Source organism: Cavia porcellus, unplaced genomic scaffold (assembly GCF_034190915.1).
Source record: "Cavia porcellus strain 051 isolate PalLab524CR breed Dunkin Hartley unplaced genomic scaffold, mCavPor4.1 scaffold_7, whole genome shotgun sequence".
Classification (NCBI taxonomy): Eukaryota; Metazoa; Chordata; class Mammalia; order Rodentia; family Caviidae; genus Cavia; species Cavia porcellus.
The window spans coordinates 2,966,712-3,110,890 of NW_026947490.1; positions in this window are offsets into that span (position 1 = coordinate 2,966,712).

Sequence of the window (144,179 nt, forward strand, 5' to 3'; positions counted from 1 at the left end):
GCATGTTTCCTGACCTCCCCAGGCTGACCACCCCGTGGTGCTTTTCTACATCCTATATTGCCACTCACTGCCTATCCTAATTCAGGTCCTCTGATTCACACCACCCCGTGATGTCTTTTTCACTCCTACTAGTGAATGGCCTGTTAGAAACCCTTACAATGTGCACCACACCACGATGTTTTTCAGAAACCTATCTTACATTGCCACTGCATGTTTCCTGACCTCCCCATGTTGGCCACCCCCTGGTGCTTTTCTCCATTCTTCATTGCCACTCACTGCCTATCCTAATTCAGTTCCTCAGATTCACACCACCCCGTGATGTCTTTTTCACTCCTAGTAGTGAATGGCCTGTTAGAAACCCTTACAATGTGCACCACACCGCGATGTTTTTCAGAAACCTACCTTACATTGCCACTGCATGTTTCCTGACCTCACCATCCTGACAACCCCGTGGTGCTTTTCTCCATGCTACATTGCCACTCACTGTCTATCCTGATTCAGGCCCTCCGATTGATATAACACCATGATATATTTCTCACTCCTACTGGTGAATGGCCTGTTGGAAACGGTTACAATGCGCACCACCCGCGATGTTTTTCAGAAACCTATCCTACATTGCCACTGAATGTTTCCTGACATCCCCATGCTCACCACCCCTGGTGCTATTCTCCGTCCTACATGGCCTCTCACTGCCTATCCTAATTCAGGCCCTCCGATTCACACCACCCCGTGATGTTTCTCTCACCCCTACTAGTGAATGGCCTGTTAGAAACCCTTACAATGTGCACCATCCCGCGTTGTTTTTCAGAAACATATCCGACATTGCCACTGCTTTTTCCTGACCTCCCAATGCTGACCACGCCGTGGTGCTTTTCTCCATCCTACATTGCCACTCACTGCCTATCCTAATTCAGGCCGTCCGATTCACACCACCCCGTGATGTTTTTCTCACTCCTACTAGTGAATGGCCTGTTAGAAACCCTTACAATGCGCACCACCCGGCGATGTTTTTCAGAATCATATCCTAAATTGCCACTGCATGTTTCCTGACCTCACGATGCTGACCACCCCTTGGTGCTTTTCTACATCCTATATTGCATCTCACTGCCTAGCCTAATTCAGGTACTCCGATTCACACCACCCCGTGATGTTTTTCTCACTCCTACTATTGAATGGCCTTTTAGAAACCCTTACAATGCGCACCACCCTACGATGCTTTTCAGAAACCTATCCTATATTGCCACTGCATGTTTCGCTACCTCCCCATGCTGACCACCCCGTGCTGCTTTTCTCCATCGTACCTTGCCACTCACTGCCTATACTGATTCAGGCCCTCCGATTCACACCACCCCGTGATGTTTCTCTCACTCCTACTAGTGAATGGTCTGTTAGAAACCCTTACAATGCACACAACCCCGCGATGTTTTTCAGAAACGTATCCGACATTGCCACTGGATATTTCCTTACCTCCCCTAGCTGACCACTCCGTGGTGCTTTTCACCATCCTACATTGCCACTCACTGCCTATCCTATTGCAGGCCCTCCGATTCACCCCACAACGTGATGTTTTTCTCACTCCTACTAGTGAATGGCCTGTTAGAAACCCTTACACTGCGCACCACCCCGCGATGTTTTTCAGAAACATATCCGAAATTGCCCCTGCATGTTTCCTGACCTCCCCATGCTGAACACCCCGTGATGCTTTTCTCCAACCTACATTGACACTCACTGCTATCCTGATTCAGGCCCTCAGATTCACACCACCCCGTGATGTCTTTCTCACTCCTACTAGTGAATGGCCTGTTAGAAACCCTTGCAATGTTCACCACCCTGCGATGTTTTTCAGAAACCTATCCTTCATTGCCACTGCATGTTTCCTGACCTCCCCATGCTGACGACCCCTGGTGCTTTTCTCCGTCCTACATGGCCTCTCACTGCCTATCCTAATTCAGGCCCTCCGATTCACACCACCCCGTGATGTTTCACTCACTCCAACTATTGAATGGCTTTTAGAAACCCTTACAATGCGCACCACCCTACGATGTTTTTCAGAAACCTATCCTACATTGCCACTGCATGTTTCGCTACCTCCACATGCTGACCACCCCGTGCTGCTTTTGTCCATCCTACCTTGCCACTCACTGCCTATACTGATTCAGGTGCTCCGATTCACACCACCCCGTGATGTTTCTCTCACTCCTACTAGTGAATGGTCTGTTAGAAAACCTTACAATGCACACCACCCTGCGATGTTTTTCAGAAACGTATCCGACATTGCCACTGGATGTTTCCTTACCTCCCCTAGCTGACCACTCCGTGGTGCTTTTCACCATCCTACATTGCCACTCACTGCCTATCCTATTGCAGGCCCTCCGATTCACACCACACCGTGATGTTTTTCTCACTCCTACTAGTGAATGGCCTGTTAGAAACCCTTACACTGCGCACCACCCCGCGATGTTTTTCAGAAACATATCCGAAATTGCCCCTGCATGTTTCCTGACCTCCCCATGCTGAACACCCCGTGATGCTTTTCTCCAACCTACATTGACACTCACTGCTATCCTGATTCATGCCCTCAGATTCACACCACCCCGTGATGTCTTTCTCACTCCTACTAGTGAATGGCTTGTTAGAAACCCTTGCAATGTTCACCACCCTGCGATGTTTTTCAGAAACCTATCCTACATTGCCACTGCATGTTTCCTGACCTCCCCATGCTGACGAGCCCTGGTGCTTTTCTCCGTCCTACATGGCCTCTCACTGCCTATCCTAATTCAGGCCCTCCGATTCACACCACCCCGTGATGTTTCACTCACTCCTACTATTGAATGGCTTTTAGAAACCCTTACAATGCGCACCACCCTACGATGTTTTTCAGAAACCTATCCTACATTGCCACTACATGTTTCGCTACCTCCCCATGCTGACCACCCCGTGCTGCTTTTCTCCATCCTACCTTGCCACTCACTGCCTATACTGATTCAGGCCTTCCGATTCACACCAACCCGTGATGTTTCTCTCACTCCTACTAGTGAATGGTCTGTTAGAAAACCTTACAATGCACACCACCCTGTGATGTTTTTCAGAAAAGTATCCGACATTGCCACTGGATGTTTCCTTACCTCCTCTAGCTGACCACTCCGTGGTGCTTTTCACCATCCTACATTTCCACTCACTGCCTATCCTATTGTAGGCCCTCCGATTCACACCACACCGTGATGTTTTTCTCACTCCTACTAGTGAATGGCCTGTTAGAAACCCTTACAATGCGCACCACCCCGCGATGTTTTTCAGAAACATATCCGAAATTGCCCCTGCATGTTTCCTGACCTCCCCATGCTGAACACCCCGTGATGCTTTTCTCCAACCTATATTGCCACTCACTGCTATCCTGATTCAGGCCCTCAGATTCACACAACCCCGTGATTTCTTTCTCACTCCTACTAGTGAATGGCCTGTTAGAAACCCTTGCAATGTTCACCAGCCTACGATCTTTTTCAGAAACCTATCCTTCATTGCCACTGCATGTTTCCTGACCTCCCCATGCTGACGACCCCTGGTGCTTTTCTCCGTCCTACATTGCCTCTCACTGCCTATCCTAATTCAGGCCCTCCGATTCACACCACCCCGTGATGTTTCACTCACTCCTACTATTTAATATCTTTTAGAAACCCTTACAATGCGCACCACCCTACGATGTTTTTCAGAAACCTATCCTACATTGCCACTGCATGTTTCGCTACCTCCCCATGCTGAACACCCCGTGATGCTTTTCTCCATCCTACATTGCCACTCACTGCTATCCTGATTCAGGCCCTCCGATTCACAGAACCCCGTGATGTTTTTCTCACTCCTACTAGTGAATGGCCTGTTAGAAACCCTTTCAATGCGCACAACCCGCGATGATTTTCAAAACCTATCCTACATTGCCACTGCATGGTTTCTGACCTCCTCATGTTGACCACCCTGTGGTGCTTTTCTCCAAACTACATTGCGACTCACTGCCTAACCTAATTCAGGCCCTCCGATTCACACCAACCCTTGATGTTTTTCTTACTCCTACAAATGAATGGCCCGTACGAAACCCTTACAATTCGCACCACCCCGCGATGATTTTCAAAACCTATCCTACATTGCCACTGCATGTTTCCTGACCTCCCCATGCTGAACACCCCGTGATGCTTTTCTCCATCCTACATTGCCACTCACTGCTATCCTGATTCAGGCCCTCAGATTCACACCACCCCGTGATGTCTTTCTCAATCCTACTAGTGAATGGCCTGTTAGAATCCCATACAATGTGCACCACCCTGCGATGTTTTTCAGAAACCTATCCTACATTGCCACTGCATGTTTTCTGACCTCCCCATGCCACTACCTCCCAATTCTGACAAACCCGTGGTGCTTTTCTCCTTCCAACATTTCCACTCACTGCCTATCCTAATTCAGGCTCTCCGATTTACACCAATCCGTGATGTTTTACTCACTCCTACTAGTGAATGGCTTGTTAGATCACCTTACAATGCGCAACACCCCGCGTTTTTTCAGAAACCTATCCTACACTGCCACTGCATGTTTCCTGACCTCCTCATGCTGACCACCCCGTGGTGCTTTTCTCCATCCTACATTGCCACTCACTGCCTATCCAAATGCAGGTTCTCCGATTCACACCACCCCGTGATATTTTTCTCACTCCTACTAGTGAATGGCCTGTTAGAAACCCTTTCAATGCGCACCACCACGCGATGTTTTTCGGAAACCTATCCTACATTGCCACTGCATGGTTTCTGACTTCCCCATGGTGACAACCATGTGGTGCTTTTCTCCAACCTACATTGAAACTCACTGTCTATTCCGATTCAGGCCCTCTGATTCACACCACCCCGCGATGTTTTTCTCATTCCTACTAGTGAAAGGCCTGTTAGAAAACTTTACAATGCGCACCACCCGGCGATGTTTTTCAGAAACCTATCGTACATTGCCACTTCATGTTTCCTGACCTCCCCATGCTTACCATCCCGTGGTGCTTTTCTCCATCCAACATTGCCACTCACTGCCTATCCTAATTCAGGCCCACCAATTCACACCAGCCCGTGACGTTTTTCTCACTCCTACTAGTGAAAGTCCTGTTAGAAACCCTTACAATGCGCACAACCCTCGATGTTTTTCAGAAACCTATCCTACATTGCGACTGCATGGTTTCTGACCTCCCCAGGCTGACCACCCCGTGGTGATTTTCTCCAACCTATATTGCCACTCACTGCCTATCCTAATTCAGTTCCTCCGATTCACACCACCCCGTGATGTTTTTCGCACTACTAGTAGAGAATGGTCTGTACGAATCCCTTACAATTGCATCACCCCGCGATGATTTTCAAAACCTATCCTACATTGCCACTGCATGTTTCCTGACCACCCCATGGTGACCACCCCGTGCTGCTTTTCTACATCCTATATTGCCACTCACTGCCTAGCCTAATTCAGGCACTCCGATTCACACCACCCCGTGATGTTTTTCTCATTCCTACTATTGAATGACCTTTTAGAAACCCTTACAATGTGCACCACCCTGCGATGTTTTTCAGAAACCTATCGTATATTGCCACGGCATGTTTCCTGACTTCCCCATAGTGACAACCATGTGGTGCTTTTCTCCAACCTACATTGAAACTCACTGCCTATTCCGATTCAGGCCCTCTGATTCACACCACATCATGATGTTTTTCTCGCTCCTACTAGTGAATGGCCTGTTAGAAACCTTTACAATGCGCACCACCCGGCGATGTTTTTCAGAAACCTATTGTACATTGCCACTACATGTTTCCTGACCTCCCCATGCTTACCATCCCATGGTGCTTTTCTCCATCCAACATTGCCACTCACTGCCTATCCTAATTCAGGCCCTCCGATTCACACCGGCCCGTGATGTTTTTCTCACTCCTACTAGTGCATGGCCTGTTAGAAACCCTTACAATGCGCACAACCTGCGATGTTTTTCAGAAACCTATCCTACATTGCCACTGCATGGTTTCTGACCTCCCCATGTTGATCACCCCGTGGTGATTTTCTCCAACCTATATTGCCACTCACTGCCTATCCTAATTCACGTCCTCCGATTCACACCACCCCGTGATGTTTTTCGCACTCCTACTAGAGAATGGTCTGTACGAATCCCTTACAATTCGCATCACCCCGCGATGATTTTCAAAACCTATGCTACATTGTCACTGCATGTTTTCTGACCTCCCCATGCTGACCACCCCGTGGTGCTTTTCTACATCCTATATTGCAACTCACTGCCTAGCCTAATTCAGGCACTCCGATTCACACCACCCCGTGATGTTTTTCGCACTCCTACTATTGAATAGCCTTTTAGAAAACTTTCCAATGCGCACCACCCCACGATGTTTTTCAGAAACCTATCCTACATTGCCACTGCATGTTTTCCTACCTCCCCATGCTGACCACCCCGTGGTGCTTTTCTGCATCATACATTGCCACTCACTGCCTATATAGATTCAGGCCCTCTGATTCACACCACGCCGTGATGTTTCTTTCACTCCTACTAATGAATGGTCTGTTAGAAAACCTTACAATGATTACCACCCCGCGATGTTTTTCAGAAACGTATCCGACATTGCCACTGGATGTTTCCTTACCTCCCCTAGCTGAACACCCCGTGGTGCTTTTCTCCATCCTACATTGCCACTCACTGCCTATCCTATTGCAGGCCCTCCGATTCACACCACCCCGTGATGTTTTTCTCACTCTTACTAGTGAATGGCCTGTTAGAAACCCTTACAATGCACACAACCCGCGATGTTTTTCAGAAACCTATCTTACATTGCCACTGCATGTTTCCTGACCTCCCCATGGTGACCATCCCGTGTTGCTTTTCTCCATACTAGATTGCCACTCACTGCCTATCCTGATTCAGGCCTTCCGACTGACACCACTTCGTGATGTTTTTCTCAATCCTACTAGTGAATGGCGTGTTAGAAACCCTTACAATGCGCACAACCCGCGATGTTTTTCAGAAACCTATCCTACATAGCCACTGCATGTTTCCAGACCTCCCCATCCTGATCACCCCGTGGTGCTTTTCTACATCCTACATTGCCACTAACTGCCTATCCTGATTCAGGCCCTCCGATTCACACCACCCCGTGATGTTTTACTCACTCCTACTAGTGAATGGCTTTTTAGAAACCCTTACAATGGGCACCACTACGCGATGTTTTTCAGAAACCTATCCTATATTGCCACTGCATTTTTCCTGACCTCCCCATGTTGACCACCCCGTGGTGCTTTTCTCCATTCTTCATTGCCACTCACTGCCTATCATAATTCAGGCCCTCCGATTCACACAAGCCTGTGATGTTTTTCTCACTCCTAGTAGTCAACGGCCTAATAGAATCCCTTACAATTCGCAACTCCCCGCGATGTGTTTCAGAAACCTATCCTACATTGCCACTGCATGTTTCCTGACCTCCCCATGCTGACCATCCCGTGGTGCTTTTCTCCATACTACATTGCCAGTCACTGCATATCCTGATTCAGGCCTTCCAATTGACACCACCCCGTGATGATTTTCTCACTCCTAGTAGTGAACGGCCTAATAGAATCCCATACAATTCGCACCTCCCCGCGATGTGTTTCAGAAACCTATCCTACATTGCCACTGCATGTTTCCTGACCTCCCCATGCTGACCTCCCCGTGATGCTTTTCTCCATTCTACGTTGCCACTCACTGCTAACCTGATTCAGGCCCTCCGATTCACAGCACCCCGTGATGTTTTTCTCACTCCTACTAGTGAATGGCCTGTTAGAAACCCTTACAATGCGCACCACACTGCGATGTTTTTCAGAAACCTATCCTAAATTGCCACTGCATGTTTCCTGACCTCCCCATGCCTCTACCTCACCATTCTGACAAACCCGTGGTGCTTTTCTCTATCCAACATTGCCACTCACAGCCTATCCTAATTCAGGCCCTCCGATTTACACCATCCTGTAATGTTTTACTCACTCCTACTACTGAATGGCTTGTTAGAACACTTTACAATACGCACCACCCTGCGTTGTTTTTCAGAAACCTATCCTACACTGCCACTGCAAGTTTCCTGACATTCTCATGCTGACCACCCCATGGTGCTTTTCTCCATCCTACATTGCCTCTCACTGCCTATCCGAATGCAGGTGCTCCGATTCACACCACCCCATGATATTTTTCTCACTCCTACTAGTGAATGGCCTGTTAGAAACCCTTACAATGTGCACCACCACACGACGTTTTTCAGAAACCTATCCTACATTGCCACTGCATGTTTCATGACTTTCCCATGCTGACCACCCCGTGGTGCTTTTCTCCAACCTACATTGCAACTCACTGCCTATTCCGATTCAGGCCCTCTGATTCACACAACCCCGTGATGTTTTTCTCACTCCTACTATTGAATGGCATTTTAGAAACCTTTACAATGCGCACCACCCGGCGATGTTTTTCAGAAACCTATCCTACATTGCCACTGCATGTTTCCTGACCTCCCCATGCTGACCACCCCTGGTGCTTTTCTCCATCCAACATTGCCACTCACTGCCTATCCTAATTCAGGCCCTCAGATTCACACCACCCCGTGATGTTTTACTCATTCCTAGAAGTGAATGGCCTGTTAGAAACCCTTTCAATGCGCACCACCACGCAATGTTTTTCGGAACCCTATCCTACATTGCCACTGCATGGTTTCTGACCTCCCCGTGTTTACCACCCCGTGGTGCTTTTCTCCAACCTACATTGCCACTCACTGCCGATCCTAATTCAGGCCCTCCGATTCACACGACCCCGTGATGTTTTTTCACTCCTACTAATGAATTGCCTGTACGAAACCCTTACAATTCGCACCACCCCGCGATGATTTTCAAAACCTATCCTACATTGCCACTGCATGTTTCCAGACCTCCCCATGCTGACCACCCGTGGTGCTTTTCTACATCCTACATTGCCACTCACTGCGTATACTGATTCAGGTCCTCAGATTCACACCACCTCGTGATGTTTTTCTCACTCCTACTAGTGAATGCCCTTTTAGAAACCCTTACAATGCGCACCACCCCGCGATGTTTTTCAGAAACATATCCGACATTGCCACTGCATATTTCCTGACCTCCCCATGCTGACCACGCCACGGTGCTTTTCTCCATCCAACATTGCCACTCACTGCCTCTCCTAATGCACGCAATCCGATTCACACTACCACGTGATGCTTTTATCACTCCTACCAATGAATGGCCAGTTAGATACCATTACAATGCGCACCACCCTGCGATGTTTTTCAGAAACCTATCCTACATTGCCACTGCATGTTTCCTGACCTCCACATGCTGACCACCCCGTGGTGCTTTTCTCCATTCTTCATTGCCACTCACTGCCTATCCTAATTCAGTCCCTCAGATTCACACCACCCCGTGATGTCTTTGTCACTCCTACTAGTGAATGACCTGTTAGAAACCCTTACAATGCGCACCATCCTGTGATGTTTTTCAGAAACATATCATACATTGCCACTGCATGTTTCCTGACCTCCCCATGGCACTACCGCCCCATTCTGACAAACCCGTGGTGCTTTTCTCCATCAAACATTGCCACTCACTGCCTATCCTATTTCAGGCCCTCGGATTTACACCACCCCGTGATGTTTTACTCACTCCTACTAGTGAATGGCTTGTTAGAAAACCTTACAATGTGCACCACCCCCCGTTGTTTTTCAGAAACCTATCCTACACTGCCACTGCATGTTTCCTGACCTTCTCATGCTGACCATCCCGTCGTGCTTTTCTCCATCCTACATTGCCACTCACTGCTTATCCGAATGCAGGTGCTCCGATTCACACCACCCCGTTTTGTTTTTCTCACTCCTACCAATGAATGGCCTGTACGAAACCCTTACAGTTCCAACCACACCGCAATGATTTTCAAAACCTATCCTACATTGCCACTGCATGTTTCTGACCTCCCCATGCGGACCACGCCGTGGTGCTTTTCTCCATCCAACATTGCCACTCACTGCCTATCCTAATTCAGGCCCTCCGATTCACACCAGCCCGTGATGTTTTTCTCACTCCTATTAGTGAATGGCCTGTTAGAAACCCTTACAATGCGCACAACCCGCGATGTTTTTCAGAAACCTATCCTACATTGCCACTGCATGGTTTCTGACCACCCCATGTTGACCACCCCGTGGTGATTTTCTCCAACCTATATTGCCACTCACTGCCTATCCTATTTCAGGTCCTCCGATTCACACCACCCCATGATGTTTTTCGCACTCCTACTAGAGAATGGTCTGCAAGAATCCCTTACAATTCGCATCACCCCGCGATGATTTTCAAAACCTATCCTACATTGCCACTGCATGTTTCCTGACCTCCCCATGCTGACGACCCCGTGGTGCTTTTCTACATCGTATATTGCAACTCACTGCCCAGCCTAATTCAGGCACTCCGATTCACACCACCCCGTGATGTTTTTCTCACTCCTACTATTGAATGGCCTTTTAGAAACCTTTGCAATGCGCACCACCCCGCAATGTTTTTCAGAAACCTATCCTACATTGCCACTGCATGTTTCCTGACCTCCCCATGCTGACCACCCCATGATATTTTCTCCATCCTACATTGCAACTCACTGCTATCCTGTTTCAGGCCCTCCGATTCACAGCAAACCATGATGTTTTTCTCACTCCTACTAGTGAATGGCCTGTTAGAAACCCTTACAATGCACACAACCCGCTATGTTTTTCAGAAACCTATCCTACATTGCCACTGCATGTTTCCAGACCTCCACATCCTACTCACACCGTGGTGCTTTTCTACATTCTACATTGCCACTCACTGCCTATCCTGATTCAGTCCCTCCGATTCACACCAACCGGTGATGTTTTACTCACTCATACTAGTGAATGGCTTTTTAGAAACCCTTACAATGGGCACCACTCCGCGATGTTTTTCAGAAACCTATCCTACATTGCCACTGCATGTTTCCTGACCACCCCATGTTGAACACCCCGTGGTGCTTTTCTCCATGCTTCATTGCCACTCACTGCCTATCCTAATTCAGGACCTCAGATTCACACCACCCCGTGATGTCTTTTTCACTCCTACTAGTGAATGGCCTGTTAGAAACCCTTACAATGCGCACCACCACGCGATGTTTTTCAGAAACCTATCTTACATTGCCACTGCATGTTTCCTGACTTCACCATCCTGACAACCCCGTGGTGCTTTTCTCCATGCTACATTGCCACTCACTGTCTATCGTGATTCAGGCCATCCCATTGATACAACAGCATGATATATTTCTCACTCCTACTAGTGAATGGCCTGTTAGAAACGCTTACAATGCGCACCACCCCGCGATGTTTTTCAGAAAACTACCCTACATTGCCACTGCATGTTTCCTGACCTCCCCATGCTGACCACTCCTGGTGCTTTTCTCCGTCCTACATGGCCTCTCACTGCCTATCCTATTTCAGGCCCTCCGATTCCAACCACCCCGTGATGTTTCTCTCACTCCTACTAGTGAATGGCCTGTTAGAAACCCTTACAATGTGCACCACCGCACGATGTTTTTCGGAAACATATCCTAAATTGCCACTGCATGTTTCGCTACCTCCCCATGCTGACCAACCCGTGCTGCTTTTCTCCATCCTACCTTGCCACTCACTGCCTATGCTGATTCAGGCCCTCCGATTCACACCAACCCGTGATGTTTTTCTCACTCCTACTAGTGAATGGTCTGTTAGAAAACCTTACAATGCGCACCACCCTGCGATGTTTTTCAGAAACGTATCCAACATTGCCACTGGATGTTTCCTTACCCCCCCTAGCTGACCACTCCGTGGTGCTTTTCATCATCCTACATTGCCACTCACTGCCTATCCTATTGCAGGCCCTCCGATTCACACCACACCGTGATGTTTTTCTCACTCCTACTAGGGAATGGCCTGTTAGAAACCCTTACAATGCGCACCACCCCGCGATGTTTTTCAGAAACATATCCGAAATTGCCCCTGCATGTTTCCTGACCTCCCCATGCTGAACACCCCGTGATGCTTTTCTCCAACCTACATTGCCACTCACTGCTATCCTGATTCAGGCCCTCAGATTCACACCACCCCGTGATGTCTTTCTCACTCCTACTAGTGAATGGCCTGTTAGAAACCCTTGCAATGTTCACCACCCTGCGATGTTTTTGAGAAACCTATCCTACATTGCGACTGCATGTTTCCTGACCTCCCCATGCTGACGACCCCTGGTGCTTTTCTCCGTCCTACATGGCCTCTCACTGCCTATCCTAATTCAGGCCCTTCGATTCACAGCACCCCGTGATGTTTCACTCACTCCTACTATTGAATGGCTTTTAGAAACCCTTACAATGCGCGCCACCCTACGATGTTTTTCAGAAACCTATCCTACATTGCCACTGCATGTTTCGCTACCTCCCCATGCTGAACACCCCGTGATGCTTTTCTCCATCCTACATTTCCACTCCCTGCTATCCTGATTCAGGCCCTCCGATTCACAGCACCCCGTGATGTTTTTCTCACTCCTACTAGTGAATGGCCTGTTAGAAACCCTTACAATGCGCAAAACCCGCGATGATTTTCAAGACCTATCCTACATTGCCACTGCATGGTTTCTGACCTCCTCATGCTGACCACCCTGTGGTGCTTTTCTCCAAACTACATTGCCACTCACTGCCTATCCTAATTCAGGCCCTCCGATTCACACCAACCCTTGATGTTTTTCTCACTCCTACAAATGAATGGCCCGTACGTAACCCTTACAATTCGCACCACCCCGCGATGATTTTCAAAACCTATCCTACATTGCCACTGCATGTTTCCTGACCTCCCCATGCTGAACACCCCGTGATGCTTTTCTCCATCCTACATTGCCACTCACTGCTATCCTGATTCAGGCCCTCAGATTCACACCACCCCGTGATGTCTTTCTCAATCCTACTAGTGAATGGCCTGTCAGAGTCCCTTACAATGTGCACCACCCTGCGATGTTTTTCAGAAACCTATCCTACATTGCCACTGCATGTTTCCTGATCTCCCCATGCCACTACCTCCCCATTCTGACAAACCCGTGCTGCTTTTCTCCTTCCAACATTTCCACTCACTGCCTATCCTAATTCAGGCTCTCCGATTTACACCACCCCGTGATGTTTTACTCACTCCTACTAGTGAATGGCTTGTTAGAACACCTTACAATGCGCAACACCGCGCGTTTTTTCAGAAACCTATCCTACACTGCCACTGCATATTTCCTGACCTCCTCATGCTGACCACCCCGTGGTGCTTTTCTCCATCCTACATTGCCACTCACTGCCTATCCAAATGCAGGTTCTCCGATTCACACCACCCCGTGATATTTTTCTCACTCCTACTAGTGAATGGCCTGTTAGAAACCCTTTCAATGCGCACCACCACGCGATGTTTTTCGGAAACCTATCCTAAATTGCCACTGCATGGTTTTTGACTTCCCCTTGGTGACAACCATGTGGTGCTTTTCTCCAACCTACATTGAAACTCACTGCCTATTCCGATTCAGGCCCTCTGATTCACACCACCCTGCGATGTTTTTCTCATTCCTACTAGTGAAAGGCCTGTTAGAAAACTTTACAATGCGCACCACCCGGCGATGTTTTTCAGAAAACTATCATACATTGCCACTTCATGTTTCCTGACCTCCCCATGCTTACCATCCCGTGGTGCTTTTCTCCATCCAACATTGCCACTCACTGCCTATCCTAATTCAGGCCCTCCAATTCACACCAGCCCGTGACGTTTTTCTCACTCCTACTAGTGAATGGCCTGTTAGAAACCCTTACAATGCTCACAACACTCGATGTTTTTCAGAAACCTATCCTACATTGCGACTGCATGGTTTCTGACCTCCCCAGGCTGACCACCCCGTGTTGATTTTCTCCAACCTATATTGCCACTCACTGCCTATCCTAATTCAGTTCCTCCGATTCACAACACCCCGTGATGTTTTTCGCACTCCTACTAGAGAATGGTCTGTACGAATCCCTTACAATTCGCATCACCCCGCGATGATTTTCAAAACCTATCCTACATTGCCACTGCATGTTTCCTGACCACCCCATGGTGACCACCCCGTGGTGCTTTTCTACATCCTATATTGCCACTCACTGCCTAGCCTAATTCAGGCACTCCGATTCACACCACCCCGTGATCTTTTTCTCATTCCTACTATTGAATGGCCTTTTAGAAACCCTTACAGTGTGCACCACCCTGCGATGTTTTTCAGAACCCTATCGTATATTGCCACTGCATGTTTCCTGACTTCCCCATAGTGACAACCATGTGGTGCTTTTCTCCAACCTACATTGAAACTCACTGCCTATTCCGATTCAGGCCCTCTGATTCACACCACCCCATGATGTTTTTCTCGCTCCTACTAGTGAATGGCCTGTTAGAAACCTTTACAATGCGCACAACCCGGCGATGTTTTTCAGAAACCTATCGTACATTGCCACTACATGTTTCCTGACCTCCCCATGCTTACCATCCCATGGTGCTTTTCTCCATCCAACATTGCCACTCACTGACTATCCTAATTCAGGCCCTCCGATTCACACTGGCCCGTGTTGTTTTTCTCACTCCTACTAGTGCATGGCCTGTTAGAAACCCTTACAATGCGCACAACCTGCGATGTTTTTCAGAAACCTATCCTACATTGCGACTGCATGGTTTCTGACCTCCCCATGTTGACCACCACGTGGTGATTTTCTCCAACCTATATTGCCACTAACTGACTATCCTAATTCACGTCCTCCGATTCACACCACTCCGTGATGTTTTTCACACTCCTACTAGAGAATGGTCTGTACGAATCCCTTACAAATCTCATCACCCCGCGATGATTTTCAAAACCTATGCTACATTGTCACTGCATGTTTCCTGACCTCCCCATGCTGACCACCCCGTGGTGCTTTTCTACATCCTATATTGCAACTCACTGCCTAGCCTAATTCAGGCACTCCGATTCACACCACCCCGTGATGTTTTTCGCACTCCTACTATTGAATGGCCTTTTAGAAAACTTTCCAATGCGCACCACCCCACGATGTTTTTCAGAAACCAATCCTACATTGCCACTGCATGTTTCCCTATCTCCCCATGCTGACCACCCCGTGGTGCTTTTCTGCATCCTACATTGCCACTCACTGCCTATATAGATTCAGGCCCTCTGATTCACACCACCCCATGATGTTTCTTTCACTCCTACTAATGAATGGTCTGTTAGAAAACCTTACAATGATCACCACCCCGCGATGTTTTTCAGAAACGTATCCGACATTGCCACTGGATGTTTCCTTACCTCCCCTAGCTGAACACCCCGTGGTGCTTTTCTCCATCCTACATTGCCACTCACTGCCTATCCTATTGCAGGCCCTCCGATTCACACCACCCCGTGATGTTTTTCTCACTCCTACTAGTGAATGGCCTTTTAGAAACCCTTACAATTCACACAACCCGCGATGTTTTTCAGAAACCTATCTTACATTGCCACTGCAAGTTTCCTGACATTCTCATGCTGACCACCCCTTGGTGCTTTTCTCTATCCAACATTGCCACTCACAGCCTATCCTAATTCAGGCCCTCCGATTTACACCATCCTGTAATGTTTTACTCACTCCTACTAGTGAATGGCTTGTTAGAACACTTTACAATGCGCACCACCCTGCGTTGTTTTTCAGAAACCTATCCTACACTGCCACTGCAAGTTTCCTGACATTCTCATGCTGACCACCCCTTGGTGCTTTTCTCCATCCTACATTGCCTATCCGAATGCAGGTGCTCCGATTCACACCACCCCGTGATATTTTTCTCACTCCTACTAGTGAATGGCCTGTTAGAAACCCTTACAATGTGCACCACCACACGACGTTTTTCAGAAACCTATCCTACATTGCCACTGCATGTTTCATGACTTTCCCATGCTGACCACCCCGTGGTGCTTTTCTCCAACCTACATTGCAACTCACTGCCTATTCCGATTCAGGCCCTCTGATTCACACAACCCCGTGATGTTTTTCTCACTCCTACTATTGAATGGCATTTTAGAAACCTTTACAATGCGCACCACCCGGCGATGTTTTTCAGAAACCTATCCTACATTGCCACTGCATGTTTCCTGACCTCCCCATGCTGACCACCCCTGGTGCTTTTCTCCATCCAACATTGCCACTCACTGCTTATCCTAATTCAGGCCATCTGATTCACACCACCCCCTGATGTTTTACTCATTCCTAGAAGTGAATGGCCTGTTAGAAACCCTTTCAATGCGCACCACCACGCAATGTTTTTCGGAAACCTATCCTACATTGCCACTGCATGGTTTCTGACCTCCCCGTGTTTACCACCCCGTGGTGCTTTTCTCCAACCTACATTGCCACTCACTGCCTATCCTAATTCAGGCCCTCCGATTCACACGACCCCGTGATGTTTTTTCACTCCTACTAATGAATTGCCTGTAGGAAACCCTTACAATTCGCACCACCCCGCGATGATTTTCAAAACCTATCCTACATTGCCACTGCATGTTTCCAGACCTCCCCATGCTGACCACCCGTGGTGCTTTTCTACATCCTACATTGCCACTCACTGCGTATACTGATTCAGGTCCTCAGATTCACACCACCTCGTGATGTTTTTCTCACTCCTACTAGTCAATGGCCTTTTAGAAACCCTTACAATGCGCACCACCCCGCGATGTTTTTCAGAAACATATCCGATATTGCCACTGCATATTTCCTGACCTCCCCATGCTGACCACGCCATGGTGCTTTTCTCCATCCAACATTGAAACTCACTGCCTCTCCTAATGCACGCAATCCGATTCACACTACCACGTGATGCTTTTATCACTCCTACCAATGAATGGCCAGTTAGATACCCTTACAATGCGCACCACCCTGCGATGTTTTTCAGAAACCTATCCTACATTGCCACTGCATGTTTCCTGACCTCCACATGCTAACCACCCCGTGGTGCTTTTCTCCATTCTTCATTGCCACTCACTTCCTATCCTAATTCAGTCCCTCAGATTCACACCACCCCGTGATGTCTTTCTCACTCCTACTAGTGAATGGCCTGTTAGAAACCCTTACAATGCGCACCATCCTGTGATGTTTTTCAGAAACATATCCTACATTGCCACTGCATGTTTCCTGACCTCCCCATGGCACTACCGCCCCATTCTGACAAACCCGTGGTGCTTTTGTCCTTCAAACATTGCCACTCACTGCCTATCCTATTTCAGGCCCTCGGATTTACACCACCCCGTGATGTTTTACTCACTCCTACTAGTGAATGGCTTGTTCGAAAACCTTACAATGCGCACCACCCCCCGTTGTTTTTCAGAAACCTATCCTACACTGCCACTGCATGTTTCCTGACCTTCTCATGCTGACCACCCCGTCGTGCTTTTCTCCATCCTACATTGCCACTCACTGCTTATCCAAATGCAGGTGCTCCGATTCACACCACCCCGTTTTGTTTTTCTCACTCCTACCAATGAATGGCCTGTACGAAACCCTTACAGTTCCAACCACAACGCAATGATTTTCAAAACCTCTCCTACATTGCCACTGCATGTTTCTGACCTCCCCATGCGGACCACGCCGTGGTGCTTTTCTACATCCTATATTGCCACTCACTGCCTAGCCTAATTCAGCACTCCGATTGACACCACCCCGTGATGTTTTTCTCACTCCTACTATTGAATGGCCTTCGAGAAACCCTTACAATGTGCACCACCAAGCGATGTTTTTCAGAAACCTATCCTACATTGCCACTGCATGTTTCCTAACTTCCACATGCTGACCACCCTGTGGTGCTTTTATCCAACCTACATTGAAACTCACTGCCTATTCCGATTCAGTCCCTCTGATTCACACCACCCCGTGACGTTTTTCTCACTCCTACTGGTGAATGGCCTATTAGAAACCTTTACAATGCACACCACGCGGCGATGTTTTTCAGAAAGCTATCGTACATTTCCATTGCATGTTTCCTGACCTCCCCATGCTTACCACCCCGTGGTGCTTTTCTCCATCCAACATTGCCACTCACTGCCTATCCTAATTCAGGCCCTCCGATTCACACCAGCCCGTGATGTTTTTCTCACTCCTATTAGTGAATGGCCTGTTAGAAACCCTTACAATGCGCACAACCCGCGATGTTTTTCTGAAACCTATCCTACATTGCCACTGCATGGTTTCTGACCTCCCCATGTTGACCACCCCATGGTGATTTTCTCCAACCTATATTGCCACTCACTGCCTATCCTATTTCAGGTGCTCCGATTCACACCACCCCATGATGTTTTTCGCACTCCTACTAGAGAATGGTCTGCAAGAATCCCTTACAATTCGCATCACCCCGCGATGATTTTCAAAACCTATCCTACATTGCCACTGCATGTTTCCTGACCTCCCCATGCTGACGACCCCGTGGTGCTTTTCTACATCGTATATTGCAACTCACTGACTAGCCTAATTCCGGCACTCCGATTCACACCACCCCGTGATGTTTTTCTCACTCCTACTATTGAATGGCCTTTTAGAAACCTTTGCAATGCGCACCACCCCGCAATGTTTTTCAGAAACCTATCCTACATTGCCACTGCATGTTTACTGACCTCCCCATGCTGACCACCCCATGATGATTTCTCCATCCTACATTGCAACTCACTGCTATCCTGTTTCAGGCCCTCCGATTCACAGCACCCCATGATGTTTTTCTCACTCCTACAAGTCAATGGCCTGTTAGAAACCCTTACAATGCACACAACCCACTATGTTTTTCAGAAACCTATCCTACATTGCCACTGCATGTTTCCAGACTTCCACATCCTACTCACACCGTGGTGCTTTTATACATCCTACATTGCCACTCACTGCCTATCCTGATTCAGGCCCTCCGATTCACACCACCCGGTGATCTTTTACTCACTCCTACTAGTGAATGGCTTTTTAGAAACCCTTACAATGGGCACCACTCCGCGATGTTTTTCAAAAACCTATCCTACATTGCCACTGAATGTTTACTGACCTCCCCATGTTGACCACCCCGTGGTGCTTTTCTCCATGCTTCATTGCCACTCACTGCCTATCCTAATTCAGGACCTCAGATTCACACCACCCCGTGATGTCTTTTTCACTCCTACTAGTGAATGGCCTGTTAGAAACCCTTACAATGCGCACCACCACGCGATGTTTTTCAGAAATCTATCTTACATTGCCACTGCATGTTTCCTGACCTCACAATCCTGACAACCCCGTGGTGCTTTTCTCCATGGTACATTGCCACTCTCTGTCTATCCTGATTCAGGCCATCCCATTGATACAACAGCATGATATATTTCTCACTCCTACTAGTGAATGGCCTGTTAGAAACGCTTACAATGCGCACCACCCCGCGATGTTTTTCAGAAAACTACCCTACATTGCCACTGCATGTTTCCTGACCTCCCCATGCTGACCACTCCTGGTGCTTTTCTCCGTCCTACATGGCCTCTCACTGCCTATCCTATTTCAGGCCCTCCGATTCACACCACCCCGTGATGTTTCTCTCACTCCTACTAGTGAATGGCCTGTTAGAAACCCTTACAATGTGCACCACCGCACGATGTTTTTCGGAAACATATCCTAAATTGCCACTGCATGTTTCGCTACCTCCCCATGCTGACCACCCCGTGCTGCTTTTCTCCATCCTACCTTGCCACTCACTGCCTATGCTGATTCAGGCCCTCCGATTCACACCAACCCGTGATGTTTTTCTCACTCCTACTAGTGAATGGTCTGTTACAAAACCTTACAACGCGCACCACCCCGCGATGTTTTTCAGAAACGTATCCGACATTGCCACTGGATGTTTCCTTACCTCCCCTAGCTGACCACTCCGTGGTGCTTTTCACCATCCTACATTGCCACTCACTGCCTATCCTATTGCAGGCCCTCCGATTCACACCACACAGTGATGTTTTTCTCACTTCTACTAGTGAATGGCCTGTTAGAAACCCTTACAATGCGCACCACCCCGCGATGTTTTTCAGAAACATATCCGAAATTGCCCCTGCATGTTTCCTGACCTCCCCAGGCTGAACACCCCGTGATGCTTTTCTCCATCCTACATTGCCACTCACTGCTTTCCTGATTCAGGCCCGACGATTCACAGCACCCCGTGATGTTTTTCTCACTCCTACTAGTGAATGTCCTGTTAGAAACCCTTACAATGCGCACAACCCGCGATGATTTTCAAAACCTATCCTACATTACCACTGCATGTTTCCTGACCTCCGCATGCCACTACCTCCCCATTCTGACAAACCCGTGGTGCTTTTCTCCATCCTACCTTGCCACTCAATGCTAACCTGATTCAGGCCCTCCGATTCACAGCACCCCGTGATGTTTTTGTCACTCCTACTAGTGAATGGCCTGTTAGAAAACCTTACAATGCGCACAACCCGCGATGTTTTTCAGAAACCTATCCTACATTGCCACTGCATGTTTCCTGACCTCCCCATGTTGACCACCCCGTTGTGCTTTTCTCCATTCTTCATCGCCACTCACTGCCTATTCTAATTCAGGCCCTCAGATTCACACCACCCCGTGATGTCTTTCTCACTCCTACTAGTGAATGGCCTGTTAGAAACCCTTACAATGCGCACCACCCTGCGATGTTTTTCAGAAACCTATCCTACATTGCCACTGCATGTTTCCTGACATCCCCATGCCACTACCTCCCGATTCTGACAAACCCGTGGTGCTTTTCTCCATCCAACATTGCCACTCACAGCCTATCCTAAATCAGGCCCTCCGATTTGCACCATCCTGTGATGTTTTACTCACTCCTACTAGTGAATGGCTTGTTAGAACCCTTTACAATGCGCACCACCCTGCGTTGTTTTTCAGAAACCTATCCTACACTGCCACTGCAAGTTTCCTGACCTTCTCATGCTGACCACCCCGTGGTGCTTTTCTCCATCCTACATTGCCTCTCACTGCCGATCCGAATGCAGGTGCTCCGATTCACACCACCCCGTGATATTTTTCTCACTCCTACTAGTGAATCGCCTGTTAGAAACCCTTTCAATGCGAACCACCACGCGATGTTTTTCTGAAACCTATCCTACATTGCCACTGCATGGTTTCTGACCTCCCCATGTTGACCACCCCGTGGTGCTTTTCTCCAAACTACATTGCCACTCACTGCCTATCCTAATTCAGGGCCTCCGATTCACACCACCCCGTGATGTTTTTCTCACTCCTACAAATGAATGGCCTGTACGAAACCATTACAATTCGCACCACCCCGCGATGATTTTCAAAACCTATCCTACATTGCCACTGCATGTTTCCTGACCTCCCCATGCTGAATACCCAGTGGTGCTTTTCTACATCCTATATTGCCACTCACTGCCTAGCCTAATTCAGGCACTCCGATTCACACCACCACGTGTGTTTTTCTCACTCCTACTATTGAATGGCCTTTTAGAAACCCTTATAATGAGCACCACCCTGCGATGTTTTTCAGAAACCTATCCTACATTGCCACTGCATGTTTCCTGACTTCCCCATGCTTACCACCCCTTGGTGCTTTTCTCCAACGTACATTGAAACTCACTTCATATTCCGATTCAGGCCCTCTGATTCACTACCCCGTGATGTTTTTCTCACTCCTACTAGTGAATGGCCTGTTAGAAACCTTTACAATGCGCAACACCCGGCGATGTTTTTCAGAAACCTATCATACATTACCACTGCATGATTCCTGACCTCTTCATGCTAACCACCCCGTGGTGCATTTCTCCATCCAACATTGCCACACAATGCCTAATCTAATTCAGGCCTTACGATTCACAGCACCCCGTAATGTTTTTCTCACTCCTACTATTGTATGGCCTGTTAGAAACCCTTACAATGCGCACAACCCACGATGTTTTTCCAAAACCTATCCTACATTGCCACTGCATGGTTTCTGACCTCCCCATGTTGACCATCCCGTGGTGATTTTCTCCAACCCATATTGCCACTCACTGCCTATCCTAATTCAGGTCCTCCGATTCACAACTCCCCGTGATCTTTTTCGCACTCCTACTAGAGAATGGTCTGTACGAACCCCTTACAATTCGCATCACCCCGCGATGATTTTCAAAACCTATCCTACATTGCCACTGCACGTTTCCTGACCCCCCCATGCTGACCACTCCGTGGTACTTTTCTCCATTCTTCATTGCCACTCACTTCCTATCATAATTCACGCCCTCTGATTCACACAAGCCCGTGATGTTTTTCTCACTCCTAGTAGTGAACGGCCTGATAGAATCCCTTACAATGCGCACCTCCCTGCGATGTGTTTCAGAAACCTATCCTACATTGCCACTGCATGTTTCCTGACCTCGCAATGCTGACCATCCCGTTGTGCTTTTCTCCATACTACATTGCCACTCACTGCATATCCTGATTCAGGCCTTCCAATTGACACCAACCCGTGATGTTTTTCTCAATCTTACTAGTGAATGGCCTGATAGAAATCCTTACAATGCGCACCACAACACGATGTTTTTCAGAAACTTATCCTACATTGCCACTGCATGTTTCCTGACTTCCCCATGCTGACCACCCCGTGGTGCTTTTCTACATCCTATATTGCAACTCACTGCCTAGCCTAATTCAGGCACTCCGATTCACACCACCCCGTGATGTTTTTGTCACTCCTACTATTGAATGCCTGTTAGAAACCTTTCCAATGTGCACCACCCCACGATGTTTTTCAGATACTTATCCTACATTGCCACTGCATGTTTCCCTACCTCCCCATGCTGACCACCCCGTGGTGCTTTTCTCCATCCTACATTGCCACTCACTGCCTATACTGATTCAGGCCCTCCGATTCACAATACCCCATGATGTTTCTCTCACTCCTACTAGTGAATGGTCTGTTAGAAAAACTTACAATGATCCCCACCCCGCGATGTTTTTCAGAAACTTATCCGACATTGCCACTGGATGTTTCCTTACCTTCCCTAGCTGACCACCCCGTGGTGCTTTTCTCCATACTACTTTGCCACTCACTGCCTATAATGATTCAGGCCTTCCGATTCACACCACCCTGTGATGTTTTTCTCAATCCTACTAGTGAATGGCCAATTAGAAACCCTTACAATGCGCACCACCACGCAATGTTTTTCAGAACCCTATCCTACATTGCCACTGCATGTTTCCTACCTCCCCATGCTGACCACACCATGATGCTTTTCTCCATCGTACATTGCAACTCACTGCTATCCTGATTCAGGCCCTGCAATTCACAGCAGTCCGTGATGTTTTTCTCACTCCTAGTAGTGAATGGCCTGTTAGAAACCCGTACAATACACACAACCCGCGATGTTTTTCAGAAACCTATCCTACATTGCCACTGCATGTTTCCTGACCTCACCATCCTGACAACCCCGTGGTGCTTTTCTCCATGCTACATTGCCACTCACTGTCTATCCTGATTGAGGCCCTCCGAATGATACCACACCATGATGTATTTCTCACTCCTACTAGTGAATGGCCTGTTAGAAACCCTTACAATGCGCACCACCCCGCGGTGTTTTTCAGAAACCTATCCTACATTGCCACTGCATGTTTCCTGACCTCCACATGCTGAACACCCCTGGTGCTTTTCTCGGTCCTACAAGGCCTCTCACTGCCTATGCTAATTCAGGCCCTCGATTCACACCACCCCGTGATGTTTCTCTCACTCTTACTAGTGAATGGCCTGTTAGAAACCCTGACAATGCGCACCACCCCGCGATGTTTTTCAGAAACATATCCGACATTGCCACTGCATGTTTCCTGACCTCCCCATGCTGACCACCCCGTGGTGCTGTTCTCCATCCTACATTGCCACTCACTGCCTATTCTAATGCAGGCCCTCCGATTCACACAAGCCCGTGATGTGTTTCTCTCACCTCCTAGTGAATGGCCTGTTAGAAACCCTTACAATGCGCACCACCCCGCAATGTGTTTCACAGACCTATCTTACATTGCCACTGCATATTTCCTGACCGCCCCATGCTGACCACCCCGTGGTGCTTTTCTCCATCCTACCTTGCCACTCACTGCCTATCATAATTCAGGCCTTCCGATTCACATAAGAACGTAATGTTTTTCTCCATCCTAGTAGTGAACGTCCTGTTAAAAACCCTTACAATGCGCACCTCCCCCCGATGTTTTTCAGAAACTTATCCTACATTGCCACTGCATGTGTCCTGACCTCCCCACGCTGGCCATCCCGTGGTACTTTTGTCCATACTACATTGCCCCTCACTGCATATCCTGATTCAGGCCTTCGAATTGACACAACCCCGTGATGTTTTTCTCAATCCTACTAGTGAATGGCCTGTTAGAAATCCTTACAATGCGCACCACCACACGATGTTTTTCAGAAACCTATCCTACATTGAAACTGCATGTTTCCTGACCTCCCCAAGCTGACCTCCCCGTGATGCTTTTATTCATCCAACATTGCCACTCACTGCCTATCCTAATTCAGGCCCTCCGATTTACACCACCCCGTGATCTTTTACTCACTCCTACTAGTGAATGGCTTGTTAGAACACCTTACAATGCGCACCACCCCGTGTTGTTTTTCGGAAACCTATCCTACACTGCCACTGCATGTTTCCTGCACTCCTCATGCTGACCACCCTGTGGTGCTTTTCTCAATCCTACATTGCCACTCACTACCTATCCGAATGCAGGTGCTCCGATTCACACCACCCCGTGATATTTTTCTCACTCCTACTAGTGAATGGCCTGTTAGAAACCCTTACAATGTGCACCACCCCGCGATGTTTTTCAGAAACCTATCCTACATTGCCACTGCATGTATCCTGACCTCCCCATGCTGACCATCCCGTGGTGCTTTTCTCCATACTACATTGCCACTCACTGCCTATCCTGATTCAGGCCTTCCGATTGACACCACCCCGTGATGTTTTACTCACTCCTAGTAGTGAATGGCTTTTTAGAAACTCTTACAATGGGCACCACTCCGCGATGTATTTCAAAAACCTATCTTACATTGCCACTGCATGTTTCCTGACCTACACATCCTGACCACCCCGTGGGGCTTTTCTCCATGCTATATTGCCACTCACTGTCCATCCTGATTCGGGCCCTCCGATTGATACCACACCATGATGTATTTCTCACTACTACTAGTGAATGGCCTGTTAGAAACCCTTACAATGCGCAGCACCCCGCCATGTTTTTCAGAACCCTATCCTACATTGCACTGCATGTTTCCTGACCTCCCCATGCTGACCACCCCTTGTGCTTTTCTCCGTCCTACATGGCCTCTCACTGCCTATCCTAATTCAGGCCCTCCGATTCATACCACCCCGTGATGTTTCTCTCACTCCTACTAGTGAATGGCCTGTTAGAAACCCTTACAATGCACACCACCCAGCGATGTTTTTCAGAAACATATCCGATATTGCCACTGCATGTTTCCTGACTTTTCGATGCTGACCACACCGTGGTGCTTTTCTCCATCCTAAATTGCCACTCACTGCCTATTACTATTCAGGCCCTCCGATTCACACCACCCCGTGATGTTTTTCTCACTCCTAATAGTGAATGGCTTGTTAGAAACCCTTACAATGCGCACCACCCCTCGATGTTTTTGAGAAACATATCCTACATTGCCACTGCATGTTTCCTGACCTCCCCATGCTGACCACCCCATGGTGCTTTTCTACATCCTATATTGCAACTCACTGCCTAGCCTAATCAGGCCCTCCGATTCACACCACCCCGTGATGGTTTTCTCACTCCTACTATTGAATGGCCTTTTAGAAACTCTTACAATGCGCATCACCCCACCATGTTTTTCAGAAACATATCCTACATTGCCACTGCATGTTTCGCAACTTCCCCATGCTGACCACCCTGTGCTGCTTTTCTCCATCCTACATTGCCACTCACTGCCTATACTGATTCAGGCCCTCCGATTCACACCACCCCGTGATGTTTCTCTCACTCCTACTAGTGAATGGTCTGTTAGAAAACCTTACAATGCACACAACCCCACGATGTTTTTCAGAAACATATCCGACATTGCCACTGGATGTTTCCTTACCTCCCCAAGCTGACCACCCCGTGGTGCTTTTCACCATCCTACATTGCCACTCACTGCCTAGTCTAATTCAGGCCCTCCGATTCACACCACACCGTGATGATTTTCACACTCCTACTAGTGAACGGCCTGTTAGATACTCTTACAATGCGCACCACCCCGTGATGTATTTCAGAAACCTATCGTACATTGCCACTGCATGTTTCCTGATCTCCCCATGCTGACCATCCCGTGGTGCTTTTCTCCATACTACATTGCCACTCACTGCATATCCTGATTCAGGCCTTCCAATTGACACCACTCTGTGATGTTTTTCTCAATCCTACTAGTGAATGGCCTGTTAGAAATCCTTAAAATGCGCACCACCACATGATGTTTTTCAGAAACGTATCCTACATTGCCACTGCATGTTTCCTGACCTCCCAAGCTGACTTCCCAGTGATGCTTTTCTCCATCGTACATTGCCACTCACTGCTATCCTGATTCAGGTCCTCCGATTCCCACCACCCCGTGATGTTTCTCTCACTCCTATAACTGAATGATCTGTTAGAAAACCTTACAATGATCACCACCCTGCGATGTTTTTCAGAAACGTATCCGACATTGCCACTGGATGTTTCCTTACCTCCCCTAGCGGACCACCCCTTGGTGCTTTTCTCCATCCTACATTGCCACTCACTGCCTATCCTATTGCAGGCCCTCCGCTTCACACCACCCCGTGATGTTTTTCTCACTCCTACTAGTGAATGGCCTGTTAGAAACCCTTACATTGCACACCACCCGAGATGTTTTTCAGAAACCTATCTTACATTGCCACTGCATGTTTCCTGACCTCCCAATGCTGACCATCCCGTGGTGCTTTTCTCCATACTACATTGCCACTCACTGCCTATCCTGATTCAGGCCTTCCGATTGACACCTCCCCGTGATGTTTTTCTCAATCCTACTAGGGAATGGCCTGTTCGAAACCCTTACAATGCGCACCACCCGAGATGTGTTTCAGAGATCTATCTTGCATTGCCACTGCATGTTTCCTGACTTCCCCATGCTGACCACCCCGTGGTGCTTTTCTCCATCCTACATTGCCATTCACTGCCTATCATAATTAAGTCCCTCCGATTCACACAAGCCCGTGATGTTTTTCTCACTCCTAGTAGTGAACGGCCTGATAGAATCCCTTACAATGCGCACCTCCCCGCGATGTGTTTCAGAAACCTATCCTACATTGCCACTGCATGTTTCCTGACCTCCCAATGCTGACCATCCCGTGGTGCTTTTCTCCATACTACATTGCCACTCACTGCATATACTGATTCAGGCCTTCCAATTGACACCACCCCGTGATGTTTTTCTAAATACTACTTGTGAATGGTCTGTTAGAAATCCTTACAATGCGCACCACCCCACGATGTTTTTCAGAAACCTATCCTACATTGCCACTGCATGTTTCCTGACCTCCCCATGCTGACCAACCCATGGTGCTTTTCTACATCCTATATTGCAACTCAATGACTAGCCTAATTCAGGCACTCCGATTCACACCACCCCGTGATGTTTTTGTCACTCCTACTATTGAATGGCCTTTTAGAAACCTTTCCAATGCGCACCTCCCCGCGATGTGTTTCGAAAACCTATCCTACATTGCCACTGCATGTTTCCCTACCTCCCCATGCTGACCACCCGGTGGTGTTTTCTCCATCCTACATTGCCACTCACTGCCTATACTGATTCAGGCCCTCCGATTCACAACACTCCGTGATGTGTCTCTCACTCCTACTAGTGAATGGTCTGTTAGAAAACCTTACAATGATCACCACCCTGCGATGTATTTCAGAAACTTATCCCACATTGCCACTGGATGTTTCCTTACCTCCCCTAGCTGACCACCCCGTGGTGCTTTTCTCCATCCTACATTGCCACTCACTGCCTATTCTATTGCAGGCCCTCTGATTCAAACCACCCCGTTATTTTTTTCTCATTCCTACTAGTGAATGGCCTGTTAGAAACCCTTACAATGCGCACCACCATGCGATGTTTTTCAGAAACCTATCCTACATTGCCACTGCTTGTTTCCTGACCTCCCCATGCTGACCACACCATGATGCTTTTCTCCATCCTACATTGCAACTCACTGCTATCCTGATTCAGGCCCTCCAATTCACAGCACCCCGTGATGTTTTTCTCACTCCTAGCAGTGAGTGGCCTGTTAGAAACCCTTACAATGCACACAACCCGCGATGTTTTTCAGAAAGCTATCCTACATTGCCACTGCATGTTTCCTGACCTCCCCATGCTGAACACCCCTGGTGCTTTTCTCCGTCCTACAAGGCCTCTCACTGCCTATCCTAATTCAGGCCCTCCATTCACACCACGCCGTGATGTTTCTCTCACTCCTACTAGTGAATGGCCTGTTAGAAACCCTTACAATGCGCACCACCCCGCGATGTTTTTCAGAAACATATCCGACATTGCCACTGCATGTTTCCTGACCTCCCAATGCTGACCACGCCGAGGTGCTTTTCTCCATCCTACATTGCCACTCACTGCCTATTCCTATTCAGGCCCTCCGATTCACACCAACCCGTGATGTTTTTCTCACTACTACTAGTGAATGGCCTGTTAGAAACCCTTACAATGCGCACCACCCCGCGATGTTTTTCAGAAACATATCCGAAATTGCCCCTGCATGTTTCCTGACCTCCCCATGCTGACCAACCTGTGGTGCTGTTTTCCATCCTACATTGCCACTCACTGCCTATCCTAATGCAGGCCCTCCGATCCACACGAGCCCGTGATGTTTTTCTCCCTCCTACTAGTGAATGGCCTGTTAGAAAACCTTACAATGCGCACCACCCGGTGATGTGTTTCAGAGACCTATCTTACATTGCCACTGCATGTTTCCTGACCTCCCCATGCTGACCACCCCGTGGTGCTTTTCTCCATCCTACATTGCCACTCACTGCCTATCATAATTCAGGCCCTCCCATTCACACAAGAACGTGATGTTTTTCTCCCTCCTAGTAGTTAACGTCCTGTTAGAAACCCTTATAATGCGCACCTCCCCGTGATGTGTTTCAGAAACCTATCCTACATTGCCACTGCATTTTTCCTGACCTCCCCACGCTGACCATCCCGTGGTGCTTTTGTCCATACTACATTGCCACTCACTGCATATCCTGATTCAGGCCTTCCAATTGACACCACCCTTGATGTTTTTCTCAATCCTACTGGTGAATGGCCTGTTAGAAATCCTTACAATGCGCACCACCACACGATGTTTTTCAGAAAACTATCCTACATTGAAACTGCATGTTTCCTGACCTCTCCATGCTGACCTCCCCATGATGCTTTTATTCATCCAACATTGCCACTCACTGCCTATTCGAATGCAGGTGCTCCGATTCACACCACCCCGTGATATTTTTCTCACTCCTACTAGTGAATGGCCTGTTAGAAAAATTTTCAATGCGCAACACCACATGATGTTTTTCGGAAACCTATCCTACATTACCACCGCATTGTTTCTGACCTCCCCATGTTGACCACCCCGTGATGCTTTTCTCGAAACTACTTTGCCACTCACTGCCTATCCTAATTCAGGCCCTCCGATTCACACCACCCCGTGATGTTTTTCTCACTCCTACAAATGAATGCCCTGTACGAAACCCTTAAAATTTGCACCACCTCTCGATGATTTTCAAAACCTATCCTACATTGTCACTGCAGGTTTCCTGACCTCCCCATGCTGACCACCCCGTGGTGCTTTTCCACATCCTATATTGCCACTCACTGCCTAGCCTAATTCAGTCACTCCGATTCAAACCACCCCGTGATGTTTTTCTCACTCCTACTATTGAATGGCCTTTTAGAACCCCTTACAATGTGCACCACCCTGCGATGTTTTTCAGAAACCTATCCTACATTGCCACTGCATGTTTCCTGGCATCCCCATGCTGACCACCCCGTTGTGCTTTTCTCCAAACTACATTGAAACTCACTGCCTATTCCGATTCAGGCCCTCAGATTCACCTCATCCCGTGATGTTTTTCTCACTCCTACTACTGAATGGCCTGTTAGAAATCTTTACAATGCGCACCACCCGGCAATGTTTTTCAGAAACCTATTCTACATTGCCATTGCATGTTTCCTGACCTCCCCATGCTTACCACCCCGTGATGGTTTTCTCCATCCAACATTGCCACTCACTGCCTATCCTAATTCAGGCCCTCCGATTCAGACTACCCTGTGATGTTTTTCTCACTCCTACTAGTGAATGGCCTGTTAGAAACGCTTACAATGCGCAAAACCCGCGATGTTTTTCAGAAACCTATCCTACAATGCCACTGCATGGTTTCTGACCTCCCCATGTTGACCACCCTGTGGTGATATTCTCCAACCTACATTGCCACTCACTGCCTATCCTAATTCAGTTCCTCCGATTCACACCACCCCGTGAGTTTTTCACACTCCTACTAGAGAATGGTCTGTACGAATCCCTTACAATTCGCATCACCCCCCGATGATTTTCAAAACCTATCCTACATTGCCACAGCATGTTTCCTGACTTCCCCATGCTGACCACCCCGTGGTGCTTTTCTCCATCCTACATTGCCACTCACTGCCTATAATGATTCAGGCCCTCCAATTAACACCACCCCATGATGTTTCTCTCACTCCTACTAGTGAATGGTCTGTTAGAAAACCTTACAATGCGCACCACCCCGCGATGTTTTTCAGAAACGTATCCAACATTGCCACTGGATGCTTCCTTACCTCCCCTAGCTGACCACCCCATGGTGCTTTTCTCCATCCTACATTGCCACTCACTGCCTATTTCTATTCAGGCCCTCAGATTCACACCACCCCGTGATGTCTTTCTCACTCCTACTAGTGAATGGCCTGTTAGAAACCCTTGCAATGTTAACCACCCTGCGATGTTTTTCAGAAACCTATCCTACATTGCCACTGCATGTTTTCTGACCTCCCCATGCAACTACCTCCCCATTCTGACAAACCCGTGGTGCTTTTCTCCATCCAACATTGCCACTCACTGCCTATCCTAATTCAGGCTCTCCGATTTACACCACCCCGTGATGTTTTACTCACTCCTACTAGTGAATGGCTTGTTAGAATACCTTACAATGCGCACCACCCCGCGTTTTTGCAGAAACCTATCGTAGATTGCCACTGCATTTTTCCTGACCTCCCCATGCTTACCATCCCGTGGTGCTTTTCTCCATCCAACATTGCCACTCACTGCTTATCCTAATTCAGGCCCTCCGATTCACACCAGCCCGTGATGTTTTTCTCACTCCTACTAGTGAATGGCCTGTTAGAAAACCTTACAATGCACACCACCCAGCGATGTTTTTCAGAAACCTATGCTACATTGCCACTGCATTTTTCCTGACCTCCCCACGCTGACGACCCCTGGTGCTTTTCTCCGCCCTACATGGCCTCTCACTGCCTATCCTAATTCAGGCCCTCCGATTCACACCACCCCGTGATGTTTCACTCACTCCTACTATTGAATGGCTTTTAGAAACCCTTACAATGCGCACCAAACTACGATGTTTTTCAGAAACCTATCCTACATTGCCACTGCATGTTTCGCTACCTCCCCATGCTGACCACCTCGTGCTGCTTTTCTCCATCCTACCTTGCCACTCACTGCCTATACTGATTCAGGCCCTCCGATTCACACCAACCTGTGATGTTTTTCTCACTCCAACTAGTGAATGGTCTGTTAGAAAACCTTACAATGCGCACCACCCCGCGATGATTTTCAGAAACGTATCCGACATGGCCACTGGATGTTTCCTTACATCCGCTAGCTGACCACTCCGTGGTGCTTTTCACCATCCTACATGCCACTCACTGCCTATCCTATTGCAGGCCCTCTGATTCACACCACACCGTGATTTTTTTCTCACTCCTACTAGTGAATGGCCTGTTAGAAACCCTTACAATGCGCACCACCCCACGATGTTTTTCAGAAACATATCCGAAATTGCCCCGGCATGTTTCCTGACCTCCCCATGCTGAACACCCTGTGATGCTTTTCTCCATCCTACATTGTCACTCACTGCTATCCTGATTCAGGCCCTCCGATTCACAGCACCGCGTGATGTTTTTCTCACTCCTACTAGTGAATGGCCTGTTAGACACCCTTACAATGCGCACAACCCGCGATGATTTTCAAAACCTATCCTACATTGCCACTGCATGGTTTCTGACCTCCACATGTTGACCACCCTGTTGTGCTTTTCTCCAAACTACATTGCCACTCACTGCCTATCCTAATTCAGGCCCTCCGATTCACACCAACCCGTGATGTTTTTTTCACTCCTACAAATGAATGGCCCGTACGAAACCCTTACAATTTGCACCACCCCGCGATGATTTTCAAAACCTATCCTACATTGCCACTGCATGGTTTCTGACCTCCACATGTTGACCACCCTGTTGTGCTTTTCTCCAAACTACATTGCCACTCACTGCCTATCCTAATTCAGGCCCTCTGATTCACACCAACCCGTGATGTTTTTTTCACTCCTACAAATGAATGGCCCGTACGAAACCCTTACAATTTGCACCACCCCGCGATGATTTTCAAAACCTATCCTACATTGCCACTGCATGTTTCCTGACCTCCCCATGCTGAACACCCATGATGCTTTTCTCCATCCTACATTGCCACTCACTGCTATCCTGATTCAGGCCCTCAGATTCACACCACCCCGTGATGTCTTTCTCAATCCTACTAGTGAATGGCCTGTTAGAATCCCTTACAATGTGCACCACCCTGCGATGTTTTTCAGAAACCTATCCTACATGGCCACTGCATGTTTCCTGACCTCCCCATGCCACTACCTCCCCATTCTGACAAACCCGTGGTGCTTTTCTCCTTCCAACATTGCCACTCACTGCCTATCCTAATTCAGGCTCTCCGATTTACACCACCCCGTGATGTTTCACTCACTCCTACTAGTGAATGGCTTGTTAGAACACCTTACAATGCGCACCACCCCACGTTTTTTCAGAAACCTATCCTACACTGCCACTGCATGTTTCCTGACCTCCTCATGCTGACCACCCCGTGGTGCTTTTGTCCATCCTACATTGCCACTCACTGCCTATAAAAATGCAGGTGCTCCGATTCACACCACCCCATGATATTTTTCTCACTCCTACTAGTGAATGGCCTGTTAGAAACCCTTTCAATGCGCACCACCACGCGATGTTTTTCGGAAACCTATCCTACGTTGCCACTGCATGGTTTCTGACTTCCCCATGGTGACAACCATGTGGTGCTTTTCTCCAACCTACATTGAAACTCACTGCCTATTCCGATTCAGGCCCTCTGATTCACTCCACCCCGCGATGTTTTTCTCATTCCTACTAGTGAATGGCCTGTTAGAAAACTTTACAATGCGCACCACCCGGCGATGTTTTTCAGAAAACTATCGTACATTGCCACTGCATGTTTCCTGACCTCCCCATGCTTACCATCCCGTGGTGCTTTTCTCCATCCAACATTGCCACTCACTGCCTATCCTAATTCAGGCCCTCCGACTCAGACTAGCCTGTGATGTTTTTCTCACTCCTACTAGTGAATGGCCTGTTAGAAACCCTTACAATGCGCACAACCCTCGATGTTTTTCAGAAACCTATCCTACATTGCGACTGCATGGTTTCTGACCTCCCCATGTTGACCACCCCGTGGTGATTTTCTGCAACCTATACTGCCACTCACTGCCTATCCTAATTCAGTTCCTCCGATTCACACCAACCCGTGATGTTTTTCGCACTCCTACTAGAAAATGGTCTGTACGAATCCCTTACAATTCGCATCACCCCGCGATGATTTTCAAAACCTATCCTACATTGCCACTGCATGTTTCCTGACCACCCCATGATGACCACCCCCTGGTGCTTTTCTACATCCTATATTGCCACTCACTGCCTAGCCTAATTCAGGCACTCCGATTCACACCACCCCGTGATGTTTTTCTCATACCTACTATTGAATGGCCTTTTAGAAACCCTTACAATGTGCACCACCCTGCGATGTTTTTCAGAAACTTATTGTATATTGCCACTGCATGTTTCCTGACTTCCCCGTGGTGACAACCATGTGATGCTTTTCTCCAATCTACATTGAAACTCACTGCCTATTCCGATTCAGACCCTCTGATTCACACCACCCCGTGATGTTTTTCTCACTCCTACTAGTGAATGGCCTGTTAGAAACCTTTACAATGCGCACCACCCGGCGATGTTTATCAGAAACCTATCGTACATTGCCACTACATGTTTCCTGACCTCCCAATGCTTAACATCCCATGGTGCTTTTCTCCATCCAACATTGCCACTCACTGCCTATCCTAATTCAGGCCCTCCGATTCACACCGGCCCGTGATGTTTTTCTCACTCCTACTAGTGCATGGCCTGTTAGAAACCCTTAAATGCGCACAACCCGCGATGTTTTTCTGAAACCTATCCTACATTGCCACTGCATGGTTTCTGACCTCCCCATGTTGACCACCCCGTGGTGATTTTATCCAACCTATATTGCCACTCACTGCCTATCCTAATTCACGTCCTCCGATTCACACCACCCCGTGATGTTTTTCGCACTCCTGCTAGAGAATGGTCTGTACGAATCCCTTACAATTCGCATCACCCCGCGATGATTTTCAAAACCTATACTACATTGTCACTGCAGTTTCCTGACCTCCCCATGCTGACCACCCCGTGGTGCTTTTCTACATCCTATATTGCAACTCACTGCCTAGCCTAATTCAGGCACTCCGATTCACACCACCCCATGATGTTTTTCGAACTCCTACTATTGAATGGCCTTTTAGAAAACTTTCCAATGCCCACCACCCCACGATGTTTTTCAGAAACCTATCCTACATTGCCACTGCATGTTTCCCTACCTCCCCATGCTGACCACCCCGTGGTGCTTTTCTGCATCCTACATTGCCACTCACTGCCTATATAGATTCAGGCCCTCCGATTCACAACACTCCGTGATGTTTCTCTCACTCCTACTAGTGAATGGTCTGTTAGAAAACCTTACAATGACGACCACCCCGCGATGTTTTTCAGAAACTTATCCGACATTGCCACTGGATGTTTCCTTACCTCCCCTAGCTGACCACCCCGTGGTGCTTTTCTCCATCCTACATTGCCACTCACTGCCTATCCTATTGCAGGCCCTCTGATTCAAACCACCCCGTTATTTTTTTCTCACTCCTACTAGTGAATTGCCTGTTAGAAACCCTTACAATGCACACAACCCGCGATGTTTTTCAGAAACGTATCTTACGTTGCCACGGCATGTTTCCTGACCTCCCCATGCTGACCACGCCGAGGTGCTTTTCTCCATCCTACATTGCCACTCACTGCCTATTCCTATTCAGGCCCTCCGATTCACACGTGCCCGTGATGTTTTTCTCCCTCCTACTAGTGAATGGCCTGTTAGAAAACCTTAAAATGCGCACCACCCCGCGATGTTTTTCAGAAACATATCCGAAATTGCCCCTGCATGTTTCCTGACCTCCACATGCTGACCACCCCGTGGTGCTTTTTTCTATCCTACATTGCCACTCAATGCCTATCCTAATGCAGGCCCTCCGATTCACAAGAGCCCGTGATGTTTTTCTCCCTCCTACTAGTGAATGGCCTGTTAGAAAACCTTACAATGCGCACCACCCCGCGATGTGTTTCACAGACCTATCTTACATCATCACTGCATGATTCCTGACCTCCCCATGCTGACAACCCCATGGTGCTTTTCTCCATCCTACATTGCCACTCACTGCCTATCATAATTCAGGCCCTCCGATTCACACAAGAACGTGATGTTTTTCTCCCTCCTAGTAGTGAACGTCCTATTAGAAACCCTTATAATGCGCACCTCCCCGCGATGTGTTTCAGAAACCTATCCTACATTGTCACTGCATGTTTCCTGACCTCCGCACGCTGACCATCCCATGGTGCTTTTGTCCATACTACATTGCCACTCACTGCATATCCTGATTCAGGCCTTCCAATTGACACCACCCCGTGATGTTTTTCTCAATCCTACTAGTGAATGGCCTATTAGAAATCCTTACAATGCGCACCACCACACGATGTTTTTCAGAACCCTATCCTACATTGAAACTGCATGTTTCCTGACTTCCCCATGCTGACCTCCCCATGATGCTTTTATTCATCCAACATTGCCACTCACTGCCTATCCTAATTCAGGCCCTCCGATTTACACCACCCTGTGATGTTTTACTCACTCCTACTAGTGAATGGCTTGTAAGAACACCTTACAATGCGCACCACTCCGCGTTTTTTTTCAAAAACCTATCCTAAACTGCCACTGCATGTTTCCTGACCTCCCCATGCTGACCATCCCGTGGTGCTTTTCTCCATACTACATTGCCACTCACTACCTATCCGAATGCAGGTGCTCCGATTCACACCACCCAGTGATATTTTTCTCACTCCTACAAATGTATGGCCTGTACGAAACCCTTACAATTTGCACCACCCCGCGGTGATTTTCAAAACCTATCCTACATTGTCACTGCATGTTTCCTGACCTCCCCATGCTGACCAGCCCGTGGTGCTTTTCCACATCCTATATTGCCACTCACTGCCAAGCCTAATTCAGTCACTCCGATTCAAACCACCCCGTGATGTTTTTCTCACTCCTACTATTGAATGGCCCTTTAGAAACCCTTACAATGTGCACCACCCTGCGATGTTTTTCAGAAACCTATCCTACATTGCCACTGCATGTTTCCTGACATCCCCATGCTGACCACCCCGTGGTGCTTTTCTCCAAACTACATTGAAACTCACTGCCTATTCCGATTCAGGCCCTCAGATTAACATCATCCCGTGATGTTTTTCTCACTCCTACTAGTGAATGGCCTGTTAGAAATCTTTACAATGCGCACCACCCGGCGATGTTTTTCAGAAACCTATCCTACATTGCCATTGCATGTTTCCTGACCTCCCCATGCTTACCACCCCGTGGTGGTTTTCTCCATCCAACATTGCCGCTCACTACCTATCCTAATTCAGGCCCTCCGATTCAGACTAGCCCGTGATGTTTTTCTCACTCCTACTAGTGAATGGCCTGTTAGAAACCCTTACAATGCGCACAACCCGCGATGTTTTTCAGAAACCTATCCTACAATGCCACTGCATGGTTTCTGACCTCCCCATGTTGACCACCATGTGGTGATTTTCTCCAACCTACATTGCCACTGACTGCTTATCCTAATTCAGTTCCTCCGATTCACACCACCCGTGAGTTTTTCACACTCCTACTAGAGAATGGTCTGTACGAATCCCTTACAATTCGCATAACCCCGCGATGATTTTCAAAACCTATCCTACATTGCCACTGCATGTTTCCTGACCTCCCCATGCTGACCACCCCGTGGTGCTTTTCTACATCCTATATTGCCACTCACTGCCAAGCCTAATTCAGTCACTCTGATTCACACCACTCCGTGATGTTTTTCTCACTCCTACTATTGAATGGCCTTTTAGAAACCCTTATAATGTGCACCACCCTGCGATGTTTTTCAGAAACCTATCCTACATTGCCACTGCATGTTTCCTGACTTCCCCATGCTGACCACCCCGTGGTGCTTTTCTCCAACCTACATTGAAACTCACTGCATATTCCGATTCAGGCCCTTTGATTCACTACCCTGTGATGTTTTTCTCACTCCGACTAGTGAATGGCCTGTTAGAAACCTTTACAATGCGCACCACCCAGCGATGTTTTTCAGAAAAATATCCGACATTGCCACTGCATGTTTCCTGACCTTCCGATGCTGACAACACCGTGGTGCTTTTCTCCATCCTACATTGCCACTCACTGCCTATTCCTATTCAGGCCCTCCGATTCACACCACCCCGTGATATTTTTCTCACTCCTAATAGTGAATGGCCTGTTAGAAACCCTTACAATGCGCAGCACCCCGCCATGTTTTTCAGAAACATATCCGACATTGAAACTGCATGTTTCCTGACCTCCCCATGCTGACCACCCCGTGGTGCTTTTCTACATCCTATATTGCAACTCACTGCCTAGCCTAATCAGGCCCTCCGATTCACACCACCCCGTGATGGTTTTCTCACTCCTACTATTGAATGGCCTTTTAGAAACCCTTACAATGCGCATGACCCCACGAAGTTTTTCAGAAACATATGCTACATTGCCACTGCATGTTTCGCAACTTCCCCATGCTGACCACCCCGTGGTGCTTTTCACCAGCCTACATTGCCACTCACTGCCTAGCCTAATTCAGGCCCTCCAATTCACACCACCCCGTGATGTTTTCCTCACTCCTACTAGTGAATGGCCTGTTAGATACTCTTACAATGCGCACCACCCCGCGATGTTTTTCAGAAACATATCCGAAATTGCCCCTGCATTTTTCCAGATCTCCCCATGCTGACCACCCCGTGGAGCTGTTCTCCATTCTACATTGGCACTCACTGCCTATCCTAATGCAGGCCCTCCGATTCACACAAGCCCGTGATGTTTTTCTTACTCCTTGTAGTGAAAGGCCTGATAGAATCCCTTACAATGCGCACCTCCCCGCGATGTGTTTCAGAAACCTATCCTACATTGCCACTGCATGTTTTCTGACCTCCCAATGCCGACCATCCCGTGGTGCTTTTCTCCATACTACATTGCCACTCACTGCATATCCTGATTCAGGCCTTCCAATTGACACCACCCCGTGATGTTTTTCTCAATCCTACTAGTGAATGGCCTGTTAGAAATCCTTACAATGCGCACCACCACACGATGTTTTTCAGAAACCTATTTTACATTGCCACTGCATGTTTCCTGACCTCCCCATGCTGACCAACCCGTGGTGCTTTTCTACATCCTATATTGCAACTCACTGCCTAGCCTAATTCAGGCACTCCGATTCACACCACCCCGTGATGTTTTTGTCACTCCTACTATTGAATGGCCTTTTAGAAACCTTTCCAATGCACACCACCCCAGGATTTTTTTCAGAAACCTATCCTACATTGCCACTGCATGTTTCCCTACCACCCCATGCTGACCACCCCGTGGTGTTTTCTCCATCCTACATTGCCACTCACTGCCTATCCTGATTCAGGCCCTCCGATTCACAACACTCCGTGATGTTTCTCTCAATCCTACTAGTTAATGGTCTGTTAGAAAACCTTACAATGATCATCACCCCGCGATGTTTTTCAGAAACTTATCCGACATTGCCACTGGATGTTTCCATACCTCCCCTAGCTGACAACCCTGTGGTGGTTTACTCCATCCTACATTGCCACTCACTGCCTATTCTATTGCAGGCCCTCTGATTCAAAGCACCCTGTTATTTTTTTCTCACTGCTACTAGTGAATGGCCTGTTAGAAACCCTTACAATGCACACAACCCGCGATGTTTTTCAGAAACGTATCTTACGTTGACACTGCATGATTCCTGACCTCAACATGCTGACCATCCCGTGGTGCTTTTCTCCATACTACATTGCCACTCACCGCCTATCCTGATTCAGGCCTTCCGATTGACACCACCCCATTATGTTTTTCTCAATCCTACTAGTGAATGGCCTGTTGGAAACCCTTACAATGCGCACGACAACGCGATGTATTTCAGAAACCTATCCTACATTGCCACTGCATGATTCCTGACCTCCCCATGCTGACCACACCATGATGCTTTTCTGCATCCTATATTGCAACTCACTGCTATCCTGATTCAGGCCCTCCAATTCACAGCACCCCGTGATGTTTTTCTCACTCCTAGTAGTGAATGGCCTGTTAGAAACCCTTACAATGCACACAACCCGCGATGTTTTTCAGAAAGCTATCCTACATTGCCACTGCATGTTTCCCTACCTCCCCATGCTGACCACCCCGTGGTGCTTTTCTCCATCCTACATTGCCATTCACTGCCTATACTGATTCAGGCCCTCTGATTCACACAACCCTGAGATGTTTCTCTCACTCTTATGACTGATTGGTCTGTTAAACCCCTTACAGTGCGCACCACCCCGCGATGATTTTCAAAACCTATCCTACATTGCCACTGCATGTTTCCTGACCTCCTCATGCTGACTACCCCGTGGTGCTTTTCTACATCCGATATTGCATTTCACGGCCTAGGCTAATTCAGGCACTCCGATTCACACCACCCCGTGATGCTTTTCTCACTCCTACTATTGAATGGCCTTTTAGAAACCTTTCCAATGCGCACCACCCCAAGATGTTTTTCAGAAACCTATCCTACATTGCCACTGCATGTTTCGCTACCTCCCCATGCTGACCACCCCGTACTGCTTTTCTCCATCCTACATTGCCACTCACTGCCTATACTGATTCAGGCCCTCCAATTAACACCACCCCATGATGTTTCTCTCACTCCTACTAGTGAATGGTCTGTTAGAAAACCTTACAATGCGCACCACCCCGCGATGTTTTTCAGAAACGTATCTGACATTGCCACTGGATTCTTCCTTACCTCCCCTAGCTGACCACCCCGTGGTGCTTTTATTCATCCAACATTGACACTCACTGCCTATCCTAATTCAGGCCCTCCGATTCACACCACCCCGTGATGTTTTTCTCACTCCTACAAATGAATGGCCTGTACGAAACCCTTACAATTCGCACCACACCGCGATGATTTTCAAAACCTATCCTACATTGTCAATGCATGTTTCCTGACCTCCCCATGCTGACCACCCCGTGGTGCTTTTCCACATCCTATATTGCCACTCACTGCCTACCTTAATTCAGTCACTCCGATTCAAACCACCCCGTGATGTTTTTCTCACTCCTACTATTGAATGGCCTTTTAGAAACGCTTACAATGTGCACCACCCTGCGATGTTTTTCAGAAACCTATCCTACATTGCCACTGCATGTTTCCTGACATCGCCATGCTGACCACCCCGTGGTGCTTTTCTCCAAACTACATTCAAACTCACTGCCTATTCCGATTCAGGCCCTCTGATTCACATCATCCCGTGATGTTTTTCTCACTCCTAGTAGTGAATGGCCAGTTAGAAACCTTTACAATGCGCACCACCCGGCGATGTTTTTCAGAAACCTATCCTACATTGCCACTGCATGTTTCCTGACCTCCCCATGCTGACCACCCCGTGGTGCTTTTCTCCATCCTACATTGCCACTCACTGCCTATACTGATTCAGGCCCTCCAATTCACACCACCCCGTGATGTTTCTCTCACTCCTACTACTGAATGGTCTCTTAGGAAACCTTACAATGATCACCACCCTGCGATGTTTTTCAGAAACGTATCCGACATTGCCACTGGATGTGTCCTTACCTCCACTAGCTGACCACCCCTTGGTGCTTTTCTCCATCCTACATTGCCACTCACTGCCTATCCTATTGCAGGCCCTCCGATTCACACCACCCCATGATGTTTTTCTCACTCCTACTAGTGAATGACCTGTTAGAAACCCTTACATTGCAAACTACCCGCGATGTTTTTCAGAAACCTATCTTACGTTGCCACTGCATGTTTCCTGACCTCCCCATGCTCACCATCCCGTGGTGCTTTTCTCCATACTACATTGCCACTCACTGCCTATCCTGATTCAGGCCTTCCGATTGACACCACCCCGTGATGTTTTACTCACTCCTACTAGTGAATGGCTTTTTAGAAACTCTTACAATGGGCACCACTCCGCGATGTATTTCAAAAACCTATCTTACATTGCCACTGCATGTTTCCTGACCTCCCCATCCTGACCACCCCATGGGGCTTTTCTCCAAGCTATATTGCCACTCACTGTCCATCCTGATTTGGGCCCTCCGATTGATACCACACCATGATGTATTTCTCACTACTACTAGAGAATGGCCTGTTAGAAACCCTTACAATGCGCAGCACCCCGCTATGTTTTTCAGAAACCTATCCTACATTGCCACTGCATGTTTCCTGACCTCTCCATGCTGACCACCCCTGGTGCTTTTCTCCGTCCTACAAGGCCTCTCACTGCCTATCCTAATTTAGGCCCTCCATTCACACCACGCCGTGATGTTTCTCTCACTCCTATTAGTGAATGGCCTGTTAGAAACCCTTACAATGCGCACCACCCCGCGATGTTTTTCAGAAACATATCCGACATTGCCACTGCATGTTTCCTGACCTCCCCATGCTGACCACGCCGAGGTGCTTTTCTCCATCCTACATTGCCACTCACTGCCTATTCCTATTCAGGCCCTCTGATTCACACCACCTCGTGATGTTTTTCTCACTCCTACTAGTGAATGGCCTGTTAGAAACCCTTACAATGCGCACCACCCCGCGATGCTTTTCAGAAACCTATCTTATATTGCCTCTGCATGTTTCCTGAACTCCCCAACTGACCACCCTGTGGTGCTTTTCTCCATCCTACATTGCCACTCACTGCCTATTCCTATTCAGGCCCTCTGATTCACACCACCTCGTGATGTTTTTCTCACTCCTACTAGTGAATGGCCTGTTAGAAACCCTTACAATGCGCACCACCACACCATGTTATTCAGAGACCTATCTTACATTGCCACTGCATGTTTCCTGACCTCCACATGCTGACAACCCCGTGGTGCTTTTCTCCATCCTACATTGCCACTCACTGCCTATCATAATTCAGGCCCTCCGATTCACACAAGAACGTGATGTTTTTCTCCCTCCTAGTAGTGAACGTCCTGTTAGAAACCCTTATAATGCGCACCTCCCCGCGATGTGTTTCAGAAACCTATCCTACATTGCCACTGCATGTTTCCTGACCTCCCCACGCTGACCATCCCGTGGTGCTTTTGTCCATCCTACATTGCCACTCACTGCATATCCTGATTCAGGCCTTCCAATTGACACCACCCCGTGATGTTTTTCTCAATCCTACTAGTGAATGGCCTGTTAGAAATCCTTACAATGCGCACCACCATACGATGATTTTCAGAAACCTATCCTACATTGAAACTGCATGTTTCCTGACTTCCCCATGCTGACCTCCCCGTGATGCTTTTATTCATCCAACATTGCCACTCACTGCCTATCCTAATTCAGGCCCTCCGATTTACACCACCCCGTGATGTTTTACTCACTCCTACTAGTGAATGGCTTGTTAGAACACCTTACAATGCGCACCATCCCGCGTTGTTTTTCAGAAACTTATCCTACACTGCCACTGCATGTTTCCTGCACTCCTCATGCTCCCCACCCCGTGGTGCTTTTCTCCATCCTACATTGCCACTCACTGCCTATCCTAATTCAGGCCCTCCTATTCAGACTAGCCCGTGATGTTTTTCTCACTCCTACTAGTGAATGGCCTGTTAGAAACCCTTACAATGCGCACAACCCGCGATGTTTTTCAGAAACCTATCCTACAATGCCACTGCATGGTTTCTGACCTCCCCATGTTGACCACCCTGTGGCGATTTTCTCCAACCTACATTGCCACTCACTGCCTATTCAGTTCCTCCGATTCATACCACCCCGTGAGTTTTTCGCACTCCTACTAGAGAATGGTCTGTAGGAATCCCTTACAATTTGCATCACCCCGCGATGAATTTCAAAACCTATCCTACATTGCCACTGCATGTTTCCTGACTTCCCCATGCTGACCACCCCGTGGTGCTTTTCTACATCCTATATTGCAACTCACTGCCTAGCCTAATTCAGGCACTCCGATTCACACCACCCCATGATGTTTTTCTCACTCCTACTATTGAATGGCCTGTTAGACACCCTTACAATGCACACCACCCCGGGATGTTTTTCAGAAACCTATCCTATATTGCCACTGCATGTTTCCCTACCTCCCCATGCTGACCACCCCGTGCTGGTTTTCTCCATCCTACATTGCCACTCACTGCCTATACTGATTCAGGCCCTCCGATTCACACAACCCAGAGATGTTTCTCTCACTCATACGACTGAATGGTCTGTTAAACCCCTTACAGTGCGCACTACCCCGCGATGTTTTTCAAAACCTATCCTACATTGCCACTGCATGTTTCCTGACAGCCTCATGCTGACTACCCCGTGGTGCTTTTCTACATCCTATATTGCATTTCACGGCCTAGGCTAATTCAGGCACTCCGATTCACACCACCCCGTGATGCTTTTCTCACTCCTACTATTGAATGGCCTTTTAGAAACCTTTCCAATGCACACCACCCCACGATGTTTTTCAGAAACCTATCCTACATTGCCACTGCATGTTTCCTGACCTCCCCATACTGACCACCCCGTGGTGCTTTTCTCCATCCTACATTGCCACTCACTGCCTATACTGATTCAGGCCCTCCAATTAACACCACCCCATGATGTTTCTCTCACTCCTACTAGTGAATGGTCTGTTAGAAAACCTTACAATGCGCACCACCCCGCAATGTTTTTCAGAAACGTATCCGACATTGCCACTGGATGCTTCCTTACCTCCACTAGCTGACCACCGCGTGGTGCTTTTCACCATCCTACTTTGCCACTCACTGCCTATCCTATTGCAGGCCCTCCGATTCACACCACACCGTGATGTTTTTCTCACTCCTACTAGTGAATGGCCTGTTAGAAACCCTTACAATGCGCACCACCCCGCGGTGTTTTTCAGAAAAATATCCGAAATTGCCCCTGCCTGTTTCTTGACCTCCCCATGCTGACCACACCTTGGTGCTGCTTTCCATCCTACATTGCCACTCACTGCCTATCCTAATGCAGGCCCTCCAATTCACACCATCCCGTGATGTTTTTCTCACTCCTACCAGTGAATGGCCTGTTAGAAACCCTTACAATGCGCACCACCCCACGATGTGTTTCAGAGACCTATCTTACGTTGCCACTGCGTGTTGCCTGACCTCCCCATGCTGACCATCCCGTGGTGCTTTTCTCCATGCTACATTGCCACTCACTGCCTATCCTGATTCAGGCCTTCCAATTGACACCACCCCGTGATGTTTTTCTCAATCCTAGTAGTGAATGGCCTGTTAGAAATCCTTACAATGCGCACAACTTGCGATGTTTTTCTGAAACCTATCCTACATTGCCACTGCATGTTTCCTGTCCTCCCCATGTTGACCACCCCGTGGTGCTTTTCTCCATTATTCAATGCCACTCACTGCCTATCCTAATTCAGGCCCTCAGATTCACACCACCCCGTGATGTCTTTCTCACTCCTACTAGTGAATGGCCTGTTAGAAACCCTTACAATGTGCACCACACTGCTGTGTTTTTCAGAAACCTATCCTACATTGCCACTGCATGTTTCCTGACTTCCCCATGCCACTACCTCCCCATTCTGACAAACCCCTGGTGCTTTTCTCCATCCAACATTGCCCCTCACTGCCTATCCTAATTCAGGCCCTCCGATTTACACCACCCCGTGATGTTTTACTCACTCCTACTAGTGAATGGTCTGTTAGAACACCTTATAATGCGCACCACCATGCGTTGTTTTTCAGAAACCTATCTTACAGTGCCACTGCAAGTTTCCTGACCTCCTCATGCTGACCACCCCGTGGTGCTTTTCTCCATCCTACATTGTCACTCACTGCCTATCCGAATGCAGGTGCTCCGATTTACACCACCCCATGATATTTTTCTCACTCCTACTAGTGAATGGCCGGTTAGAAACCCTTTCAATGCGCACCACCACACGATGTTTTTCAGAAACCTATCCTACATTGAAACTGCATGCTTCCTGACCTCCCCATGCTGACCTTCCCGTGATGCTTTTATTCATCCAACATTGCCACTCACTGCCTATCCTAATTCAGGCCCTCCGATTTAGACCACCCCGTGATGTTTTACTCACTCCTACTAGTGAATGGCTTGTTAAAACACCTTACAATGTGCACCACCCCGCGTTGTTTTTCAGAAACCTATCCTACACTGTCACTGCATGTTTCCTGCACTCCTCATGCTGACCACCCCGTGGTGCTTTTCTCAATCCTACATTGCCACTCACTATCTATCCGAATGCAGGTGCTCCGATTCACACCACACCGTGATATTTTTCTCACTCCTACTAGTGAATGGCCTGTTAGAAACCCTTTCAATGCGCACCACCACGCGATGTCTTTCGGAAACCTATCCTCCATTGACACTGCATTGTTACTGACCTCCCCATGTTGACCACCCCGTGGTGCTTTTCTCGAAACTACATTGCCATTCACTGCCTATCCTAATTCAGGCCCTCCGATTCACACCACCCCGTGATGTTTTTCTCACTCCTACAAATGAATTGCCTGTACGAAACCCTTACAATTCGGACCACCCCGCGATGATTTTCAAAACCTATCCTATATTGTCACTGCATGTTTCCTGACCTCCCCATGCTGACCACCCCGTGGTGCTTTTCCACATCCTATATTGCCACTCACTGCCTAGCCTAATTCAGTCACTCCGATTCAAACCACCCCGTGATGTTTTTCTCACTCCTACTATTGAATGGCCTTTTAGAAACCCTTACAATGTGCACCACCCTGCGATGTTTTTCAGAAACCTATCCTAAATTGCCGCTGCATGTTTCCTGACATCGCCATGCTGACCACCACGTGGTGCTTTTCTCCAAACTACATTGAAACTCACTGCCTATTCCGATTCAGGCCCTCTGATTCACATCATCCCGTGAGGTTTTTCTCACTCCTAGTAGTGAATGGCCTGTTAGAAACCTTTACAATGCGCACCACCCGGCAATGTTTTTCAGAAACCTATCCTACATTGCCACTGCATGTTTCCTGACCTCCCCATACTGACCACCCCGTGGTGCTTTTCTCCATCCTACATTGCCACTCACTGCCTATACTGATTCAGGCCCTCCGATTCACACCACCCCGTGATGTTTCTCTCACTCCTACTACTGAATGGTCTGTTAGAAAACCTTATAATGATCACCACCCTGCGATGTTTTTCAGAAACGTATCCGACATTGCCACTGGATGTTTCCTTACCTCCCCTAGCTGACCACCCCTTGGTGCTTTTCTCCATCCTACATTGCCACTCACTGCCTATTCTATTGCAGGCCCTCCGATTCACACCACCCCGTGATGTTTTTCTCACTCCTACTAGTGAATGGCCTGTTAGAAACCCTTACATTGCAAACAACCCGCGATGTTTTTCAGAAACCTATCTTACGTTGCCACTGCATGTTTCCTGACCTCCCCATGCTGACCATCCCGTGGTGCTTTTCTCCATCCTACATTGCCACTCACTGCCTATCCTGATTCAGGCCTTCCGATTGACACCACCCCGTGATGTTTTACTCACTCCTACTAGTGAATGGCTTTTTAGAAACTCTTACAATGGGCAGCACTCCGTGATGTATTTCAAAAACCTATCTTACAATGCCACTGCATGTTTCCTGACCTCCCCATGCTGACCACCCCGTGGTGCTTTTCTACATCCTATATTGCCACTCACTGCCAAGCCTAATTCAGTCACTCTGATTCACACCACTCCGTGATGTTTTTCTCACTCCTACTATTGAATGGCCTTTTAGAAACCCTTATAATGTGCACCACCCTGCGATGTTTTTCAGAAACCTATCCTACATTGCCACTGCATGTTTCCTGACTTCCCCATGCTGACCACCCCGTGGTGCTTTTCTCCAACCTACATTGAAACTCACTGCATATTCCGATTCAGGCCCTTTGATTCACTACCCTGTGATGTTTTTCTCACTCCGACTAGTGAATGGCCTGTTAGAAACCTTTACAATGCGCACCACCCAGCGATGTTTTTCAGAAAAATATCCGACATTGCCACTGCATGTTTCCTGACCTTCCGATGCTGACAACACCGTGGTGCTTTTCTCCATCCTACATTGCCACTCACTGCCTATTCCTATTCAGGCCCTCCGATTCACACCACCCCGTGATATTTTTCTCACTCCTAATAGTGAATGGCCTGTTAGAAACCCTTACAATGCGCAGCACCCCGCCATGTTTTTCAGAAACATATCCGACATTGAAACTGCATGTTTCCTGACCTCCCCATGCTGACCACCCCGTGGTGCTTTTCTACATCCTATATTGCAACTCACTGCCTAGCCTAATCAGGCCCTCCGATTCACACCACCCCGTGATGGTTTTCTCACTCCTACTATTGAATGGCCTTTTAGAAACCCTTACAATGCGCATGACCCCACGAAGTTTTTCAGAAACATATGCTACATTGCCACTGCATGTTTCGCAACTTCCCCATGCTGACCACCCCGTGGTGCTTTTCACCAGCCTACATTGCCACTCACTGCCTAGCCTAATTCAGGCCCTCCAATTCACACCACCCCGTGATGTTTTCCTCACTCCTACTAGTGAATGGCCTGTTAGATACTCTTACAATGCGCACCACCCCGCGATGTTTTTCAGAAACATATCCGAAATTGCCCCTGCATTTTTCCAGATCTCCCCATGCTGACCACCCCGTGGAGCTGTTCTCCATTCTACATTGGCACTCACTGCCTATCCTAATGCAGGCCCTCCGATTCACACAAGCCCGTGATGTTTTTCTTACTCCTTGTAGTGAAAGGCCTGATAGAATCCCTTACAATGCGCACCTCCCCGCGATGTGTTTCAGAAACCTATCCTACATTGCCACTGCATGTTTTCTGACCTCCCAATGCCGACCATCCCGTGGTGCTTTTCTCCATACTACATTGCCACTCACTGCATATCCTGATTCAGGCCTTCCAATTGACACCACCCCGTGATGTTTTTCTCAATCCTACTAGTGAATGGCCTGTTAGAAATCCTTACAATGCGCACCACCACACGATGTTTTTCAGAAACCTATTTTACATTGCCACTGCATGTTTCCTGACCTCCCCATGCTGACCAACCCGTGGTGCTTTTCTACATCCTATATTGCAACTCACTGCCTAGCCTAATTCAGGCACTCCGATTCACACCACCCCGTGATGTTTTTGTCACTCCTACTATTGAATGGCCTTTTAGAAACCTTTCCAATGCACACCACCCCAGGATTTTTTTCAGAAACCTATCCTACATTGCCACTGCATGTTTCCCTACCACCCCATGCTGACCACCCCGTGGTGTTTTCTCCATCCTACATTGCCACTCACTGCCTATCCTGATTCAGGCCCTCCGATTCACAACACTCCGTGATGTTTCTCTCAATCCTACTAGTTAATGGTCTGTTAGAAAACCTTACAATGATCATCACCCCGCGATGTTTTTCAGAAACTTATCCGACATTGCCACTGGATGTTTCCATACCTCCCCTAGCTGACAACCCTGTGGTGGTTTACTCCATCCTACATTGCCACTCACTGCCTATTCTATTGCAGGCCCTCTGATTCAAAGCACCCTGTTATTTTTTTCTCACTGCTACTAGTGAATGGCCTGTTAGAAACCCTTACAATGCACACAACCCGCGATGTTTTTCAGAAACGTATCTTACGTTGACACTGCATGATTCCTGACCTCAACATGCTGACCATCCCGTGGTGCTTTTCTCCATATACATTGCCACTCACCGCCTATCCTGATTCAGGCCTTCCGATTGACACCACCCCATTATGTTTTTCTCAATCCTACTAGTGAATGGCCTGTTGGAAACCCTTACAATGCGCACGACAACGCGATGTATTTCAGAAACCTATCCTACATTGCCACTGCATGATTCCTGACCTCCCCATGCTGACCACACCATGATGCTTTTCTGCATCCTATATTGCAACTCACTGCTATCCTGATTCAGGCCCTCCAATTCACAGCACCCCGTGATGTTTTTCTCACTCCTAGTAGTGAATGGCCTGTTAGAAACCCTTACAATGCACACAACCCGCGATGTTTTTCAGAAAGCTATCCTACATTGCCACTGCATGTTTCCCTACCTCCCCATGCTGACCACCCCGTGGTGCTTTTCTCCATCCTACATTGCCATTCACTGCCTATACTGATTCAGGCCCTCTGATTCACACAACCCTGAGATGTTTCTCTCACTCTTATGACTGATTGGTCTGTTAAACCCCTTACAGTGCGCACCACCCCGCGATGATTTTCAAAACCTATCCTACATTGCCACTGCATGTTTCCTGACCTCCTCATGCTGACTACCCCGTGGTGCTTTTCTACATCCGATATTGCATTTCACGGCCTAGGCTAATTCAGGCACTCCGATTCACACCACCCCGTGATGCTTTTCTCACTCCTACTATTGAATGGCCTTTTAGAAACCTTTCCAATGCGCACCACCCCAAGATGTTTTTCAGAAACCTATCCTACATTGCCACTGCATGTTTCGCTACCTCCCCATGCTGACCACCCCGTACTGCTTTTCTCCATCCTACATTGCCACTCACTGCCTATACTGATTCAGGCCCTCCAATTAACACCACCCCATGATGTTTCTCTCACTCCTACTAGTGAATGGTCTGTTAGAAAACCTTACAATGCGCACCACCCCGCGATGTTTTTCAGAAACGTATCTGACATTGCCACTGGATGCTTCCTTACCTCCCCTAGCTGACCACCCCGTGGTGCTTTTATTCATCCAACATTGACACTCACTGCCTATCCTAATTCAGGCCCTCCGATTCACACCACCCCGTGATGTTTTTCTCACTCCTACAAATGAATGGCCTGTACGAAACCCTTACAATTCGCACCACACCGCGATGATTTTCAAAACCTATCCTACATTGTCAATGCATGTTTCCTGACCTCCCCATGCTGACCACCCCGTGGTGCTTTTCCACATCCTATATTGCCACTCACTGCCTACCTTAATTCAGTCACTCCGATTCAAACCACCCCGTGATGTTTTTCTCACTCCTACTATTGAATGGCCTTTTAGAAACGCTTACAATGTGCACCACCCTGCGATGTTTTTCAGAAACCTATCCTACATTGCCACTGCATGTTTCCTGACATCGCCATGCTGACCACCCCGTGGTGCTTTTCTCCAAACTACATTCAAACTCACTGCCTATTCCGATTCAGGCCCTCTGATTCACATCATCCCGTGATGTTTTTCTCACTCCTAGTAGTGAATGGCCAGTTAGAAACCTTTACAATGCGCACCACCCGGCGATGTTTTTCAGAAACCTATCCTACATTGCCACTGCATGTTTCCTGACCTCCCCATGCTGACCACCCCGTGGTGCTTTTCTCCATCCTACATTGCCACTCACTGCCTATACTGATTCAGGCCCTCCAATTCACACCACCCCGTGATGTTTCTCTCACTCCTACTACTGAATGGTCTCTTAGGAAACCTTACAATGATCACCACCCTGCGATGTTTTTCAGAAACGTATCCGATATTGCCACTGGATGTGTCCTTACCTCCACTAGCTGACCACCCCTTGGTGCTTTTCTCCATCCTACATTGCCACTCACTGCCTATCCTATTGCAGGCCCTCCGATTCACACCACCCCATGATGTTTTTCTCACTCCTACTAGTGAATGACCTGTTAGAAACCCTTACATTGCAAACTACCCGCGATGTTTTTCAGAAACCTATCTTACGTTGCCACTGCATGTTTCCTGACCTCCCCATGCTCACCATCCCGTGGTGCTTTTCTCCATACTACATTGCCACTCACTGCCTATCCTGATTCAGGCCTTCCGATTGACACCACCCCGTGATGTTTTACTCACTCCTACTAGTGAATGGCTTTTTAGAAACTCTTACAATGGGCACCACTCCGCGATGTATTTCAAAAACCTATCTTACATTGCCACTGCATGTTTCCTGACCTCCCCATCCTGACCACCCCATGGGGCTTTTCTCCATGCTATATTGCCACTCACTGTCCATCCTGATTTGGGCCCTCTGATTGATACCACACCATGATGTATTTCTCACTACTACTAGAGAATGGCCTGTTAGAAACCCTTACAATGCGCAGCACCCCGCTATGTTTTTCAGAAACCTATCCTACATTGCCACTGCATGTTTCCTGACCTCTCCATGCTGACCACCCCTGGTGCTTTTCTCCGTCCTACAAGGCCTCTCACTGCCTATCCTAATTTAGGCCCTCCATTCACACCACGCCGTGATGTTTCTCTCACTCCTATTAGTGAATGGCCTGTTAGAAACCCTTACAATGCGCACCACCCCGCGATGTTTTTCAGAAACATATCCGACATTGCCACTGCATGTTTCCTGACCTCCCCATGCTGACCACGCCGAGGTGCTTTTCTCCATCCTACATTGCCACTCAGTGCCTATTCCTATTCAGGCCCTCTGATTCACACCACCTCGTGATGTTTTTCTCACTCCTACTAGTGAATGGCCTGTTAGAAACCCTTACAATGCGCACCACCCCGCGATGCTTTTCAGAAACCTATCTTATATTGCCTCTGCATGTTTCCTGAACTCCCCAACTGACCACCCTGTGGTGCTTTTCTCCATCCTACATTGCCACTCACTGCCTATTCCTATTCAGGCCCTCTGATTCACACCACCTCGTGATGTTTTTCTCACTCCTACTAGTGAATGGCCTGTTAGAAACCCTTACAATGCGCACCACCACACCATGTTATTCAGAGACCTATCTTACATTGCCACTGCATGTTTCCTGACCTCCACATGCTGACAACCCCGTGGTGCTTTTCTCCATCCTACATTGCCACTCACTGCCTATCATAATTCAGGCCCTCCGATTCACACAAGAACGTGATGTTTTTCTCCCTCCTAGTAGTGAACGTCCTGTTAGAAACCCTTATAATGCGCACCTCCCCGCGATGTGTTTCAGAAACCTATCCTACATTGCCAATGCATGTTTCCTGACCTCCCCACGCTGACCATCCCGTGGTGCTTTTGTCCATACTACATTGCCACTCACTGCATATCCTGATTCAGGCCTTCCAATTGACACCACCCCGTGATGTTTTTCTCAATCCTACTAGTGAATGGCCTGTTAGAAATCCTTACAATGCGCACCACCATACGATGATTTTCAGAAACCTATCCTACATTGAAACTGCATGTTTCCTGACTTCCCCATGCTGACCTCCCCGTGATGCTTTTATTCATCCAACATTGCCACTCACTGCCTATCCTAATTCAGGCCCTCCGATTTACACCACCCCGTGATCTTTTACTCACTCCTACTAGTGAATGGCTTGTTAGAACACCTTACAATGCGCACCATCCCGCGTTGTTTTTCAGAAACTTATCCTACACTGCCACTGCATGTTTCCTGCACTCCTCATGCTCCCCACCCCGTGGTGCTTTTCTCCATCCTACATTGCCACTCACTGCCTATCCTAATTCAGGCCCTCCTATTCAGACTAGCCCGTGATGTTTTTCTCACTCCTACTAGTGAATGGCCTGTTAGAAACCCTTACAATGCGCACAACCCGCGATGTTTTTCAGAAACCTATCCTACAATGCCACTGCATGGTTTCTGACCTCCCCATGTTGACCACCCTGTGGCGATTTTCTCCAACCTACATTGCCACTCACTGCCTATTCAGTTCCTCCGATTCATACCACCCCGTGAGTTTTTCGCACTCCTACTAGAGAATGGTCTGTAGGAATCCCTTACAATTTGCATCACCCCGCGATGAATTTCAAAACCTATCCTACATTGCCACTGCATGTTTCCTGACTTCCCCATGCTGACCACCCCGTGGTGCTTTTCTACATCCTATATTGCAACTCACTGCCTAGCCTAATTCAGGCACTCCGATTCACACCACCCCATGATGTTTTTCTCACTCCTACTATTGAATGGCCTGTTAGACACCCTTACAATGCACACCACCCCGGGATGTTTTTCAGAAACCTATCCTATATTGCCACTGCATGTTTCCCTACCTCCCCATGCTGACCACCCCGTGCTGGTTTTCTCCATCCTACATTGCCACTCACTGCCTATACTGATTCAGGCCCTCCGATTCACACAACCCAGAGATGTTTCTCTCACTCATACGACTGAATGGTCTGTTAAACCCCTTACAGTGCGCACTACCCCGCGATGTTTTTCAAAACCTATCCTACATTGCCACTGCATGTTTCCTGACAGCCTCATGCTGACTACCCCGTGGTGCTTTTCTACATCCTATATTGCATTTCACGGCCTAGGCTAATTCAGGCACTCCGATTCACACCACCCCGTGATGCTTTTCTCACTCCTACTATTGAATGGCCTTTTAGAAACCTTTCCAATGCACACCACCCCACGATGTTTTTCAGAAACCTATCCTACATTGCCACTGCATGTTTCCTGACCTCCCCATACTGACCACCCCGTGGTGCTTTTCTCCATCCTACATTGCCACTCACTGCCTATACTGATTCAGGCCCTCCAATTAACACCACCCCATGATGTTTCTCTCACTCCTACTAGTGAATGGTCTGTTAGAAAACCTTACAATGCGCACCACCTCGCAATGTTTTTCAGAAACGTATCCGACATTGCCACTGGATGCTTCCTTACCTCCACTAGCTGACCACCGCGTGGTGCTTTTCACCATCCTACTTTGCCACTCACTGCCTATCCTATTGCAGGCCCTCCGATTCACACCACACCGTGATGTTTTTCTCACTCCTACTAGTGAATGGCCTGTTAGAAACCCTTACAATGCGCACCACCCCGCGGTGTTTTTCAGAAAAATATCCGAAATTGCCCCTGCCTGTTTCTTGACCTCCCCATGCTGACCACACCTTGGTGCTGCTTTCCATCCTACATTGCCACTCACTGCCTATCCTAATGCAGGCCCTCCAATTCACACCATCCCGTGATGTTTTTCTCACTCCTACCAGTGAATGGCCTGTTAGAAACCCTTACAATGCGCACCACCCCACGATGTGTTTCAGAGACCTATCTTACGTTGCCACTGCGTGTTGCCTGACCTCCCCATGCTGACCATCCCGTGGTGCTTTTCTCCATGCTACATTGCCACTCACTGCCTATCCTGATTCAGGCCTTCCAATTGACACCACCCCGTGATGTTTTTCTCAATCCTAGTAGTGAATGGCCTGTTAGAAATCCTTACAATGCGCACAACTTGCGATGTTTTTCTGAAACCTATCCTACATTGCCACTGCATGTTTCCTGTCCTCCCCATGTTGACCACCCCGTGGTGCTTTTCTCCATTATTCAATGCCACTCACTGCCTATCCTAATTCAGGCCCTCAGATTCACACCACCCCGTGATGTCTTTCTCACTCCTACTAGTGAATGGCCTGTTAGAAACCCTTACAATGTGCACCACACTGCTGTGTTTTTCAGAAACCTATCCTACATTGCCACTGCATGTTTCCTGACTTCCCCATGCCTCTACCTCCCCATTCTGACAAACCCCTGGTGCTTTTCTCCATCCAACATTGCCCCTCACTGCCTATCCTAATTCAGGCCCTCCGATTTACACCACCCCGTGATGTTTTACTCACTCCTACTAGTGAATGGTCTGTTAGAACACCTTATAATGCGCACCACCATGCGTTGTTTTTCAGAAACCTATCTTACAGTGCCACTGCAAGTTTCCTGACCTCCTCATGCTGACCACCCCGTGGTGCTTTTCTCCATCCTACATTGTCACTCACTGCCTATCCGAATGCAGGTGCTCCGATTTACACCACCCCATGATATTTTTCTCACTCCTACTAGTGAATGGCCGGTTAGAAACCCTTTCAATGCGCACCACCACACGATGTTTTTCAGAAACCTATCCTACATTGAAACTGCATGCTTCCTGACCTCCCCATGCTGACCTTCCCGTGATGCTTTTATTCATCCAACATTGCCACTCACTGCCTATCCTAATTCAGGCCCTCCGATTTAGACCACCCCGTGATGTTTTACTCACTCCTACTAGTGAATGGCTTGTTAAAACACCTTACAATGTGCACCACCCCGCGTTGTTTTTCAGAAACCTATCCTACACTGTCACTGCATGTTTCCTGCACTCCTCATGCTGACCACCCCGTGGTGCTTTTCTCAATCCTACATTGCCACTCACTATCTATCCGAATGCAGGTGCTCCGATTCACACCACACCGTGATATTTTTCTCACTCCTACTAGTGAATGGCCTGTTAGAAACCCTTTCAATGCGCACCACCACGCGATGTCTTTCGGAAACCTATCCTCCATTGACACTGCATTGTTACTGACCTCCCCATGTTGACCACCCCGTGGTGCTTTTCTCGAAACTACATTGCCATTCACTGCCTATCCTAATTCAGGCCCTCCGATTCACACCACCCCGTGATGTTTTTCTCACTCCTACAAATGAATTGCCTGTACGAAACCCTTACAATTCGGACCACCCCGCGATGATTTTCAAAACCTATCCTATATTGTCACTGCATGTTTCCTGACCTCCCCATGCTGACCACCCCGTGGTGCTTTTCCACATCCTATATTGCCACTCACTGCCTAGCCTAATTCAGTCACTCCGATTCAAACCACCCCGTGATGTTTTTCTCACTCCTACTATTGAATGGCCTTTTAGAAACCCTTACAATGTGCACCACCCTGCGATGTTTTTCAGAAACCTATCCTAAATTGCCGCTGCATGTTTCCTGACATCGCCATGCTGACCACCACGTGGTGCTTTTCTCCAAACTACATTGAAACTCACTGCCTATTCCGATTCAGGCCCTCTGATTCACATCATCCCGTGAGGTTTTTCTCACTCCTAGTAGTGAATGGCCTGTTAGAAACCTTTACAATGCGCACCACCCGGCAATGTTTTTCAGAAACCTATCCTACATTGCCACTGCATGTTTCCTGACCTCCCCATACTGACCACCCCGTGGTGCTTTTCTCCATCCTACATTGCCACTCACTGCCTATACTGATTCAGGCCCTCCAATTCACACCACCCCGTGATGTTTCTCTCACTCCTACTACTGAATGGTCTGTTAGAAAACCTTATAATGATCACCACCCTGCGATGTTTTTCAGAAACGTATCCGACATTGCCACTGGATGTTTCCTTACCTCCCCTAGCTGACCACCCCTTGGTGCTTTTCTCCATCCTACATTGCCACTCACTGCCTATTCTATTGCAGGCCCTCCGATTCACACCACCCCGTGATGTTTTTCTCACTCCTACTAGTGAATGGCCTGTTAGAAACCCTTACATTGCAAACAACCCGCGATGTTTTTCAGAAACCTATCTTACGTTGCCACTGCATGTTTCCTGACCTCCCCATGCTGACCATCCCGTGGTGCTTTTCTCCATCCTACATTGCCACTCACTGCCTATCCTGATTCAGGCCTTCCGATTGACACCACCCCGTGATGTTTTACTCACTCCTACTAGTGAATGGCTTTTTAGAAACTCTTACAATGGGCAGCACTCCGTGATGTATTTCAAAAACCTATCTTACAATGCCACTGCATGTTTCCTGACCTCCCCATCCTGACCACCCCGTGGGGCTTTTCTCCATGCTATATTGCCCCTCACTGTCCATTCTGATTCGGGCCCTCCGATTGATACCACACCATGATGTATTTCTCACTACTACTAGTGAATGGCCTGTTAGAAAACCTTACAATGCGCAGCACCCCGCGATGTATTTCAGAAACCTATCCTACATTGCCACTGCATGTTTCCTGACCTCCACATGCTGACCACCCCTGGTGCTTTTCTCTGTCCTACATGGCCTCTCACTGCCTATCCTAATTCAGACCCTCCGATTCATACCACCCCGTGATGTTTCTCTCACACCTACTAGTGAATGGCCTGTTAGAAACCCTTACAATGCACACCACCCAGCGATGTTTTTCAGAAACATATCTGACATTGCCACTGCATGTTTCCTGACCTTCCGATGCTGACCACACCATGGTGCTTTTCTCCATCCTACATTGCCACTCACTGCCTATTCCTATTCAGGCCCTCCGATTCACACCACCCCGTGATGTTTTTCTCACTCCTAATAGTGAATGGCCTGTTAGAAACCCTTACAATGGGCATCACCCCGCGATGTGTTTCAGAAACATATCCTACATTGCCACTGCATGTTTCCTGACCTCCCCATGTTGACCACCCCGTGGTGCTTTTCTCCATTATTCATTGCCACTCACTGCCTATCCTAATTCAGGCCCTCAGATTCACACCACCCCGTGATGTCTTACTCACTCCTACTAGTGAATGGCCTGTTAGAAACCCTTACAATGTGTACCACACTGCTATGTTTTTCAGAAACCTATCCTACATTGCCACTGCATGTTTCCTGACCTCCCCATTCCACTACCTCCCCATTCTGACAAACCCGTGGTGCTTTTCTCCATCCAACATTGCCACTCACTGCCTATCCTAATTCAGGCCCTCCGATTTACACCACCCCGTGATGTTTTACTCACTCCTACTAGTGAATGGCCTGTTAGAACACCTTATAATGCGCACCACCATGCGTTGTTTTTCAGAAACCTATGCTAAACTGCCACAGCATGTTTCCTGAGCTCCTCACGCTGACCACCCCGTGGTGCTTTTCTCCATCCTACATTGCCACTCACTGCCTATCCGAATGCAGGTGCTCCGATTTACACCACCCCGTGATATTTTTCTCACTCCTACTAGTGAATGGCCTGTTAGAAACCCTTTCAATGCGCACCACCACACCATGTTATTCAGAAACCTATCCTACATTGAAACTGCATGTTTCCTGACCTCCCCATGCTGACCTCCCTGTGATGCTTTTATTCATCCAACATTGCCACTCACTGCCTATCCTAATTCAGGCCCTCCGATTTACACCACCCCGTGATCTTTTACTCACTCCTACTAGTGAATGGCTTGTTAGAACACCTTACAATGCGAACCACCCCGCGTTGTTTTTCAGAAACCTATCCTACACTGCCACTGCATGTTTCCTGCACTCCTCATGCTGACCACCCATGGTGCTTTTCTCAATCCTACATTGCCACTCACTACCTATCCGAATGCAGGTGCTCCGATTCACACCACCCCGTGATATTTTTCTCACTCCTACTAGTGAATGGCCTGTTAGAAACCCTTTCAATGCGCACCACTATGCGATGTTTTTCAAAACCTATCCTACATTGCCACTGCATTGTTTCTGACCTCCCCATGTTGACCACCCCGTGGTGCTTTTCGCGAAACTACATTGCCATTCACTGCCTATCCTAATGCAGGCCCTCCGATTCACACCACCCAGTGATGTTTTTCTCACTCTTACAAATGAATGGCCTGTACGAAACCCTTACAATTCGCACCAGCCCACAATGATTTTCAAAACCTATCCTGCATTGTCACTACATGTTCCTGACCTCCCCATGCTGACCATCCCGTGGTGCTTTTCCACATCCTATATTGCCACTCACTGCCCAGCCTAATTAAGTCACTCCGATTCAAACCATCCCCTGATGTTTTTCTCGCTCCTACTATTCAATGGCCTTTTAGAAACCCTTACAATGTGCACCACCCTGCGATGTTTTTCAGAAACCTATCCTACATTGCCACTGCATGTTTCCTGACATCGCCATGCTGAACACCACGTGGTGCTTTTCTCCAAACTACATTGAAACTCACTGCCTATTCCGATTCAGGCCCTCTGTTTCACATCATCCAGTGATGTTTTTCTCACTCCTACTAGTGAATGGCCTGTTAGAAACCTTTACAATGCGCACCACCGGCGATGTTTTTCAGAAACCTATCCTACATTGCCACTGCATGTTTCCTGACCTCCCCATGCTGACCACCCCGTGGTGCTTTTCTCCATCCTACATTGCCACTCACTGCCTATACTGATTCAGGCCCTCCGATTCACACCACCCCGCGATGTTTCTCTCACTCCTACTACTGAATGGTCTATTAGAAAACCTTACAATGATCACCACCCTGCGATGTTTTTCAGAAACGTATCCGACATTGCCACTGGATGTTTCCTTACCTCCGCCAGCTGACCTCCCCTTGGTGCTTTTCTCCATCCTACATTGCCACTCACTGCCTATCCTATTGCAGGCCCTCCGATTCACACCACCCCGTGATGTTTTTCTCACTCCTACTAGTGAATGGCCTGTTAGAAACCCTTACATTTCAAACAACCCGCGATGTTTTTCAGAAACCTATCTTACCTTGCCACTGCATGTTTCCTGACCTCCCCATGCTCACCATCCCGTGGTGCTTTTCTCCATACTACATTGCCACTCACTGCCTATCCTGATTCAGGCCTTCCGATTCACACCACCCCGTGATGTTTTACTCACTCCTACTAGTGAATGGCTCTTTAGAAACTCTTACAATGGGCACCACTCCACGATGTATTTCAAAAACCTATCTTACATTGCCACTGAATGTTTCCTGACCTCCCCATCCTGACCACCCCGTGGGGCTTTTCTCCATGCTATATTGCCACTCACAGTCCATCCTGATTCGGGCCCTCCGATTTATACCACACTACGATGTATTTCTCACTACTACTAGTGAATGGCCTGTTAGAAACCCTTACAATGCGCAGCACCCCGCGATGTTTTTCAGAAACCTATCCTACATTGCCACTGCATGTTTCCTGACCTCTCCATGCTGACCACCCCTGGTGCTTTTCTCCGTCCTACATGGCCTCTCACTGCCTATCCTAATTGAGGCCCTCCGATTCATACCACCCCGTGATGTTTCTCTCTCTCCTACTAGTGAATGGCCTGTTAGAAACCCTTACAATGCACACCACCCAGCGATGTTTTTCAGAAACATATCCGACATTGCCACTGCATGTTTCCTGACCTTCCGATGCTGACCACACCATGGTGCTTTTCTCCAACCTACATTGCCACTGACTGCCTGTTCCTATTCAGGCCCTCCAATTCACACCACCCCGTGATGTTTTTCTCACTCCTAATAGTGAATGGCCTGTTAGAAACCCTTACAATGCGCACCACCCCGCAATGTTTTTCAGAAACATATCCTACATTGCCACTAGATGTTTCCTGACCTCCCCATGCTGACCACCCCGTGGTGCTTTTCTACATCCTATATTGCAACTCACAGCCTAGCATAATGAGGCTCCGATTCACACCACCCCGTGATGGTTTTCTCACTCCTACTATTGAATGGCCTTTTAGAAACACTTACAATGCGCATCACCGCACGATGTTGTTCAGAAACATATCCTACATTTCCACTCCATGTTTTGCAACCTCCCCATGCTGAACACCCTGTGCTGCTTTTCTCCATCCTACATTGCCACTCACTGCCTATCCTAATGCAGGCCCTCCGATTTACACCACCCCGTGATGTTTTACTCACTCCTACTAGTGAATGGCCTTTTAGAAACACTTACAATGCGCATCACCGCACGATGTTTTTCAGAAACATATCCTACATTGCCACTGCATGTTTTGCAACCTCCCCATGCTGAACACCCTGTGCTGCTTTTCTCCATCCTACATTGCCACTCACTGCCTATCCTAATTCAGGCCCTCCGATTTACACCACTCCGTGATGTTTTACTCACTCCTACTAGTGAATGGCTTGTTAGAACACCTTACAATGCGCACCACCCCGCGTTTTTTTTCAGAAACCTATCCTACACTGCCACTGCATGTTTCCTGCACTCCTCATGCTCCCCACCCCGTGGTGCTTTTCTCCATCCTACATTGCCACTCACTACCTATCCGAATGCAGGTGCTCCGATTCACAACACCCCGTGATATTTTTCTCACTCCTACAAATGTATGGCCTGTACGAAACCCTTACAATTTGCACCACCCCGCGATGATTTTCAAAACCTATCCTACATTGTCACTGCATGTTTCCTGACCTCCCCATGCTGACCACCCCGTGGTGCTTTTCCACATCCTATATTGCCACTCACTGCAAAGACTAATTCAGTCACTCCGATTTAAACCACCCCGTGATATTTTTCTCACTCCTACTATTGAATGGCCCTTTAGAAACCCTTACAATGTGCACCACCCTGCGATGTTTTTCAGAAACCTATCCTACATTGCCACTGCATGTTTCCTGACATCCCCATGCTGACCACCCCGTGGTGCTTTTCTCCAAACTACATTGAAACTCACTGCCTATTCCGATTCAGGCCCTCAGATTAACATCATCCCGTGATGTTTTTCTCACTCCTACTAGTGAATGGCCTGTTAGAAATCTTTACAATGCGCACCACCCGGCGATGTTTTTCAGAAACCTATCCTACATTGCCACTGCATGTTTCCTGACCTCCCCATGCTGACCACCCCGTGGTGCTTTTCTCCATCCTACATTGCCACTCACTGCCTATACTGATTCAGGCCCTCCGATTCACACCACCCCGCGATGTTTCTCTCACTCCTACTACTGAATGGTCTATTAGAAAACCTTACAATGATCACCACCCTGCGATGTTTTTCAGAAACGTATCCGACATTGCCACTGGATGTTTCCTTACCTCCCCTAGCTGACCTCCCCTTGGTGCTTTTCTCCATCCTACATTGCCACTCACTGCCTATCCTATTGCAGGCCCTCCGATTCACACCACCCCGTGATGTTTTTCTCACTCCTACTAGTGAATGGCCTGTTAGAAACCCTTACATTGCAAACAACCCGCGATGTTTTTCAGAAACCTATCTTACCTTGCCACTGCATGTTTCCTGACCTCCCCATGCTCACCATCCCGTGGTGCTTTTCTCCATACTACATTGCCACTCACTGCCTATCCTGATTCAGGCCTTCCGATTGACACCACCCCGTGATGTTTTACTCACTCCTACTAGTGAATGGCTCTTTAGAAACTCTTACAATGGGCACCACTCCACGATGTATTTCAAAAACCTATCTTACATTGCCACTGCATGTTTCCTGACCTCCCCATCCTGACCACCCCGTGGGGCTTTTCTCCATGCTATATTGCCACTCACAGTCCATCCTGATTCGGGCCCTCCGATTTATACCACACTACGATGTATTTCTCACTACTACTAGTGAATGGCCTGTTAGAAACCCTTACAATGCGCAGCACCCCGCGATGTTTTTCAGAAACCTATCCTACATTGCCACTGCATGTTTCCTGACCTCTCCATGCTGACCACCCCTGGTGCTTTTCTCCATCCTACATGGCCTCTCACTGCCTATCCTAATTGAGGCCCTCCGATTCATACCACCCCGTGATGTTTCTCTCTCTCCTACTAGTGAATGGCCTGTTAGAAACCCTTACAATGCACACCACCCAGCGATGTTTTTCAGAAACATATCCGACATTGCCACTGCATGTTTCCTGACCTTCCGATGCTGACCACACCATGGTGCTTTTCTCCAACCTACATTGCCACTCACTGCCTGTTCCTATTCAGGCCCTCCAATTCACACCACCCCGTGATGTTTTTCTCACTCCTAATAGTGAATGGCCTGTTAGAAACCCTTACAATGCGCACCACCCCGCAATGTTTTTCAGAAACATATCCTACATTGCCACTAGATGTTTCCTGACCTCCCCATGCTGACCACCCCGTGGTGCTTTTCTACATCCTATATTGCAACTCACTGCCTAGCATAATGAGGCTCCGATTCACACCACCCCGTGATGGTTTTCTCACTCCTACTATTGAATGGCCTTTTAGAAACACTTACAATGCGCATCACCGCACGATGTTGTTCAGAAACATATCCTACATTTCCACTCCATGTTTTGCAACCTCCCCATGCTGAACACCCTGTGCTGCTTTTCTCCATCCTACATTGCCACTCACTGCCTATCCTAATGCAGGCCCTCCGATTTACACCACCCCGTGATGTTTTACTCACTCCTACTAGTGAATGGCCTTTTAGAAACACTTACAATGCGCATCACCGCACGATGTTTTTCAGAAACATATCCTACATTGCCACTGCATGTTTTGCAACCTCCCCATGCTGAACACCCTGTGCTGCTTTTCTCCATCCTACATTGCCACTCACTGCCTATCCTAATTCAGGCCCTCCGATTTACACCACCCCGTGATGTTTTACTCACTCCTACTAGTGAATGGCTTGTTAGAACACCTTACAATGCGCACCACCCCGCGTTTTTTTTCAGAAACCTATCCTACACTGCCACTGCATGTTTCCTGCACTCCTCATGCTCCCCACCCCGTGGTGCTTTTCTCCATGCTACATTCCCACTCACTACCTATCCGAATGCAGGTGCTCCGATTCACAACACCCCGTGATATTTTTCTCACTCCTACAAATGTATGGCCTGTACGAAACCCTTACAATTTGCACCACCCCGCGATGATTTTCAAAACCTATCCTACATTGTCACTGCATGTTTCCTGACCTCCCCATGCTGACCACCCCGTGGTGCTTTTCCACATCCTATATTGCCACTCACTGCAAAGACTAATTCAGTCACTCCGATTTAAACCACCCCGTGATATTTTTCTCACTCCTACTATTGAATGGCCCTTTAGAAACCCTTACAATGTGCACCACCCTGCGATGTTTTTCAGAAACCTATCCTACATTGCCACTGCATGTTTCCTGACATCCCCATGCTGACCACCCCGTGGTGCTTTTCTCCAAACTACATTGAAACTCACTGCCTATTCCGATTCAGGCCCTCAGATTAACATCATCCCGTGATGTTTTTCTCACTCCTACTAGTGAATGGCCTGTTAGAAATCTTTACAATGCGCACCACCCGGCGATGTTTTTCAGAAACCTATCCTACATTGCCACTGCATGTTTCCTGACCTCCCCATGCTGACCACCCCGTGGTGCTTTTCTCCATCCTACATTGCCACTCACTGCCTATACTGATTCAGGCCCTCCGATTCACACCACCCCGCGATGTTTCTCTCACTCCTACTACTGAATGGTCTATTAGAAAACCTTACAATGATCACCACCCTGCGATGTTTTTCAGAAACGTATCCGACATTGCCACTGGATGTTTCCTTACCTCCCCTAGCTGACCTCCCCTTGGTGCTTTTCTCCATCCTACATTGCCACTCACTGCCTATCCTATTGCAGGCCCTCCGATTCACACCACCCCGTGATGTTTTTCTCACTCCTACTAGTGAATGGCCTGTTAGAAACCCTTACATTGCAAACAACCCACGATGTTTTTCAGAAACCTATCTTACCTTGCCACTGCATGTTTCCTGACCTCCCCATGCTCACCATCCCGTGGTGCTTTTCTCCATACTACATTGCCACTCACTGCCTATCCTGATTCAGGCCTTCCGATTGACACCACCCCGTGATGTTTTACTCACTCCTACTAGTGAATGGCTCTTTAGAAACTCTTACAATGGGCACCACTCCACGATGTATTTCAAAAACCTATCTTACATTGCCACTGCATGTTTCCTGACCTCCCCATCCTGACCACCCCGTGGGGCTTTTCTCCATGCTATATTGCCACTCACAGTCCATCCTGATTTGGGCCCTCCGATTTATACCACACTACGATGTATTTCTCACTACTACTAGTGAATGGCCTGTTAGAAACCCTTACAATGCGCAGCACCCCGCGATGTTTTTCAGAAACCTATCCTACATTGCCACTGCATGTTTCCTGACCTCTCCATGCTGACCACCCCTGGTGCTTTTCTCCGTCCTACATGGCCTCTCACTGCCTATCCTAATTGAGGCCCTCCGATTCATACCACCCCGTGATGTTTCTCTCTCTCCTACTAGTGAATGGCCTGTTAGAAACCCTTACAATGCACACCACCCAGCGATGTTTTTCAGAAACATATCCGACATTGCCACTGCATGTTTCCTGACCTTCCAATGCTGACCACACCATGGTGCTTTTCTCCAACCTACATTGCCACTCACTGCCTGTTCCTATTCAGGCCCTCCAATTCACACCACCCCGTGATGTTTTTCTCACTCCTAATAGTGAATGGCCTGTTAGAAACCCTTACAATGCGCACCACCCCGCAATGTTTTTCAGAAACATATCCTACATTGCCACTGCATGTTTCCTGACCTCCCCATGCTGACCACCCCGTGCTGCTTTTCTACATCCTATATTGCAACTCACTGCCTAGCCTAATGAGGCTCCGATTCACACCACCCCGTGATGGTTTTCTCACTCCTACTATTGAATGGCCTTTTAGAAACACTTACAATGCGCATCACCGCACGATGTTGTTCAGAAACATATCCTACATTTCCACTCCATGTTTTGCAACCTCCCCATGCTGAACACCCTGTGCTGCTTTTCTCCATCCTACATTGCCACTCACTGCCTATCCTAATGCAGGCCCTCCGATTTACACCACCCCGTGATGTTTTACTCACTCCTACTAGTGAATGGCCTTTTAGAAACACTTACAATGCGCATCACCGCACGATGTTTTTCAGAAACATATCCTACATTGCCACTGCATGTTTTGCAACCTCCCCATGCTGAACACCCTGTGCTGCTTTTCTCCATCCTACATTGCCACTCACTGCCTATCCTAATTCAGGCCCTCCGATTTACACCACCCCGTGATGTTTTACTCACTCCTACTAGTGAATGGCTTGTTAGAACACCTTACAATGCGCACCACCCCGCGTTTTTTTTCAGAAACCTATCCTACACTGCCACTGCATGTTTCCTGCACTCCTCATGCTCCCCACCCCGTGGTGCTTTTCTCCATCCTACATTGCCACTCACTACCTATCCGAATGCAGGTGCTCCGATTCACAACACCCCGTGATATTTTTCTCACTCCTACAAATGTATGGCCTGTACGAAACCCTTACAATTTGCACCACCCCGCGATGATTTTCAAAACCTATCCTACATTGTCACTGCATGTTTCCTGACCTCCCCATGCTGACCACCCCGTGGTGCTTTTCCACATCCTATATTGCCACTCACTGCCTAGCCTAATTCAGTCACACCGATTCAAACCACCCCGTGATGTTTTTCTCACTCCTACTATTGAATGGCCCTTTAGAAACCCTTACAATGTGCACCACCCTGCGATGTTTTTCAGAAACCTATCCTACATTGCCACTGCATGTTTCCTGACATCGCCATGCTGACCACCACGTGGTGCTTTTCTCCAAACTACATTGAAACTCACTGCCTATTCCGATTCAGGCCCTCTGTTTCACATCATCCAGTGATGCTTTTCTCACTCCTACTAGTGAATGGCCTGTTAGAAACCTTTACAATGCGCACCACCGGCGATGTTTTTCAGAAACCTATCCTACATTGCCACTGCATGTTTCCTGACCTCCCCATGCTGACCACCCCGTGGTGCTTTTCTCCATCCTACATTGCCACTCACTGCCTATACTGATTCAGGCCCTCCGATTCACACCACCCCGCGATGTTTCTCTCACTCCTACTACTGAATGGTCTATTAGAAAACCTTACAATGATCACCACCCTGCGATGTTTTTCAGAAACGTATCCGACATTGCCACTGGATGTTTCCTTACCTCCCCTAGCTGACCTCCCCTTGGTGCTTTTCTCCATCCTACATAGCCACTCACTGCCTATCCTATTGCAGGCCCTCCGATTCACACCACCCCGTGATGTTTTTCTCACTCCTACTAGTGAATGGCCTGTTAGAAACCCTTACATTGCAAACAACCCGCGATGTTTTTCAGAAACCTATCTTACCTTGCCACTGCATGTTTCCTGACCTCCCCATGCTCACCATCCCGTGGTGCTTTTCTCCATACTACATTGCCACTCACTGCCTATCCTGATTCAGGCCTTCCGATTGACACCACCCCGTGATGTTTTACTCACTCCTACTAGTGAATGGCTCTTTAGAAACTCTTACAATGGGCACCACTCCACGATGTATTTCAAAAACCTATCTTACATTGCCACTGCATGTTTCCTGACCTCCCCATCCTGACCACCCCGTGGGGCTTTTCTCCATGCTATATTGCCACTCACAGTCCATCCTGATTCGGGCCCTCCGATTTATACCACACTAAGATGTATTTCTCACTACTACTAGTGAATGGCCTGTTAGAAACCCTTACAATGCGCAGCACCCCGCGATGTTTTTCAGAAACCTATCCTACATTGCCACTGCATGTTTCCTGACCTCTCCATGCTGACCACCCCTGGTGCTTTTCTCCGTCCTACATGGCCTCTCACTGCCTATCCTAATTGAGGCCCTCCGATTCATACCACCCCGTGATGTTTCTCTCTCTCCTACTAGTGAATGGCCTGTTAGAAACCCTTACAATGCACACCACCCAGCGATGTTTTTCAGAAACATATCCGACATTGCCACTGCATGTTTCCTGACCTTCCGATGCTGACCACACCATGGTGCTTTTCTCCAACCTACATTGCCACTCACTGCCTGTTCCTATTCAGGCCCTCCAATTCACACCACCCCGTGATGTTTTTCTCACTCCTAATAGTGAATGGCCTGTTAGAAACCCTTACAATGCGCACCACCCCGCAATGTTTTTCAGAAACATATCCTACATTGCCACTGCATGTTTCCTGACCTCCCCATGCTGACCACCCCGTGGTGCTTTTCTACATCCTATATTGCAACTCACTGCCTAGCCTAATGAGGCTCCAATTCACACCACCCCGTGATGGTTTTCTCACTCCTACTATTGAATGGCCTTTTAGAAACACTTACAATGCGCATCACCGCACGATGTTGTTCAGAAACATATCCTACATTTCCACTCCATGTTTTGCAACCTCCCCATGCTGAACACCCTGTGCTGCTTTTCTCCATCCTACATTGCCACTCACTGCCTATCCTAATGCAGGCCCTCCGATTTACACCACCCCGTGATGTTTTACTCACTCCTACTAGTGAATGGCCTTTTAGAAACACTTACAATGCGCATCACCGCACGATGTTTTTCAGAAACATATCCTACATTGCCACTGCATGTTTTGCAACCTCCCCATGCTGAACACCCTGTGCTGCTTTTCTCCATCCTACATTGCCACTCACTGCCTATCCTAATTCAGGCCCTCCGATTTACACCACCCCGTGATGTTTTACTCACTCCTACTAGTGAATGGCTTGTTAGAACACCTTACAATGCGCACCACCCCGCGTTTTTTTTCAGAAACCTATCCTACACTGCCACTGCATGTTTCCTGCACTCCTCATGCTCCCCACCCCGTGGTGCTTTTCTCCATCCTACATTGCCACTCACTACCTATCCGAATGCAGGTGCTCCGATTCACAACACCCCGTGATATTTTTCTCACTCCTACAAATGTATGGCCTGTACGAAACCCTTACAATTTGCACCACCCCGCGATGATTTTCAAAACCTATCCTACATTGTCACTGCATGTTTCCTGACCTCCCCATGCTGACCACCCCGTGGTGTTTTCCACATCCTATATTGCCACTCACTGCAAAGACTAATTCAGTCACTCCGATTTAAACCACCCCGTGATGTTTTTCTCACTCCTACTATTGAATGGCCCTTTAGAAACCCTTACAATGTGCACCACCCTGCGATGTTTTTCAGAAACCTATCCTACATTGCCACTGCATGTTTCCTGACATCCCCATGCTGACCACCCCGTGGTGCTTTTCTCCAAACTACATTGAAACTCACTGCCTATTCCGATTCAGGCCCTCAGATTAACATCATCCCGTGATGTTTTTCTCACTCCTACTAGTGAATGGCCTGTTAGAAATCTTTACAATGCGCACCACCCGGCGATGTTTTTCAGAAACCTATCCTACATTGCCATTGCATGTTTCCTGACCTCCCCATGCTTACCACCCGGTGGTGCTTTTCTCCATCCAACATTGCCGCTCACTACCTATCCTAATTCAGGCCCTCCGATTCAGACTAGCCCGTGATGTTTTTCTCACTCCTACTAGTGAATGGCCTGTTAGAAACCCTTACAATGCGCACAACCCGCGATGTTTTTCAGAAACCTATCCTACAATGCCACTGCATGGTTTCTGACCTCCCCTTGTTGACCACCATGTGGTGATTTTCTCCAACCTACATTGCCACTGACTGCTTATCCTAATTCAGTTACTCCGATTCACACCACCCGTGAGTTTTTCGCACTCCTACTAGAGAATGGTCTGTACGAATCCCTTACAATTCGCATCACCCCGCGATGAATTTCAAAACCTATCCTACATTGCCACTGCATGTTTCCTGACCTCCCCATGCTGACCACCCCGTGGTGCTTTTCTCCAACCTACATTGCCACTCACTGCATATTCCGATTCAGGCCCTTTGATTCACTACCCCGTGATGTTTTCTCACTCCGACTAGTGAATGGCCTGTTAGAAACCTTTACAATGCGCACCACCCAGCGATGTTTTTCAGAAAAATATCCGACATTGCCACTGCATGTTTCCTGACCTTCCGATGCTGACAACACCGTGGTGCTTTTCTCCATCCTACATTGCCACTCACTGCCTATTCCTATTCAGGCCCTCCAATTCACTCCACCCCGTGATATTTTTCTCACTCCTAATAGTGAATGGCCTGTTAGAAACCCTTACAATGCGCAGCACCCCGCCATGTTTTTCAGAAACATATCCGACATTGCCACTGCATGTTTCCTGACCTCCCCATGCTGACCACCCCGTGGTGCTTTTCTACATCCTATATTGCAACTCACTGCCTAGCCTAATCAGGCCCTCCGATTCACACCACCCCGTGATGGTTTCTCACTCCTACTATTGAATGGCCTTTTAGAAACCCTTACAATGCGCATGACCCCACGATGTTTTTCAGAAACATATGCTACATTGCCACTGCATGTTTCGCAACTTCCCCATGCTGACCACCCCGTGGTGCTTTTCACCAGCCTACATTGCCACTCACTGCCTAGCCTAACTCAGGCCCTCCGATTCACACCACCCCGTGATATTTTCCTCACTCCTACTAGTGAATGGCCTGTTAGATACTCTTACAATGCGCACCACCCCGCGATGTTTTTCAGAAACATATCCGAAATTGCCCCTGCATTTTTCCAGACCTCCCCATGCTGACCACCCCGTGGAGCTGTTCTCCATTCTACATTGGCACTCACTGCCTATCCTAATGCAGGCCCTCCGATTCACACAAGCCCGTGATGTTTTTCTTACTCCTTGTAGTGAAAGGCCTGATAGAATCCCTTACAATGCGCACCTCCCCGCGATGTGTTTCAGAAACCTATCCTACATTGCCACTGCATGTTTCCTGACCTCCCAATGCCGACCATCCCGTGGTGCTTTTCTCCATACTACATTGCCACTCACTGCATATCCTGATTCAGGCCTTCCAATTGACACCACCCTGTGATGTTTTTCTCAATCCTACTAGTGAATGGCCTGTTAGAAATCCTTACAATGCGCACCACCACACGATGTTTTTCAGAAACCTATCCGACATTGCCACTGCATGTTTCCTGACCTCCCCATGCTGACCAACCCGTGGTGCTTTTCTACATCCTATATTGCAACTCACTGCCTAGCCTAATTCAGGCACTCCGATTCACACCACCCCGTGATGTTTTTGTCACTCCTACTATTGAATGGCCTTTTAGAAACCTTTCCAATGCGCACCACCCCAGGATTTTTTTCAGAAACCTATCCTACATTGCCACTGCATGTTTCCCTACCACCCCATGCTGACCACCCCGTGGTGTTTTCTCCATCCTACATTGCCACTCACTGCCTATACTGATTCAGGTCCTCCGATTCACAACACTCCGTGATGTTTCTCTCAATCCTACTAGTTAATGGTCTGTTAGAAAACCTTACAATGATCACCACCCCGCGATGTTTTTCAGAAACTTATCCGACATTGCCACTGGATGTTTCCTTACCTCCCCTAGCTGACAACCCTGTGGTGGTTTACTCCATCCTACATTGCCACTCACTGCCTATTCTATTGCAGGCCCTCTGATTCAAACCACCCCGTTATTTTTTTCTCACTCCTACTAGTGAATGGCCTGTTAGAAACCCTTACAATGCACACAACCCGCGATGTTTTTCAGAAACGTATCTTACGTTGACACTGCATGATTCCTGACCTCCCCATGCTGACCATCCCGTGGTGCTTTTCTCCATACTACATTGCCACTCACCGCCTATCCTGATTCAGGCCTTCCGATTGACACCACCCCGTTATGTTTTTCTCAATCCTACTAGTGAATGGCCTGTTGGAAACCCTTACAATGCGCACCACAACGCGATGTTTTTCAGAAACCTATCCTACATTGCCACTGCATGATTCCTGACCTCCCCATGCTGACCACACCATGATGCTTTTCTGCATCCTATATTGCAACTCACTGCTATCCTGATTCAGGCCCTCCAATTCACAGCACCCCGTGATGTTTTTCTCACTCCTAGTAGTGAATGGCCTGTTAGAAACCCTTACAATGCACACAACCCGCGATGTTTTTCAGAAAGCTATCCTACATTCCCACTGCATGTTTCCCTACCTCCCCATGCTGACCACCCCGTGGTGCTTTTCTCCATCCTACATTGCCATTCACTGCCTATACTGATTCAGGCCCTCCGATTCACACAACCCTGAGATGTTTCTCTCACTCTTATGACTGAATGGTCTGTTAAACCCCTTACTGTGCGCACCACCCCGCGATGATTTTCAAAACCTATCCTACATTGCCACTGCATGTTTCCTGACCTCCTCATGCTGACTACCCCGTGGTGCTTTTCTACATCCGATATTGCATTTCACGGCCTAGGCTAATTCAGGCACTCCGATTCACACCACCCCGTGATGCTTTTCTCACTCCTACTATTGAATGGCCTTTTAGAAACCTTTCCAATGCGCACCACCCCAAGATGTTTTTCAGAAACCTATCCTACATTGCCACTGCATGTTTCGCTACCTCCCCATGCTGACCACCCCGTACTGCTTTTCTCCATCCTACATTGCCACTCACTGCCTATACTGATTCAGGCCCTCCAATTAACACCACCCCATGATGTTTCTCTCACTCCTACTAGTGAATGGTCTGTTAGAAAACCTTACAATGGGCCCCACCCCGCGATGTTTTTCAGAAACGTATCTGACATTGCCACTGGATGCTTCCTTACCTCCCCTAGCTGACCACCCCGTGGTGCTTTTATTCATCCAACATTGCCACTCACTGCCTATCCTAATTCAGGCCCTCCGATTCACACCACCCCGTGATGTTTTTCTCACTCCTACAAATGAATGGCCTGTACGAAACCCTTACAATTCGCACCACCCCGCGATGATTTTCAAAACCTATCCTACATTGTCACTGCATGTTTCCTGACCTCCCCATGCTGACCACCCCGTGGTGCTTTTCGACATCCTATATTGCCACTCACTGCCTACCCTAATTCAGTCACTCCGATTCAAACCACCCCGTGATGTTTTTCTCACTCCTACTATTGAATGGCCTTTTAGAAACGCTTACAATGTGCACCACCCTGCGATGTTTTTCAGAAACCTATCCTACATTGCCACTGCATGTTTCCTGACATCGCCATGCTGACCACCCCGTGGTGCTTTTCTCCAAACTACATTGAAACTCACTGCCTATTCCGATTCAGGCCCTCTGATTCACATCATCCCGTGATGTTTTTCTCACTCCTAGTAGTGAATGGCCAGTTAGAAACCTTTACAATGCGCACCACCCGGCAATGTTTTTCAGAAACCTATCCTACATTGCCACTGCATGTTTCCTGACCTCCCCATGCTGACCACCCCGTGGTGCTTTTCTCCATCCTACATTGCCACTCACTGCCTATACTGATTCAGGCCCTCCAATTCACACCACCAAGTGATGTTTCTCTCACTCCTACTACTGAATGGTCTGTTAGGAAACCTTACAATGATCACCACCCTGCGATGTTTTTCAGAAATGTATCCGACATTGCCACTGGATGTTTCCTTACCTCCCCTAGCTGACCACCCCTTGGTGCTTTTCTCCATCCTACATTGCCACTCACTGCCTATCCTATTGCAGGCCCTCCGATTCACACCACCCCATGATGTTTTTCTCACTCCTACTAGTGAATGACCTGTTAGAAACCCTTACATTGCAAACAACCCGCGATGTTTTTCAGAAACCTATCTTACGTTGCCACTGCATGTTTCCTGACCTCCCCATGCTGACCATCCCGTGGTGCTTTTCTCCATACTACATTGCCACTCACTGCCTATCCTGATTCAGGCCTTCCGATTGACACCACCCCGTGATGTTTTACTCACTCCTACTAGTGAATGGCATTTTAGAAACTCTTACAATGGGCACCACTCCGCGATGTATTTAAAAAACCTATCTTACATTGCCACTGCATGTTTCCTGACCTCCCCATCCTGACCACCCCATGGGGCTTTTCTCCATGCTGTATTGCCACTCACTGTCCATCCTGATTCGGGCCCTCCGATTGATACCACACCATGATGTATTTCTCACTACTACTAGTGAATGGCATGTTAGAAACCCTTACAATGCGCAGCACCCCGCTATGTTTTTCAGAAACCTATCCTACATTGCCACTGCATGTTTCCTGACCTCTCCATGCTGCACACCCCTGGGCTTTTCTCCGTCCTACAAGGCCTCTCACTGCCTATCCTAATTTAGGCCCTCCATTCACACCACGCCGTGATGTTTCTCTCACTCCTATTAGTGAATGGCCTGTTAGAAACCCTTACAATGCGCACCACCCCGCGATGCTTTTCAGAAACATATCCGACATTGCCACTGCATGTTTCCTGACCTTCCGATGCTGACCACACCATGGTGCTTTTCTCCATCCTACATTGCCACTCACTGCCTATTCCTATTCACGCCCTCTGATTCACACCACCTCGTGATGTTTTTCTCACTACTACTAGTGAATGGCCTGTTAGAAACCCTTACAATGCGCACCACCCCGCGATGCTTTTCAGAAACATATCCTACATTGCCCCTGCATGTTTCCTGACCTCCCCATGCTGACCACCCCGTGGTGCTGTTTTCCATCCTACATTGCCACTCAATGCCTATCCTAATGCAGGCCCTCCGATTCACACGAGCCCGTGATGTTTTTCTCCCTCCTACTAGTGAATGGCCTGTTAGAAATCCTTACAATGCGCACCTCCCCGCGATGTGTTTCAGAAACCTATCCTACATTGCCACTGCATGTTTCCTGACCTCCCCACGCTGACCATCCCGTGGTGCTTTTGTCCATACTACATTGCCACTCACTGCATATCCTGATTCAGGCCTTCCAATTGACACCACCCCGTGATGTTTTTCTCAATCCTACTAGTGAATGGCCTGTTAGAAATCCTTACAATGCGCACCACCACACGATGTTTTTCAGAAACCTATCCTACATTGAAACTGCATGTTTCCTGACTTCCCCATGCTGACCTCCCCGTGATGCTTTTATTCATCCAACATTGCCACTCACTGCCTATCCTAATTAAGGCCCTCCGATTTACACCACCCCGTGATGTTTTACTCACTCCTACTAGTGAATGGCTTGTTAGAACACCTTACAATGCGCACCATCCCACGTTGTTTTTCAGAAACTTATCCTACACTGCCACTGCATGTTTCCTGCACTCCTCATGCTCCCCACCCTGTGGTGCTTTTCTCCATCCTACATTGCCACTCACTGCCTATCCTAATTCAGGCCCTCCTATTCAGACTAGCCCGTGATGTTTTTCTCACTCCTACTAGTGAATGGCCTGTTAGAAACCCTTACAATGCGCACAACCCGCGATGTTTTTCAGAAACCTATCCTACAATGCCACTGCATGGTTTCTGACCTCCCCATGTTGACCACCCTGTGGTGATTTTCTCCAACCTACATTGCCACTCACTGCCTATTCAGTTCCTCTGATTCATACCACCCCGTGAGTTTTTCGCACTCCTACTAGAGAATGGTCTGTAGGAATCCCTTACAATTCGCATCACCCCGCGATGAATTTCAAAACCTATCCTACATTGCCACTGCATGTTTCCTGACTTCCCCATGCTGACCACCCCGTGGTGCTTTTCTACATCCTATATTGCAACTCACTGCCTAGCCTAATTCAGGCACTCCGATTCACACCACCCCATGATGTTTTTCTCACTCCTACTATTGAATGGCCTGTTAGACACCCTTACAATGCACACCACCCCGGGATGATTTTCAGAAACCTATCCTATATTGCCACTGCATGTTTCCCTACCTCCCCATGCTGACCACCCCGTGCTGGTTTTCTCCATCCTACATTGCCACTCACTGCCTATACTGATTCAGGCCCTCCGATTCACACAACCCTGAGATGTTTCTCTCACTCTTACGACTGAATGGTCTGTTAAACCCCTTACAATGCGCACCACCCCGCGTTTTTTTTCAGAAACCTATCCTACACTGCCACTGCATGTTTCCTGCACTCCTCATGCTCCCCACCCCGTGGTGCTTTTCTCCATCCTACATTGCCACTCACTACCTATCCGAATGCAGGTGCTCCGATTCACAACACCCCGTGATATTTTTCTCACTCCTACAAATGTATGGCCTGTACGAAACCCTTACAATTTGCACCACCCCGCGATGATTTTCAAAACCTATCCTACATTGTCACTGCATGTTTCCTGACCTCCCCATGCTGACCACCCCGTGGTGCTTTTCCACATCCTATATTGCCACTCACTGCAAAGACTAATTCAGTCACTCCGATTTAAACCACCCCGTGATGTTTTTCTCACTCCTACTATTGAATGGCCCTTTAGAAACCCTTACAATGTGCACCACCCTGCGATGTTTTTCAGAAACCTATCCTACATTGCCACTGCATGTTTCCTGACATCCCCATGCTGACCACCCCGTGGTGCTTTTCTCCAAACTACATTGAAACTCACTGCCTATTCCGATTCAGGCCCTCAGATTAACATCATCCCGTGATGTTTTTCTCACTCCTACTAGTGAATGGCCTGTTAGAAATCTTTACAATGCGCACCACCCGGCGATGTTTTTCAGAAACCTATCCTACATTGCCATTGCATGTTTCCTGACCTCCCCATGCTTACCACCCCGTGGTGGTTTTCTCCATCCAACATTGCCGCTCACTACCTATCCTAATTCAGGCCCTCCGATTCAGACTAGCCCGTGATGTTTTTCTCACTCCTACTAGTGAATGGCCTGTTAGAAACCCTTACAATGCGCACAACCCGCGATGTTTTTCAGAAACCTATCCTACAATGCCACTGCATGGTTTCTGACCTCCTCTTGTTGACCACCATGTGGTGATTTTCTCCAACCTACATTGCCACTGACTGCTTATCCTAATTCAGTTACTCCGATTCACACCACCCGTGAGTTTTTCGCACTCCTACTAGAGAATGGTCTGTACGAATCCCTTACAATTCGCATCACCCCGCGATGAATTTCAAAACCTATCCTACATTGCCACTGCATGTTTCCTGACCTCCCCATGCTGACCACCCCGTGGTGCTTTTCTCCAACCTACATTGAAACTCACTGCATATTCCGATTCAGGCCCTTTGATTCACTACCCCGTGATGTTTTCTCACTCCGACTAGTGAATGGCCTGTTAGAAACCTTTACAATGCGCACCACCCAGCGATGTTTTTCAGAAAAATATCCGACATTGCCACTGCATGTTTCCTGACCTTCCGATGCTGACAACACCGTGGTGCTTTTCTCCATCCTACATTGCCACTCACTGCCTATTCCTATTCAGGCCCTCCAATTCACTCCACCCCGTGATATTTTTCTCACTTCTAATAGTGAATGGCCTGTTAGAAACCCTTACAATGCGCAGCACCCCGCCATGTTTTTCAGAAACATATCCGACATTGCCACTGCATGTTTCCTGACCTCCCCATGCTGACCACCCCGTGGTGCTTTTCTACATCCTATATTGCAACTCACTGCCTAGCCTAATCAGGCCCTCCGATTCACACCACCCCGTGATGGTTTCTCACTCCTACTATTGAATGGCCTTTTAGAAACCCTTACAATGCGCATGACCCCACGATGTTTTTCAGAAACATATGCTACATTGCCACTGCATGTTTCGCAACTTCCCCATGCTGACCACCCCGTGGTGCTTTTCACCAGCCTACATTGCCACTCACTGCCTAGCCTAATTCAGGCCCTCCGATTCACACCACCCCGTGATATTTTCCTCACTCCTACTAGTGAATGGCCTGTTAGATACTCTTACAATGCGCACCACCCCGCGATGTTTTTCAGAAACATATCCGAAATTGCCCCTGCATTTTTCCAGACCTCCCCATGCTGACCACCCCGTGGAGCTGTTCTCCATTCTACATTGGCACTCACTGCCTATCCTAATGCAGGCCCTCCGATTCACACAAGCCCGTGATGTTTTTCTTACTCCTTGTAGTGAAAGGCCTGATAGAATCCCTTACAATGCGCACCTCCCCGCGATGTGTTTCAGAAACCTATCCTACATTGCCACTGCATGTTTCCTGACCTCCCAATGCCGACCATCCCGTGGTGCTTTTCTCCATACTACATTGCCACTCACTGCATATCCTGATTCAGGCCTTCCAATTGACACCACCCTGTGATGTTTTTCTCAATCCTACTAGTGAATGGCCTGTTAGAAATCCTTACAATGCGCACCACCACACGATGTTTTTCAGAAACCTATCCGACATTGCCACTGCATGTTTCCTGACCTCCCCATGCTGACCAACCCGTGGTGCTTTTCTACATCCTATATTGCAACTCACTGCCTAGCCTAATTCAGGCACTCCGATTCACACCACCCCGTGATGTTTTTGTCACTCCTACTATTGAATGGCCTTTTAGAAACCTTTCCAATGCGCACCACCCCAGGATTTTTTTCAGAAACCTATCCTACATTGCCACTGCATGTTTCCCTACCACCCCATGCTGACCACCCCGTGGTGTTTTCTCCATCCTACATTGCCACTCACTGCCTATACTGATTCAGGCCCTCCGATTCACAACACTCCGTGATGTTTCTCTCAATCCTACTAGTTAATGGTCTGTTAGAAAACCTTACAATGATCACCACCCCGCGATGTTTTTCAGAAACGTATCCGACATTGCCACTGGATGTTTCCTTACCTCCCCTAGCTGACCACCCCTTGGTGCTTTTCTCCATCCTACATTGCCACTCACTGCCTATCCTATTGCAGGCCCTCCGATTCACACCACCCCATGATGTTTTTCTCACTCCTACTAGTGAATGACCTGTTAGAAACCCTTACATTGCAAACAACCCGCGATGTTTTTCAGAAACCTATCTTACGTTGCCACTGCATGTTTCCTGACCTCCCCATGCTGACCATCCCGTGGTGCTTTTCTCCATACTACATTGCCACTCACTGCCTATCCTGATTCAGGCCTTCCGATTGACACCACCCCGTGATGTTTTACTCACTCCTACTAGTGAATGGCATTTTAGAAACTCTTACAATGGGCACCACTCCGCGATGTATTTAAAAAACCTATCTTACATTGCCACTGCATGTTTCCTGACCTCCCCATCCTGACCACCCCATGGGGCTTTTCTCCATGCTGTATTGCCACTCACTGTCCATCCTGATTCGGGCCCTCCGATTGATACCACACCATGATGTATTTCTCACTACTACTAGTGAATGGCATGTTAGAAACCCTTACAATGCGCAGCACCCCGCTATGTTTTTCAGAAACCTATCCTACATTGCCACTGCATGTTTCCTGACCTCTCCATGCTGCACACCCCTGGGCTTTTCTCCGTCCTACAAGGCCTCTCACTGCCTATCCTAATTTAGGCCCTCCATTCACACCACGCCGTGATGTTTCTCTCACTCCTATTAGTGAATGGCCTGTTAGAAACCCTTACAATGCGCACCACCCCGCGATGCTTTTCAGAAACATATCCGACATTGCCACTGCATGTTTCCTGACCTTCCGATGCTGACCACACCATGGTGCTTTTCTCCATCCTACATTGCCACTCACTGCCTATTCCTATTCACGCCCTCTGATTCACACCACCTCGTGATGTTTTTCTCACTACTACTAGTGAATGGCCTGTTAGAAACCCTTACAATGCGCACCACCCCGCGATGCTTTTCAGAAACATATCCTACATTGCCCCTGCATGTTTCCTGACCTCCCCATGCTGACCACCCCGTGGTGCTGTTTTCCATCCTACATTGCCACTCAATGCCTATCCTAATGCAGGCCCTCCGATTCACACGAGCCCGTGATGTTTTTCTCCCTCCTACTAGTGAATGGCCTGTTAGAAATCCTTACAATGCGCACCTCCCCGCGATGTGTTTCAGAAACCTATCCTACATTGCCACTGCATGTTTCCTGACCTCCCCACGCTGACCATCCCGTGGTGCTTTTGTCCATACTACATTGCCACTCACTGCATATCCTGATTCAGGCCTTCCAATTGACACCACCCCGTGATGTTTTTCTCAATCCTACTAGTGAATGGCCTGTTAGAAATCCTTACAATGCGCACCACCACATGATGTTTTTCAGAAACCTATCCTACATTGAAACTGCATGTTTCCTGACTTCCCCATGCTGACCTCCCCGTGATGCTTTTATTCATCCAACATTGCCACTCACTGCCTATCCTAATTAAGGCCCTCCGATTTACACCACCCCGTGATGTTTTACTCACTCCTACTAGTGAATGGCTTGTTAGAACACCTTACAATGCGCACCATCCCACGTTGTTTTTCAGAAACTTATCCTACACTGCCACTGCATGTTTCCTGCACTCCTCATGCTCCCCACCCTGTGGTGCTTTTCTCCATCCTACATTGCCACTCACTGCCTATCCTAATTCAGGCCCTCCTATTCAGACTAGCCCGTGATGTTTTTCTCACTCCTACTAGTGAATGGCCTGTTAGAAACCCTTACAATGCGCACAACCCGCGATGTTTTTCAGAAACCTATCCTACAATGCCACTGCATGGTTTCTGACCTCCCCATGTTGACCACCCTGTGGTGATTTTCTCCAACCTACATTGCCACTCACTGCCTATTCAGTTCCTCTGATTCATACCACCCCGTGAGTTTTTCGCACTCCTACTAGAGAATGGTCTGTAGGAATCCCTTACAATTCGCATCACCCCGCGATGAATTTCAAAACCTATCCTACATTGCCACTGCATGTTTCCTGACTTCCCCATGCTGACCACCCCGTGGTGCTTTTCTACATCCTATATTGCAACTCACTGCCTAGCCTAATTCAGGCACTCCGATTCACACCACCCCATGATGTTTTTCTCACTCCTACTATTGAATGGCCTGTTAGACACCCTTACAATGCACACCACCCCGGGATGATTTTCAGAAACCTATCCTATATTGCCACTGCATGTTTCCCTACCTCCCCATGCTGACCACCCCGTGCTGGTTTTCTCCATCCTACATTGCCACTCACTGCCTATACTGATTCAGGCCCTCCGATTCACACAACCCTGAGATGTTTCTCTCACTCTTACGACTGAATGGTCTGTTAAACCCCTTACAATGCGCACCACCCCGCGTTTTTTTTCAGAAACCTATCCTACACTGCCACTGCATGTTTCCTGCACTCCTCATGCTCCCCACCCCGTGGTGCTTTTCTCCATCCTACATTGCCACTCACTACCTATCCGAATGCAGGTGCTCCGATTCACAACACCCCGTGATATTTTTCTCACTCCTACAAATGTATGGCCTGTACGAAACCCTTACAATTTGCACCACCCCGCGATGATTTTCAAAACCTATCCTACATTGTCACTGCATGTTTCCTGACCTCCCCATGCTGACCACCCCGTGGTGCTTTTCCACATCCTATATTGCCACTCACTGCAAAGACTAATTCAGTCACTCCGATTTAAACCACCCCGTGATGTTTTTCTCACTCCTACTATTGAATGGCCCTTTAGAAACCCTTACAATGTGCACCACCCTGCGATGTTTTTCAGAAACCTATCCTACATTGCCACTGCATGTTTCCTGACATCCCCATGCTGACCACCCCGTGGTGCTTTTCTCCAAACTACATTGAAACTCACTGCCTATTCCGATTCAGGCCCTCAGATTAACATCATCCCGTGATGTTTTTCTCACTCCTACTAGTGAATGGCCTGTTAGAAATCTTTACAATGCGCACCACCCGGCGATGTTTTTCAGAAACCTATCCTACATTGCCATTGCATGTTTCCTGACCTCCCCATGCTTACCACCCCGTGGTGGTTTTCTCCATCCAACATTGCCGCTCACTACCTATCCTAATTCAGGCCCTCCGATTCAGACTAGCCCGTGATGTTTTTCTCACTCCTACTAGTGAATGGCCTGTTAGAAACCCTTACAATGCGCACAACCCGCGATGTTTTTCAGAAACCTATCCTACAATGCCACTGCATGGTTTCTGACCTCCTCTTGTTGACCACCATGTGGTGATTTTCTCCAACCTACATTGCCACTGACTGCTTATCCTAATTCAGTTACTCCGATTCACACCACCCGTGAGTTTTTCGCACTCCTACTAGAGAATGGTCTGTACGAATCCCTTACAATTCGCATCACCCCGCGATGAATTTCAAAACCTATCCTACATTGCCACTGCATGTTTCCTGACCTCCCCATGCTGACCACCCCGTGGTGCTTTTCTCCAACCTACATTGAAACTCACTGCATATTCCGATTCAGGCCCTTTGATTCACTACCCCGTGATGTTTTCTCACTCCGACTAGTGAATGGCCTGTTAGAAACCTTTACAATGCGCACCACCCAGCGATGTTTTTCAGAAAAATATCCGACATTGCCACTGCATGTTTCCTGACCTTCCGATGCTGACAACACCGTGGTGCTTTTCTCCATCCTACATTGCCACTCACTGCCTATTCCTATTCAGGCCCTCCAATTCACTCCACCCCGTGATATTTTTCTCACTCCTAATAGTGAATGGCCTGTTAGAAACCCTTACAATGCGCAGCACCCCGCCATGTTTTTCAGAAACATATCCGACATTGCCACTGCATGTTTCCTGACCTCCCCATGCTGACCACCCCGTGGTGCTTTTCTACATCCTATATTGCAACTCACTGCCTAGCCTAATCAGGCCCTCCGATTCACACCACCCCGTGATGGTTTCTCACTCCTACTATTGAATGGCCTTTTAGAAACCCTTACAATGCGCATGACCCCACGATGTTTTTCAGAAACATATGCTACATTGCCACTGCATGTTTCGCAACTTCCCCATGCTGACCACCCCGTGGTGCTTTTCACCAGCCTACATTGCCACTCACTGCCTAGCCTAATTCAGGCCCTCCGATTCACACCACCCCGTGATATTTTCCTCACTCCTACTAGTGAATGGCCTGTTAGATACTCTTACAATGCGCACCACCCCGCGATGTTTTTCAGAAACATATCCGAAATTGCCCCTGCATTTTTCCAGACCTCCCCATGCTGACCACCCCGTGGAGCTGTTCTCCATTCTACATTGGCACTCACTGCCTATCCTAATGCAGGCCCTCCGATTCACACAAGCCCATGATGTTTTTCTTACTCCTTGTAGTGAAAGGCCTGATAGAATCCCTTACAATGCGCACCTCCCCGCGATGTGTTTCAGAAACCTATCCTACATTGCCACTGCATGTTTCCTGACCTCCCAATGCCGACCATCCCGTGGTGCTTTTCTCCATACTACATTGCCACTCACTGCATATCCTGATTCAGGCCTTCCAATTGACACCACCCTGTGATGTTTTTCTCAATCCTACTAGTGAATGGCCTGTTAGAAATCCTTACAATGCGCACCACCACAGGATGTTTTTCAGAAACCTATCCGACATTGCCACTGCATGTTTCCTGACCTCCCCATGCTGACCAACCCGTGGTGCTTTTCTACATCCTATATTGCAACTCACTGCCTAGCCTAATTCAGGCACTCCGATTCACACCACCCCGTGATGTTTTTGTCACTCCTACTATTGAATGGCCTTTTAGAAACCTTTCCAATGCGCACCACCCCAGGATTTTTTTCAGAAACCTATCCTACATTGCCACTGCATGTTTCCCTACCACCCCATGCTGACCACCCCGTGGTGTTTTCTCCATCCTACATTGCCACTCACTGCCTATACTGATTCAGGCCCTCCGATTCACAACACTCCGTGATGTTTCTCTCAATCCTACTAGTTAATGGTCTGTTAGAAAACCTTACAATGATCACCACCCCGCGATGTTTTTCAGAAACTTATCCGACATTGCCACTGGATGTTTCCTTACCTCCCCTAGCTGACAACCCTGTGGTGGTTTACTCCATCCTACATTGCCACTCACTGCCTATTCTATTGCAGGCCCTCTGATTCAAACCACCCCGTTATTTTTTTCTCACTCCTACTAGTGAATGGCCTGTTAGAAACCCTTACAATGCACACAACCCGCGATGTTTTTCAGAAACGTATCTTACGTTGACACTGCATGATTCCTGACCTCCCCATGCTGACCATCCCGTGGTGCTTTTCTCCATACTACATTGCCACTCACCGCCTATCCTGATTCAGGCCTTCCGATTGACACCACCCCGTTATGTTTTTCTCAATCCTACTAGTGAATGGCCTGTTGGAAACCCTTACAATGCGCACCACAACGCGATGTTTTTCAGAAACCTATCCTACATTGCCACTGCATGATTCCTGACCTCCCCATGCTGACCACACCATGATGCTTTTCTGCATCCTATATTGCAACTCACTGCTATCCTGATTCAGGCCCTCCAATTCACAGCACCCCGTGATGTTTTTCTCACTCCTAGTAGTGAATGGCCTGTTAGAAACCCTTACAATGCACACAACCCGCGATGTTTTTCAGAAAGCTATCCTACATTCCCACTGCATGTTTCCCTACCTCCCCATGCTGACCACCCCGTGGTGCTTTTCTCCATCCTACATTGCCATTCACTGCCTATACTGATTCAGGCCCTCCGATTCACACAACCCTGAGATGTTTCTCTCACTCTTATGACTGAATGGTCTGTTAAACCCCTTACTGTGCGCACCACCCCGCGATGATTTTCAAAACCTATCCTACATTGCCACTGCATGTTTCCTGACCTCCTCATGCTGACTACCCCGTGGTGCTTTTCTACATCCGATATTGCATTTCACGGCCTAGGCTAATTCAGGCACTCCGATTCACACCACCCCGTGATGCTTTTCTCACTCCTACTATTGAATGGCCTTTTAGAAACCTTTCCAATGCGCACCACCCCAAGATGTTTTTCAGAAACCTATCCTACATTGCCACTGCATGTTTCGCTACCTCCCCATGCTGACCACCCCGTACTGCTTTTCTCCATCCTACATTGCCACTCACTGCCTATACTGATTCAGGCCCTCCAATTAACACCACCCCATGATGTTTCTCTCACTCCTACTAGTGAATGGTCTGTTAGAAAACCTTACAATGGGCCCCACCCCGCGATGTTTTTCAGAAACGTATCTGACATTGCCACTGGATGCTTCCTTACCTCCCCTAGCTGACCACCCCGTGGTGCTTTTATTCATCCAACATTGCCACTCACTGCCTATCCTAATTCAGGCCCTCCGATTCACACCACCCCGTGATGTTTTTCTCACTCCTACAAATGAATGGCCTGTACGAAACCCTTACAATTCGCACCACCCCGCGATGATTTTCAAAACCTATCCTACATTGTCACTGCATGTTTCCTGACCTCCCCATGCTGACCACCCCGTGGTGCTTTTCGACATCCTATATTGCCACTCACTGCCTACCCTAATTCAGTCACTCCGATTCAAACCACCCCGTGATGTTTTTCTCACTCCTACTATTGAATGGCCTTTTAGAAACGCTTACAATGTGCACCACCCTGCGATGTTTTTCAGAAACCTATCCTACATTGCCACTGCATGTTTCCTGACATCGCCATGCTGACCACCCCGTGGTGCTTTTCTCCAAACTACATTGAAACTCACTGCCTATTCCGATTCAGGCCCTCTGATTCACATCATCCCGTGATGTTTTTCTCACTCCTAGTAGTGAATGGCCAGTTAGAAACCTTTACAATGCGCACCACCCGGCAATGTTTTTCAGAAACCTATCCTACATTGCCACTGCATGTTTCCTGACCTCCCCATGCTGACCACCCCGTGGTGCTTTTCTCCATCCTACATTGCCACTCACTGCCTATACTGATTCAGGCCCTCCAATTCACACCACCAAGTGATGTTTCTCTCACTCCTACTACTGAATGGTCTGTTAGGAAACCTTACAATGATCACCACCCTGCGATGTTTTTCAGAAATGTATCCGACATTGCCACTGGATGTTTCCTTACCTCCCCTAGCTGACCACCCCTTGGTGCTTTTCTCCATCCTACATTGCCACTCACTGCCTATCCTATTGCAGGCCCTCCGATTCACACCACCCCATGATGTTTTTCTCACTCCTACTAGTGAATGACCTGTTAGAAACCCTTACATTGCAAACAACCCGCGATGTTTTTCAGAAACCTATCTTACGTTGCCACTGCATGTTTCCTGACCTCCCCATGCTGACCATCCCGTGGTGCTTTTCTCCATACTACATTGCCACTCACTGCCTATCCTGATTCAGGCCTTCCGATTGACACCACCCCGTGATGTTTTACTCACTCCTACTAGTGAATGGCATTTTAGAAACTCTTACAATGGGCACCACTCCGCGATGTATTTAAAAAACCTATCTTACATTGCCACTGCATGTTTCCTGACCTCCCCATCCTGACCACCCCATGGGGCTTTTCTCCATGCTGTATTGCCACTCACTGTCCATCCTGATTCGGGCCCTCCGATTGATACCACACCATGATGTATTTCTCACTACTACTAGTGAATGGCATGTTAGAAACCCTTACAATGCGCAGCACCCCGCTATGTTTTTCAGAAACCTATCCTACATTGCCACTGCATGTTTCCTGACCTCTCCATGCTGCACACCCCTGGGCTTTTCTCCGTCCTACAAGGCCTCTCACTGCCTATCCTAATTTAGGCCCTCCATTCACACCACGCCGTGATGTTTCTCTCACTCCTATTAGTGAATGGCCTGTTAGAAACCCTTACAATGCGCACCACCCCGCGATGCTTTTCAGAAACATATCCGACATTGCCACTGCATGTTTCCTGACCTTCCGATGCTGACCACACCATGGTGCTTTTCTCCATCCTACATTGCCACTCACTGCCTATTCCTATTCACGCCCTCTGATTCACACCACCTCGTGATGTTTTTCTCACTACTACTAGTGAATGGCCTGTTAGAAACCCTTACAATGCGCACCACCCCGCGATGCTTTTCAGAAACATATCCTACATTGCCCCTGCATGTTTCCTGACCTCCCCATGCTGACCACCCCGTGGTGCTGTTTTCCATCCTACATTGCCACTCAATGCCTATCCTAATGCAGGCCCTCCGATTCACACGAGCCCGTGATGTTTTTCTCCCTCCTACTAGTGAATGGCCTGTTAGAAATCCTTACAATGCGCACCTCCCCGCGATGTGTTTCAGAAACCTATCCTACATTGCCACTGCATGTTTCCTGACCTCCCCACGCTGACCATCCCGTGGTGCTTTTGTCCATACTACATTGCCACTCACTGCATATCCTGATTCAGGCCTTCCAATTGACACCACCCCGTGATGTTTTTCTCAATCCTACTAGTGAATGGCCTGTTAGAAATCCTTACAATGCGCACCACCACACGATGTTTTTCAGAAACCTATCCTACATTGAAACTGCATGTTTCCTGACTTCCCCATGCTGACCTCCCCGTGATGCTTTTATTCATCCAACATTGCCACTCACTGCCTATCCTAATTAAGGCCCTCCGATTTACACCACCCCGTGATGTTTTACTCACTCCTACTAGTGAATGGCTTGTTAGAACACCTTACAATGCACACCATCCCACGTTGTTTTTCAGAAACTTATCCTACACTGCCACTGCATGTTTCCTGCACTCCTCATGCTCCCCACCCTGTGGTGCTTTTCTCCATCCTACATTGCCACTCACTGCCTATCCTAATTCAGGCCCTCCTATTCAGACTAGCCCGTGATGTTTTTCTCACTCCTACTAGTGAATGGCCTGTTAGAAACCCTTACAATGCGCACAACCCGCGATGTTTTTCAGAAACCTATCCTACAATGCCACTGCATGGTTTCTGACCTCCCCATGTTGACCACCCTGTGGTGATTTTCTCCAACCTACATTGCCACTCACTGCCTATTCAGTTCCTCTGATTCATACCACCCCGTGAGTTTTTCGCACTCCTACTAGAGAATGGTCTGTAGGAATCCCTTACAATTCGCATCACCCCGCGATGAATTTCAAAACCTATCCTACATTGCCACTGCATGTTTCCTGACTTCCCCATGCTGACCACCCCGTGGTGCTTTTCTACATCCTATATTGCAACTCACTGCCTAGCCTAATTCAGGCACTCCGATTCACACCACCCCATGATGTTTTTCTCACTCCTACTATTGAATGGCCTGTTAGACACCCTTACAATGCACACCACCCCGGGATGATTTTCAGAAACCTATCCTATATTGCCACTGCATGTTTCCCTACCTCCCCATGCTGACCACCCCGTGCTGGTTTTCTCCATCCTACATTGCCACTCACTGCCTATACTGATTCAGGCCCTCCGATTCACACAACCCTGAGATGTTTCTCTCACTCTTACGACTGAATGGTCTGTTAAACCCCTTACAATGCGCACCACCCCGCGTTTTTTTTCAGAAACCTATCCTACACTGCCACTGCATGTTTCCTGCACTCCTCATGCTCCCCACCCCGTGGTGCTTTTCTCCATCCTACATTGCCACTCACTACCTATCCGAATGCAGGTGCTCCGATTCACAACACCCCGTGATATTTTTCTCACTCCTACAAATGTATGGCCTGTACGAAACCCTTACAATTTGCACCACCCCGCGATGATTTTCAAAACCTATCCTACATTGTCACTGCATGTTTCCTGACCTCCCCATGCTGACCACCCCGTGGTGCTTTTCCACATCCTATATTGCCACTCACTGCAAAGACTAATTCAGTCACTCCGATTTAAACCACCCCGTGATGTTTTTCTCACTCCTACTATTGAATGGCCCTTTAGAAACCCTTACAATGTGCACCACCCTGCGATGTTTTTCAGAAACCTATCCTACATTGCCACTGCATGTTTCCTGACATCCCCATGCTGACCACCCCGTGGTGCTTTTCTCCAAACTACATTGAAACTCACTGCCTATTCCGATTCAGGCCCTCAGATTAACATCATCCCGTGATGTTTTTCTCACTCCTACTAGTGAATGGCCTGTTAGAAATCTTTACAATGCGCACCACCCGGCGATGTTTTTCAGAAACCTATCCTACATTGCCATTGCATGTTTCCTGACCTCCCCATGCTTACCACCCCGTGGTGGTTTTCTCCATCCAACATTGCCGCTCACTACCTATCCTAATTCAGGCCCTCCGATTCAGACTAGCCCGTGATGTTTTTCTCACTCCTACTAGTGAATGGCCTGTTAGAAACCCTTACAATGCGCACAACCCGCGATGTTTTTCAGAAACCTATCCTACAATGCCACTGCATGGTTTCTGACCTCCTCTTGTTGACCACCATGTGGTGATTTTCTCCAACCTACATTGCCACTGACTGCTTATCCTAATTCAGTTACTCCGATTCACACCACCCGTGAGTTTTTCGCACTCCTACTAGAGAATGGTCTGTACGAATCCCTTACAATTCGCATCACCCCGCGATGAATTTCAAAACCTATCCTACATTGCCACTGCATGTTTCCTGACCTCCCCATGCTGACCACCCCGTGGTGCTTTTCTCCAACCTACATTGAAACTCACTGCATATTCCGATTCAGGCCCTTTGATTCACTACCCCGTGATGTTTTCTCACTCCGACTAGTGAATGGCCTGTTAGAAACCTTTACAATGCGCACCACCCAGCGATGTTTTTCAGAAAAATATCCGACATTGCCACTGCATGTTTCCTGACCTTCCGATGCTGACAACACCGTGGTGCTTTTCTCCATCCTACATTGCCACTCACTGCCTATTCCTATTCAGGCCCTCCAATTCACTCCACCCCGTGATATTTTTCTCACTCCTAATAGTGAATGGCCTGTTAGAAACCCTTACAATGCGCAGCACCCCGCCATGTTTTTCAGAAACATATCCGACATTGCCACTGCATGTTTCCTGACCTCCCCATGCTGACCACCCCGTGGTGCTTTTCTACATCCTATATTGCAACTCACTGCCTAGCCTAATCAGGCCCTCCGATTCACACCACCCCGTGATGGTTTCTCACTCCTACTATTGAATGGCCTTTTAGAAACCCTTACAATGCGCATGACCCCACGATGTTTTTCAGAAACATATGCTACATTGCCACTGCATGTTTCGCAACTTCCCCATGCTGACCACCCCGTGGTGCTTTTCACCAGCCTACATTGCCACTCACTGCCTAGCCTAATTCAGGCCCTCCGATTCACACCACCCCGTGATATTTTCCTCACTCCTACTAGTGAATGGCCTGTTAGATACTCTTACAATGCGCACCACCCCGCGATGTTTTTCAGAAACATATCCAAAATTGCCCCTGCATTTTTCCAGACCTCCCCATGCTGACCACCCCGTGGAGCTGTTCTCCATTCTACATTGGCACTCACTGCCTATCCTAATGCAGGCCCTCCGATTCACACAAGCCCGTGATGTTTTTCTTACTCCTTGTAGTGAAAGGCCTGATAGAATCCCTTACAATGCGCACCTCCCCGCGATGTGTTTCAGAAACCTATCCTACATTGCCACTGCATGTTTCCTGACCTCCCAATGCCGACCATCCCGTGGTGCTTTTCTCCATACTACATTGCCACTCACTGCATATCCTGATTCAGGCCTTCCAATTGACACCACCCTGTGATGTTTTTCTCAATCCTACTAGTGAATGGCCTGTTAGAAATCCTTACAATGCGCACCACCACACGATGTTTTTCAGAAACCTATCCGACATTGCCACTGCATGTTTCCTGACCTCCCCATGCTGACCAACCCGTGGTGCTTTTCTACATCCTATATTGCAACTCACTGCCTAGCCTAATTCAGGCACTCCGATTCACACCACCCCGTGATGTTTTTGTCACTCCTACTATTGAATGGCCTTTTAGAAACCTTTCCAATGCGCACCACCCCAGGATTTTTTTCAGAAACCTATCCTACATTGCCACTGCATGTTTCCCTACCACCCCATGCTGACCACCCCGTGGTGTTTTCTCCATCCTACATTGCCACTCACTGCCTATACTGATTCAGGCCCTCCGATTCACAACACTCCGTGATGTTTCTCTCAATCCTACTAGTTAATGGTCTGTTAGAAAACCTTACAATGATCACCACCCCGCGATGTTTTTCAGAAACTTATCCGACATTGCCACTGGATGTTTCCTTACCTCCCCTAGCTGACAACCCTGTGGTGGTTTACTCCATCCTACATTGCCACTCACTGCCTATTCTATTGCAGGCCCTCTGATTCAAACCACCCCGTTATTTTTTTCTCACTCCTACTAGTGAATGGCCTGTTAGAAACCCTTACAATGCACACAACCCGCGATGTTTTTCAGAAACGTATCTTACGTTGACACTGCATGATTCCTGACCTCCCCATGCTGACCATCCCGTGGTGCTTTTCTCCATACTACATTGCCACTCACCGCCTATCCTGATTCAGGCCTTCCGATTGACACCACCCCGTTATGTTTTTCTCAATCCTACTAGTGAATGGCCTGTTGGAAACCCTTACAATGCGCACCACAACGCGATGTTTTTCAGAAACCTATCCTACATTGCCACTGCATGATTCCTGACCTCCCCATGCTGACCACACCATGATGCTTTTCTGCATCCTATATTGCAACTCACTGCTATCCTGATTCAGGCCCTCCAATTCACAGCACCCCGTGATGTTTTTCTCACTCCTAGTAGTGAATGGCCTGTTAGAAACCCTTACAATGCACACAACCCGCGATGTTTTTCAGAAAGCTATCCTACATTCCCACTGCATGTTTCCCTACCTCCCCATGCTGACCACCCCGTGGTGCTTTTCTCCATCCTACATTGCCATTCACTGCCTATACTGATTCAGGCCCTCCGATTCACACAACCCTGAGATGTTTCTCTCACTCTTATGACTGAATGGTCTGTTAAACCCCTTACTGTGCGCACCACCCCGCGATGATTTTCAAAACCTATCCTACATTGCCACTGCATGTTTCCTGACCTCCTCATGCTGACTACCCCGTGGTGCTTTTCTACATCCGATATTGCATTTCACGGCCTAGGCTAATTCAGGCACTCCGATTCACACCACCCCGTGATGCTTTTCTCACTCCTACTATTGAATGGCCTTTTAGAAACCTTTCCAATGCGCACCACCCCAAGATGTTTTTCAGAAACCTATCCTACATTGCCACTGCATGTTTCGCTACCTCCCCATGCTGACCACCCCGTACTGCTTTTCTCCATCCTACATTGCCACTCACTGCCTATACTGATTCAGGCCCTCCAATTAACACCACCCCATGATGTTTCTCTCACTCCTACTAGTGAATGGTCTGTTAGAAAACCTTACAATGGGCCCCACCCCGCGATGTTTTTCAGAAACGTATCTGACATTGCCACTGGATGCTTCCTTACCTCCCCTAGCTGACCACCCCGTGGTGCTTTTATTCATCCAACATTGCCACTCACTGCCTATCCTAATTCAGGCCCTCCGATTCACACCACCCCGTGATGTTTTTCTCACTCCTACAAATGAATGGCCTGTACGAAACCCTTACAATTCGCACCACCCCGCGATGATTTTCAAAACCTATCCTACATTGTCACTGCATGTTTCCTGACCTCCCCATGCTGACCACCCCGTGGTGCTTTTCCACATCCTATATTGCCACTCACTGCCTACCCTAATTCAGTCACTCCGATTCAAACCACCCCGTGATGTTTTTCTCACTCCTACTATTGAATGGCCTTTTAGAAACGCTTACAATGTGCACCACCCTGCGATATTTTTCAGAAACCTATCCTACATTGCCACTGCATGTTTCCTGACATCGCCATGCTGACCACCCCGTGGTGCTTTTCTCCAAACTACATTGAAACTCACTGCCTATTCCGATTCAGGCCCTCTGATTCACATCATCCCGTGATGTTTTTCTGACTCCTAGTAGTGAATGGCCAGTTAGAAACCTTTACAATGCGCACCACAAGGCAATGTTTTTCAGAAACCTATCCTACATTGCCACTGCATGTTTCCTGACCTCCCCATGCTGACCACCCCGTGGTGCTTTTCTCCATCCTACATTGCCACTCACTGCCTATACTGATTCAGGCCCTCCAATTCACACCACCCCGTGATGTTTCTCTCACTCCTACTACTGAATGGTCTGTTAGGAAACCTTACAATGATCACCACCCTGCGATGTTTTTCAGAAACGTATCCGACATTGCCACTGGATGTTTCCTTACCTCCACTAGCTGACCACCCCTTGGTGCTTTTCTCCATCCTACATTGCCACTCACTGCCTATCCTATTGCAGGCCCTCCGATTCACACCACCCCATGATGTTTTTCTCACTCCTACTAGTGAATGACCTGTTAGAAACCCTTACATTGCAAACAACCCGCGATGTTTTTCAGAAACCTATCTTACGTTGCCACTGCATGTTTCCTGACCTCCCCATGCTGACCATCCCGTGGTGCTTTTCTCCATACTACATTGCCACTCACTGCCTATCCTGATTCAGGCCTTCCGATTGACACCACCCCGTGATGTTTTACTCACTCCTACTAGTGAATGGCTTTTTAGAAACTCTTACAATGGGCACCACTCCGCGATGTATTTAAAAAACCTATCTTACATTGCCACTGCATGTTTCCTGACCTCCCCATCCTGACCACCCCATGGGGCTTTTCTCCATGCTATATTGCCACTCACTGTCCATCCTGATTCGGGCCCTCCGATTGATACCACACCATGATGTATTTCTCACTACTACTAGTGAATGGCATGTTAGAAACCCTTACAATGCGCAGCACCCCGCTATGTTTTTCAGAAACCTATCCTACATTGCCACTGCATGTTTCCTGACCTCTCCATGCTGCACACCCCTGGGCTTTTCTCCGTCCTACAAGGCCTCTCACTGCCTATCCTAATTTAGGCCCTCCATTCACACCACGCCGTGATGTTTCTCTCACTCCTATTAGTGAATGGCCTGTTAGAAACCCTTACAATGCGCACCACCCCGCGATGTTTTTCAGAAACATATCCGACATTGCCACTGCATGTTTCCTGACCTCCCCATGCTGACCACGCCGAGGTGCTTTTCTCCATCCTACATTGCCACTCACTGCCTATTCCTATTCACGCCCTCTGATTCACACCACCTCGTGATGTTTTTCTCACTCCTACTACTGAATGGCCTGTTAGAAACCCTTACAATGCGCACCACCCCGCGATGCTTTTCAGAAACATATCCGAAATTGCCCCTGCATGTTTCCTGACCTCCCCATGCTGACCACCCCGTGGTGCTGTTTTCCATCCTACATTGCCACTCAATGCCTATCCTAATGCAGGCCCTCCGATTCACACGAGCCCGTGATGTTTTTCTCCCTCCTACTAGTGAATGGCCTGTTAGAAATCCTTACAATGCGCACCTCCCCGCGATGTGTTTCAGAAACCTATCCTACATTGCCACTGCATGTTTCCTGACCTCCCCACGCTGACCATCCCGTGGTGCTTTTGTCCATACTACATTGCCACTCACTGCATATCCTGATTCAGGCCTTCCAATTGACACCACCCCGTGATGTTTTTCTCAATCCTACTAGTGAATGGCCTGTTAGAAATCCTTACAATGCGCACCACCACACGATGTTTTTCAGAAACCTATCCTACATTGAAACTGCATGTTTCCTGACTTCCCCATGCTGACCTCCCCGTGATGCTTTTATTCATCCAACATTGCCACTCACTGCCTATCCTAATTAAGGCCCTCCGATTTACACCACCCCGTGATGTTTTACTCACTCCTACTAGTGAATGGCTTGTTAGAACACCTTACAATGCGCACCATCCCACGTTGTTTTTCAGAAACTTATCCTACACTGCCACTGCATGTTTCCTGCACTCCTCATGCTCCCCACCCCGTGGTGCTTTTCTCCATCCTACATTGCCACTCACTGCCTATCCTAATTCAGGCCCTCCTATTCAGACTAGCCCGTGATGTTTTTCTCACTCCTACTAGTGAATGGCCTGTTAGAAACCCTTACAATGCGCACAACCCGCGATGTTTTTCAGAAACCTATCCTACAATGCCACTGCATGGTTTCTGACCTCCCCATGTTGACCACCCTGTGGTGATTTTCTCCAACCTACATTGCCACTCACTGCCTATTCAGTTCCTCCGATTCATACCACCCCGTGAGTTTTTCGCACTCCTACTAGAGAATGGTCTGTAGGAATCCCTTACAATTCGCATCACCCCGCGATGAATTTCAAAACCTATCCTACATTGCCACTGCATGTTTCCTGACTTCCCCATGCTGACCACCCCGTGGTGCTTTTCTACATCCTATATTGCAACTCACTGCCTAGCCTAATTCAGGCACTCCGATTCACACCACCCCATGATGTTTTTCTCACTCCTACTATTGAATGGCCTGTTAGACACCCTTACAATGCACACCACCCCGGGATGATTTTCAGAAACCTATCCTATATTGCCACTGCATGTTTCCCTACCTCCCCATGCTGACCACCCCGTGCTGGTTTTCTCCATCCTACATTGCCACTCACTGCCTATACTGATTCAGGCCCTCCGATTCACACAACCCTGAGATGTTTCTCTCACTCTTACGACTGAATGGTCTGTTAAACCCCTTATAGTGCGCACCACCCAGCGATGTTTTTCAAAACCTATCCTACATTGCCACTGAATGTTTCCTGACAGCCTCATGCTGACTACCCCGTGGTGCTTTTCTACATTCTATATTGCATTTCACGGCCTAGGCTAATTCAGGCACTCCGATTCACACCACCCTGTGATGCTTTTCTCACTCCTACTATTGAATGGCCTTTTAGAAACCTTTCCAATGCGCACCACCCCACGATGTTTTTCAGAAACCTATCCTACATTGCCACTGCATGTTTCGCTACCTCCCCATGCTGACCACCCCGTGCTGCTTTTCTCCATCCTACATTGCCACTCACTGCCTATACTGATTCAGGCCCTCCAATTAACACCACCCCATGATGTTTCTCTCACTCCTACTAGTGAATGGTCTGTTAGAAAACCTTACAATGCGCACCACCCCGCGATGTTTTTCAGAAACGTATCCGACATTGCCACTGGATGCTTCCTTACCTCCACTAGCTGACCACCGCGTGGTGCTTTTCACCATCCTACTTTGCCACTCACTGCCTATCCTATTGCAGGCCCTCCGATTCACACCACACCGTGATGTTTTTCTCACTCCTACTAGTGAATGGCCTGTTAGAAACCCTTACAATGCGCACCACCCCGCGGTGTTTTTCAGAAAAATATCCGAAATTGCCCCTGCCTGTTTCCTGACCTCCCCATGCTGACCACACCGTGGTGCTGCTTTCCATCCTACATTGCCACTCACTGCCTATCCTAATGCAGGCCCTCCAATTCACACCATCCCGTGATGTTTTTCTCACTCCTACCAGTGAATGGCCTGTTAGAAACCCTTACAATGCGCACCACCCCACGATGTGTTTCAGAGACCTATCTTACATTGCCACTGCATGTTTCCTGACCTCCCCATGCTGACCACCCCGTGGTCCTTTTCTCCATCCTATGTTGCCACTCACTGCCTATCAGAATTCAGGCCCTCCGATTCACACAGGCCCGTTATGTTTTTCTCACTCCTAGTAGTGAATGGCCTGTTAGAAACCCTTACAATGCGCACCTCCCCGCGATGTGTTTCAGAAACCTATCCTACATTGCCACTGCGTGTTTCCTGACCTCCCCATGCTGACCATCCCGTGGTGCTTTTCTCCATGCTACATTGCCACTCACTGCCTATCCTGATTCAGGCCTTCCAATTGACACCACCCCGTGATGTTTTTCTCAATCCTAGTAGTGAATGGCCTGTTAGAAATCCTTACAATGCGCACAACTTGCGATGTTTTTCTGAAACCTATCCTACATTGCCACTGCATGTTTCCTGACCTCCCCATGTTGACCACCCCGTGGTGCTTTTCTCCATTATTCAATGCCACTCACTGCCTATCCTAATTCAGGCCCTCAGATTCACACCACCCCGTGATGTCTTTCTCACTCCTACTAGTGAATGGCCTGTTAGAAACCCTTACAATGTGCACCACACTGCTGTGTTTTTCAGAAACCTATCCTACATTGCCACTGCATGTTTCCTGACTTCCCCATGCCACTACCTCCCCATTTGACAAACCCCTGGTGCTTTTCTCCATCCAACATTGCCCCTCACTGCCTATCCTAATTCAGGCCCTCCAATTTACACCACCCCGTGATGTTTTACTCACTCCTACTATTGAATGGCCTGTTAGAACACCTTATAATGCGCACCACCATGCGTTGTTTTTCAGAAACCTATCTTACACTGCCACTGCATGTTTCCTGACCTCCTCATGCTGACCACCCCGTGGTGCTTTTCTCCATCCTACATTGTCACTCACTGCCTATCCGAATGCAGGTGCTCCGATTTATACCACCCCGTGATATTTTTCTCACTCCTACTAGTGAATGGCCGGTTAGAAACCCTTTCAATGCGCACCACCACACGATGTTTTTCAGAAACCTATCCTACATTGAATCTGCATGTTTCCTGACCTCCCCATGCTGACCTCCCCGTGATGCTTTTCTTCATCCAACATTGCCACTCACTGCCTATCCTAATTCAGGCCCTCCGATTTACACCACCCCGTGATGTTTTACTCACTCCTACTAGTGAATGGCTTGTTAAAACACCTTACAATGTGCACCACCCCGTGTTGTTTTTCAGAAACCTATCCTACACTGCGACTGCATGTTTCCTGCACTCCTCAAGCTGACCACCCCGTGGTGCTTTTCTCAATCCTACATTGCCACTCACTATCTATCCGAATGCAGGTGCTCCGATTCACACCACACCGTGATATTTTTCTCACTCCTACTAGTGAATGGCCTGTTAGAAACCCTTTCAATGTGCACCACCACGCGATGTTTTTCGGAAACGTATCCTCCATTGCCACTGCATTGTTACTGACCTCCCCATGTTGACCACCCCGTGGTGCTTTTCTCGAAACTACATTCCCATTCACTGCCTATCCTAATTCAGGCCCTCCGATTCACACCACCCCGTGATGTTTTTCTCACTCCTACAAATGAATTGCCTGTACGAAACCCTTACAATTCGCACCACACCGCGATGATTTTCAAAACCTATCCTATATTGTCACTGCATGTTTCCTGACCTCCCCATGCTGACCACCCCGTGGTGCTTTTCCACATCCTATATTGCCACTCACTGCCTAGCCTAATTCAGTCACACCGATTCAAACCACCCCGTGATGTTTTTCTCACTCCTACTATTGAATGGCCTTTTAGAAACCCTTACAATGTGCACCACCCTGCGATGTTTTTCAGAAACCTATCCTAAATTGCCACTGCATGTTTCCTGACATCGCCATGCTGACCACCCCGTGGTGCTTTTCTCCAAACTACATTGAAACTCACTGCCTATTCCGATTCAGGCCCTCTGATTCACATCATCCCGTGAGGTTTTTCTCACTCCTAGTAATGAATGGCCTGTTAGAAACCTTTACAATGCGCACCACCCGGCGATGTTTTTCAGAAACCTATCCTACATTGCCACTGCATGTTTCCTGACCTCCCCATACTGACCACCCCGTGGTGCTTTTCTCCATCCTACATTGCCACTCACTGCCTATACTGATTCAGGCCCTCGGATTCACACCACCCCGTGATGTTTCTCTCACTCCTACTACTGAATGGTCTATTAGAAAACCTTATAATGATCACTACCCTGCGATGTTTTTCAGAAACGTATCCGACATTGCCACTGGATGTTTCCTTACCTCCCCTAGCTGACCACCCCTTGGTGCTTTTCTCCATCCTACATTGCCACTCACTGCCTATCCTATTGCAGGCCCTCCGATTCACACCACCCCGTGATGTTTTTCTCACTCCTACTAGTGAATGGCCTGTTAGAAACCCTTACATTGCAAACAACCCGCGATGTTTTTCAGAAACCTATCTTACGTTGCCACTGCATGTTTCCTGACCTCCCCATGCTGACCATCCCATGGTGCTTTTCTCCATCCTACATTGCCACTCACTGCCTATCCTGATTCAGGCCTTCCGATTGACACCACCCCGTGATGTTTTACTCACTCCTACTAGTGAATGGCTTTTTAGAAACTCTTACAATGGGCACCACTCCGTGATGTATTTCAAAAACCTATCTTACAATGCCACTGCATGTTTCCTGACCTCCCCATCCTGACCACCCCGTGGGGCTTTACTCCATGCTATATTGCCACTCACTGTCCATTCTGATTCGGGCCCTCAGATTGATACCACACCATGATGTATTTCTCACTACTACTAGTGAATGGCCTGTTAGAAAACATTACAATGCGCAGCACCCCGCGATGTATTTCAGAAAACTATCCTACATTGCCACTGCATGTTTCCTGACCTCCACATGCTGACCACCCCTGGTGCTTTTCTCCGTCCTACATGGCCTCTCACTGCCTATCCTAATTCAGACCCTCCGATTCATACCACCCCGTGATGTTTCTCTCACTCCTACTAGTGAATGGCCTGTTAGAAACCCTTACAATGCACACCACCCAGCGATGTTTTTCAGAAACATATCCGACATTGCCAAGGCATGTTTCCTGACCTTCCGATGCTGAACACACCATGGTGCTTTTCTCCATCCTACATTGCCACTCACTGCCTATTCCTATTCAGGCCCTCCGATTCACACCACCCCATGATGTTTTTCTCACTCCTAATAGTGAATGGCCTGTTAGAAACCCTTACAATGGGCACCACCCCACGATGTGTTTCAGAATCATATCCTACATTGCCACTGCATGATTCCTGACCTCCCCATGTTGACCACCCCGTGGTGCTTTTCTCCATTATTCAATGCCACTCACTGCCTATCCTAATTCAGGCCCTCAGATTCACACCACCCCGTGATGTCTTTCTCACTCCTACTAGTGAATGGCCTGTTAGAAACCCTTACAATGTGCACCACACTGCTGTGTTTTTCAGAAACCTATCCTACATTGCCACTGCATGTTTCCTGACTTCCCCATGCCACTACCTCCCCATTCTGACAAACCCCTGGTGCTTTTCTCCATCCAACATTGCCCCTCACTGCCTATCCTAATTCAGGCCCTCCGATTTACACAACCCCGTGATGTTATACTCATTCCTACTATTGAATGGCCTGTTAGAACACCTTATAATGCGCACCACCATGCGTTGTTTTTCAGAAACCTATCTTACACTGCCACTGCATGTTTCCTGACCTCCTCATGCTGACCACCCCGTGGTGCTTTTCTCCATCCTACATTGTCACTCACTGCCTATCCGAATGCAGGTGCTCCGATTTACACCACCCCGTGATATTTTTCTCACTCCTACTAGTGAATGGCTGGTTAGAAACCCTTTCAATGCGCACCACCACACGATGTTTTTCAGAAACCTATCCTACATTGAAACTGCATGTTTCCTGACCTCCCCATGCTGACCTCCCCGTGATGCTTTTATTCATCCAACATTGCCACTCACTGCCTATCCTAATTCAGGCCCTCCGATTTACACCACCCCGTGATGTTTTACTCACTCCTACTAGTGAATGGCTTGTTAAAACACCTTACAATGTGCACCACCCCGTGTTGTTTTTCAGAAACCTATCCTACACTGCCACTGCATGTTTCCTGCACTCCTCAAGCTGACCACCCCGTGGTGCTTTTCTCAATCCTACATTGCCACTCACTATCTATCCGAATGCAGGTGCTCCGATTCACACCACACCGTGATATTTTTCTCACTCCTACTAGTGAATGGCCTGTTAGAAACCCTTTCAATGTGCACCACCACGCGATGTTTTTCGGAAACGTATCCTCCATTGCCACTGCATTGTTACTGACCTCCCCATGTTGACCACCCCGTGGTGCTTTTCTCGAAACTACATTCCCATTCACTGCCTATCCTAATTCAGGCCCTCCGATTCACACCACCCCGTGATGTTTTTCTCACTCCTACAAATGAATTGCCTGTACGAAACCCTTACAATTCGCACCACACCGCGATGATTTTCAAAACCTATCCTATATTGTCACTGCATGTTTCCTGACCTCCCCATGCTGACCACCCCGTGGTGCTTTTCCACATCCTATATTGCCACTCACTGCCTAGCCTAATTCAGTCACACCGATTCAAACCACCCCGTGATGTTTTTCTCACTCCTACTATTGAATGGCCTTTTAGAAACCCTTACAATGTGCACCACCCTGCGATGTTTTTCAGAAACCTATCCTAAATTGCCACTGCATGTTTCCTGACATCGCCATGCTGACCACCCCGTGGTGCTTTTCTCCAAACTACATTGAAACTCACTGCCTATTCCGATTCAGGCCCTCTGATTCACATCATCCTGTGAGGTTTTTCTCACTCCTAGTAATGAATGGCCTGTTAGAAACCTTTACAATGCGCACCACCCGGCGATGTTTTTCAGAAACCTATCCTACATTGCCACTGCATGTTTCCTGACCTCCCCATACTGACCACCCCATGGTGCTTTTCTCCATCCTACATTGCCACTCACTGCCTATACTGATTCAGGCCCTCCGATTCACACCACCCCGTGATGTTTCTCTCACTCCTACTACTGAATGGTCTATTAGAAAACCTTATAATGATCACTACCCTGCGATGTTTTTCAGAAACGTATCCGACATTGCCACTGGATGTTTCCTTACCTCCCCTAGCTGACCACCCCTTGGTGCTTTTCTCCATCCTACATTGCCACTCACTGCCTATCCTATTGCAGGCCCTCCGATTCACACCACCCCGTGATGTTTTTCTCACTCCTACTAGTGAATGGCCTGTTAGAAACCCTTACATTGCAAACAACCCGCGATGTTTTTCAGAAACCTATCTTACGTTGCCACTGCATGTTTCCTGACCTCCACATGCTGACCATCCCATGGTGCTTTTCTCCATCCTACATTGCCACTCACTGCCTATCCTGATTCAGGCCTTCCGATTGACACCACCCCGTGATGTTTTACTCACTCCTACTAGAGAATGGCTTTTTAGAAACTCTTACAATGGGCACCACTCCGTGATGTATTTCAAAAACCTATCTTACAATGCCACTGCATGTTTCCTGACCTCCCCATCCTGACCACCCCGTGGGGCTTTACTCCATGCTATATTGCCACTCACTGTCCATTCTGATTCGGGCCCTCCGATTGATACCACACCATGATGTATTTCTCACTACTACTAGTGAATGGCCTGTTAGAAAACATTACAATGCGCAGCACCCCGCGATGTATTTCAGAAACCTATCCTACATTGCCACTGCATGTTTCCTGACCTCCACATGCTGACCACCCCTGGTGCTTTTCTCCGTCCTACATTGCCACTCACTGCCTATTCCTATTCAGGCCCTCCGATTCACACCACCCCGTGATGTTTTTCTCACTCCTAATAGTGAATGGCCTGTTAGAAACCCTTACAATGGGCACCACCCCGCGATGTGTTTCAGAAACATATCCTACATTGCCACTGCATGATTCCTGACCTCCCCATGTTGACCACCCCGTGGTGCTTTTCTCCATTATTCATTGCCACTCACTGCCTATCCTAATTCAGGCCCTCAGATTCACACCACCCCGTGATGTCTTTCTCACTCCTACTAGTGAATGGCCTGTTAGAAACCCTTACAATGTGTACCACACTGCTATGTTTTTCAGAAACCTATCCTACATTGCCACTGCATGTTTCCTGACCTCCCCATTCCACTACCTCCCCATTCTGACCACTCCGTGGTGCTTTTCTCCATCCAACATTGCCACTCACTGCCTATCCTAATTCAGGCCCTCCGATTTACACCACCCCGTGATGTTTTACTCACTCCTACTAGTGAATGGCCTGTTAGAACACCTTATAATGCGCACCACCATGCGTTGTTTTTCAGAAACCTATGCTAAACTGCCACTGCATGTTTCCTGAGCTCCTCATGCTGACCACCCCGTGGTGCTTTTCTCCATCCTACATTGCCACTCACTGCCTATCCGAATGCAGGTGCTCCGATTTACACCACCCCGTGATATTTTTCTCACTCCTACTAGTGAATGGCCGGTTAGAAACCCTTTCAATGCGCACCACCACACCATGTTATTCAGAAACCTATCCTACATTGAAACTGCATGTTTCCTGACCTCCCCATGCTGACCTCCCCGTGATGCTTTTATTCATCCAACATTGCCACTCACTGCCTATCCTAATTCAGGCCCTCCGAATTACACCACCCCGTGATGTTTTACTCACTCCTACTAGTGAATGGCTTGCTAGAACACCTTACAATGCGAACCACCCCGCGTTGTTTTTCAGAAACCTATCCTACACTGCCCCTGCATGTTTCCTGCACTCCTCATGCTGACCACCCATGGTGCTTTTCTCAATCCTACATTGCCACTCACTACCTATCCGAATGCAGGTGCTCCGATTCACACCACCCCTTGATAATTTTCTCACTCCTACTAGTGAATGGTCTGTTAGAAACCCTTTCAATGCGCACCACTATGCGATGTTTTTCGAAACCTATCCTACATTGCCACTGCATTGTTTCTGACCTCCCCATGTTGACCACCCCGTGGTGCTTTTTGCGAAACTACATTGCCATTCACTGCCTATCCTAATGCAGGCCCTCCGATTCACACCGCCCAGTGATGTTTTTCTCACTCCTACAAATGTATGGCCTGAACGAAACCCTTACAATTCGCACCAGCCCACAATGATTTTCAAAACCTATCCTGCATTGTCACTGCATGTTCCTGACCTCCCCATGTTGACCATCCCGTGGTGCTTTTCCACATCCTATATTGCCACTCACTGCCTAGCCTAATTAAGCCACTCCGATTCAAAACATCCCGTGATGTTTTTCTCGCTCCTACTATTCAATGGCCTTTTAGAAACCCTTACAATGTGCACCACCCTGCGATGTTTTTCAGAAACCTATCCTACATTGCCACTGCATGTTTCCTGACATCGCCATGCTGACCACCACGTGGTGCTTTTCTCCAAACTACATTGAAACTCACTGCCTATTCCGATTCAGGCCCTCTGTTTCACATCATCCAGTGATGTATTTCTCACTCCTACTAGTGAATGGCCTGTTAGAAACCTTTACAATGCGCACCACCGGCGATGTTTTTCAGAAACCTATCCTACATTGCCACTGCATGTTTCATGACCTCCCCATGCTGACCACCCCGTGGTGCTTTTCTCCATCCTACATTGCCACTCACTGCCTATACTGATTCAGGCCCTCCGATTCACACCACCCCGCGATGTTTCTCTCACTCCTACTACTGAATGGTCTATTAGAAAACCTTACAATGATCACCACCCTGCGATGTTTTTCAGAAACGTATCCGACATTGCCACTGGATGTTTCCTTACCTCCCCTAGCTGACCACCCCTTGGTGCTTTTCTCCATCCTACATTGCCACTCACTGCCTATCCTATTGCAGGCCCTCCGATTCACACCACCCCGTGATGTTTTTCTCACTCCTACTAGTGATTGGCCTGTTAGAAACCCTTACATTGCAAACAACCCGCGATGTTTTTCAGAAACCTATCTTACCTTGCCACTGCATGTTTCCTGACCTCCCCATGCTCACCATCCCGTGGTGCTTTTCACCATACTACATTGCCACTCACTGCCTATCCTGATTCAGGCCTTCCGATTGACACCACCCCGTGATGTTTTACTCACTCCTACTAGTGAATGGCTTTTTAGAAACTCTTACAATGGGCACCACTCCACGATGTATTTCAAAAACCTATCTTACATTGCCACTGCATGTTTCCTGACCTCCCCATCCTGACCACCCCGTGGGGCTTTTCTCCATGCTATATTGCCACTCACAGTCCATCCTGATTCGGGCCCTCCGATTTATACCACACCATGATGTATTTCTCACTACTACTAGTGAATGGCCTGTTAGAAACCCTTACAATGCACACCACCCAGCGATGTTTTTCAGAAACATATCCGACATTGCCACTGCATGTTTCCTGACCTTCCGATGCTGACCACACCATGGTGCTTTTCTCCAACCTACATGGCCACTCACTGCCTATTCCTATTCAGGCCCTCCAATTCACACCACCCCGTGATGTTTTTCTCACTCCTAATAGTGAATGGCCTGTTAGAAACCCTTACAATGCGCACCACCCCACGATGTTTTTCAGAAACATATCCTACATTGCCACTGCATGTTTCCTGACCTCCCCATGCTGACCACCCCGTGGTGCTTTTCTACATCCTATATTGCAACTCACTGCCTAGCCTAATGAGGCTCCGATTCACACCACCCCGTGATGGTTTTCTCACTCCTACTATTGAATGGCCTTTTAGAAACACTTACAATGCGCATCACCGCACGATGTTTTTCAGAAACATATACTACATTGCCACTGCATGTTTTGCAAACTCCCCATGCTGAACACCCTGTGCTGCTTTTCTCCATCCTACATTGCCACTCACTGCCTATCCTAATGCAGGCCCTCCGATTTACACCACCCCGTGATGTTTTACTCACTCCTACTAGTGAATGGCCTTTTAGAAACACTTACAATGCGCATCACCGCACGATGTTTTTCAGAAACATATCCTACATTGCCACTGCATGTTTTTCAACCTCCCCATGCTGAACACCCTGTGCTGCTTTTCTCCATCCTACATTGCCACTCACTGCCTATCCTAATTCAGGCCCTCCGATTTACACCACCCCGTGATGTTTTACTCACTCCTACTAGTGAATGGCTTGTTAGAACACCTTACAATGCGCACCACCCCGCGTTGTTTTTCAGAAACCTATCCTACACTGCCACTGCATGTTTCCTGCACTCCTCATGCTGACCACCCCGTGCTGCTTTTCTCCATCCTACATTGCCACTCCCTGCCTATACTGATTCAGGCCCTCCGGTTAACACCACCCCGTGATGTTTCTCTCACTCCTCCTAGTGAATGGTATGTTAGAAAACCTTACAATGCGCACCACCCCGCGATGTTTTTCAGAAACGTATCCAACATTGCCACTGGATGCTTCCTTACCACCCCTAGCTGAACACCCCGTGGTGCTTTTCACAATCCTACTTTGCCACTCACTGCCTATCCTATTGCAGGCCCTCAGCTTCAAACCACACCGTGATGTCTTTCTCACTCCTACTAGTGAATGGCCTGTTAGAAACCCTTACAATGCGCACCACCCCGAGACGTTTTTCAGAAAAATATCCGAAATTGCCCCTGCCTGTTTCCTGACCTCCCCATGCTGACCATCCCATGGTGCTTTTCTCCATACTACATTGCCACTCACTGCCTATCCTGATTCAGGCCTTCCAATTGACACCACCCCGTGATGTTTTTCTCAATCCTAGTAGTGAATGGCCCGTTAGAAATCCTTACAATGCGCACAACTTGCGATGTTTTTCTGAAACCTATGCTACATTGCCACTGCATGTTTCCTGACCTCCCCATGTTGACCATCCCGTGGTGCTTTTCTCCATTATTCATTGCCACTCACTGCCTATCCTAATGCAGGCCCTCCGATTCACACCACCTTGATATTGTTGTCACTCCTACTACTCAATGGCTTTGTAGAAACCATTACAATGCGCATCACCAGGCGATTTTTTTCAGAAACCTATCCTACATTGCCACTGCATGTTTCCTGACGTCCCAATACTGAACACCCTGTGGAGCTTTTCTCCATCCTACATTGCCACTCACTGCCTATCCTAATTCAGGCCCTCCAATTCACACCACCCCGTGACATTTTTCTTATTCCTACTATTGAATAGCTTGTTAGAAACCCTTACAATGTGCACCTCCCCGCGATGCTTTTCAGAAACCTATCCTACATTGCCACTGCATGTTTCCTGACCTCCCCTTGCTGACCACCCCGTGGTGCTTTTCTCCATCTTACATTTGCCACTCACTGCCTATACTGATCCAGGCCATCCGAGTCACACTACCCCATGATGTTTTCATAACTCCTACAAGTGAATGGCCTGTTAGAATCCCTTACAATGAGCACCACCCCGTGATGTTTTTCAGAAACCTATCCTACTTTGCCACTGCATGTTTTCTGACGTCCCCATACTGAACACCCCGTGGAGCTTTTCTCCATCCTACATTGCCACTCACTGCCTATCCTAATTCAGGCCCTCCGATTCACACCACCCCGTGATGTTTTTCTTATTCCTACTAGTGAATGGCCTGTTAGAATCCCTTACAATGCACACAACTCCGCGATATTTTTCAGAAACATATCATACATTGCCACTGAATGTTTCCTGATCCCCCCATGCTGACCACCCCTTGGTGATTTTCTCTATCCTACATTGCCACTTACTGCCTATACTAATTCAGGCCCTCCGATTCACACCACCCCGTGATGTTTTACTCACTCCTACTAGTGAATTGCCTGTTCGAAACCCTTACAATGCACACCAGCCGGCGATGTTTTTCAGAAACTTATCCTACATTGCCACTGCATGTTTCCTTACCTCCCCATGCTGACCACGCCATGGTGCTTTTCTCCATCCCACATAGCCACTCACTGCCTATCCTAATTCAGTTCCTCCGATTCACACTACCACGTGATGTTTTATCACTCTTACCAGTGAATCGCCAGTTAGATAACCTTACAATGCGCACCACACCGCGATGTTTTTCAGAAACCTATCCTACTTTGCCACTGCATGTTTCCTGGCCTCCCCATGCTGACCACCCCGTGGTGCTTTTCTACATCCTATATTGCCACTCACTGCCTAGTCTAATTCAGTCACTCCGATCCACACCACCCCGTGATTTTTTCTCACTCCTACTATTGAATGGCCTTTTAGAAACCCTTACAGTGCGCACCACCCCGTGATGTTTTTTAGAATCCTATCCTACATTGCCACTGCAAGTTTCCCTACCTCCCCATGCTGACCACCCCGTGGTGCTTTTCTCCATCCAAAATTGCCACTCACTGCCTATCCTATTGCAGGCCCTCCGATTCACACGACCTCGTGATGTTTTTCTCATTCCTACTAGTGAATGGCCTGTTAGAAACCCTTACAATGCGCACCACGCCGCGATGTTTTTCCGAAACATATCTGAAATTGCCACTGCATGTTTCCTGACCTCCCCATGCTGACCACCCCGTGGTTCTATTCTCCATCCTACATTGGGACTCACTGCCTATTCTAATGCAGGCCCTCCGATTCACACCAGCCCGTGATGTTTTTCTCACTCCTACTAATGAATGGCCTGTTAGAAACCCTTACTATGCGCACCACCCCGCGATGTGTTTCAGAGACCTATCTTTCATTGCCACTGTATGTTTCCTGACCTCCCCATGCTGACCACACTGTGGTGCTTTTCTCCATACTACATTGCCCCTCACTGCCTATCATAATTCAGGCCCTCCGATTCACACAAGCCCGTGATATTTTTCTCTATCCTACTAGGGAACGGCTTGTTAGAAACCCTTACAATGCGCACCTCCCCACGATGTGTTTCAGAAACCTATCCTACATTGCCACTGCATGTTTCCTGACATCCCCATGCTGACCTCCCCATGATGCTTTTCTCCATCCTACATTGCGACTCGCTGCTATCCTGATTCAGGCCCTCCGATTCACAGCACCCCGTGACGTTTTTCTCACTTCTACTAGTGAATGGCCTGTTAGAAACTCTTATAATGCATACAACCCACGATGTTTTTCAGAAACCTATCCTACATTGCCACTGCAGGTTTCAAGACCTCCCCATCCTGATCACCCCGTGGTGCATTTCTACATCCTACATGGCCACTCACTGCCTATCCTGATTCAGGCCCTCCGATTCACACCACCCCGTGATGTTTTTCTCACTCCTAGTAGTGAATGGCTTGTTAGAAACCATTACAATGTGCACCACCCCCGATGTTTTTCAGAAAATTATCCTACATTGCCACTGCATGTTTACTGACATCTGTATGCTGACCCACCGTGGTGCTTTTCTGCATCATACATTGCCACTCAGTGCCTATCCTAATGCAGGCCTTCCGATTCACACCACCCCTTGATGTTTTTCTCACTCCTACTAGTGAATGGCCTGTTAGCAACCCTTTCAATGCGCACCACCACGCGATTTTTTTCAGAAACCTATCTTACATTGCCACTGCATGTTTCCTTACCTCAACATCCTGACCACTCCGTGGTGCTTTTCTCCATCCTACATTGCTACTCACTGCCTATTCCGATTCAGGCCCTCCGATTCACACCACCCCGTTATGTTTTTCTCAATCCTACCAGTGAATGGCCTGTTAGGTACCCTTACAATGGGCACCACACCGTGATGTTGTCAAGAAACCTATCCTGCATTGCCACTTCATGTTTCCTGCCCTCCCCATGTTGACAACCCCTGGTGGTTTTCTACATCCTACATTGCCACTCACTGCCTAGCCTAATTCAGGCCCTCCGATTGACACCTTCCCGTGAAGTTTTTATCACTCCTACAAGTGAATGGCCTGTTAGAAACCCTTACAATTCGCACCACCCCGTGATGTTTATCAGAAAACTATCCTACATTGCCACTGCATGTTTCCTTACCTCCCGAATCTGACAAACCCGTGGGGCTTTTCTCCATCCTACATTGCCACTCACTGCCTATTCTAATTCAGGCCTTCCTATTCACACGACCCCGTGATGTTTTATCAGTCCTACTAGTGAATGGCCTGTTAGTAACCCATACAATGCGCACCACCGCGCGATGCTTTTCAGAAACCTATCCTACATTGCCACTGCATGTTTCCTGACGTCCCCATCTTGACCAACCCGTGGTGCTTTTCTATATCCTACATTGCCAATCACTGCCTATCGTAATTCAGGCCCTCCGATTCACAGCACCATGTGATGTTTTTCTCACTCGTACTAGTGAATGTCCTGTAAGAAAACCTTACAATTCGCAACACCCCACGATGTTTTTCAGAAAGCTATCCTACATTGCCACAGCATTTTTCCTGACCTCTTCATGCTGAGATGCCCGTGGTGCTTCCTCCATTGTTCATTGCCACTCACTGCCTATCCTAATGCAGGCCCTCTGATTCACACCACCTTGATGTTTTTCTCACTCCTACTACGGAATGGCCTGTTAGAAACCATTACAAGGCGCATCACCCCGCGATTTTTTTCAGAAACCTATCCTACATTGCCACTGCATGTTTCCTTACCTCTGCATGCTGACAAATCCGTGGTACTTTTCTCCATCCTACATTGCCTCTCACTGCCTATCCTAATTCAGGCCCTCCGATTCACACAACCCCGTGATGTTTTACTCACTCCTACTAGTGAATGGCTTGTTATAAAACCTTACAATGGGCACCAACCCGCTATGTTTTTCAGTAACCTATCCTACATTGCCACTGCATGTTTGCTGACCTCCCCATGTTGACCACCCCGTGGTGCTTCCTCCATTCTTCATTGCCACTCACTGCCTATCCTAATTCAGGCCCTCAGATTCACACCACACCGTGATGTCTTTCTCACTCCTACTAGTGAATGGCCTGTTAGAAACCCTTACAATGCGCACCACTCTGCGATGTTTTTCAGAAACCTATCTTACATTTCCACTGCATGTTTCCTGACCTCACCATCCTGACCAACCCGTGGTGCTTTTCTCCATCGTACATTGCTAATCAGGGCCTATCCTATTTCAGGCCCTCCAATTCACGCCACACCGTGATATTTTTTCTCACTCCCACTAGTGAATGGTCGGTTGGAAACCCTTACAGTGCGCACCACCACGTGATGTTTTTCAGAAACCTATCCTACATTGACACTGCATGTTTCCTGACCTCCCCATGCTGACCACCCCGTGGTGCTTTTCTCTATCCTACATTGCCACTCACTGCATATCCTAAATCAGGCCCTCGAATTCACACCACCACGTGATGTTTTTATCACTCCTACTAGTGAATGGCCTGTTAGAAATCCTTAGAATGCGCACCACCCCGCGATGTTTTTCTGAAACCTATCCTACATTGCCACTGCATGTTTCCTGACGTCCCCATCTTGACCACCCCGTGGTGCTTTTCTCCATCCTACATTTCCAATCACTGTCTATCGTAATTCAGGGCCTTCGATTCACACCACCCAGTGATGTTTTTCTCACTCCTACTAGTGAATTGCCTGTAAGAAACCCTTACAATGCGCAACACCCCGCGATTTTATCAGAAACCTATCCTACATTGCCACAGCATGTTTCCTGACCTACTCATGCTGAGAAGCCCGCGGTGCTTCCTCCATCCTTCATTGCCATTCACTGCCTATCCTAATTCAAGCCCTCCGATTCACACCACCACGTGATGTTTTTCTTACTCCTACTAGTGAATGGCCTGTTAGAAACCCTTACAATGCACACCACCCCACGATATTTTTCAGAAACATATTATACATTGCCACTGAATGTTTCCTGACCTCCCCATGCTGACAAATCCGTGGTGCTTTTCTCTATCCTACATTGCCACTCACTGCCTATCCTAATTCAGTCCCTCCGATTCACACCACCCCATGATGTTTTTGTCACTCCTACTAGTGAATGGCCTGTTAGAAACCCTTGCAATGCGCACCACCCAGCGATGTTTATCAGAAACCTATCCTACATTGCCACTGCATGTTTCTTACCTCTGCATGCTGACAAATTCGTGGTGCTTTTCTCCATCCTACATTGCCACTCACTGCCTATCCTAATTCAGGGCCTCCGATTCACACAACCCCGTGATGTTTTACTCACTCCTACTAGTGAATGGCTTGTTAAAAAACCTTACAATGGGCACCACCCCGCTATGTTTTTCAGAAACTTATCCTACATTGCCACTGAATGTTTCCTGACCTCCCCATGCTGACCATCCCGTGGTGCTTTTCTCTATCCTACATTGCCACTCACTGCATATCCTAAATCAGGCCCTCGAATTCACACCACCACGTGATGTTTTTATCACTCCTACTAGTGAATGGCCTGTTGGAAACCCTTAGAATGCGCACCACCCCACGATGTTTTTCAGAAACCTATCCTACATTGCCACTGCATGTTTCCTGACATCCCCATCTTGACCACCCCGTGGTGCTTTTCTCCATCCTACATTTCCAATCGCTGCCTATCATAATTCAGGCCCTTCGATTCACACCACCCCGTGATGTTTTTCTCACTCCTACTAGTGAATTGCCTGTTAGAAACCCTTACAATGCGCAACACCCCGCGATGTTTTTCAGAAACCTATCCTACATTGCCATAGCATGTTTCCTGACCTACTCATGCTGAGAAGCCCGCGGTGCTTCCTCCATCCTTCATTGCCATTCACTGCCTATCCTAATTCAAGCCCTCCGATTCACACGACCTCGTGATGGTTTTCTCACTCCTACTTCTGAATAGCTTTGTAGAAACCCTTACAATGTGCATCACCCCGCGATTTTTTTCAGAAACCTATCCTACATTGCCAATGCATGTTTCCTGATGTCCCCATACTGAACACCCTGTGGAGCTTTTCTACATCCTACATTGCCACACACTGCCTATCCTAATTCAGCCCCTCCGATTCACACCACCCCGTGATGTTTTTCTTAGTCCTACTAGTGAATGGCCTGTTAGAAACCCTTACAATGCACACCACCCCACGATATTTTTCAGAAACATATTATACATTGCCACTGAATGTTTCCTGACCTCCCCATGCTGACCACCCCGTGGTGCTTTTCTCTATCCTACATTGCCACTCACTGCCTATCCTAATTCAGGCCCTCCGATTCACACCTCGCCGTGATGTTTTACTCACTCCTACTAGTGAATGGCCTATTAGAAACCCTTACAATGCACTCCACCCCGCGATGTTTTTCAGAAACTTATCCTACATTGCCACTGCATGTTTCCTGACCTCCCCCTGCTGACCACGCCATGGTGCTTTTCTCCATCCTACATTGCCACTCACTGCCTATCCTAATGCAGGCCCTCCGATTCACACTACCACATGATGTTTTATTCACTTATACCAGTGAATGGCCAGTTGAATACCCTTAAAATGCGCACCACCCCGCGATGTTTTTCAGAAACCTATCCTACATTGCCACTGCATGTTTCCTGACTTCCCCATGCTGACCACCCCGTGGTGCTTTTCTCCATCCTACATTGCCACTCACTGCCTATCCTAATTCAGTCCTTCTGATTCACACCACCCCATGATGTTTTTGTCACTCCTACTAGTGAATGGCCTGTTAGAAACCCTTGCAATGCGCACCACCCAGCGATGTTTATCAGAAACCTATGCTACATTGCCACTGCATGTTTCTTACCTCTGCATGCTGACAAATCCGTGGTGCTTTTCTCCATCCTACATTGCCACTCACTGCCTATCCTAATTCAGGCCCTCCGATTCACACAACCCCGTGATGTTTTACTCACTCCTACTAGTGAATGGCTTGTTAGAAAACCTTACAATGGGCACCACCCCGCTATGTTTTTCAGAAACCTATCCTACATTGCCACTGCATGTTTCCTGACCTCCCCATGTTGACCACCCTGTGGTGCTACCTCCATTCTTCATTGCCACTAACTGCATATCCTAATTCAGGCCCTCAGATTCACACCACAGCGTGATGTCTTTCTCACTCCTACTAGTGAATGGCCTGTTAGAAACCCTTACAATGCGCACCACTCTGCGATGTTTTTCAGAAACCTATCTTACATTTCCACTGCATGTTTCATGACCTCACAATCCTGACCAACCCGTGGTGCTTTTCTCCATGCTACATTGGCAGTCACTGTCTATCCTGATTCAGGCCCTCCGATTGACACCACAGCATGGTGTATTTCTCACTCCTAGTAGTGAATGGCATATTAGAAACCCTTACAATGCGCACTGCCCCGCGATGTTTTTCATAAACCAAACCTGCATTGCCACTGCATGTTTCCTGACCTCCCCATGCTGACCACCCCGTGGTGCTTTTCTCTATCCTACATTGCCACTCACTGCCTATCCTAATACAGGCCCTCCGATTCACACCACCTCATGATGTTTTTCTCACTCCTACTTCTGAATGGCTTTGTAGAAACCCTTACAATGTGCATCACCCCGCGATTTTTTTTCAGAAACCTATCCTAAATTGCCACTGCATGTTTCCTGACGTCCCAACACTGAACACCCTGTGGAGCTTTTCTCCATCCTATATTGCCACTCACTGCCTATCCTAATTCAGGCCCTCCGATTCACACCACCCCGTGATGTTTTTCTAACTCCTACTAGTGAATGGCCTCTTAGAAACCCTTACAATGCGCAACACTCCGCGATGTGTTTTAGAGACCTATCCTACTTTGCCACTGCATGTTTCCTGACCTTCCCATGCTGACCACACCGTGGTGGTTTTCTCTATCCTACATTGCCACTCACTGCCTATCAAATTGAGGCCATCTGATTAAAACCAGCCCGTGATGTTTTTCTCACTCCTACTAGTGAATGGCCTGTTAGAAACCCTTACAATGCGCACCACCCTACGATGTTTTTCAGATACCTAACCTACATTGCCACTGCATGTTTCCTTACCTCCCCATTCTGACAGACCCGTGGGGCTTTTCTCCATCCTACATTGCCACTCACTGCCTATTCTAATTCAGGCCTTCCGATTCACACCTCCCCTTTATGTTTTTCTCACTCCTACTAGTGAATGGCATGTTAGAAACCCATACAATGCGCAACACCCCGTGATGTTTTTCAGAAACCTAACCTACATTGCCACTGCATGTTTCCTGACCTCCCCATGCTGACCACACCATGGATCTTTTCAACATGTTACATTGCAACTCACTGCCTATCCTAATGCAGGCCCTCAGATTCACACCACCACGTGATGATTTTATCACTCCTACCAGTGAAGGCCAGTTAGATACCCTTACAATGCTCACCACCCCGCGATGTTTTTCAGAAACCTATCCTACATTGCCACGGCATGTTTTCTGGCCTCCCCATGCTAACGACCCCATGGTGCTTTTCTCCATCCTACATTGCCACTAACTGCCTATTCTAATTCAGGCCATCCGAATCACACCACCCCATGATGTTTTCGTAACTCCTACAAGTGAATGGCCTGTTAGAAACCCTTACAATGAGCACCACCCCGTGATGTTTTTCAGAAACCTATCCTACATTGCCACAGCTTGTTTCCTGACCTCCCCATGCTGACCACCCCGTCTTGCTTTTCTCTATCCTACATTGCCACTCACTGCCTATCCTAAATCAGGCCCTCCGAATCACACCACCACGTGATGTTTTTATCACTCCTACTAGTGAATGGCCAGTTAGAAACCCTTACACTGCGCACTACCCCGCTATGCTTTTCAGAAACCTATCCTACATTGCCACTGCATGTTTGCTGACCTCCCCATGTTGACCACCCCATGGTGCTTCCTCCATTCTTCATTGCCACTAACTGCCTATCCTAATTCAGGCCCTCAGATTCACACCACAGCGTGATGTCTTTCTCACTCCTACTCGTGAATGGCCTGTTAGAAACCCTTACAATGCGCTCCACTCTGCGATGTTTTTCAGAAACCTATCTTACATTTCCACTGCATGTTACCTGACCTCACCATCCTGACCAACCCGTGGTGCTTTTCTCCATGCTACATTGGCAGTCACTGTCTATCCTGATTCAGGCCCTCCAATTGACACCACAGCATGGTGTATTTCTCACTCCTACTCGTTAATGGCATATTAGAAACCCTTACAATGCGCACTACCCCACGATGTTTTTCATAAACCAAACCTACATTGCCACTGCATGTTTCCTGACCTCCCCATGCTGACCACCACGTGGTGCTTTTCTCCATCCTACATTGCCACTAAGGGCCTATCCTAATTCAGGCCCTCCGATTCACACCACACCATGATATTTTTTCTCACTCCCACTAGAGAATGCCCGGTTGGAAACCCTTACAGTGCGCACCACCGCGTGATGATTTTCAGAAACCTATCCTACATTGCCACAGCATGTTTCCTGACCTACCCATGCTGACCACCCCGTGGTGCTTTTCTCTATCCTACATTGCCACTCACTGCCTATCCTAAATCAGGCCCTCGAATTCACACCACCACGTGAAGTTTTTATCACTCCTACTAGTGAATGGCATGTTAGAAACCCTTACAATGCGCACGACCCCGCGATGTTTTTCAGAAACCTATCCTACATTGCCACTGCATGTTTCCTGACATCCCCATCTTGACCACCCTGTGGTGCTTTTCTCCATCCTACTTTGCCAATCACTGCCTATCGTAATTCAGTCCCTTCGATTCACACCAGCTAGTGATGTTTTTCTCACTCCTACTAGTGAATTGCCTGTTAGAAACCCTTACAATGCGCAACAACCCGCGATGTTTTTCAGAAACCTATCCTACATTGCCACAGCATGTTTCCTGACCTACTCATGCTGAGAAGCCTGCGGTGCCTCCTCCATCCTTCATTGCCATTCACTGCCTATCCTAATTCAAGCCCTCCGATTCACACGACCTCGTGATGGTTTTCTCACTCCTACTTCTGAATAGCTTTGTAGAAACCCTTACAATGTGCATCACCCCGCGATTTTTTTCAGAAACCTATTCTACATTGCCAATGCATGTTTCCTGACGTCCCCATACTGAACACCCTGTGGAGCTTTTCTACATCCTACATTGCCACACACTGCCTATCCTAATTCAGCCCCTCCGATTCACACCACCACGTGATGTTTTTCTTACTCCTACTAGTGAATGGCCTGTTAGAAACCCTTACAATGCACACCACCCCACGATATTTTTCAGAAACATATTATACATTGCCACTGAATGTTTCCTGACCTCCCCATGCTGACCACCCCGTGGTGCTTTTCTCTATCCTACATTGCCACTCACTGCCTATCCTAATGCAGGCCCTCCGATTCACACCTCGCCGTGATGTTTTACTCACTCCTACTAGTGAATGGCCTATTAGAAACCCTTACAATGCACTCCATCCTGCGATGTTTTTCAGAAACTTATCCTACATTGCCACTGCATGTTTCCTGACCTCCCCCTGCTGACCACGCCATGGTGCTTTTCTCCATCCTACATTGCCACTCACTGCCTATCCTAATGCAGGCCCTCCGATTCACACTACCACATGATGTTTTATTCACTCCTACCAGTGAATGGCCACTTGAATACCCTTACAATGCGCACCACCCCGCGATGTGTTTCAGAAACATATCCTACATTGCCACTGCATGTTTCCTGACTTCCCCATGCTGACCACCCCGTGGTGCTTTTCTCCATCCTACATTGCCACTCACTGCCTATCCTAATTCAGTCCTTCTGATTCACACCACCCCATGATGTTTTTGTCACTCCTACTAGTGAATGGCCTGTTAGAAACCCTTGCAATGCGCACCACCCAGCGATGTTTATCAGAAACCTATGCTGCATTGCCACTGCATGTTTCTTACCTCTGCATGCTGACAAATCCGTGGTGCTTTTCTCCATCCTACATTGCCACTCACTGCCTATCCTAATTCAGGCCCTCTGATTCACACAACCCCGTGATGTTTTACTCACTCCTACTAGAGAATGGCTTGTTAGAAAACCTTACAATGGTCACCACCCCGCTATGTTTTTCAGAAACCTATCCTACATTGCCACTGCATGTTTCCTGACCTCCCCATGTTGACCACCCTGTGGTGCTACCTCCATTCTTCATTGCCACTAACTGCATATCCTAATTCAGGCCCTCAGATTCACACCACAGCGTGATGTCTTTCTCACTCCTACTAGTGAATGGCCTGTTAGAAACCCTTACAATGCGCACCACTCTGCGATGTTTTTCAGAAACCTATCTTACATTTCCACTGCATGTTTCATGACCTCACCATCCTGACCAACCCGTGGTGCTTTTCTCCATGCTACATTGGCAGTCACTGTCTATCCTCATTCAGGCCCTCCGATTGACACCACAGCATGGTGTATTTCTCACTCCTAGTAGTGAATGGCATATTAGAAACCCTTACAATGCGCACTGCCCCGCGATGTTTTTCATAAACCAAACCTGCATTGCCACTGCATGTTTCCTGACCTCCCCATGCTGACCACCCCGTGGTGCTTTTCTCTATCCTACATTGCCACTCACTGCCTATCCTAAATCAGGCCCTCGAATTCACACCACCACGTGAAGTTTTTATCACTCCTACTAGTGAATGGCCTGTTAGAAACCCTTACAATGCGCACCACCCCGCGATGTTTTTCAGAAACCTATCCTACATTGCCACTGCATGTTTCCTGACGTCCCCATCTTGACCACCCTGTGGTGCTTTTCTATATCCTAGATTGCCAATCACTGCCTAACGTAATTCAGGCCCTTCGATTCACACCAGCCAGTGATGTTTTTCTCACTCCTACTAGTGAATAGCCTGTTAGAAACCCTAACAATGCGCAACACGCCGCGATGTTTTTCAGAAACCTATCCTACATTGCCACAGCATGTTTCCTGACCTCCTCATGCTGAGAAGCCCGTGGTGCTTCCTCCATCCTTCATTGCCACTCACTGCCTATCCTAATACAGGCCCTCCGATTCACACCACCTCGTGATATTTTTCTCACTCCTACTACTGAATGGCTTTGTAGAAACCCTTACAATGTGCATCACCCCGCGATTTTTTTCAGAAACCTATCCTAAATTGCCACTGCATGTTTCCTGACGTCCCAATACTGAACACCCTGTGGAGCTTTTCTCCATCCTATATTGCCACTCACTGCCTATCCTAATTCAGGCCCTCCGATTCACACCACCCCGTGATGTTTTTCTAACTCCTACTAGTGAATGGCCTCTTAGAAACCCTTACAATGCGCAACACCCTGCGATGTGTTTTAGAGACCTATCCTACTTTGCCACTGCATGTTTCCTGACCTTCCCATGCTGACCACATCGTGGTGGTTTTCTCCACCTACATTGCCACTCAATGCCTATCAAATTGAGGCCATCTGATTAAAACCAGCCCGTGATGTTTTTCTCACTCCTACTAGTGAATGGCCTGTTAGAAACCCTTACAATGCGCACCACCCTACGATGTTTTTGAGATACCTAACCTACATTGCCACTGCATGTTTCCTTACCTCCCCATTCTGACAGACCCGTGGGGCTTTTCTCCATCCTACATTGCCACTCACTGCCTATTATAATTCAGGCCTTCTGATTCACACCTCCCCTTTATGTTTTTCTCACTCCTACTAGTGAATGGCATGTTAGAAACCCATACAATGCGCAACACCCCGTGATGTTTTTCAGAAACCTAACCTACATTGCCACTGCATGTTTCCTGACCTCCCCATGCTGACCACACCATGGATCTTTTCAACATGTTACATTGCAACTCACTGCCTATCCTAATGCAGGCCCTCAGATTCACACCACCACGTGATGATTTTATCACTCCTACCAGTGAAGGCCAGTTAGATACCCTTACAATGCTCACCACCCCGCGATGTTTTTCAGAAACCTATCCTACATTGCCACGGCATGTTTTCTGGCCTCCCCATGCTAACGACCCCATGGTGCTGTTCCCCATCCTACATTGCCACTAACTGCCTATTCTAATTCAGGCCATCCGATTCACACAACCCCATGATGTTTTCGTAACTCCTACAAGTGAATGGCCTGTTAGAAACCCTTACAATGAGCACCACCCCGGGATGTTTTTCAGAAACCTATCCTACATTGCCACAGCATGTTTCCTGACCTCCCCATGCTGACCACCCCGTCTTGCTTTTCTCTATCCTACATTGCCACTCACTGCCTATCCTAAATCAGGCCCTCCGATTCACACCACCACGTGATGTTTTTATCACTCCTACTAGTGAATGGCCAGTTAGAAACCCTTACACTGCGCCCTACCCCGCTATGCTTTTCAGAAACCTATCCTATATTGCCACTGCATGTTTCCTGGCCTCCCCATGTTGACCACCCCGTGGTGCTTCCTCCATTCTTCATTGCCACTAACTGCCTATCCTAATTCAGGCCCTCAGATTCACACCACAGCGTGATGTCTTTCTCACTCCTACTCGTGAATGGCCTGTTAGAAACCCTTACAATGCGCACCATTCTGCGATGTTTTTCAGAAACCTATCTTACATTTCCACTGCATGTTACCTGACCTCACCATCCTGACCAACCCGTGGTGCTTTTCTCCATGCTACATTGGCAGTCACTGTCTATCCTGATTCAGGCCCTCCGATTCACACCACAGCATGGTGTATTTCTCACTCCTACTCGTTAATGGCATATTAGAAACCCTTACAATGCGCACTACCCCACGATGTTTTTCATAAACCAAACCTACATTGCCACTGCATGTTTCCTGACCTCCCCATGCTGACCACCACGTGGTGCTTTTCTCCATCCTACATTGCCACTAAGGGCCTATTCTAATTCAGGCCCTCCGATTCACACCACACCGTGATATTTTTTCTCACTCCCACTAGAGAATGCCCGGTTGGAAACCCTTACAGTGCGCACCACCGCGTGATGATTTTCAGAAACCTATCCGACATTGCCACTGCATGTTTCCTGACCTACCCATGCTGACCACCCCGTGGTGCTTTTCTCTATCCTACATTGCCACTCACTGCCTATCCTAAATCAGGCCCTCGAATTCACACCACCACGTGAAGTTTTTATCACTCCTACTAGTGAATGGCATGTTAGAAACCCTTACAATGCGCACGACCCCGCGATGTTTTTCAGAAACCTATCCTACATTGCCACTGCATGTTTCCTGACGTCCCCATCTTGACCACCCTGTGGTGCTTTTCTCCATCCTACTTTGCCAATCACTGCCTATCGTAATTCAGTCCCTTCGATTCACACCAGCTAGTGATGTTTTTCTCACTCCTACTAGTGAATAGCCTGTTAGAAACCCTTACAATGCGCAAAACCCCGCGATGTTTATCAGAAACCTACCCTAAATTGCCACTGCATGTTTCCTGACGTCCCAAAACTGAACACCCTGTGGAGCTTTTCTCCATCCTATATTGCCACTCACTGCCTATCCTAATTCGGGCCCTCCGATTCACACCACCTCGTGATGTTTTTCTCACTCCTACTACTGAATGGCTTAGTAGAAACCCTTACAATGTGCATCACCCGCGATTTTTTTCAGAAACCTATCCTAAATTGCCACTGCATGTTTCTGACGTCCCAATACTGAACACCCTGTGGAGCTTTTCTCCCTCCTACATTGCCACTCACTGCCTATCCTAATTCAGGCCCTCCTATTCACACCACCTCGTGATGTTTTTCTAACTCCTACTAGTGAATGGCCTCTTAGAAACCCTTACAATGTGCACCACCCCGCGATGTGTTTTAGAGACCTATCCTACTTTGCCACTGCATGTTTCCTGACCTTCCAATGCTGACCACACCGTGGTGGTTTTCTCCATCCTACATTGACACTCACTGCCTATCAATTCAGGCCATCTGATTAAAACCAGCCCGTGATGTTTTTCTCACTCCTACTAGTGAATGGCCTGTTAGAAACCCTTACAATGCGCACCACCCTGCGATGTTTTTCAGATACCTAACCTACATTGCCACTGCATGTTTCCTTACCTCCCCATTCTGACAGACCCGTGGGGCTTTTCTCCATCCTACATTGCCACTCACTGCCTATTCTAATTCAGGCCTTCCTATTCACACCTCCCCTTTATGTTTTTCTCACTCCTACTAGTGAATGGCATGTTAGAAACCCTTACAATGCGCAACACCCTGTGATGTTTTTCAGAAACCTAACCTACATTGCCACGGCATGCTTCCTGACCTCCCCATGCTGACCTCACCATGGATCTTTTCACCATGTTACATTGCAACTCACTGCCTATCCTAATGCAGGCCCTCAGATTCACACCACCACGTGATGATTTTATCACTCCTACCAGTGAAGGCCAGTTAGATACACTTACAATGCTCACCACCCCGCGATGTTTTTCAGAAACCTATCCTACATTGCCACGGCATGTTTTCTGGCCTCCCCATGCTAACGACCCCATGGTGCTTTTCTCCATCCTACATTGCCACTAACTGCCTATTCTAATTCAGGCCATCCGAATCACACCACCCCATGATGTTTTCGTAACTACTACAAGTGAATGGCTTGTTAGAAACCCTTACAATGAGCACCACCCCGTGATGTTTTTCAGAAACCTATCCTACATTGCCACATCTTGTTTCCTGACCTCCCCATGCTGACCACCCCGTGGTGCTTGTCTCTATCCTACATTGCCACTCACTGCCTATCCTAAATCAGGCCCTCCGATTCACACCACCACGTGATGTTTCTATCACTCCTACTAGTGAATGGCCAGTTAGAAACCCTTTACACTGCGCACTACCCCGCTATGCTTTTCAGAAACCTATCCTACATTGCCACTGCATGTTTCCTGACCTCCCCATGTTGACCACCCCGTGGTGCTTCCTCCATTCTTCATTGCCACTAACTGCCTATCCTAATTCAGGCCCTCAGATTCACACCACAGCGTGATGTCTTTCTCACTCCTACTAGTGAATGGCCTGTTAGAAACCCTTACAATGCGCACCACTCTGCGATGTTTTTCAGAAACCTATCTTACATTTCCACTGCATGTTACCTGACCTCACCATCCTGACCAACCCGTGGTGCTTTTCTCCATGCTACATTGGCAGTCACTCTCTATCCTGATTCAGGCCCTCCGATTGACACCACAGCATGGTGTATTTCTCACTCCTACTAGTGAATGGCCTCTTAGAAACCCTTACAATGCGCACCACCCAGCAGTGTTTTTCAGAAACATATCTGACATTGCCACTGCATGTTTCCTGACCTCCCTGTTCTGACCACCCCGTGGTGCTGTTCTCCATCCTACATTGCCACTCACTGCCTATCCTTATTCCGGCCCTCCGATTCACACCAGCCCGTGATGTTTTTCTCACTCCTACTAGTGACTGGCCTGTTAGAAACCCTTACAATGCGCACCACCCTGCGATGTTTTTCAGATACCTAACCTACATTGCCACTGCATGTTTCCTTACCTCCCCATTCTGAGACCCGTGGGGCTTTTCTCCATCCTATATTGCCACTCAGGGCCTATCCTAATTCAGGCCCTCCGATTCACACCACACCGTGGTATTTTTTCTCACTCCCACTAGTGAATGGGCTGTTGGAAACCCTTACAGTGCGCACCACCATGTGATGTTTTTCAGAAAACTATCCTACATTGCCACTGCACGTTTCCTGAACTCCCCATGCTGACCATCCCATGGGGCTTTTCTCCATCCTACATTGCCACTCACTGCCTATCCTAATTCAGGCCCTCCGATTCACCCCACCCCGTGATAATTTTGTCACTCCTACTAGTGAATGGCCTGTTAGAAACCCTTGCAATGAGCACCACCCAGCGAAGTTTTTCTGAAACCTATCCTACATTGCCACTGCATGTTTGCTGATCTCCCCTTGCTGACCACCCCGTGGTGCTTTCCTCCATCCAACATTGCCACAAACTGCCTATCCTAATTCAGGCCCTATGATTCACACCACCCCTGGTGTTGTTCTCAATCCTACTAGTGAATAGCCTGTTAGAAACCCTTACAATGCGCACCACCCAGCAATGTTTATCAAAAACCTATGCTACATTGCCACTGCATGTTTCTTACCTCTGCATGCTGACAAATCCGTGGTGCTTTTCTCTATCCTACATTGCCACTCACTGCCTATCCTAATTCAGGCCCTCCGATTCACACCAACCCGTGATGTTTTACTCACTCCTACTAGTGAATGGCCTATTAGAAACCCTTACAATGCACACCACCCCGCGATGTTTTTCAGAAACTTATCCTACATTGCCACTGCATGTTTCCTGACCTCTCCATGCTGACCACGCCATGGTGCTTTTCTCCATCCTACATTGCCACTCACTGCCTATTCTAATGCAGGCCCTCCAATTCACACTACCATGTGATGTTTTTATCACTCCTACAAGTGAATGGCCCGTTAGATACCGTTACAATATGCAACACCCCGAGATGTTTTTCAGAAACCTATCCTGCATTGCCACTGCATGTTTCCTGACCTCCATATTCTGACCACCCTGTGGTGATTTTCTCCATCCTACATTGCCACTCACTGCCTATCCTAATTCAGGCCCTCCGATTCACAACACCCATGATGTTTTTGTCACTCCTACGAGTGAATGGCCTGTTAGAAACCGTTGCAATGCGCACCACCCAGCGATGTTTATCAGAAACCTATCCTACATTGCCACTGCATGTTTCCTTACCTCTGCATGCTGACAAATCCGTGGTACTTTTCTCCATCCTACATTGCCTCTCACTGCCTATCCTAATTCAGGCCCTCCGATTCACACAACCCCGTGATGTTTTACTCACTCCTACTAGTGAATGGCTTGTTAGAAAACCTTACAATGGGCACCACCCTGCTATGTTTTTCAGAAACCTATCCTACATTGCCACTGCAAGTTTCCTGACCTCCCCATGTTGACCACCCCGTGGTGCTTCCTCCATTCTTCATTGCCACTCACTGCCTATCCTAATTCAGGCCCTCAGATTCACACCACACCGTGATGTCTTTCTCACTCCTACTAGTGAATGGCCTGTTAGAAACCCTTACAAGGCGCACCACTCTGCGATGTTTTTCAGAAACCTATCTTACATTTCCACTGCATGTTTCCTGACCTCACCATCCTGACCAACCCGTGGTGCTTTTCTCCATTGTACATTGCTAATCAGGGCCTATCCTATTTCAGGCCCTCCAATTCACGCCACACCGTGATATTTTTTCTCACTCCCACTAGTGAATGGCCGGGTGGAAACCCTTACAGTGCACACCACCACGTGATGTTTTTCAGAAACCTATCCTACATTGACACTGCATGTTTCCTGACCTCCAAATGCTGACCACCCCGTGGTGCTTTTCTCTATCCTACATTGCCACTCACTGCATATCCTAAATCAGGCCCTCGAATTCACAGCACCACGTGATGATTTTATCACTCCTACTAGTGAATGGCCTGTTAGAAACCCTTAGAATGCGCACCACCCCGCGATGTTTTTCTGAAACCTATCCTACTTTGCCACTGCATGTTTCCTGAAGTCCCCAACTTGACCACCCCGTGGTGCTTTTCTCCATCCTACATTTCCAATCACTGTCTATCGTAATTCAGGGGCATCGATTCACACCACCCAGTGATGTTTTTCTCACTCCTACTAGTGAATTGCCTGTTAGAAACCCTTACAATGCGCAACACCCCGCGATGTTTTTCAGAAACTTATCCTACATTGCCACAGCATGTTTCCTGACCTACTCATGCTGAGAAGCCCGCGGTGCTTCCTCCATCCTTCATTGCCATTCACTGCCTATCCTAATTCAAGCCCTCCGATTCACACCACCTCGTGATGTTTTTCTCACTCCTACTTCTGAATAGCTTTGTAGAAACCCTTACAATGTGCATCACCCCGCGATTTTTTTCAGAAACCTATCCTACATTGCCAATGCATGTTTCCTGACGTCCCCATACTGAACACCCTGTGGAGCTTCTCTCCATCCTACATTGCCACTCACTGCCTATCCTATCCTAATTCAGCCCCTCCAATTCACACCACCACATGATGTTTTTCTTACTCCTACTAGTGAATGGCCTGTTAGAAACCCTTACAATGCACACGACCCCACGATATTTTTCAGAAACATATTATACATTGCCACTGAATGTTTCCTGACCTCCCCATGCTGACAAATCCGTGGTGCTTTTCTCTATCCTACATTGCCACTCACTGCCTATCCTAATTCAGGCCCTCCGATTCACACCTCGCGGTGATGTTTTACTCACTCCTACTAGTGAATGGCCTATTAGAAAACCTTACAATGCACACCACCCCGCAATGTTTTTCAGAAACTTATCCTACATTGCCACTGCATGTTTCCTGACCTCCCCCTGCTGACCACGCCATGGTGCTTTTCTCCATCTACATTGCCACTCACTGCCTATCCTAATGCAGGCCCTCCGATTCACACTACCACATGATGTTTTTATCACTCCTACCAGTGAATGGCCAGTTGAATACCCTTGCCATGCGTACCACCCCGCGATGTTTTTCAGAAACCTATCCTACATTGCCACTGCATGTTTCCTGACCTCCCCATGCTGACCACCCCGTGGTGCTTTTCTCCATCCTACATTGCCACTCACTGCCTATCCTAATTCAGTCCCTCCGATTCACACCACCCCATGATGTTTTTCTCACTCCTACTAGTGAATGGCCTGTTAGAAACCCTTGCAATGCGCACCACACAGCGATGTTTATCAGAAACCTATCCTACATTGCCACTGCATGTTTCTTACCTCTGCATGCTGACAAATCCGTGGTGCTTTTCTCCATCCTACATTGCCACTCACTGCCTATCCTAATTCAGGGCCTCCGATTCACACAACCCCGTGATGTTTTACTCATTCCTACTAGTGAATGGCTTGTTAAAAAACCTTACAATGGGCACCATCCCGCTATGTTTTTCAGAAACTTATCCTACATTGCCACTTCATGTTTCCTGACCTACCCATGCTGACCACCCCGTGGTGCTTTTCTCTATCCTACATTGCCACTCATTGCATATCCTAAATCAGGCCCTCGAATTCACACCACCACGTGATGTTTTTATCACTTCTACTAGTGAATGGCCTGTTAGAAACCCTTAGAATGCGCACCAACCCGTAATGTTTTTCAGAAACCTATCCTACATTGCCACTGCATGTTTCCTGACATCCCCATCTTGACCACCCCGTGGTGCTTTTCTCCATCCTACATTTCCAATCACTGCCTATCGTAATTCAGGCCCTTCGATTCACACCACCCAGTGATGTTTTTCTCACTCCTACTAGTGAATTGCCTGTTAGAAACCCTTACAATGCGCAACACCCCGCGATGTTTTTCAGAAACCTATCCTACATTGCCACAGCATGTTTCCTGACCTACTCATGCTGAGAAGCCCGCGGTGCTTCCTCCATCCTTCATTGCCATTCACTGCCTATCCTAATTCAAGCCCTCCGATTCACACGACCTCGTGACGGTTTTCTCACTCCTACTTCTGAATAGCTTTGTAGAAACCCTTACAATGTGCATCACCCCGCGATTTTTTTCAGAAACCTATCCTACATTGCCAATGCATGTTTCCTGACGTCACCATACTGAACACCCTGTGGAGCTTTTCTACATCCTACATTGCCACACACTGCCTATCCTAATTCAGCCCCTCCGATTCACACCACCCCGTGATGTTTTTCTTAGTCCTACTAGTGAATGGCCTGTTAGAAACCCTTACAATGCACACCACCCCACGATATTTTTCAGAAACATATTATACATTGCCACTGAATGTTTCCTGACCTCCCCATGCTGACCACCCCGTGGTGCTTTTCTCTATCCTACATGGCCACTCACTGCCTATCCTAATTCAGGCCCTCCGATTCACATCTCGCCGTGATGTTTTACTCACTCCTACTAGTGAATGGCCTATTAGAAACCCTTACAATGCACTCCACCCCGCGATGTTTTTCAGAAACTTATCCTACATTGCCACTGCATGTTTCCTGACCTCCCCCTGCTGACCACGCCATGGTGCTTTTCTCCATCCTACATTGCCACTCACTGCCTATCCTAATGCAGGCCCTCCGATTCACACTACCACATGATGTTTTATTCACTCCTACCAGTGAATGGCCAGTTGAATACCCTTACAATGCGCACCACCCCGCGATGTTTTTCAGAAACCTATCCTACATTGCCACTGCATGTTTCCTGACTGCCCCATGCTGACCACCCCGTGGTGCTTTTCTCCATCCTACATTGCCACTCACTGCCTATCCTAATTCAGTCCTTCTGATTCACACCACCCCATGATGTTTTTGTCACTCCTACTAGTGAATGGCCTGTTAGAAACCCTTGCAATGCGCACCACCCAGCGATGTTTATCAGAAACCTATGCTACATTGCCACTGCATGTTTCTTACCTCTGCATGCTGACAAATCCGTGGTGCTTTTCTCCATCCTACATTGCCACTCACTGCCTATCCTAATTCAGGCCCTCCGATTCACACAACCCCGTGATGTTTTACTCACTCCTACTAGTGAATGGCTTGTTAGAAAACCTTACAATGGGCACCACCCCGCTATGTTTTTCAGAAACCTATCCTACATTGCCACTGCATGTTTCCTGACCTCCCCATGTTGACCACCCTGTGGTGCTATCTCCATTCTTCATTGCCACTAACTGCATATCCTAATTCAGGCCCTCAGATTCACACCACAGCGTGATGTCTTTCTCACTCCTACTAGTGAATGGCCTGTTAGAAACCCTTACAATGCGCACCACTCTGCGATGTTTTTCAGAAACCTATCTTACATTTCCACTGCATGTTTCATGACCTCACCATCCTGACCAACCCGTGGTGCTTTTCTCCATGCTACATTGGCAGTCACTGTCTATCCTGATTCAGGCCCTCCGATTGACACCACAGCATGGTGTATTTCTCACTCCTAGTAGTGAATGGCATATTAGAAACCCTTACAATGCGCACTGCCCCGCGATGTTTTTCATAAACCAAACCTGCATTGCCACTGCATGTTTCCTGACCTCCCCATGCTGACCACCCCGTGGTGCTTTTCTCTATCCTACATTGCCACTCACTGCCTATCCTAAATCAGGCCCTCGAATTCACACCACCACGTGAAGTTTTTATCACTCCTACTAGTGAATGGCCTGTTAGAAACCCTTACAATGCGCACCACCCCACGATGTTTTTCAGAAACCCATCCTACATTGCCACTGCATGTTTCCTGACGTCCCCATCTTGACCACCCTGTGGTGCTTTTCTATATCCTACATTGCCAATCACTGCCTAAAGTAATTCAGGCCCTTCGATTCACACCAGCCAGTGATGTTTTTCTCACTCCTACTAGTGAATAGCCTGTTAGAAACCCTAACAATGCGCAACACGCCACGATGTTTTTCAGAAACCTATCCTACATTGCCACAGCATGTTTCCTGACCTCCTCATGCTGAGAAGCCTGTGTGGCTTCCTCCATCCTTCATTGCCACTCACTGCCTATCCTAATACAGGCCCTCCGATTCACACCACCTCGTGATGTTTTTCTCACTCCTACTACTGAATGGCTTTGTAGAAACCCTTACAATGTGCATCACCCCGCGATTTTTTTCAGAAACCTATCCTAAATTGCCACTGCATGTTTCCTGACGTCCCAATACTGAACACCCTGTGGAGCTTTTCTCCATCCTATATTGCCACTCACTGCCTATCCTAATTCAGGCCCTCCAATTCACACCAACCCGTGATGTTTTTCTAACTCCTACTAGTGAATGGCCTCTTAGAAACCCTTACAATGCGCAACACCCCGCGATGTGTTTTAGAGACCTATCCTACTTTGCCACTGCATGTTTCCTGACCTTCCCATGCTGACCACACCGTGGTGGTTTTCTCCATCCTACATTGCCACTCACTGCCTATCAAATTGAGGCCATCTGATTAAAACCAGCCCGTGATGTTTTTCTCACTCTTACTAGTGAATGGCCTGTTAGAAACCCTTACAATGCGCACCACCCTACGATGTTTTTCAGATACCTAACCTACATTGCCACTGCATGTTTCCTTACCTCCCCATTCTGACAGACCCGTGGGGCTTTTCTCCATCCTACATTGCCACTCACTGCCTATCCTAATTCAGGCCTTCCGATTCACACCTCCCCTTTATGTTTTTCTCAATCCTACTAGTGAATGGCATGTTAGAAACCCATACAATGCGCAACACCCCGTGATGTTTTTCAGAAACCTAACCTACATTGCCACTGCATGTTTCCTGACCTCCCCATGCTGACCACACCATGGATCTTTTCAACATGTTACATTGCAACTCACTGCCTATCCTAATGCAGGCCCTCAGATTCACACCACCACGTGATGATTTTATCACTCCTACCAGTGAAGGCCAGTTAGATACCCTTACAATGCTCACCACCCCGCGATGTTTTTCAGAAACCTATCCTACATTGCCACGGCATGTTTTCTGGCCTCCCCATGCTAACGACCCCATGGTGCTTTTCTCCATCCTACATTGCCACTAACTGCCTATTCTAATTCAGGCCATCCGATTCACACCACCCCATGATGTTTTCGTAACTCCTACAAGTGAATGGCCTGTTAGAAACCCTTACAATGAGCACCACCCCGTGATGTTTTTCAGAAACCTATACTACATTGCCACATCTTGTTTCCTGACCTCCCCATGCTGACCACCCCGTCTTGCTTTTCTCTATCCTACATTGCCACTCACTGCCTATCCTAAATCAGGCCCTCTGATTCACACCACCACGTGATGTTTTTATCACTCCTACAAGTGAATGGCCAGTTAGAAACCCTTACACTGCGCACTACCCCGCTATGCTTTTCAGAAACCTATTCTACATTGCCACTGCATGTTTCCTGACCTCCCCATGTTGACCACCCCGTGGTGCTTCCTCCATTCTTCATTGCCACTAACTGCCTATCCTAATTCAGGCCCTCAGATTCACACCACAGCGTGATGTCTTTCTCACTCCTACTCGTGAATGGCCTGTTAGAAACCCTTACAATGCGCACCACTCTGCGATGTTTTTCAGAAACCTATCTTACATTTCCACTGCATGTTACCTGACCTCACCATCCTGACCAACCCGTGGTGCTTTTCTCCATGCTACATTGGCAGTCACTGTCTATCCTGATTCAGGCCCTCCGATTGACACCACAGCATGGTGTATTTCTCACTCCTACTCGTTAATGGCATATTAGAAACCCTTACAATGCGCACTACCCCACGATGTTTTTCATAAACCAAACCTACATTGCCACTGCATGTTTCCTGACCTCCCCATGCTGACCACCACGTGGTGCTTTTCTCCATCCTACATTGCCACTAAGGGCCTATCCTAATTCAGGCCCTCCGATTCACACCACACCGTGATATTTTTTCTCACTCCCACTAGAGAATGCCCGGTTGGAAACCCTTACAGTGCACACCACCGCGTGATGATTTTCAGAAACCTATCCTACATTGCCACTGCATGTTTCCAGACCTACCCATGCTGACCACCCCGTGGTGCTTTTCTCTATCCTACATTGCCACTCACTGCCTATCCTAAATCAGGCCCTCGAATTCACACCACCACGTGAAGTTTTTATCACTCCTACTAGTGAATGGCATGTTAGAAACCCTTAGAATGCGCACCACCCCGCGATGTTTTTCTGAAACCTATCCTACTTTGCCACTGCATGTTTCCTGACGTCCCCAACTTGACCACCCCGTGGTGCTTTTCTCCATCCTACATTTCCAATCACTGTCTATCGTAATTCAGGGGCATCGATTCACACCACCCAGTGATGTTTTTCTCACTCCTACTAGTGAATTGCCTGTTAGAAACCCTTACAATGCGCAACACCCCGCGATGTTTGTCAGAAACCTCTCCTACATTGCCACAGCATGTTTCCTGACCTACTCATGGTGAGAAGCCCGCGGTGCTTCCTCCATCCTTCATTGCCATTCAATGCCTATCCTAATTCAAGCCCTCCGATTCACACCACCTCGTGATGTTTTTCTCACTCCTACTTCTGAATAGCTTTGTAGAAACCCTTACAATGTGCATCACCCCGCGATTTTTTTCAGAAACCTATCCTACATTGCCAATGCATGTTTCCTGACGTCCCCATACTGAACACCCTGTGGAGCTTCTCTCCATCCTACATTGCCACTCACTGCCTATCCTATCCTAATTCAGCCCCTCCAATTCACACCACCACGTGATGTTTTTCTTACTCCTACTAGTGAATGGCCTGTTAGAAACCCTTACAATGCACACCACCCCACGATATTTTTCAGAAACATATTATACATTGCCACTGAATGTTTCCTGACCTCCCCATGCTGACAAATCCGTGGTGCTTTTCTCTATCCTACATTGCCACTCACTGCCTATCCTAATTCAGGCCATCCGATTCACACCTCGCCGTGATGTTTTACTCACTCCTACTAGTGAATGGCCTATTAGAAAACCTTACAATGCACACCACCCCGCAATGTTTTTCAGAAACTTATCCTACATTGCCACTGCATGTTTCCTGACCTCCCCCTGCTGACCACACCATGGTGCTTTTCTCCATCTACATTGCCACTCACTGCCTATCCTAATGCAGGCCCTCCGATTCACACTACCACATGATGTTTTTATCACTCCTACCAGTGAATGGCCAGTTGAATACCCTTACCATGCGTACCACCCCGCGATGTTTTTCAGAAACCTATCCTACATTGCCACTGCATGTTTCCTGACCTCCCCATGCTGACCACCCCGTGGTGCTTTTCTCCATCCTACATTGCCACTCACTGCCTATCCTAATTCAGTCCCTCCGATTCACACCACCCCATGATGTTTTTCTCACTCCTACTAGTGAATGGCCTGTTAGAAACCCTTGCAATGCGCACCACCCAGCGATGTTTATCAGAAACCTATCCTACATTGCCACTGCATGTTTCTTACCTCTGCATGCTGACAAATCCGTGGTGCTTTTCTCCATCCTACATTGCCACTCACTGCCTATCCTAATTCAGGGCCTCCGATTCACACAACCCCGTGATGTTTTACTCACTCCTACTAGTGAATGGCTTGTTAAAAAACCTTACAATGGGCACCATCCCGCTATGTTTTTCAGAAACTTATCCTACATTGCCACTGCATGTTTCCTGACCTCCCCATGCTGACCACCCCGTGGTGCTTTTCTCTATCCTACATTGCCACTCACTGCATATCCTAAATCAGGCCCTCGAATTCACACCACCACGTGATGTTTTTATCACTCCTACTAGTGAATGGCCTGTTAGAAACCCTTAGAATGCGCACCAACCCGTAATGTTTTTCAGAAACCTATCCTACATTGCCACTGCATGTTTCCTGACATCCCCATCTTGACCACCCCGTGGTGCTTTTCTCCATCCTACATTTCCAATCACTGCCTATCGTAATTCAGGCCCTTCGATTCACACCACCCAGTGATGTTTTTCTCACTTCTACTAGTGAATTGCCTGTTAGAAACCCTTACAATGCGCAACACCCCGCGATGTTTTTCAGAAACCTATCCTACATTGCCACAGCATGTTTCCTGACCTACTCATGCTGAGAAGCCCGCGGTGCTTCCTCCATCCTTCATTGCCATTCACTGCCTATCCTAATTCAAGCCCTCCGATTCACACGACCTCGTGACGGTTTTCTCACTCCTACTTCTGAATAGCTTTGTAGAAACCCTTACAATGTGCATCACCCCGCGATTTTTTTCAGAAACCTATCCTACATTGCCAATGCATGTTTCCTGACGTCACCATACTGAACACCCTGTGGAGCTTTTCTACATCCTACATTGCCACACACTGCCTATCCTAATTCAGCCCCTCCGATTCACACCACCCCGTGATGTTTTTCTTAGTCCTACTAGTGAATGGCCTGTTAGAAACCCTTACAATGCACACCACCCCACGATATTTTTCAGAAACATATTATACATTGCCACTGAATGTTTCCTGACCTCCCCATGCTGACCACCCCGTGGTGCTTTTCTCTATCCTACATGGCCACTCACTGCCTATCCTAATTCAGGCCCTCCGATTCACATCTCGCCGTGATGTTTTACTCACTCCTACTAGTGAATGGCCTATTAGAAACCCTTACAATGCACTCCACCCCGCGATGTTTTTCAGAAACTTATCCTACATTGCCACTGCATGTTTCCTGACCTCCCCCTGCTGACCACGCCATGGTGCTTTTCTCCATCCTACATTGCCACTCACTGCCTATCCTAATGCAGGCCCTCCGATTCACATTACCACATGATGTTTTATTCACTCCTACCAGTGAATGGCCAGTTGAATACCCTTACAATGCGCACCACCCCGCGATGTTTTTCAGAAACTTATCCTACATTGCCACTGCATGTTTCCTGACTGCCCCATGCTGACCACCCCGTGGTGCTTTTCTCCATCCTACATTGCCACTCACTGCCTATCCTAATTCAGTCCTTCTGATTCACACCACCCCATGATGTTTTTGTCACTCCTACTAGTGAATGGCCTGTTAGAAACCCTTGCAATGCGCACCACCCAGCGATGTTTATCAGAAACCTATGCTACATTGCCACTGCATGTTTCTTACCTCTGCATGCTGACAAATCCGTGGTGCTTTTCTCCATCCTACATTGCCACTCACTGCCTATCCTAATTCAGGCCCTCCGATTCACACAACCCCGTGATGTTTTACTCACTACTACTAGTGAATGGCTTGTTAGAAAACCTTACAATGGGCACCACCCCGCTATGTTTTTCAGAAACCTATCCTACATTGCCACTGCATGTTTCCTGACTGCCCCATGCTGACCACCCCGTGGTGCTTTTCTCTATCCTACATTGCCACTCACTGCATATCCTAAATCAGGCCCTCGAATTCACACCACCACGTGATGTTTTTATCACTCCTACTAGTGAATGGCCTGTTAGAAACCCTTAGAATGCGCACCAACCCGTAATGTTTTTCAGAAACCTATCCTACATTGCCACTGCATGTTTCCTGACATCCCCATCTTGACCACCCCGTGGTGCTTTTCTCCATCCTACATTTCCAATCACTGCCTATCGTAATTCAGGCCCTTCGATTCACACCACCCAGTGATGTTTTTCTCACTTCTACTAGTGAATTGCCTGTTAGAAACCCTTACAATGCGCAACACCCCGCGATGTTTTTCAGAAACCTATCCTACATTGCCACAGCATGTTTCCTGACCTACTCATGCTGAGAAGCCCGCGGTGCTTCCTCCATCCTTCATTGCCATTCACTGCCTATCCTAATTCAAGCCCTCCGATTCACACGACCTCGTGACGGTTTTCTCACTCCTACTTCTGAATAGCTTTGTAGAAACCCTTACAATGTTCATCACCCCGCGATTTTTTTCAGAAACCTCTCCTACATTGCCAATGCATGTTTCCTGACGTCACCATACTGAACACCCTGTGGAGCTTTTCTACATCCTACATTGCCACACACTGCCTATCCTAATTCAGCCCCTCCGATTCACACCACCCCGTGATGTTTTTCTTAGTCCTACTAGTGAATGGCCTGTTAGAAACCCTTACAATGCACACCACCCCACGATATTTTTCAGAAACATATTATACATTGCCACTGAATGTTTCCTGACCTCCCCATGCTGACCACCCCGTGGTGCTTTTCTCTATCCTACATGGCCACTCACTGCCTATCCTAATTCAGGCCCTCCGATTCACACCTCGCCGTGATGTTTTACTCACTCCTACTAGTGAATGGCCTATTAGAAACCCTTACAATGCACTCCACCCCGCGATGTTTTTCAGAAACTTATCCTACATTGCCACTGCATGTTTCCTGACCTCCCCCTGCTGACCACGCCATGGTGCTTTTCTCCATCCTACATTGCCACTCACTGCCTATCCTAATGCAGGCCCTCCGATTCACACTACCACATGATGTTTTATTCACTCCTACCAGTGAATGGCCAGTTGAATACCCTTACAATGCGCACCACCCCGCGATGTTTTTCAGAAACCTATCCTACATTGCCACTGCATGTTTCCTGACTGCCCCATGCTGACCACCCCGTGGTGCTTTTCTCCATCCTACATTGCCACTCACTGCCTATCCTAATTCAGTCCTTCTGATTCACACCACCCCATGATGTTTTTGTCACTCCTACTAGTGAATGGCCTGTTAGAAACCCTTGCAATGCGCACCACCCAGCGATGTTTATCAGAAACCTATGCTACATTGCCACTGCATGTTTCTTACCTCTGCATGCTGACAAATCCGTGGTGCTTTTCTCCATCCTACATTGCCACTCACTGCCTATCCTAATTCAGGCCCTCCGATTCACACAACCCCGTGATGTTTTACTCACTCCTACTAGTGAATGGCTTGTTAGAAAACCTTACAATGGGCACCACCCCGCTATGTTTTTCAGAAACCTATCCTACATTGCCACTGCATGTTTCCTGACCTCCCCATGTTGACCACCCTGTGGTGCTACCTCCATTCTTCATTGCCACTAACTGCATATCCTAATTCAGGCCCTCAGATTCACACCACAGCGTGATGTCTTTCTCACTCCTACTAGTGAATGGCCTGTTAGAAACCCTTACAATGCGCACCACTCTGCGATGTTTTTCAGAAACCTATCTTACATTTCCACTGCATGTTTCATGACCTCACCATCCTGACCAACCCGTGGTGCTTTTCTCCATGCTACATTGGCAGTCACTGTCTATCCTGATTCAGGCCCTCCGATTGACACCACAGCATGGTGTATTTCTCACTCCTAGTAGTGAATGGCATATTAGAAACCCTTACAATGCGCACTGCCCCGCGATGTTTTTCATAAACCAAACCTGCATTGCCACTGCATGTTTCCTGACCTCCCCATGCTGACCACCCCGTGGTGCTTTTCTCTATCCTACATTGCCACTCACTGCCTATCCTAAATCAGGCCCTCGAATTCACACCACCACGTGAAGTTTTTATCACTCCTACTAGTGAATGGCCTGTTAGAAACCCTTACAATGCGCACCACCCCGCGATGTTTTTCAGAAACCCATCCTACATTGCCACTGCTTGTTTCCTGACGTCCCCATCTTGACCACCCTGTGGTGCTTTTCTATATCCTACATTACCAATCACTGCCTAACGTAATTCAGGCCCTTCGATTCACACCAGCCAGTGATGTTTTTCTCACTCCTACTAGTGAATAGCCTGTTAGAAACCCTAACAATGCGCAACACGCCGCGATGTTTTTCAGAAACCTATCCTACATTGCCACAGCATGTTTCCTGACCTCCTCATGCTGAGAAGCCTGTGTGGCTTCCTCCATCCTTCATTGCCACTCACTGCCTATCCTAATACAGGCCCTCCGATTCACACCACCTTGTGATGTTTTTCTCACTCCTACTACTGAATGGCTTTGTAGAAACCCTTACAATGTGCATCACCCCGCGACTTTTTTCAGAAACCTATCCTAAATTGCCACTGCATGTTTCCTGACGTCCCAATACTGAACACCCTGTGGAGCTTTTCTCCATCCTATATTGCCACTCACTGCCTATCCTAATTCAGGCCCTCCAATTCACACCAACCCGTGATGTTTTTCTAACTCCTACTAGTGAATGGCCTCTTAGAAACCCTTACAATGCGCAACACCCCGCGATGTGTTATAGAGACCTATCCTACTTTGCCACTGCATGTTTCCTGACCTTGCCATGCTGACCACACCGTGGTGGTTTTCTCCATCCTACATTGCCACTCACTGCCTATCAAATTGAGGCCATCTGATTAAAACCAGCCCGTGATGTTTTTCTCACTCCTACTAGTGAATGGCCTGTTAGAAACCCTTACAATGCGCACCACCCTACGATGTTTTTCAGATACCTAACCTACATTGTCACTGCATGTTTCCTTACCTCCCCATTCTGACAGACCCGTGGGGCTTTTCTCCATCCTACATTGCCACTCACTGCCTATTCTAATTCAGGCCTTCCGATTCACACCTCCCCTTTATGTTTTTCTCAATCCTACTAGTGAATGGCATGTTAGAAACCCATACAATGCGCAACACCCCGTGATGTTTTTCAGAAACCTAACCTACATTGCCACTGCATGTTTCCTGACCTCCCCATGCTGACCACACCATGGATCTTTTCAACATGTTACATTGCAACTCACTGCCTATCCTAATGCAGGCCCTCAGATTCACACCACCACGTGATGATTTTATCACTCCTACCAGTGAAGGCCAGTTAGATACCCTTACAATGCTCACCACCCCGCGATGTTTTTCAGAAACCTATCCTACATTGCCACGGCATGTTTTCTGGCCTCCCCATGCTAACGACCCCATGGTGCTTTTCTCCATCCTACATTGCCACTAACTGCCTATTCTAATTCAGGCCATCCGATTCACACCACCCCATGATGTTTTCGTAACTCCTACAAGTGAATGGCCTGTTAGAAACCCTTACAATGAGCACCACCCCGTGATGTTTTTCAGAAACCTATACTACATTGCCACATCTTGTTTCCTGACCTCCCCATGCTGACCACCCCGTCTTGCTTTTCTCTATCCTACATTGCCACTCCCTGCCTATCCTAAATCAGGCCCTCTGATTCACACCACCACGTGATGTTTTTATCACTCCTACTAGTGAATGGCCAGTTAGAAACCCTTACACTGCGCACTACCCCGCTATGCTTTTCAGAAACCTATTCTACATTGCCACTGCATGTTTCCTGACCTCCCCATGTTGACCACCCCGTGGTGCTTCCTCCATTCTTCATTGCCACTAACTGCCTATCCTAATTCAGGCCCTCAGATTCACACCACAGCGTGATATCTTTCTCACTCCTACTCGTGAATGGCCTGTTAGAAACCCTTACAATGCGCACCACTCTGCGATGTTTTTCAGAAACCTATCTTACATTTCCACTGCATGTTACCTGACCTCACCATCCTGACCAACCCGTGGTGCTTTTCTCCATGCTACATTGGCAGTCACTGTCTATCCTGATTCAGGCCCTCCGATTGACACCACAGCATGGTGTATTTCTCACTCCTACTCGTTAATGGCATATTAGAAACCCTTACAATGCACACTACCCCACGATGTTTTTCATAAACCAAACCTACATTGCCACTGCATGTTTCCTGACCTCCCCATGCTGACCACCACGTGGTGCTTTTCTCCATCCTACATTGCCACTAAGGGCCTATCCTAATTCAGGCCCTCCGATTCACACCACACCGTGATATTTTTTCTCACTCCCACTAGAGAATGCCCGCTTGGAAACCTTTACAGTGCACACCACCGCGTGATGATTTTCAGAAACCTATCCTACATTGCCACTGCATGTTTCCTGACCTACCCATGCTGACCACCCCGTAGTGCTTTTCTCTATCCTACATTGCCACTCACTGCCTATCCTAAATCAGGCCCTCGAATTCACACCACCACGTGAAGTTTTTATCACTCCTACTAGTGAATGGCTTGTTAGAAACCCTGACAATGCGCACGACCCCGCGATGTTTTTCAGAAACCTATCCTACATTGCCACTGCATGTTTCCTGACGTCCCCATCTTGACCACCCTGTGGTGCTTTTCTCCATCCTACTTTGCCAATCACTGCCTATCGTAATTCAGTCCCTTCGATTCACACCAGCTAGTGATGTTTTTCTCACTCCTACTAGTGAATAGCCTGTTAGAAACCCTTACAATGCGCAAAACCCCGCGATGTTTTTCAGAAACCTATTCTACATTGCCACAGCATGTTTCTGACCTCCTCATGCTGAGAAGCCCGTGGTGCTTCCTCCATCCTTCATTGCAATTCACTGCCTATCCTATTTCAAGCCCTCCGATTCAGACCACCTCGTGATGTTTTTCTCACTCCTACTTCTGAATAGCTTTGTAGAAACCCTTACAATGTGCATCACCCCGCGATTTTTTTCAGAATCCTATCCTACATTGCCACTGCATGTTTCCTGACGTCCCCATACTGAACACCCTGTGGAGATTTTCTCCATCCTACATTGCCACACACTGCCTATCCTAATTCAGCCCCTCCGATTCACACCACCCCGTGATGTTTTTCTTAGTCCTACTAGTGAATGGCCTGATAGAAACCCTTACAATGCACACCACCCCACGATATTTTTCAGAAACATATTATACATTGCCACTGAATGTTTCCTGACCTCCCCATGCTGACCACCCCGTGGTGCTTTTCTCTATCCTACATTGCCACTCACTGCCTATCCTAATTCAGGCCCTCCGATTCACACCTCGCCGTGATGTTTTACTCACTCCTACTAGTGAATGGCCTATTAGAAACCCTTACAATGCACTCCACCCCGCGATGTTTTTCAGAAACTTATCCTACATTGCCACTGCATGTTTCCTGACCTCCCCCTGCTGACCACGCCATGGTGCTTTTCTCCATCCTACATTGCCACTCACTGCCTATCCTAATGCAGGCCCTCCGATTCACACTACCACATGATGTTTTTATCACTCCTACCAGTGAATGGCCAGTTGAATACCCTTACAATGCACACCACCCCGCGATGTTTTTCAGAAACCTATCCTACATAGCCACTGCATGTTTCCTGACTTCCCCATGTTGACCACCCTGTGGTGCTACCTCCATTCTTCATTGCCACTAACTGCATGTCCTAATTTAGGCCCTCAGATTCACACCACAGCGTGATGTCTTTCTCACTCCTACTAGTGAATGGCCTGTTAGAAACCCTTACAATGCGCACCACTCTGCGATGTTTTTCAGAAACCTATCTTACATTTCCACTGCATGTTTCATGACCTCACCATCCTGACCAACCCGTGGTGCTTTTCTCCATTGTACATTGACAGTCACTGTCTATCCTGATTCAGGCCCTCCGATTGACACCACAGTATGGTGTATTTCTCACTCCTACTAGTGAATGGCATATTAGAAACCCTTACAATGCGCACTGCCCCACGATGTTTTTCATAAACCAAACCTGCATTGCCACTGCATGTTTCCTGACCTCCCAATGCTGACCACCCTGTGGTGCTTTTCTCTATCCTACATTGTCACTCACTGCCTATCCTAATACAGGCCCTCCGATTCACACCACCTTGTGATGTTTTTCTCACTCCTACTACTGAATGGCTTTGTAGAAACCCTTACAATGTGCATCACCCCGCGATTTTTTTCAGAAACCTATCCTAAATTGCCACTGCATGTTTCCTGACGTCCCAATACTGAACACCCTGTGGAGCTTTTCTCCATCCTATATTGCCACTCACTGCCTATCCTAATTCAGGCCCTCCAATTCACACCAACCCGTGATGTTTTTCTAACTCCTACTAGTGAATGGCCTCTTAGAAACCCTTACAATGCGCAACACCCCGCGATGTGTTATAGAGACCTATCCTACTTTGCCACTGCATGTTTCCTGACCTTGCCATGCTGACCACACCGTGGTGGTTTTCTCCATCCTACATTGCCACTCACTGCCTATCAAATTGAGGCCATCTGATTAAAACCAGCCCGTGATGTTTTTCTCACTCCTACTAGTGAATGGCCTGTTAGAAACCCTTACAATGCGCACCACCCTACGATGTTTTTCAGATACCTAACCTACATTGTCACTGCATGTTTCCTTACCTCCCCATTCTGACAGACCCGTGGGGCTTTTCTCCATCCTACATTGCCACTCACTGCCTATTCTAATTCAGGCCTTCCGATTCACACCTCCCCTTTATGTTTTTCTCAATCCTACTAGTGAATGGCATGTTAGAAACCCATACAATGCGCAACACCCCGTGATGTTTTTCAGAAACCTAACCTACATTGCCACTGCATGTTTCCTGACCTCCCCATGCTGACCACACCATGGATCTTTTCAACATGTTACATTGCAACTCACTGCCTATCCTAATGCAGGCCCTCAGATTCACACCACCACGTGATGATTTTATCACTCCTACCAGTGAAGGCCAGTTAGATACCCTTACAATGCTCACCACCCCGCGATGTTTTTCAGAAACCTATCCTACATTGCCACGGCATGTTTTCTGGCCTCCCCATGCTAACGACCCCATGGTGCTTTTCTCCATCCTACATTGCCACTAACTGCCTATTCTAATTCAGGCCATCCGATTCACACCACCCCATGATGTTTTCGTAACTCCTACAAGTGAATGGCCTGTTAGAAACCCTTACAATGAGCACCACCCCGTGATGTTTTTCAGAAACCTATACTACATTGCCACATCTTGTTTCCTGACCTCCCCATGCTGACCACCCCGTCTTGCTTTTCTCTATCCTACATTGCCACTCCCTGCCTATCCTAAATCAGGCCCTCTGATTCACACCACCACGTGATGTTTTTATCACTCCTACTAGTGAATGGCCAGTTAGAAACCCTTACACTGCGCACTACCCCGCTATGCTTTTCAGAAACCTATTCTACATTGCCACTGCATGTTTCCTGACCTCCCCATGTTGACCACCCCGTGGTGCTTCCTCCATTCTTCATTGCCACTAACTGCCTATCCTAATTCAGGCCCTCAGATTCACACCACAGCGTGATATCTTTCTCACTCCTACTCGTGAATGGCCTGTTAGAAACCCTTACAATGCGCACCACTCTGCGATGTTTTTCAGAAACCTATCTTACATTTCCACTGCATGTTACCTGACCTCACCATCCTGACCAACCCGTGGTGCTTTTCTCCATGCTACATTGGCAGTCACTGTCTATCCTGATTCAGGCCCTCCGATTGACACCACAGCATGGTGTATTTCTCACTCCTACTCGTTAATGGCATATTAGAAACCCTTACAATGCACACTACCCCACGATGTTTTTCATAAACCAAACCTACATTGCCACTGCATGTTTCCTGACCTCCCCATGCTGACCACCACGTGGTGCTTTTCTCCATCCTACATTGCCACTAAGGGCCTATCCTAATTCAGGCCCTCCGATTCACACCACACCGTGATATTTTTTCTCACTCCCACTAGAGAATGCCCGGTTGGAAACCTTTACAGTGCACACCACCGCGTGATGATTTTCAGAAACCTATCCTACATTGCCACTGCATGTTTCCTGACCTACCCATGCTGACCACCCCGTAGTGCTTTTCTCTATCCTACATTGCCACTCACTGCCTATCCTAAATCAGGCCCTCGAATTCACACCACCACGTGAAGTTTTTATCACTCCTACTAGTGAATGGCTTGTTAGAAACCCTGACAATGCGCACGACCCCGCGATGTTTTTCAGAAACCTATCCTACATTGCCACTGCATGTTTCCTGACGTCCCCATCTTGACCACCCTGTGGTGCTTTTCTCCATCCTACTTTGCCAATCACTGCCTATCGTAATTCAGTCCCTTCGATTCACACCAGCTAGTGATGTTTTTCTCACTCCTACTAGTGAATAGCCTGTTAGAAACCCTTACAATGCGCAAAACCCCGCGATGTTTTTCAGAAACCTATTCTACATTGCCACAGCATGTTTCTGACCTCCTCATGCTGAGAAGCCCGTGGTGCTTCCTCCATCCTTCATTGCAATTCACTGCCTATCCTATTTCAAGCCCTCCGATTCAGACCACCTCGTGATGTTTTTCTCACTCCTACTTCTGAATAGCTTTGTAGAAACCCTTACAATGTGCATCACCCCGCGATTTTTTTCAGAATCCTATCCTACATTGCCACTGCATGTTTCCTGACGTCCCCATACTGAACACCCTGTGGAGATTTTCTCCATCCTACATTGCCACACACTGCCTATCCTAATTCAGCCCCTCCGATTCACACCACCCCGTGATGTTTTTCTTAGTCCTACTAGTGAATGGCCTGATAGAAACCCTTACAATGCACACCACCCCACGATATTTTTCAGAAACATATTATACATTGCCACTG